The 144,179-nt window shown below is 48.0% G+C and overlaps 1 protein-coding gene and 1 non-coding gene across 2 annotated transcripts; both read left to right on the plus strand.

Annotated features, from left to right (window-relative positions):
* Positions 1 to 21,143: 21,143 nt before the first annotated feature.
* Positions 21,144 to 88,398, plus strand: ST8SIA2 (ST8 alpha-N-acetyl-neuraminide alpha-2,8-sialyltransferase 2). Its single transcript, XM_014842519.3, has 6 exons — positions 21,144 to 21,450; positions 52,874 to 52,936; positions 56,739 to 56,867; positions 60,995 to 61,252; positions 67,465 to 67,758; positions 83,795 to 88,398. Exons 1-6 carry the CDS (start codon positions 21,353 to 21,355, stop codon positions 84,078 to 84,080), a joined length of 1,128 nt encoding a protein of 375 aa, XP_014698005.2. The 5' UTR covers positions 21,144 to 21,352; the 3' UTR covers positions 84,081 to 88,398.
* On the plus strand, positions 41,534 to 41,663 carry LOC123283661 (small nucleolar RNA U109). The gene has a single exon (XR_006524337.1). It is a non-coding gene; the product is annotated as a small nucleolar RNA U109 (small nucleolar RNA).
* Positions 88,399 to 144,179: the final 55,781 nt, after the last annotated feature.

Genomic DNA, 144,179 nt, shown 5'->3' on the forward strand with positions numbered 1-144,179 from the left:
GTGGGTTCTACAAAGCTGTTAAAGTTATTTACTGATCAACTGGTTTGATTGATTTTACCCCTTTCTAACCAGATGTTTAGAATCTTGATCATACATGCCACTTTACACCCTAGAAATTATAACCTATTAGCTGAAACAAATAATCAAACTAATGAAACATAATCAAATAATCATGAAACAAATTAGGAAAAGGTGACCTGATTTGAATTTCACCCTGAAACAAAAAATAAATGTTGTCTTATTTTCTTTGTTAATTGTTAGAAAAATAATACATGAACATTGCAAGAAAAAATGAGGGATTACACTTCAGCAGTGTGGTGGACATGAAGATGCCCCACCCTGACTCCCATTAAAGGAAAGACTTGTTACTCCAGCTGCTGGGGTTGCAGTCAGTAGACGGCTCCAGATGTCAGATGCTTCAGCATTTGCCTCGGCCTTTAAGAGCTGCCTTTCCTAGGAACACTCCTTTCCCAGGGGAGTCCACGTCTAGTGACTCACCACTGATGCCAGGCCACTTTGGCCCAGTAGGGGACAACTCTGATGGGCCATACATGTTTCAGAGCTCTCCAGGCCTTTGGCCAGGCCTTCATCAACCCTGCATCTTAGTTTTACTCCTCCCTTTGCCCAGTCATGCAGCCTCTTACAGGTATTGGACCCCATAAAAACTTCCATCTCAACATCTGCTTTCAGAAAGCCCAACCTGGGATTCTTGGTACTGGGAGTGCTCCAAGAAAGCAGGCAATAAGATGGAGTTTTGGAGGAGGACCACTGGGGGCCTGGTTCACAATGAGGACCCCATCACTGGCGGTAGGTAGAGTGTAGGCAGTTCAGTTGTCAAAATTCTCTTCTGTGATGAAGTGGGATGAGGAACCAGCTGAAGGGAATGCATTAGCTGGTACAATTTATCAGAAGTGTGTACTGGCATGGAAGTGGGGGGATAGTAACTATAAAGACAGTGTATTGGATGGCTGTTATTAAGCACCACTGATACCTTAGAAAAAGTTCATGAAAAGTTGACAATTAGAAGTCAAGTGTGAAAGCCAGTGGTCTTTCCTGGTAGTTAACAAAGAGGTTTCATCTCCTGCAGCACCAGGACAAAGAAAACTGTGGCCCAGACTTGGGACTTCATATAAGAGCTCCATAGAAGGGAAACCCCAACCGAGGCAGCTCTGTTATGTCAAGGTTAGGGTCCTGGAGGGGAAACATGAGACCTTGGTTTTGGGGAAGAGGAATCAGGCAGATGCCTCTGGAATTTTGAATTCCCAGATTCTCCTGAACCCTCTGAGCCTGCAGGAGAGTCCTAACTCTCCCTATTAAGATCTAGTGCTCCCCAACCCAGAAATCACTTGCCCACAAGACAACACATACCCCCTTCAGGATCTGTCCCCCTCTTTTTTTCTGTCTTATAGGCCCATAAGCAGGATTAAGTTACAACATAACCCAGCTGTGGACCTGCTAGGCCTGATGAAAGAGGAAAAGAACTATACCCCAAAGGAGCTGTAAGCCCTAACGAGCATGTACCAGCAGGAGCTGGGCAAGTATTCATAGGTGCTTGAACAAGGGGAAAGAACATAAGATTGGATGGAACAAATGATGGCTCATGCTAAGCGAAGTTGAAAAGCCAGAGCTGCCATGGCAGATGCTCAGAGAAGTGGGCATACTGAGGTGGATATACCATCTAAAGCCAGAAGATTCAACTGTTATTATAAGGAAGTCTCGAAGAAGATACCATTGTGTAAAGCCAATGGTTAGGGGATGTCAGCATCACTAAAAAGTCCGGTAGTGGCTCTCCTCCATAAGCCAGGCTGATGGTAGGAGACACTGTCACAGAGCCTGGCACACTGAGGGCAATGGAGGTGATAGGACACTGGAACAATAAAGACCAGGCGGACACATTATCATGATGAGTACTGGGGTAGGAGTGGCATCCAAGGAGACTTGACCCACAGAAAATTCAGGAAGTTATGGAGACAATGTCGCCAGAGGTAAATGCATGGGTATCCAACAAGGGCTCTACTAAGCATGTACAACCGGAAAAAATCCAGGATGGATGAGCAGAAGGCTGAGGAGAATCACCCCAACAAAAAATGCTACTTCCTTACCCATATTCTTGGTTTGAGCCAGTTTTCAGACTCAGACATTTTGACTGAAGAGTTGGCTGAGTCCCAGGAGGCAGGACCTACAACAGCATGGCAAGTACACACAGTAATGACTCCCAAGGGCCTTTCTCAAAATGACCTACAGCCATTTACTTGGGTAGCTGTACACTGGGGAAAAAAGAGTCCTCAGACGTTTGGAGGACTATTGGACACAGGTCTGAGTTAACACTCATACTCATAAACCTAAAGCACCACTGTCTTCCCTCCCTCTCTGTTAGGGTGGGGAGGCACATGGGGGCCAGATAATAAGTGGAGCCCTGGCCAAGTTCTGGCTTACAGTGGATCCGCTAGGTCCATGGACCCACCTAGTGGTCACTTCTGGGGGCCCCAAATTTATGTTTGGCATTAACATACTTGGTAGTTGGTTCAACCCTTATATTGGGTTCTTGATCTGTGGGGCAAGAACTATCAGAGTGGGAAAGAATGAGTGGAAGCCTCTGCGACTGTATCCTTGTTTAGAGGTAATTCTCCATAATTCTAGCATTTCTGCCCCTCTTCTGAGCCAAGGGCCCTGCAAGAATGTTTCTATAACAGACAGCCTCAGAAGCTAGAAATAGCATCTCCCTAAAGATAGATACCCTCAGAGACATTCCAGGATAATAAAATCTCCTTCTTCCCAGGAGCAGAGTCTCTTATCTTCCAGAGTAGTAAGACTAATCTTTCTCTGGAGAGGAGGATGGGCGTGTTTGCCAGCAGCCCCTTATAAGATTTAGCATTTCCTAAGCTCAATGTTTCTTGGCTGTGACCCAGACTTGTGTGTGCAGCATCTACTAGGTCCACTCCACATCACTCCATGGAAACTGGGGGGGGCAATGGGAATCCATGGCCAAAAGACTGTCTAAATTCGTTTTGCCTCATTGTTCTCTTACCAAATTTACAGAAATGTGGAAAGCAAACGTTAGCAACTGCTTGACTGCTTGAACTGACACATCCTCCCCCTCCAAATCAAGATAGTAAATCAAAAACAGTACCACATCCTGGGGAGGATGGCAGGAATTAGTGACACTTTTAAAGACCTAAAGCAGGAAGTGGCAAATTACAGCACACAGGCCAAACCTGGCCCACCACGTGTTTCTCTAAATAAAGTTTTATTAGAACACAGCCATGCTCATTTGTTTATATATTGTTTATGGCTGTTTCTGCACTATACAGTAGAAGCATTAAGCAGTAATAACAGAGACTCTATGGCCACAAAGCCTCAAATATTTATTATCTGGCACTTAAAGTTTTGCTAACCCTGATCTAAAGGTTGCAGGGTATGCAATCTCCATCATATCTCAAATCAATTCATCAGTCCGGTCCCTGGCAGAACCAGATGGACCCTGAAAGATGAAAATAAACTAAGACAAGCTCAACCAAGTGGTCATCCTAACTGCAGCCATCACGCCTGATGTGTTGACTTTGTTAGCTCAAATTAACATGGCCTCAGATACATGGTATATAGCCATTGATTTGGTAAATAAAATTTTTTATAACCATCAGAAAAGAGGATCTGAAACAGTTTGCATTCACATGGAATGGGCAACAATATACATTCATAGTTTTGTCCCGGGGAAATATGAACTCTCCTGATAAAAATGATATGAATGATTTGGACATCCCACAGAACATTACATCCATCATCTACATTGATTATATTATGATCCTTGGGCCAGATAAGAAAAAATTGGCTAATGCACTGGATGCTTTGGTATGACACATATGCTCTTGATGGTGGAAGGTAGGTTCTGCCACATCAATACAATTTTTAGGGGTGCAGTGGTCAGGGGCCTGCCAGGACATCTTCTCCCAGGTAAAAGGTAAAATATCACATCCTATATCTCCCCCCACGAAGAAGGAAGGAAACACAGTGCCTGGTAGGCTTCATCAAGTTCTGAAGATATCATATTCCACACCTTGCAGTACTGTTCCAGCCCACAGATGAGTGAATTGAAACACTACATACTTGAAGTGGAGCCCAGAGCCAGAAAAGACTTTGCAGCTGGTCTAGGCTGTAGTGCAAGCAGCCTTGCTACTTTAATCATATGACCCAGCAGAACCTGTGATATTGAATTATTGGTGGTGGGAAAAGATGCTATGTGAAGCAAATGGTAAGTTCCAATGAAACAACCACAATGCAGGCCCGTAGGGTTCTGGCAAAGCCATAGTATCTGCAGTGGAGAATTATACAACTTTTGAAAATAGCTCATAGTAGAGATGGAGAACCTGAACGTGGAACACCAGGTGATTTTGAGTCCAGAACTTTCCATTATGATCTAAGTCTGTCGGACCCACCATGTCCTAAAGTTGGGTTGGCCCAGCAGCAGTCCATCATAAAATGGAGTGGGATGAGACTGCATGACGATAGGCCCAGAGAACACAAGCAAGCTGCATGAACAGATAGCCCAGATGCCCATGATTTCTCCCTTAGCTCATGCCTACGGCTGTATGACCAGAGGAAGGAGGAAGACACCCAAGCTTGGTTTATAGATGAGTCACTGTTATGGGGTGAATGTTTATGTGCCACCAAAATTCATATGTTGATGTTCTAACCTCTAATGGGATGGTATTAGGAGGTGGGGACTTTGGGAGCTAATTAGGTTTAGAGGAGTTCACGAGGGTGGGATCCTCATGATGGGTTTAGCGTCCTTATAAGAAGAGGAAGAAACACAAAAGCTTCCTCTCTCTGTCATGTGAGGATACAAAGAGAAGGCAGCCATCTGCAAGCTAGAAAGAGAGTCTTCACAAAGAACTGAATGTGCCAGCACCTTCATCTTAGACTTCCCTGCCTCCAGAACTGTGAGAAATAAACGTCTGTCCTTTAAGCCACACAGTCTCTGGCACTTTGTTACCGTAGCCTGAGCTGACTAAGATAATCAGCTTGGTATGTGAGTGTGAGCCAAAAATGGATGATGGTTGCACTAAAGTCTCACTCGGGGGTCGCCTTGAAAGACAGTGGTGAGGAAAATCTCTCCAATGTGCAGTTTTTCAGGCAGTGCACCTCGTCATTCACTTTATATGGAAAAAGAAGTGGCCAGAAGTAAGAATACATATGGCTCATGGGTAATGTGAATAGTCTGGCTGGGTGGTCAGGAGCCTGAGCAGAGAAAGATTTGGAGATTGAGAACAAAGAGATCTTGGGTGGTTGCATGTGGATGGACATATGGCAGTGCACACAGATGTGAAGACCTTTATATCACATGTTAACTTCTACCAGAGAGCATCCACCATGGAAGACACTAAACAACCAACAGGACAAGATGACTCAGCCAGTTAAATCAGCCACCCTAGGTCACTGGCCACCCCAGTGCTAACACAATGGGTACGTGAATGAATTGGCCACAGAGGGAGGGGTAGAGGCTATGCATGGTCGCAACAGCATGGGATCCCACTTAACAAAGCCAGTTTAGCTACTGCTGCTACTGAATGTCCATCTGCCAGCCACAGAGGTAAACCTGAGTGCCCCATATGGCAACATACCTCAAGGACAACAACTGGCCACTTCAATCCTTCCATTACAGAAATAGACAATTATTCCAAGTATGGATTTTCCCACATGGCCTTGGCCAGCACCATTATCCAAGGGCTTAAAATATTTTATCCACCAACATGGGGTCTTACATAACATTGTATCATAGAGGACACACCATGCAACAAAGGAGATGTGGAAGTTGGCCCACATAGAATCCACCGGTCATAGCAAATAATGTACCACCCAGAAGCTGCCAGGCTCATAGACCAATAGAATGGCTTGCTGAAGGCTCAGGATGAGGATGGGGTGCCATCCTCCAGTGTGCAGAATACACATTGAATTAAAGATCTTTATATGGTACTGTGTGCCCAATAGGAGGAATGCATGGGTCTGGGAACCAACAGATGGAAGCAGAAATGGCCTTAACATACCTACCAGTGACCCACTGGAGAACTTTGTGCTTCCCATCCCTATAACTCTGGGTTCTTTGGAGTTAGATGTCCTGTTTCCCAATGGAGGCACCCCTTTTCCAAGGGCAGAGCAACAGTCCCATTGAATTACAAGCTATGGCTGCCACTTGGGCACTTCCAACTCCTTAGGTCCAGGGACAAACAGGTGAAGCAAGGAATCATCCACTTGTCTCCTCCTGAATGTGAAGAGAAGCCGGAGCTCCAGGTGATCAACTGGGTCACTCTGGGTCCTCCCTGCCAATTGCGAAGATAAATAGACAAGTGCAGCAATTCTGGCTTGAGAAAGACGTGGTGACCAGGGACTCAGATCTCTGGGTCATTTTAGCAGGTAAGCCACCAATACCAGCAGAGGTGCTGGCTGAAGGTGAGGGGAATCCAGACTGGGTGGTGGAGGAGAGAACAAGTTCCAGGTAGGGTCCCAAAACCAGCTGCTGTAGCTCCTTCTACTGGTCTTCTAAGATTCCCACAGGAAGGGAGGAGCTCACTAGGATCTTGGAGAAGCTGTTCAAGAACGTATATGAAGAAGTGGGTCTAAACGGTGCAAATAGTGGATTGTGGACACAGAGATGTCCACTGAGATTTCTATGGAAGAAAGGACTTGTTGCCACAGCTGCCGGGCATGCTGAGTAGACAACCTCCAGCTGTCAGCTCTTTCAGGGTTTGCCTCAGTTGCAGAGAATGATCTCCCTCAGGTCACGCCTTTCCAAGGGTAACACATCCATAACCTATTGTTGGAGGAGGGTAGAAAAATCTGGCCTTTTCCACACAGTGGGGGAAGAATCCGGTGGGCCAAATATGGTCAAGACTTCCCTGTGCGATTGAGCAAAACTTGTTAGGTCTGCATAGCAGTTCAACTCCTCGCTCAGTCCTGGCTTACTTCCTTTCCCTCTTTCCACTGTGGTCAATGCAGAAATGAGCTGCCCAGAGCCCCATTCAAGGAAAGACATGCTGTCCAGTGCAGGAGATGCAGGCAACAGACAGCCTTTAGCTGTCAACTCTTTCTGAGTCTGTCTCAGGGGTAGACAGCTGCCTAGTCAGGAGTCTCTCTTCCTGGGGGCAGCCTGTATCCAGTAGCTAAGCAAGTAGGGCTATAGAGGCCCAGCCATTTCAGCCCCATGCAAGAACCTCTGATGGATAACATTTGCCACAGTTCCCCTGTGGGTTGAATGAGGCTCTCCATTGGGCCTGCACTGCAGTTCAACTTCTCCTTCTCCCAATCCTCTCCCTCCTCCTGCTTTCACAGGTGTTGATCCCTAGTATCTTGTAACCTAAACTCTGTTTCAGTGCCTGCTTGCAGAGAACCCAAACTGAAACCAAGAGAAGGGGAAAAAATGTGAGTTAAAGTCACCCCAAATCACAACCACCACCATAAATATAAAGCTTGTCTCAGAGACGTGAGAACTCTGTCATAAGTATATGAAATCAGTCAAATAAATTGTAAACTGTTAAGTCACCTGCTGTTTATTCGGTGTTTATTCAGCATGTCAAAATCTCAATTTTTTCATCAGAATAAAATGTAGAAGTTTGCGAGTACCGTATCTAAGTGATCTGTAGCCCCGAAACTTTTTAAGAATGCTACATTTGTGCCATTCAGACATACCAATGTCCAATATTTTCCACTGTCTACCTCCAGACCTCTTACCTTGGGTATTAGTTATCTATTACTGAATAACAAATTACCACAAACTTAGCAGCTTAAAACAACACACATTTATCATTTCACAGCTTTGGTGGGTCAGGAATCTGGGCACAGGTTAGCGGGCTCCTCTTTTTTAGTCTCCTACAGGCTGCAATCAAGATGTTGACCAGGGCTGGCGTCTCATCTGAAGGCTCAACTGGGGAGCTCACTCAATAGTTGTTGGCAAGATTCAGTTCCCTCTGGGATATTGGACTGAGGGCCTCAGTTCCCCAATGGCTGTTGGCTGCCCTCAGTTCCTTCCCACCTGGGGCTTTCCAACTTGGTGGTTGGCTGCATCAAAATGAGCAAGGCAAGAAGGCAACAGAGTCTGATAGCAAGACAGAAGTCACAATCTTTTGTAACCTAATCACAGAATTGACATGCCCTCAACATTGCTGTATTCTATTGGTTAGAAAAAAGTTACTCACAGGAAGAGGATTATACAAGCCCATGAATACCAGAAGGTAGACATCACTGGGCGCCATCTTGGAGGATGCCCACCACACCATGGAAATATGTACATGTTTGCAAAAGTGAGATTGTTTTGTTGTATAACCTTCAACTTACTAAAATCCAAACCAACTTCTATATACATAAATGTCACCTATTTATGGTTGTTAATGACTGTATAGTATTCCACTGAATAGTTGTCACCTGATTTATTCATGAAGCCCTAATGCCAGACATTAGGTTGTTTTTGATTTTTCATTGCTATAAATGACATTGTTATGAACATCCTTGTATTTAAACATTTCCGCTCACTTATACATTTCCTTAGCAAAAAATTTCTAGAGATGGGTGGAACTGTTAGGTTGAAGGCATGCTCTTTTTGAAGACTTTTGTTATGTCATGAGACGTTTTTAACTGATCTCTATTTAATGGACTAGTTAGGTTAACGAGAGGCCTCCACTCTTCTCTGTAAATTATACTGCTCCTCCCAGGGGACGCTGGCTGTGCAGGAGGAACAGGCTTCCTTCTGGTGGGTCTGCACACTTCTGTTCTCACTGACCATCAACTCCCCCTATAGAACAGGTGCCCCAGGTGCCAGGGCGTCCATTATATCGCTAAATTGCCTTCCAGAGAAGTTGTTCCAATTTACCCTCCTGTGAACAGTATACGGGATTTATCTCCATTTATTTAAAATCTGTTACATGTGAAGGTGCTGATCCATCTTCAATGAAGTACACACATTCTGAGTTCTTTTTCTTAATAACAATGTGGGTTTCATGTCGATCCATTTCTTAGGTGCCCCCGGAGCCAGGCGGAGATCAAAAGTGTGCGAATCAGACTGGATGTGAAATAATAGGGAGTAGTGGACCCTGTTGAGAGCTGGAAAGTCTGTGGCCGACTAGAGGCCTTCAGACTCAAAAACATTTTTAAACACTTTGCTGGCCTGAGAAAATATTTTGGGGGCTTGGATTAAACTTGGGCTATGAGTGTAAGATCCATGATCTATACTTGAGAGACAGTTGGTGAAAAATTGCTTCTGAACATGGGAGAAAAGCATTCCCTAAGCAAAGCCAGCTGCCTCACACAGTGACCTGAAAACAGTAAGTCTTTGCCTCAAAAGAAGTCGTGTGAAATGGGCCAGCAGGAACTCCAAGATGGACAAAGTACACAAAAATAATAAGCTTTCTCTTCCTGGGAAGCAAAACGAGGTGTCATAAAAAGCATAAATGAATGAACAAATGATGCCAGCTTCTGTGTGCTGTGTTCTCTTCTCCTCACCTGCTGCAGGAGCAGAGCATTCTTGCTTTCGGAACCTGGGCGTAACGGCGGATGCATTTATAAATACACCCGCACTTGCCATGAATCTCAGTAGCTTCAACTCCACATCCCTGGAGGACTACAGGAATCCGGCTAGTTAATGAGGGGTTGGGTGCAGCTATATCTGTGCAACATGTGACAAGCATCACCCGGTAAGTGAATCACGGATCTTTTGCAAAGACTCTTGGGGAAAAGCTCTGGCTTCTATTTCTTAACTATCAGAGTGCTGGACACATAAGGGGAAGGTATTTAATAAGGACCTCATGCCTGGTGTGTGAGCCGTGAGGACGCCAATGCTGGACAATCCCCTCTTCCTCCTTCCCCAAGGAAGCAGATTTGCTGTTTTATATACTTTCCCTGGAGGAGGAGAGGGGCGTCAAGAGTAAGACCCTGATTCTTGGTCTAATTATATGTCAGGATAACTGAGGAAAGGGGGGCATTGCATATTTTTTAACTTTTCAATTGCAACAGCTAGAGATGCACATCTACTCTGGTTGCACCCAAATCAGGGAGAGAGCAAGGTGTGGATCTACCATTGATTTTCATTGATAGTGCAAGGTGTCAATCTACTATTGATTTCCATTATTGATTATTTGAAGAACTGCTCAAATTTAATTTCTTCACAAGGCTAGAAGAGGCATTAAGAAAAAGACCCTTCTGCAGAGATGAGCTGGATTTTCCAACCGGGTTTTGAGGATCCATGTCCATCTCCCCTCGATTTGTTGGCCTTGAATACTGATTTTCAGAGATATTGTCTACTTTCGATCTCAATTCCAGTTATGTGGTGATTGAAACTGACTTCTCTGAGTTACACACAGGTCAGTAAGCAAAATGCAAGATTCTTGCCCTTCCAGCATTGTGTCCTCCCTCTAGCCTCATTGTCTGGATTTCTCTTTTGAACCTCCCTGCCCGGGACTCTCCAGGCCCTCCCTGGCCCTCCCAGCAATTCCACTTCATTTCCGGGCCCCTCGTCTCACACAGTGCCACCTGGTGGCTCCATTCGACTATTACAGCAGGATAACAAAAGCAGCAGGAAAAAGCTTATCAAATGAGTGGAAACGAAAACATCCCGATTGAGCGCAAAAAAGAAATCAAAAGACTGATAGAGAAAAACTTCCTCCTTTTGTGGAATGGCCCATCAATTCACAAGTTCTATAAGAACAGAGTAAGGATTGATTCAGCCAAGCCTATTTTACAAACATCAAAACTATATTCCTAACCACATCTCCTCTGAAAATATCTTTTATATTGTATTTTGTCAGTGGTTGAGGGTGACTTTTGAGCAGTTAACCACTCCCTACAGAGACCCTGTCTTTACCGGCTTCTGAAAGCAAAACTGTAAAATGGTTTTCTATTATCTAGCAAATTATGATGAATCATCAATATTATTGATACCTAAGAGTTTATCCTTTCAAACGGCAGCAGCAACCCTGGGACCATCATTCCTGCCTCATACAAAGCGTCTCGCTCTCGCTGCAGTAGCTGCCGACTGTACCCCCCGGTCCTGGCTGGTATTTTGCCATGAGGAAATAAAAAAAAAAGAACAAAGTGGCAGTTGTCTTTTTTAGCAGTTATCTTTTTTTAACTGTACTTTAGAGACAGCAAAAATGTTTGCTGGACGTGATTTTTAAATTTCTCTATTTTTTTCAAGTGGGTGCTGCTTAGTGATTTCCGCCCCATCATTATTTGTGGTCAATTCCATCCTAGAAATGGAGAAAAAGAAGTTATTTTCCTGCCAGCTTCATCTTTCCCATTGGTTCCTCGCACCACGCGTGCCCCTAATGGAGCCTGAAATGCATGCAGCCTGGCGCCTGTTTCTTCCCTTGTGGGCACACCTCTACCAGGGGCCAGCTGTGGTCCAGGCCACGGGGCACTGTCTTGCAGGAAGGCGCCTGCCCTCCCAGCAGCTGGCGAGCAGAAGGAAGGCTGGCAGACAGGAACACGCGTTCCCCTTTGCTAGGCCTGGAACCAGAGAGAAACTATCCTTTGAAATGAGCTGCACTGCAGAAAATTAAAACTTTAGGAAATACATGAGAGCCAGAAGTCAGCAATCCAGGTGGAAAGGTAGAATGCCAATGCTAGAAATGTGGGAGGCCCTTATAAAAGGCACAACGAAGTCACTTAGACCTTATGAACTACAAAATACATGGTACAAGGCATATCCCAAATGGTCCCAATGGGGATTACTCCCACAGAGGAAGAGCTACAAAGAAGGACGTGGTAAAGAAAGTCTTCCAGCTTGGCTGTCACCGGTTCTTCTGCCTTTCAGACCTTCCCTGTGACTCGAGAACCACAATCCACACAAACAGCTGAATCAGTGGACGTGAGCCCATGGGTCCCTCTGGCAAGATTGAGAGAGTCTGGCCAAGGATCTTAGGGGCTCTTTGAGACGTATAATAGCCCACGATGGGGCCTTTCTGGATCTGAGACCCCAGCTTTTCCCTTTGGAAGAAAACTGAAAGAACAAGCCGGCCTTCCTGATCTTTCTGGGACCCAGGTGCTGCCATACTGGGAAAATCACCGGCCTTTCTCTGACTCAGTATGTGAGTAACTCACATGCTCCGGGAGTTGCTGCAATGTGCCCACTCTACCTTGCAGTGACGTCAGATGGCTGGAGGCCACGGCTGCTCCCAGGGCCACTCAGGAAAATTTACTAAACTGCTTTCAGACCAAAAGAGTGACTCAGCACTCATTTGTCATCTCAATGAATTTCCAGAAACCTGCAAAATGGACTGTATTTTCTCCTTTGGATCAAGGCTATAATTAGGGTTCTGTTACTGACCAAAGACTTCGAAAGAAATAAATCATAGCTATTACCAATAATATGTTGACATAAAGGCAGGTACACAGCTACAGATCTCTATAATCATTTAAAATGGTCAAAATTATCTCCCTGTGGGTAAACATTTACTCTAAGCTTCAGTTATACTTGGGATTCCACTGTACTATAAAGAATATTTGTAACACAAAACTAGGTCATAAAGATAGTCTTTCAAAAAAATGTTAACTATAATAAATGGTTGCAACACTACTAGGTCATAAAGATAGTCTTTCCAGAAAATGTTAACTATAATACATGTTAAGTAGTGGTAATACCCTCAGAATTTGGAAGAGTTTGAGACAGTTTGCGTTTTACAGATGTCTAAAAAAACCAAAAGCTGTCCAGGGAAACTTAAATTACTACCTTTTTTTAATCTCAATAAATTTCCTTATAGCAAAATGAAGAGGATATTCCAAAATACGTAGTGATTGCACAGCTGCATTCAAGGTGGGGATTATCGTTCTCAATGAGGGCTGCGCACAGTGGGATGACTTGAACCCCTGGCCAAGGACCTTATTTGTGAAGATTTGAAAGGGAAGGATGTCTTGATTATGATCCTCATGTGTATCTTTCCCCCTCTGCCCCTCACGTTAACATATCCTTGGACTGTTGCCTGCACAAAACCATTGGCAGCAGGATCTGAGCCATGGTAAGGCAGCGAGGGGAAGCAGGCGCCCAGCCCCTGGGAGATGGCGGCATTTGGGGCACTATGTGGGCATGAAGTCACTGCCTCCTCTCCCTGCACGCAGCTCTCTGAATCACCCTGTTGCTCCAGAAGCCAGGACTTAGCTGTGTCGCAGAGCCATCAACAAAGAAGTCCAGGTTAGGTGACAATCCAGCAGCATCAGGTGAGAAGGAAGTGAAACGGAAGGATCTCCAGTGCCAGCGGGGCAAAGTTTTGTAGACTGTATTTTCCTTTATCAGAAATTGCAATGTGAGTATTAGGTAGATGCTTGCAAAACATCAAAGAAAGGCTGGAAATTGTTTGCAAAACCAATTTTCTTTACTAAATATGTGTGTTTACATTGGTTTGAGAAAGAATATTAAACTCTGGCAGAAAAAAAATTCAGTGCAGAGAAAATAAGCACAACAAATTTTAATGACTTTTTCCTGATTACAGAGTAATTTATGATCATTGTAGAAAATTTACAAAGTGGAGAAAAGCACGGAGAAAAATAAAGAGCAACCCAAATTTCACCATCCAGAGATAACCATTGTTTGTGTTTTATATAGATCCTTTCTATTTTTGCAGTAACCTAAATAATAAATACGGTTAAAGGTCCATATGTAATGAACACTTACTTTATGCTAGCATTCTACTAAGTACTTGAGATACATTATCTTAGTTCATTTTTACTGAAACTTGCGAATTAAGAATTATTATCTTCTCTATTTAATATCAAGGAAACGGATACTTAGATCAAGATCACACAGAAAGCTAAGTTCTGAACAGTGCTGTGTGGTCTCAAAATCAACTCCAAGCCAGAACTACTCAAAGTGTGCTCCATGGACAAGGGTGGTATGTGAACTGTATGTTACTGGTCCACGCTGAGATAAGCAGTCACGTGCCGCATAACAGTATTTTGGTCAATGATGGATTGCATGTACCACGGTCATCCCATAAGATTAGCACCACACAGCCTAGGTGTGTGGTAGGCTATACCATCTATGTGTGTGTAAGTGCACTCTATGATGTTCACACAATGATGAAATCGCCTAACAACACATTTCTCAGAACATATCCCCGTCATTAAGCAACACATGACTGTACGGAAGCTGAAGACGGGCATTTAGAAACTTTCATAGAAATTCACATTTTTCGACATCTATGTTTGCGATCAGTGGCCCCCCTTGATGGAGTTTGGGAGTGCCTGACACACGCAGTGAGTAACGCATGGTGTGAACTGCATACTAGTCATTGCAGTAAGTAGGACATGTATTGGTCTGCAATTGATGCAAAATTTAAAAACAAATAGTAACCTCGGTCCTGCACCACAAATAGTTTGAGAAGCACTGCTCCAAACCAAGTTTTTAAATATAAGTATTATTCTTATTCAGCTATGGTGAGGCCAATGGATCAGGAGCCGACTGCCATTGAAAAGACAGTCTCTTACAGTTCCCAAGAGGAGGGGCACACCGTGCCATGCAGGGCCACATGGAGAAGTCCCAGGGTCACTCAGGAGGCAGAGGGAGTGGGAAGAAGTGTGGGCAAGAGCCTTTATTGTGGCTTCCATGAGAAGAAACAGGCAAGGCAGAGTGAGCAGGCTTAGAATTGGCTGGTTTGCATGATGTCAGCAGGCTCTGGGGTGTATGGTTTGTCCCTACTTGTCTGCTACCTGGCCTTAGGGTGGTTAAGGCATAGGGATAGTGGTCCAGAGTGTGAGACCCCATAAAGGAGGTGGGGGGGCTGTGGGCTCTGGATTGGTTGGCTTGCACAGGAAAGGCACACTCCCAGGCAAGTCCTTTCCCATCCCTGGGAATTGGCTATTCCTCCCAGGGTCAGCAAAGGCAGCAGATGTCAAAGCGTTAGAATAAAGATACAAACCACTACACTGCCTCCCTAGGGCAGTAACGATGAAAGAAATGCAGCAAAGTAGGCTGCTAAGAAACAGAAAGATGCGATAATCTGAAACTCAGCTCTGTTGCCCACAGACTCAGTCATTTCTGGTCAGTGACTTTTGGCAACTCCTTGCTTTCATGCAGGGCTAATGAAGACACATGTGCAGAGCTGGAGATGAGAGAGAAAAACCTGAGATGGTCTTTTCCACTCCCATTGTGGCAAAGCCTGGCAGTTCACTCTACATCTGCCCTTCCCTTCTACCGTAAGACTTCTTAGCTGAGCACACAGAAGGCCACAATAAAAATTTGGTTCATGCTTCCCTTGCAGCTAGGTGTGGTCACGTGACAGTGTTCTGGACAAAGGGGTGTAAGGAGAACCATTCTGTGACAGGTTTCAGGAACTCTCCTTTCTTCTTTATCTTTCTCCATCCTATTGCTTGGAACCTGGATGTGATGGGCCATGAGGAAAGGGCCTCACCAAAGGGCTGGTGGAGAGGTAAGCTGGAAGGACTTGAATCCCTAAGGACGTTAGGGAGCACCACGGCCAAACCAGCCCTGGCTGCCTGCTTGGGGACTTGCACATGATAGAGAAATAAGCTTCTGTTTTAAATAAGCCTTTGGCGTTTGGGGGTCACTGTTGCTTGTAGCTAAACCAAATCCAAATGATACACTCATGCAGCCAAAACCACTGTCTCTTGATTCTCCCACAGTTTTCCCAGTCTGCTTTGTCAAGTTGGACTGGAGGAACTGGGAAGAGAGGATGCACAACCACAAAGACTCCACTGAGCCAGGGGACCTCGAGGTAGAAGAGGATTCCCCAAGGGACATTTTACAGGAAACCACTTGGGGCCCAGGGTCACTCTCCTTTAACCAGTACTTTGTGTTAAGATCCCAGCAGCTCAAGATTCTAGTAAATTCTGCCGTGCCTTTGGGGACCACCCCATTGGGAGTTTACTCTAGAGATGGTGTTTCACTAAGTATGTTCACCAAGTTGATTCTGACTGTGGCAACTTCCCGTTGCCACTGATCACTGATGTTGTGCTAGAAATGGCTCATGCTGATCATTAAATAGGGCCATTATTAAAAATTAAAGTATAAAAAACTTACAATTAAGTAAATTATATTTAAAACAAAGGCAATACATACTAAGAATTCATCACTTCCTAATTTTATTTTCTGCCTTTTACTATGATCTATGATCTTGAGATAATTTCATTTATTGTATATACATGGTTAGAAATACTATATCATGGCATGCCAGTGCAACCTCTTCCCAATGTTGCATTCGGCGACATGATGGTAGTGGCCTGAAATTGGCCATGGTGAGGACAGATTTTCATTGGGTTTCCACCATGCTAGATAATGTGGGACCAGAAGGGAATAAAGGTCCTTACCCCTTGGGAGTTACCCTGAACTCAACTAGGAGACGGGCGAGCTAGAATCTGTTCTCAGCCCTGAAACTAGCCGTGGACCTATGGGAGGTCTCTTGGTCTCTGGGTCCCCGGGTTTCCCATCTGTAAAATCCACTGGACTCCAAGCTCCACAAGGACTCCTCCAGTTCACTACATCCCAGCCCTGTGGCATCGTTCCAGACACGATAGGTGAGGAAGCAACCCTGGTTAAGTGAATGAATGGACAGGAGCATACTATCTCTACCCATCCTTCCAGCTCTCAGAATGTGGAGGTCTGTGGTCCAAGAGAGGCTAACGGAAGTGACACAAGACTGAGAGTCAGGGACAGTTGACACAGGCCAGCTTCCTAAGATGCTTTATAGGGAGGTGGGTCGTGCTGGACTCTGGGCAAAGTTGGGAGAGCTGATTCAGAAAAATCTGAATCAGAGATCACAGTGATAATTTCACTGAAGCACTGTGACAATCATGAGAGGACACTCCGTTTCATTTATCTCTGTCATCTGGTACCTGACTTCATGCTTTGGTTCAAAACCACCTTTAATCCCAACTGAAAAGACTGGAAAAATCCCAGCAAAATATCAAACCATCTCCCCAGTCCTCTGCTATCACTTCCAACTCACTGGGGAGCTCATGCCCACGTCCCTCCCAGGATCTTTTGCTGATAATCCCAGAAACATTTACAGCAATTGCCTGGGTGTATTTCTTTTCTTTCGTTGGCTAATATACAATTTTGCCATTTGCAAAAGCTACAAATGGAATGCAAATGTGCTCGTACACTTTTCCATATTGTCACCGCTTGGATTCTGATTTTGAAGGAGGAAATGCCACATTTGTGAGAACATTCAAATTTAGTGTCAATTTCAAAAGCGAAGGCAGGTTCTCTCAGTTATTGGAGGTGCAAAAACACAATAGCCTATTAGTCTATTCCAATTGTGATATCTTACCTCTTTACTTTCCCTGCAGATAGCCGTTCACAGCTCCTCCTTCAGAGATGATGAAAAAGCAAGTACCACTTTGTAGTTTTATAACGTCCTAAACTGCTTTCTGAGCAAGTTCAAGAGTGTTTGGTACTAGGTCAGAATTTCGGATAGGAAAATTGTTACTTATTATTGAGTTAAAAAAAAAAAGTTTGGATTGATTGAAAGGACTAATCTCTTCCACGTGGAAAGATGAAAATTGAGATTTATGATTACAGTCTTAGCAGTGATGAAGGGTGTGCAATGAGCAAAGATCAATTTGTTCCCTGAATCCTGACATACCAGAACTAAGGGGATACAGTAAGACTCAAAGGCAGTGCCAGCTCACAAATCCATTTAGAACTGCCCGAAGCGCTGGTGGGGGCCTTGGCAATCCCACGATCCCAGACATCCCTGAGGCCCAGGGAAGACAACTGAATTAAAATTCCCTCTCTGCGACCTAAGCCATCACGGGCAATATAGTCTCTTTTGAACCTCAGTTTCCTCAGATGTAAAATGGAGGTGATGGTACCTATATGAAAGGATTGCCAAGACGATTCTTTATGACTCCCAAGAAGTGGTTCAGGTGAAAACTCTACACATCGGGGAGCGAGAAGTGGGGGGGAGTTTAGTTAGATGTGCAAATAGTAGATAGTCTTGGGGTTTCCGTGAATCTCTGCTCTGGGTGGGAGCTGGCATCTGGAAGGAGATGCATGCTCTTAGCCAGTGTCAGAGACAGGACTGCTGGCTGTGACTCCATCGGGCCCCTTCAGGGTTCTCCAGAGCTTCCTGCTCCTGTATCCCTCATGAATATGCACTTCTCAGGGCCTTATTTGGTGCCAGAATAGCTAATACATTCTATTAGTTTGAGTTAAAATGTTAATAAGTGGTAATGACATTTAATTTGCTGCCACTCCCATATAACTCCTGTATCTTAACCCAAACAGTCAATGACTTAGCCTAAACCAAGGCAAGGAAAGGGACTTGCTTAAACAGAGGGATCGCAGGGAGGGAGGGGTCAGGGTGGCCAAGCCAAGCATGTGCCATGTGGCAGTTTACCCAGCATCAGCAGGCATGACACTTGCTGCCAATCGGATCATTCTTCCTCTTTCCAGATCCGCAGGACAAACTCAGTTTTCAGAGACAGCTGCAAGTGGCCATGAATGTGCACAGATCATGGTAAAAGAAGCTGGTCCACACAGATTCAAACTGAAATGCATACAGACAGCATTTCATGGTCAACTGTCATGAGGGTTCCCCAGCACTCTCCGAGTAAAATCCCGTCTCAATGACTCTCAGTGCAAAGACATCCTCTACATTACAAAGCTCGCTCTATTTCCCAGCAGATGTACTTGAGGGATGTTGCTCTGTGGGTCTGGTGACAAGTATTCCTCTGTAAGGGATGGAACTGTTCAACAAGTTTCCACTTTTCCTGGCCACTCATAATGACTCTTCTCAAGTGGATCCAAAGAAGGAAGACTCTGAGCCTGGAATGATAGCTTAGGTCACCTAATAGAAAACGGAAATAGACTCTGTTGTAACAGTGCTTGTAGCAATGAGGTTTACCTGTCCTGGGATGGATTGAGGATCACACAGTCTCTCCATGATGATCTGCACAGTAACAGTATAGTTGGCAGAGAAGCAGAGAGCAGAGAGGCCGGCCAGTTTCTTCCTGCTCTCTTGAGTGATTGTTAATCAGTTATAAGCTACACAGGAGACCATAGCTGTATTGTAGCTCACATCCCATACCATAATTATGCAGTTGTATGTCTGTCTTCCTCCTGAACCCTGAGCCACTAGAGGGCAGGAAACGTGTGTCGCCCTCTCTTGGTTTCTTTAGCCCCCAGACAGAGTCGGGCCCAGGTTAGGTGCTCAGTAAATATCACTGAGTCACGGAGCGAATGAATGAGTAATTGAAACATTGAGCAGCCTAACAGGCGCACCCTGCTCTTACCTCTCCCTATTCAGATGTCCCAACCACTCATCTCAGAAAAAAAAGACAAAACATAACAAACATGGCTCCACAACTCCCAAACCACCCATCGAGCAAGACCTAGGGAAAGATCTGGGAGCTTGGAAAAGTTGGAGACAGGACAGTTAGAGCACGAGGCCAGCTGAGCTGAAGGGAAACACTCTTTTGATGTCTATTACCACCAGTAAGGGACAGGGAGAGTGACACCCAACATGGTACTCAACATCAGAAAGTCTCGCCCCCCCAAAATGTGTTATTCTGGAGGAAGATACTGGCAAAGGAGTGGAGGCGCACAAATCTTGCAAGAGTTGGTAAGTAACCGAAGCTCTGTCATGGGAATCAGGACATTCCTCCTCTGGGGGAAAGATATCTGCTCCCCACACGCAGAGCTTTCCCCACTTCTCTGTGCCGCTTCTCTTTCCTGCTCTCCAGGCAGGGTGACAGGAACTCCTCCCGCAGGGGAGAGCTTGTCCTGGCTCCCAGGGTCAACAACAGGGGTCCAGCAGCCCCCTGGTTGGAAGCCCCGCCTCTGCCCCTCTTTCTGACACACAAAGAGGCAGGAGAACTCTGCACAGGCAGTGCTTTGGTGGGGAAATCCCAAAAGGCTTCTTACCTCTCCAGGGTCCCCCTGAAAGGATTTAGCCACTGCCAGCCCCTACCAGAGCTCCTCTGAGGCCTGGCTCTGGTAAGGGTAGCCCTGGGGGCATAGTCAATCTGCCCCTCCCATTCATTTCCTCTCCAGGAAGTTAGGACATTCCATGTAGCTTCTAGAACAAGACTCTTCCCCAAACTCAACCCCCAAGGACCCTTTCATCAACTACATGATCATTTCTAGGAATTTACAATTCTTGATTTCAAGATTGTTCCAATTAGTGCAAGAACAAGAAATTTAGGTAATTATCTAATTCCAGTAAAACTTAATGGAGCCCTTCCCACCCCAGGCTGATGGTTGGTGCAAAATGTAATTTGAGTTAAACTGTCTAATGCTGGGGAGGCGTAAAATATTCGGCATGGGGGGCATTGCCCCTTGTGGGAGCCACATTTTCTAGCAGGCCTTTGGATCAAAACAGGACTCCCGGGGCTACTAATTCTGCGAGGAAAGGGCAAGAGCTGGGGAGGTGATGCCCAGCCTGTAGTGAGCACCGAAAGGGCCAAGGCAGGGCGGGCGCTGAGTCTGCCATTGTGGGAAGAGCAGCCACTTCAGCAGAAGCCGAGGGTTCCAGCCAGGACTGCCTGACCTCAGGCGACTCAGGAAGCCTCTCGGGACCCAGTCTCGGGTCTATCAATGGAGAGCTAGGTGACCTTCGGGAGCGGGTAGTTTCTCGCGGGCCGAGCACCTCGCCCACAAATTGCAATCAGCATCTCCGCCGAAGTTGGCCTGTCGTGGATATTTCTTCCCCCCTCCCCTTCTCCCCACATCCTCTCCTAATTCGTCAACTGCTGAAACATCTGCCTGGCTGAAACCGCCTCCTCGCCGCGCGCTGGGGGCTGTCCCCAGGTGTTGGTCTTTGTGTCGGGAAAACTTTGCGAGAAAGCGAGGGCGCTGGACAAAGAGCGAGCGAGGGAGGGCGTTTACCAGCCGGCGGGGTAGCCGGGCAGTGCGCTCTCTTCCCCGGGCTCAGCTCGGCATCCGGACGCACGCGGTGCCCGGAGCCCAGCCTCCCTAGGAGGGCAGTGGCAGGCTCCGGCCACATCCCAGAGCCCACGGGAGCTAAAAGAAGCCCGGCGGGAGAAGCAAAGGCGGGCGGCTGGACAGTGGAGTTGACTAGGGCGGGAGGAGGCGAGCTGAGGCGCGGAGCAAAGCTGTCAAACTGCGCGCGGAGCCCCGCGCCCGGCGGGGGAAGAGAGGGGAGGAAAGGGGAGGGGAGAGGCGGGGTGGGGAGAGGAGGGGCGGGCAGGAGCCGAGAGGGAGCGAGCGGGCTCGCCGCGCCTGAGCAACCCCTGCCTGCCGCTGTCGCCGCCGCCGCCGCTGGCCCGGACTCCTCCGGAGCGCAGGGTGTCTGCCCCGCAGCGCGCAGCGCGCGGAGGCTCCGGCGCCTGGCGCTGCGCCCTCCAGCCCCCGCTCCTCGCGCCGGCCCGCGCGGGTCCCGGCGGGCGCGAACCCACCATGCAGCTGCAGTTCCGGAGCTGGATGCTGGCTGCGCTCACGCTGCTCGTGGTCTTCCTCATCTTCGCAGACATCTCGGAGATCGAAGAAGAAATCGGGTAAATAGCTGCGCCCGGGCCCGTGGCGAGCCCTGGCGGGATCTCTCCCACCCCAGGACTCTCCCACCTCACCCCACAGTCGCTTTGTGTGCGCCGCGCCCCCCTATCGCTCTACTGGAGGGGGGGGGGACGGTTTTGGCCTCGGGTGGCGGTGCCGGGGGCACGGGACGGTTTGGGAAGCGGAGGGTGGGGACGCGGCTGTCGTAGGGTGTCCCCGGGCGGGGAGCATGGGCACCCTCCAGCTGACCGGCGTCAGTGATCAGTCTCGCCCACCCTGCCCCCCCTTCCCCGGCTTGTCCACGCGCGATGTCGCCGGGGTCGAGGGAGGGCGCCGGGGAGTGTCTGGGGCGGGTGGAGGGGCAGAGAGTGGAGGAGGCAGGAGTTTCTTTGTCTCCGGCTCGGCCGTTTTCTCGCCTTGGCAAAGTGGGCAGGGGGCGCGCGGGGATCTCTGAGCTGGGGGAGGGGATCCCCGGGCCTGAGCTGAGGGTAGGGGCTCTGCACGAGCTCCCAGGAAGGGGAGTGTCCCCAGTACGTACAGACACACACACGCGCCTACCGCCGGCCCGGGAGCCCGGCGTTGGGTCGCGGGCTGGTACCGCTAGAGGCAGAGCGCGCGGGGCTGGGCTGAGACCCCCGCCCTCGCCGGGCTTTGGAAGCTCAGCTAACGGCGCGGCGCCCCCTGCGCCCCCCAGGTTCCCGTGCGCTCTCAACGCGGAGACGGAGCCCTTTCAGGAAAGTCTGTACCGCCGCCCGGTGGTCTTTGGGCCCCCAAGAGCACGGGCTCGCCCTCTCTTTTCTCTGATCTCTTGAGGTGGGGCGGGACCGCGAGTCCTTGCCCTGGCGCGGGACTTTAGGAGCGCGCACTTGCGGCGCAGGACGCCTCCGCCGTGGGTCCCGGAGGCTGAGACTCGCGCCCCGCCGGGCAGTCTCCCGCAAGCCGGCCCGGCCCCTTTCCGCTTCGGCCCCACACAGAGCCTCCAACAGCGGTGGGCAGGTGGGGAGGCAGCCAGGGTTCTGAGGGGCCCCGGGAGAGCTTCCAGGCCCCGGGCAGGGAGAAGGTGAGGTCGCAGAGTGGGCAGTAGGTCCTTTCCTCCGTGAGGCTAGTGCCAAGCCAGCTGGGCGCCCTACGCGAGTCCGCGCCGCGTGCGCCCCTCCTTTGTCCCATTTGTTATTTCATTCATTGTCAGCGCGAGTTGAGGGCCCGCTACGCTGACAGATCCCTCCAAAGGAAAATGCCAGTCCAGGGTCCAGGATGCCAGGGCCCTATGGACCCAAACCTGAGGCAGGCTTCACTTCATGCTCTCTCCTTTTCTCCCTGCCCCTTCCCATCTCCGCCACCCCAGAATTCTTTCTGTGAACTCCACTGCACTTCAAGAACCCCTCTCTCTGCCTCTTCCTCCTCCTCCTCCTCCTCGGTTTCCCTAAGAGCTCCGAAAACTTTCACAAATCCATGTCGGTTACGACGAGACATGCCACCAGCTCCCATGGGGAGATAGAGAAACGCGCTACTTTCCGTAGCTGTTCCCCTCAAAAACATGGATCGGAAAGGAAATGGGGCAAGCCAAGTCTTGGGGTGATGGACGACACAGTGGGAAGAGCCTTCCTCTTGGCTCCCCCCTCTCCTCCTAAAGGTGGGTTCTGCTTGGCATAGACCACTTGCTGACCTTGACATGTGAGAGGAAAGAACCAGCGGCTGCCCATTGTTCTGCTTTAAAAACGTAAGGTGAGCTGCGGTCATTCAGGCATCCTTCACTTCTCCATGCACCGAACTTTTACCGAATACCTTCTACAGACCAGGGACGTTTGATCTTTAAAATGTAATCAGGAAATCACTTTGCACATAATGCTGCGCTTTCCTGCCAAATGCATTGTAAAGCCTCCACTCCCCACATCTGGTTGTTCCAACAGGGTGTCCGGGCATAAGCTCCAAGGCCTGAGCTGAGAAGGGCATGTACATATATATTTAAAACCCAGGGCTCTTCTGCTATGGATGTGCCCCCTGGGACATGTTTCTCTGGGGTGGGGGGGGGGGGGGGTCTCTACCTGGGCTGACCCTGGGAAAAATTGTCAAACAGGCGAAATGGTTTATCTTTCATGGCATTGTCCTTCACTCTGGCTGTCCTCTGGCTGCCCTGTGGCTTGACCAGTCCTGATGTGAGACACCTGTCTCCCCCAGTACCCATGTTTGACTCAGAGGAGTGGAGGCAGATCTGGGATTTGCTGTGGTTGGGGGAGGAAGGAGATGCGGCAGAGGATGGGAACCCCAGCAGCCCCTGTATCTGCTTACAAGCAGGGTTTCGCGATCAGTTATTTAATCCTTGGAACCCCCCAACTTTGAGCGGCCAGCAGGGGCGCAGTGTGGTAAGTGCCCTGGCACAGTGACTAGGGAGGAGCTCCAGGTGTGGGGATCTGTCTTCCTCACCATAGATTCTTCCAGGAGAACTGGAATCAGACTCAAGACCATGGTGCTCTTGTACCAACCCTGCTCACACTTCCCAAACTTGGTCTCCACCTGTGCGAGGGAAGATTGCAAATTACCTCCCAGTGTCAGTCCCTGGGAGAAAACAATGGTTGTGGAGAAGGATGGCTGTTTCTGGAAGGCAGTGAACAATGGGACCCTGTGATCTGTTAGGAGAGAAGGAAGAAACCTTTCTGGAGTAAATTTTCCAAGGATTAAGGAATGAGAAGTGAAAGAGGAAAGAGAATTACACCTGTATTGTCTGGAGGAACAAAACTGAAATAACTTTTCTTAAGCTCTTAATTCCCTTTCTTATAAAACGAGGCTTTTTTATGTGGCGGTCTCAGAGGTCCCGTCCTGCCCGAGGAATCTCATTAACGGGTGGTGAGGGGCAGGGCTTTCTTCCAGGATCTTTTTCTAGAGACGTCTCTTTTCCTAAGTGATGATTTTCAAAGTTCCATTTCTAACTCGCTCACTTGTGGAAATACCTCCCTGGGGCTGAATGAGAAAAAGAAATGTAGAAAGATGAGTTCTCTGCTAAGCACCCAAACAAGGAGTAAGTTGAAATTCTAAATCAGAGGTTGCATGGGGCTTTGGTAACATAGCTCCTGGTCAACTCATGCAACATCCCAAGTTTTAGGGTCAATTGGACCAAGTTATAAGCTAACATGTTTTTCTGACTGTCCCCTAGGGTTTAGTTTTGAGTGTAACCCCCATGAGGGGGATATGGGGCATGGCTGTCTTGCCCACCTTGGTGTCTGCACAACCTGGCGTTCGGAAGACATTCAATAAACATCTGTTGGTTCTGGTCCAGTGATGGGCACACACAACATCCTTAAGCAGGGCTGATAATCACAGAGCCTTAGGAGGGGAAGGAAGTGCAGAGCTCCCCCTAAGACTCCTCCTCTCTTTTTACCATCAGGATAAATTTGATTCTGAGAAGCAACATCACTTATCCAAGATCACACCCTGGCTGCTTAAGGAAGGGCGGGCCTGCACAGGTCACCTCGTCTGTAACCCAATGGCCTAATCCCCAGATGAGCTCCTCTAATCATGACAGAGCTACAGAACTCTGGTTAGAGAGGAGGTAACTAGTCATAATAATAGTAATCAAGACAGCGGTGGAGATGAAGAGGATGAAGCTCGTTAGCATTTATTGAGCACTTGCTGTGAGCCAAGAGCTTTATAGACATAACACATGTCATCTTCATGACATCTCAGTTGTCACCTACCCGTGGCACCAAGAGCTACTGTTTGTTGAGCTCTGTGTGCCAGACACTGTGCCTACTGCTTTAGAGCACTAGTCCACTCAATCCTCGAACCTCTCTCAGTTAGGTACTGTGGCACTCTCCAGTTTATCAGTGAGGAAACTGAGGCTCAGAGAGTTTGTGTAACCTGCTCGAGATGAAGCAAGTGAACCTCGTTCTACGAGAAGCTGAAGCTTGTGCTCTTGGCCACCCTGCTAGACTGCCCTGTCTCTGAATTCTTTTCCCCCCTGCAGTAATGTTACAGAATAGGTCTCAGAACTAGCCTTCCTAACTCATTCTCCAGGGTTCTTTCAAAGGCCCAGCATTTTCCTAAGAACCTGGTCTGGCCTCAGTAGTTTTTCCCTCAGTAGTTTAGAAAGAAGGAAGGTGAATGATGAGGACTGGAGAAGGACTCAGAGATCGTCTCCCTGAAATGCTCCTCTGGTCCGGTCAAGTTCAGGGTGACACTAGAGGACAGAACAGCACTGTCCCCTGGCTAGCCAGACAAGCTCACCTGCCCTGGGCATGGGCATCCCAGACTCACAGGTGGGGGCTCGGGCTAAAGCTTCTTGAGGAAGGAAGACTCCCATTCTATTGTAAACCTGGTTCTGCTCTCAGCTGAATGGGCCTTCCTCACTTCTACGTGCCACGTGGTTGGGCATCAGGGCATCTGGACCAGAGGTGATCATCAAGATATTTAACAACTGGTCCCTCTAGGCACTGACTTGTTAGAATGGATATCCAACTGGTCAGAACCGACACTGTCCATTACACCATAGCCAGGGGTCCTGGTTCATCCCAGCCGAACATCGGGCCCTGGTTCTGATCATCAGCAGTGACTAGATCTCTGAGCAGGCAGCACTACTGCCATCAGGCGAGAGTCGGGTGAGGTGCACCTTTTAGAGGAGGAGTCCAGGTGGATGTGAAAGAAAATGACCTTGAGCAGTTGCAGTCCAGCCACTCTCTAAGGAGCACACGTTTGCTCAAGATGATGCAACGTTTTTGTTGGAAAAGCCCATTCTTCTCCCCAGTCCTGGTGTACCTCACTCAAGTATAAACATAATTGAGGATAAAATAGGACAGAAAGAGGGTCTGGTTTTTAACTCACTCGCTCCAAGTCCTTGTTGCCAACTGTTCCTAGCATCAAATTTGAATTGTAAATAGATATCCATCTTAGAAACCAATTCACCACCCAAGGCCTCTTCCCCCTTGTTGAGCAGGGTTGCTAGGTTTTAAAATTGTTTAGGTTTTTAAAATTGGAGATGTTGTAAATTGCAAATTATAAATACTTCTCAGAGAGAGTTGAATTCCGTGAAGGCTCCCATTGCTTTTAGCACAGCATCCAAGGTAATACATGATCTGGCCCCTGCATCCCACATCAGCCTTCCTGGGCTCCAGCCATTCCGTATTGCTCACAGTTCCCTGGAAGGTACTATGACTTCATGCCTCCGTGCCTTTGCACGTGTTCCTCCTCCTTTCTAGAACAACCTCCTTGCACACACTTATCCTTCCTGACTCCTACCCCACACCATTCTTCCTTCCCCGATTCCTCCTTCAATGCTAACGGCTGGTATCCTTTGCAAAGCATTCCCGGACCCCAGACCCTTTTCAGACAGTCTGGAGTGGCTGCCCCTCCTGTGTGTACTGTTAGCATCCCATCATGCCAGTAGCCTATGGAGATGGGCTCGACAATTATATTTTATTTTTGCCCTTATCCCCAGCCCCAGTGGTAAGTATGTGGTTTAGTACATGGAGCATACAAAATATTTTTCAAGTGAACAAACTCAGGTCTAGGATATGGCAAAAATAAGCATTCAGCTTTTCTGCCCCCAAAGGTCTATATTATTCTAATATCAATTAACACCCTGCACTTATTCAGAAAGCCCACTGCTTTTCCCAACGTGTGTATCCAACATGGCGGACACAGTCCACTTAAGGGCGTTGCTCATCATCTTAGAATGTTGGGGTGGGGGGCTAGTGAAAGGGAATGAAAGGCCCTTTCTAGTTTGTAAAAGAGGAGGATCCAGTGGTGTGTTTCCCACTGCCAGCTCAGATAGAAGGCGAGGATGTAGAACCCCCCTTCCAAGCCTCTGTCCAGACTTTTATTCCCCAGAGAGCCCCTTCTAGACCTGCCACTGCCAATAGTGCCACTGCCTGGAGAGGAGGTGCCAGCTCTGCCTGTCTTTATCACCTGAACAGCTTCCATTCGGGCATTAAGAGCAGGCTTAACTTGGGGCCAACTGTTTCCTTCCAAGGTCTGGTCCCCAAAAAGGGTACTGGAAGTTGTGTGTTTAGAATATTGAGGGAGTAAGAAGTGTGAGTTCAGATCAGTTGTGTGTCAACTCCAAGATTTTCTTTATTAAGCTCTTTTAAGTGGTGGTCTGATTTTCAAACATTGGTCAAACCAGGGAATCGTGATGGATTGGTCAAGACCTGTGGCAGCTGCGTGGCCCCTAGATAAAGCTCCGGAGACTCATATCTCTCGGCTGTCTCCAGCAAGAGCGAGTTAGAGAGACAGATGGACAGATACAGTGAAAATGACTGAGGGAGGGGCAGGAACATGAACGCCACCAGCCGGGTGCATCAGGTGGGTGTCTCCTGCCAGGGGATGGAGAAAGGCTCATCTCCCCGAGGCTGAGAGCTTAGGTGCCATCGGGCCCAGGGAGCCGTCCCCTGTGTCTGAATGACTGCCTGTCTGGGGCTTGTCCTTAAGTGTTAAGATTAGTCACTCTCCTGGGTGGCAGCTGGGCTGGTTTTAAATTCTCCCCAGTCGCCTGCAATTCGTCACTCGGCTAGGAAGCCGCCCGGTGTCCTGACAGGACCTGTTTGTCCCAGCGTTTTCTCAGCTTCAGCTGTCACAGACTTCATGATGTCGAAGGGAACTGCTTCAACTGGGGAGAAAGCAAGCATCCTGTAGATGAGGATCCGTATTCCACGTCGGCCCGCAGCGGCGCCTCCGGCGCTTCCAGAACTTGGATTCCCGATCCACCACTCTTGGAAATGCAGCGGCCGCCTTGCTTGCTGTGTGGGTGTGTGTTTGAGTTCTGAGCTCGCTCTTCCAGAATGTGGCTCTCAGTTCTGTCAGAGAGTTCCCCAAGCACTTCCTGGTTCTTATTAGGGACACAGAGGGCCTCAGTTCTGCTCCCTGGGCCCTTTTGAAGGCTCAGGGCCACCATCTCTCCTCCTCCTATAGACTCTCAGTTGACGACTGGAGGTCGAAAGGACCCTTTGGTCGGGGGTTCCCAAATGCCCATCCTAGTGATCCAGGAGGAAAAAGGAAAGGAAAAGCACAATGTAGCCATCACTGTTTTGGTCGTTTCAAGTTGCCATCTGTCATTTCTTGAGAACAACTCTTCTGTATTGTGAGGTGATGTTCTTTTTTTCCTGGGGGCCCTTTCTTTCCTGAAAGAGAGTGATGGTGGATAGAATTGTGATGGTCTTCCGCATCTGAAGAGGTTGGTAACCCTATGACTCCCCAACCCCAATTTTCTGGAAAAGTTACAGATCGCTGAAATGTAATAGTCTGTGGTCTGAATTTACCCTGAAGAGTAGACAGAGGGGATCGCTTCTGGAAACATAACCCCACTCCTCACACATCTCTCCCGCACGGAGGCTGACGCCAGCAGAGGATAACAACAGTCATTTTGGCGTGTCTGCTGTGTGCCATGTGCTATCCTAAGCACTTTAGTTATATTCACACCTGTAACCCTCCCAACAGTCCTATGAGGTCTATGTTATGGTCATGTCCATTTTGCAGATGAGGAAACTGAGGCACAGAGCAGTTAAATAACTCGGCCAAAGTCACACAGCTAGTAAGTTGCAGAGCTAGGATTTGAACCCAGGTTCCAGGGAATGAGGAGAACTATTCAAAAATGATGTACTAAATGGCATCCGGTGGGGAAAATATGCATGCTCATATTCCCGAAGGATGAAGTTGGAAACACAAAGGTCTGTGGGAGAGAGAAAGCTGGGAAGCAGAGATGCTGAAAGAGTCCTCAGGGCCAGCATGCTAGAGCAGAGGCCGCAGTGGACTATGGCAGCCCGAAAGAGCCATACGACTTAGGGTTGCCAGCTTGGAGTCCCCTTGTTGTGGATGGCGCCCCCTACTCTGTCCTCTTTCCCTCTCCTCCAGCCGCCTCCTTGTCCCACCGAGACTCATCGGAATGGTTCTGGAGCGGGGCATTTGTTTGACCATCTCATTACCAGTGAGAGAGAGGTACACACTGAAGGAAGAGAAAAACAGCACAAATGATTAAGGCCAGGAGAATTCTTATTTGGGGAAAAAGAGAGAGCTAGCTTGGGCAGCTTCCTCAGGCCGGGTGGAAAGGAAGCAAGTGGGGGGCATGGGCTTCTTCAGGGAGATCGTACTGCCCAGGGAGCCCCGTTTCCCAGGGGCTGACGCTGTGCCCACCGTTCTGCTGAGAGCCCCATGGGTCACTCACTTAACCCTCACAACCACCCTGTTTGCCCATTTGCAGATGAGGAAACAGAGGCTCAGAGAGGTTCCACAACTTGCTAAGGTCACACAGCTAGTAACAAGGAGCTGGGATTGCAACCAGGTTTGCCTGGCTCCGCGGCCCACACTGCTCTTGCTTCTTCTGTGTGCTAGAATGACCGGGCTACCTGTTCCTATGCCTCCTGCCTCCTGCCTCCTGCCCTGGGCCTCCTAAGCTCTCAGTGCCATTTTCTGTACCACACAGATAGTTTGTGCAGGGAAGCTGCAAACACTTGAGACATTAGCAAAGACTCAATGGCAGGTCGGATGAGCCCCCCAAACACAGTGGCAGCCATCACCCTCAGACACAACATTTTGGGGGATGTCAGGGAGGCACAGCCATGGTTGGCCTCTGCCCAGGGTTGGTTGGGAGCTTGTTGTTAGGTTTCCCATCTCCAGTTTCAAGAACAAGAATATTGGCTGCACTCGGAGGAGCGATACCAGGACTAATTCTCACCTTCTTTCTCGGTGAATGCCAGCGTAGCTTAAATAATGCAGGGGGAGGAGGATAAGATGTCCTGAGAGAATGAGCTGGTAAGTTGATAGGGCCGGTGACTTGCACTTGCTGTTCTCCTGGAAGCGGCAAAGCCACGCCCACTGCACCTCTGAGGTTCTCGAACTTGAGAATTGACTTTAAGTGGACTCGGCGTGATGTCTGAACTGTACCCTAATCAATACGCTTGGTTCCCAGGAGAAGCAATGAGAAGGGCAAGGGAGAGCCCCCAATGGTTGCGTCCATCCTGGCCTGGGCGGGGAGCCTCGTAGGCCTCTGTCAGGGTGCTGACAAGTGGGACAGTACAGCCTGGGGGGTGGAGCCAGCCAGGGCTCCACAGCCCCTTCCCCAGCCTGCCCGGTGCTGCCCCCCAGAGCTCTAAGCCCCAGCGGAGGCTGACTCACTTAGGTCTTCAATGTACAGCCCTCATCCTGGGGCTGCCTTTTCCCCTATCTATAGAGACTGACACATCCTCCCTCAGGACCAGACTCACTGCTCATGCCTCCAGACTCCGGGCCACACCTTTCTGAGGCTTAAATAAAATGCAAATGATGGGAATGTACAGTGGTGTAGCCCCTGAGGAAAACGGTCTGGTTGTTCCTCAAAAAATTAAAAATGGAATTACCATCTGATCCAGCACTTCCACTTCTGGGTATGTACCCCAAAGAACTGAAAGCAGGACTCGAACAGATATTTGTGCGCCCATGTTGATAGCAGGATTATCTGCAATAGCCAAAAGATGTCTAGCAATGGATGAGTGGATAAGCAACTTGTGGCGTATCCATACAGTGGAACGTTACTCTGCCTTAAAAAGGAAGGCGATTCTGACACAGGCCACAACATGGATGAACCTTGAGGACATGATGCTGAGTGAAATAAGCCAGTCACCAGAGGACAAATCCTGTATGATTCCACTTATATGAAGTCCCTAGAGTGTCAAATTTGTAGAGACAGAAAGTAGAAGGGTGGTTGCCAGGAGTTGGGGGAACAGGGAATTTGTGTTTAATGGGTATGGAGTTTCAGTTTTACAAGATGAGAAGGATTCTGGAGATTGGTTGCATGACCTTGTGAATGTGCGTAACACTGCTGAACTGCGGGGTTAAAAATGATGACTGATGACGATGGTAAATTTTATATTATGTATGTTTTACCACAATTAAACACACACACAAACACACACAGATGAAAACAGCCAGAAGAGTGCCTGGCAGGTGCTCAAGCCACGTTGATTTATTTCAAGAGCGTAGTTGTGGTCTTAACAAAGCAACATCAATGTGAGTATTATTCAATTCAAAAAATAATATAGTGCCAAAAAGCATGGTGAGGAGGGAGCAGAGGGAGAAAAAGAGGAAAGGACATAGAGCTGGAATTAGAGAAATACAAACCATGTCCTTGTTATGACTGTATTTGGACACTGCTGGAGGTGGCCCCCATACCAACGCCTGGGAGTTAGGATGGTGAGAAGTGCAAACACATACTTTGCTTGTGGGCACTCTGTAAATAATTGTTGGCCTGCCTGCCTGTCTAAATTCGGTGGAGGAGCCCATCAACTCTCATTAAAGCCTAAACCACAGGGAAGGGACGGAGCAGTCCGGGAGGAGGCACGAGAAGGAGGTGGGAGGCCAAGCACGCAGACAACCCAGACCGCCCCCAACACAGACCCAGGTTCCCAGCTGCCCTTTCCTTACCACCTGTATCACGGTAGCCTCGTTTGGTGTTTTTGGCTCAAGGGTGAATCTGAAAAGAGAAGAGACTCCCAAAATGCTGATCCCCAGAGGTCCAGCTCCTGCCGGGCTGAGGACTGCTGAGAGAGCACACATGTATTATAAAACCCCTGGACAACCCATTTTATGGACAAGTCAACTGAGACTTGGGTAAAGGCACTGCTGAATAAACAGAGGAAACAGAACTGACTTTTATCAAAGTCCAGCTGGCTGTTCCCTGGGTGCTGGGGGAATAGCCCTGTGGATTAGCTGCTTCCCTCCCTTGGTCCCTTTCCCAATTGAGGCCCAAAGCATGAGGCAAAGCAAGGGGAAATCTTAACCAAGGGTTGAATTGATTCTTTAAATGAGTCTATGGAGGCTGCAGTATGTCTCTACCAGAAAGACCTTGACCCAGGGCTGGAACACATAATAGAAATTTCCAGAGAAGCTGGCCAGCAAAGTACTGCTTGGCTGTGTCATTAAGCTCTCTCATGAACTTGGCTAGGATGCGACCATTCATACAGTCAATGGCCCCACTTCACGGTTGGCACGTGCAGTAATGGTTCCCCAGAGTTCTGGGGGTTCCTGAGTGGTTTTGGTGGCTTGCCCAGCCTGCATTCCAATACCAGTCTCCACTCTCAGTTGTCAGAAGTGGAGGAATTGAGGAGGGGTGCCTGTAGCGGCGATCGAAGGCAAGGATAGGGGAAGCTTTGAGAACTAGTCTACTCCTCAGATAAAGACAGCCTCCGGGCAAGCTGGAAGCCAAGAACTGAATTGTGTTTATTTTTGCCATTACTTTCTTTTTAGGGCAAGGGATGTTGGTATTCCATTTATGGTAGTGATATAAAGATTCCTTTTATGATAAATTCACTGAAGTTTTTAAGTGAATTGATTTAAAGGAAAGTGTTGTCCATAACATGGAGTTAGCGTAATACACAAAGGTAGACCCAGAAATCCCCCTGACGTCTGTGCAGTGACGGCGTGCTGGCCTTGCTCCCTCCCCATGGCCGCGGTCTGCCCCCATGGCAGCAAGGCTGTTGCAACTCCTTGCAAAACTTCTGTAGAGAGTGAGGTAATCTTCCCAAAAAGTACCTGGTAACAGATATTATTTCTCCCTGAACCTGGGAAATTGCCCAGTACCCAAAAAAAGACTCCTCCAATGAAACAAGCTTGTGGGTGACTCATAAGACAAGGATGATTTAGGCCCATGCCACCCTTCACCCCCAGCAACACACTAGGTTGGACCCCATCTTATAGTCTGCTGGCGCTCTCTGCTTCTCTTTTGCACCCACCACTCCTCACGCTCCGTGTGTTTCTTGCGTGGTGCCTTTCCTGCCTGCTGGATTGTAGCCCTAGGAGGGCCAGGACCATTTCAGATCTGGGCTGCATTATGCTTCTAGCTCCTTGCACAGTCCCTGGCAGAGAGTAAGTGCCGTTTTGGAGAATGAAGGAAGGAAAGCTGGGAGGGCAGGAGGGGGGAAGTTGGTTCCTTGAGGAGGCTCAGAAAGGCCTCTGCTACCTACATTCTGCAATCATTTATGTATTTCTCTCCATGGCCAAAGGAGAGAAAATGTGGTGGGTTCTGTGAGCCCCCTGCATAATTGTCTGATTTGGAATACACTGAGTTCCATCATATTTATAGATGAAGCCCACTTTCCTTTTTCCTGATTCCATGGAGAAAGACCAGAGCACTGTTAAAGTAATTTTTCCCAGCCAGGTAATTCATGGTTCTCTACAGGCTCCATGGCCTGGTACACAGAAGCCAGAGCACTGGAGAGATGTGGCCAGAATCGGGAATCAGGCCAGCTGGCTCCTGGCAGGCTGAGATCAACCTGATAAAGAGATTAATAAGAGTCTGCAACCTCCTCTATGGTGAAGCATCGAGAAGGGTTTTTAACATCACTGCCGGTCTGGCTGGCTTAATGGTACCTAATCTTACCTTTTGAAGCTGGAACGTTTGGGAGTTGAGATCAAGTGAGATAAAATAAAGTAAAGTGTGTTGACTTCTGGATTTTCAGCCTTCATCAGAGTCCCATTGTGTAGTGTTGTTTTTATTTTCTGTCTTGGAAATAGGCTGAGATTAGCCACTGGAGAGGGTTGTTGGGCCTGGAGAAGGTTGTAGTATATTTACTTTTGGTCTTATTTTTTCATCTTCATGAGGTGAGGACCCATTTCCGTTCTGTTCGTCTCTGCACACCCAGTGCGTGGTACCTGCTAAATGCTCGATAACTATTTCTCAAATGCATAACCAGCACACACTGTCTGCCATGGGCCCGTCTGCTGGAAGAGTCAGGCTGTTGCCGATTAGAAACAGCAGCCTTATGAGGCACTCAGAATGCCCCCGGAGAAAAGCCTCAGGATGCCTCCCTGGGCCCTGGGTTCTGTGACGGTCACCGTGATCTTTGTGCAGACATCACAAAGCTGTGTGAGCAAAATGCATCTGATTCACTAGACACAGGTGCTTACAAGTGGAAAGGAAGAGAGAGTTAGAGTCGTGGTTACAGAGAAGAAAAGACAGCACACCAGGGACTGTCACTCTGGGAACTGCTAGACGCTGGTGACTTGCAAAGATGAACCCAGCACAGAAAAAGTGCTGGAGGAGCTTGTGGTCCGATCGGGGGGAGAGTTCTCGTGTGATCATGAGAAACGTGTCTGGAGAGAGTGAGAGTTCGGAGATCTGGGCTTTGGTTGTAGATCAGACCCCAGCAAGCCATCCCTAAGCTCTCTGGGCCTCAGTTTCCCCATCTGTGAAATGAGGGTTGGACGAACCCAAAGGTCTTCTCTGGTTCTAAAGTGTCACAACTGGGTGCCTCCCTCAATGAGTTCCCCTGTTGAATGGAGTCCAGACTCACTGGAAATAGCTAATGCTTTTGCTATGCCTCTAAATTCCTTGCCCTGAAATTTTAGAGCAGGGTAGTAAATAGGTGCTGATCTATTTTCACCTACCACCTGCTCTACTTTCTAAAGAAAAAAGAGAAGAGGAAGGCAACTAACATGCTGAGCATCTGCTCTGTGCCAGGCATCGCAGGAGACACTTTCACGTCTCTGTGAAACCTCTTGATAAACTTGCACGATAGGTTCAATAGCATCGTTCTCCCCCCACCTCTCAGCACCACTTGTAAAACCATCATATTACAGCAGGATTGGTGTTGCAGATAAATTATGCTCAATATATCATGTTGTAGAAAAGCACGTGAGTGTGTGTAATAAAACATAGAAAAGCTATTATCAGACGCAGCTAAATTGGGGGATTTGGGGAGCCTTCTTCCATCAGTTATTGGAAGGATTTATTATCACCAACAAACGTCTTGTGTGTGCAGTGTATCAGCATACTGGCAGTCCTTGTCCTCAGTGGTGAGCCCTGCCATGTAATAAAAACAAAAATGACAATATCGTGTTAATGGTACTGATGGTTCATACTGTAGGAGGTCCAAAGAGGGAGTCCCCACAAAGGGCTGGGGACAAGGAAGACTTTTTCTGGAGGAGGGAAGATCAGGGTGGGACTTGAAGGAAGGGTGCGAGGACTTAGCTGGACAAAGAATGAAGTTGGTGATCCAGATGGGGAGAATGGCTGGAGCCAAAGAAGGTCCGAGTGCTCAACAAGCAGCTCTTCCTGCCATCATGGCTCAGCTGGAGTGGAGGCTCCAGGAGCACCTGGAGGTGGAGGAAAATGAGGCAGGACAAAGGGGTCAGAGTCAGCCTGCCAGTCACCGAGGAACTCACACTTGATTTGGAGGTGGATTGCTTTGGTTTAACCTGGGGTCCAATGACCTCTAAAGAGTCTGTGATGAGTTTCAGGAGATCCATGAACCTATTGAAATGTTAAGCATTTTTCTGGGCAAAGGATCCATACATTTTTAAAGATTCTCAAAGGGATCCACAAAGCTGAAGAGGAGCTGAGATGGATAGTTGGGACCTTCGAAGTGTTTTGAACAGGAATGTGCAGACAATTTGTAAGTTGCTCAGAGCGGGGCAGGAGCTGGGGAGACCGCTCAGGTCATCTCCAGGAGCAGCACTGAGGGTCTGGGCTGGGGTGGCATCAGTGGAAAGGAGGAGAGAGTTAAGAGTCTTGGTTACAGAGAAGAAAAGATGGCACTCTGGGGACTGTCAGTGATGCCAGGGACAACGGCTGAACCCACTGTGGGTGTAGGAATCCTTAGGAGAAACTGTGTCTTATGGTCTGATGGTGAGTATGGTTTTAAGCGTGATGATTTTGAGAGGATGGAGTTCAACTATGTGGGAATGAAGACATTTGAATATCACTGAATGACTGATTATTGGAGGGTAGGGAAATAGGAGGCCAGCCTGCCTATTCCCCTTTATTTTCCAGGTACAGCAGAGAGGGCCCTGAAATGGGAAGGGACTTACCCATGGTCACCTAGATGGTGGACAACCATGGACCAATTCATACGAGAATGATATTTAGGAGGGAGGTCGGGGCTGGAGACGGAGATAGGAAGCCATTTGTGGGGAGAGGGTAGTTGAAGCCATGAGTGTAGATGAAACCCCTAAAGTAGCAGAGACCCCAGGAGCAAGCCTTGGTCTTTCCCCTTATTTAGAGAGTTGGAAGGAGAAACCAAGGTAGCAAAGGCCACAGAGAAGGACGGTCAAGGAGGCGAGAGGAGAACCGAGGGACCAAAGCCGTGAGCAAGAGAGGCAAGTGCTCCTGGCAGAAGGACCATAGGGATGAGGATGCTCAAGCCTACTGGGCTGGGGCATCAGCGGGTTCCTGGTGACCTGTGAGAGACCTCTTCCCTTAGAGCCAGGAGGTGATGCGAGATTTCAGAGAGATCACTGATGAAAGGGGGCCACAGTTACAACTTGGTCTTGCTAGAGGTTTGAGAAGGAAAGAGAAGCAGCTTAGGGATGGAGAGCAGGCAAGAGGAGAACGTTTTTACCAATAAAAGAGTGTATTTATCAAAATAAGATAAAGAAACAATGAGGGGAGGGAGGAAAGGGGAGGCGGTTATGTGAGAAAGCCACAATCTTGAGGTGGAAATGGGACCAATAAACAGAGGTGGGGAGGGGAAGAGGAGGGATGAAGACTCAGAGACCATCTTCTGGGGTGAGGAGGGCCGAGAAACATCAATTTTAAAGGAGGAAAGACAGGCATCCCTTCGCCCATCTTCCTTCCTTCAGGGCCTGGCCTGAGCCGACTTCTCTTCCTGACACTCTTCCCACAGCCCTTTGCGAGGCTGGCCCTCCCTCGTATTTTAGGTTAAACAGCTCCCCCCTGTCCACCCTCGAGGGTCCCCTCCGTCTGTAATCCTCTATCACCGCTTCTTCTCTGTTTTCTTCTTGGCGCCTCCCGATGCATGGATAGGTGTTTATGACTCTGTTCCTTTGCTGGGGTATCATCTTTCTTGTTTGCGTATGTGTGTGAGTGTTTCCTGTCTCCAAGTTTAGATTCTAAGCACCTTCAGACTGGGGACCATCTGTCTCCATCCCCACTGTCACCCCAGAGCCCAGCTCAGGTACTGTCATGCCATAGGTGCTCAATAAATGCATGTTAATTGGAAGAAAATGACGGGAAGGCAGAGGAATGCATCTGTGACCTACTCCGTCTTCTCAGAAGAGTTTTAATAAGAACAATAATGAAAATAAAATAAGAATAGCGTCTGCCGGGCTGTTGAGATGTGTTCACGATCTCTATTACTCTCGACAGTTCACTCATTCTATGGAGTGAGGAAGCTCGGTTATAAATACTCCACTAGCGAAGGTGGAACTAGGGATCACACCAAAGCCTGTGTTCTTTTTCGCTATCTCATTTTTTGACAGTATTAGATCAAAGAGGCATTTCTGGCAAGAAAACAGAGAGGCTAGATCCGTTTCTCCCACCCCCTCTGCCAAGTGGTGGGTAGGTTCTGCGCATCCTCTCCCCACTCCTGCCCGAATTTCCCCATTCTGGACGTGCCTGTGCGGAGCCCTGCATATGCCAGGGTATTTTACAAGAGGAGATGTCTAGGGAAATGACTAAATTTCCCATTCACTTGTCAGTCCACTCTGGTCATGTGGAGAAGACGGCAGGTAAAGAATTCTCTTTGCCTCTGGATTATTCGAAACCCCAAGGAGAGGCAGGCTCTCCCCACTTACCCCTAGCTTCTTTCCTGGCATTTTCTGCAGGAACTCAATGGCGGGAGAAGTGGGGAGAAGGTGAGGCTCTGAGGCTGCCCCGATACAAAGCCCACAGTGACACCTTGAGCCATTGTCCCCAGAGCCACCAGCCAAGACCCTGGAGGCAGACAGGCCTGTGAGTATGGTGCCCCCTCAGGCCCCAGCCCACCCTGGGGCCCTGGACTGAGGCTCAGAGCAGGAGGGAAAGCGAAGGAGAGGCTGTCTGTTAAGTCCATCTTCGCACCTCTCACTTGTGCGTGTTTCCAGCAGAAACCAGGCTCCCAGCCTTCTGCACAACCTGAACTTCCTGAAAAGCTTCTGGAAACATTCAAAGCATTAGGGCCAAACCCTCCTAGAATGAGAGGGTAAGAATCAAGTCAGATGGGACAACCCCAGGCCCCTGTGCACATTCCCTTTGTCCTGACTTGGCTTCGTACCTCCTCCTCTTAGCTCTGCCGGGTGACGTTTCGGGTGTTTGTCTGGAGTCAGGTGTAGTGTCCCAGGTACGATGACCATCTGGCCCTGCTCTTGGCTTCTCTTCTGGGTTGGCTCCTGTTACACTAAGCTCCAGTTTTGGCTCAGCTCAGGCTCTGACCCCTACCCCACCCCTTGCCCCAAGTTCCCAATTTGGTGACAATCTGTCAGATAGAGCCTGGCTCAAACCCAGCCTCCAGCCCCCTCCTCGCTGTACATTCTTGGATAGGATGCTTTACTCTCTAAGCAAGATGGGAATAATAAAAAACGCCAACCTCGTAGGGTTGTGATGGAGGTGAAAGGAGAAAATCCGCAGCAAGGGCTTGCCCCGTGATTGCCGTGTGCTGAGTACCCAGGCAGTGTTAACTGTGGTGATGAGCACTCCTCTTGGCTCTGTCCATCCCAGCAGTCCCTCCCAAGTCCCCTTTCAGGCACTCGATTCTAGCATCCACCTGCACACAGCATTGGGAGCCGCCATCCTCCCTATGCCCATCCCCACTCTACCCTCCACCTACTACAAGCTACAGTGACATTTGTTGAGTGAAGTCATTTTCCATGCCCTAAATCAACAGGGCTGGGGTTCATTTTCTTCCACCCTGAGCACCATCTCTGGGATTTTCTCCGAGGCAATCAGGAGTTGGCTCACGGGAGGACCCAGCCTCCATCCCCGATTTCTCCCCAGAACCTTGAACTCCTACAGAACACGGAGTGGGGCTTGGGGATAGAGGCCACCACTGACACCCGAAGACACTGGGGCTGAGTATCCTTCCAGAGGCAGGGCTGGCTTCATCCTATCAATCTATTCTATCAGTTGGTGATTCAATCAGCAAGCCCTAGACAGCAGCCTCACATCGTGTCATAGGTGTCACCTCTCAAATTTCCTTTGCCAGCACTTTCATCTTCTCAGCATTGCCGGGGGAAAGAACTGTGCTCCTGTATGTTCCTCTTCTGCTTGTGGTTGACTTTATCCATAAGCATCTTGTCAGTTGTCACTGAGAAGGAGCAAGAAGCTAGTGCCCCCACCACTCCTTGCATACCCTCAGGTCCTGCTGGCTTGCTGTACCTGGCATAAGAGGGGCTTCTGAGTCAGGGAAGTTCATGGAGAAGGTGACGTGAGCTGAGTTTTGCTGCCTGAGTAGGAGTGAGTCTAGTGATCTCAAACTCAAATGCCTTCAGGGTCGGAGCAGGTCACAAAATAAATGAAACAGCCCAGTGTAAGACAATAGGGAGCGGTGTGGACTGTGGGAAAATGTAGTGTATATCCCCCAAAATATGAGGCACGGCCACTTAGCAACTCCACCAGTTACAATGATTCAGTGTTGCCAGATCTTCCAACTATTCAAAAGAAGCCAGAAATTCGAATATTTTATCATTTTTAAATATTGGCCTCTGATTCTAAAAAAGTTGAGCATATGCAAGCCCACCAAATACATATTCGGGCCAGATTTGACCTGGGGCTGGCAGTTCATAAACTCTGAATTAAGGAAATGAAAAATAGAATCAGGGATTCCTGAGAGAGAGCATCATGTTCAAAGACAGTCTTGTTGTGATCTGACTCACATTCCAGAAACCACCCTTTGCTTGGTGAGTTAGCTGGTGTATGTGTAGGAAGGTGGAAGAGGACAGAGAGGGCCAGCTCAGAAAGGGTCCTTTGTGCTGTGTTGAGGTGTCCGCACTTATTTTGAAAGCTATGGGGACCTGTGTGGGAACCCCGGAGAGTCTCAAGGAGGCCATGCCCCATTGCACTTGGCATTTCAGAAAGCTGGGTCCCACGTGGGAGGGGTTGGCAGACGGGAGATAAGGCAGAGGTCCCAGCAGTGCTCCTGAGTGAAGGCTCCTGCTCTCCTCAGGTGGTAAAATCTGAGGGCTGGGTGGTCTTGGAAGGGAGACCCTGGTGAGAGGGAGTGGGGAGTGTTGACACCACCCTGATTCTGAATAGCTTGGTGGGGTGCCATTCCCAGAGAGAACACTGGGAACGAGCGGGGCAGAGAGTGAGTTCTGGTCAGGTTTGAGGTCTGTGTGGAGGAATCCAGGATGTTCTATGGTTCTGGAGCCAGAAGTGAGGTGTGTCTGCAGGTACATCAGGGCGTCATCAGCATAGAGATGAACAATAGAAGTTGAAGTTTCACGAGGGCTCAGGGTGGGCTCTGAGCAGCCCCAGCATCAATGGGGAGGACAATTGAGGAAGGGCTGGGAGGAGGTAGGGGAAAGGTTCAAAGAAAACCTGGAGAAGTGTTGCCACTGATGGAGGAGGAGGGAGTCCACGGTCTAAGGGCTATTTTGAGGTCTTACTCAGTTCATCGGCAGAGCAGAGAGAACCGACCTGCTCAAGGACCAGGCCATACTGCAAGGGTCCAGCGTCCACACGAGAGTCCCATCTCTCCTGGGCCTCTGCTCCGGACGGCCCCTGGCACACCATCAGTGAGAGCAGCAGCAGCGAGGATCATGCTTCTGCCAGGATTAACACAATCCGTTTTCTTCCATCCACTGCTCCTGACCTCTCCCTAATGGACTGTGCTGTTGAAAGGGAACTTCCCCAGGACAGCTGTTCCAAGGGGCTCAGCAGAGTCCACACCCAGCAGTGGTTTGTTCTGATCCGGAGGGCAGTAGCCATCACCGTAACTAACAATGCCGCAGCTGACATCACGTCTGTCTGTGCTTCTCACTGTAGTCCCACAGCAGCACCCGCTTTGCAGAGAAGGACATCAAGACCAGGAGAGGCCTTGGGCTGCAAAGCTAGAACCCATCAGGAGCCAGAACTCCGGTCCTCTAACTGATGGTCCAGCCATCCTTCCAGATGACACGGACGCTCCACGACCAGTGACCGCTGGGCGGAGGGAGCGGGTGTTCATCCAGGACTGGGCAGGGTGGGGAAGGGACACATCAAACACCCGGAAGAAAGACGACTTCAAAGTCCTCCCCCACCAGGGTGCCCTCCAGGAGTTTTCTTGGGAAAAGGCTGCAGCTGACGTTAATGGGACGCTGTGTCTGAACGTGGGTCTATCAAGAAGTGAATGAAAGAAAGGGAAGAAAGGCTGGCTTAAGCCAGAGAGGCCTTTCAAGTCCCGGCGAGGTGAGCCAAGAGCAGAGCGCGGTCCGTTGGATGGGCGGTGCTCCTTCTCTTTAAAGAACACGGATTTATCCAGACCATGCGGCATGAATGAAATGAGTTTTCAGGGCTGACAACCTCTCAGTTAAGGTTTTGCGGCAGTATATTTCTAATACAATAAAAAAGGGAAAAACGACAGCCAAGGTTAACACTGTGTCTGCAGCAGGAGGCCCAGTGACTGTCAAAAGTGGACACTAAGTAACTGGCCCATGGAGGCACTATGGTTTGAATGCTTGTGTCCCTCCAGATTCACATGTTGGAGCCCTACTGCCCAATGAGATGGTAATTGGTGGTGGGGCCTTTAGGAAGTGATCAGGTCATGAGGGTGGAGCCCTCATGAATGGGATTAGCGCCCTCATAAAAGAGGCCCCACAGAAATCCCTGGCCCTTTCCACCAGGTGAGGACACAGTGAAAAGTCTGCAGCTCCCAAGAGGGCCGTCGCCCAACCATGTGGGCATCCTGATCTCGGACTTGCAGCCTCCAGAACGGTGAGCAATAAATTTCTGTTGATTATAAGCCACCCAGGCTGTGGTATTGTGTTCCAACAGCCCGAACAGACTAAGACAGGAGGATTGAGTGAATTTTCATATAAAACTGCTCCTAAGCATAGCTTTTAATGGCAGGATCACATTTATCCTTATCGATGTGGTGCAAGTGCAGGATCTAACTAGAATATTTTCCCCATTAGCTCACCAACTATCTCACAACTGCGTGTCGAGTAGCCTTTGCTTTCTCTTAATTCTCTGGCGCCACCTTGACTGTATGTTAAATCCTTACATGCAGCGGGCGAAGGGCGGGGTGCCAGGGGTCAGCTGTCTGCAGACGCACGAGGTTTGGCTACACACAGACCACCCTCTGCCAGTTTGTTCACTGGGTGCCCTGGGGCAAATCACTTAACCATTTTGGGCCTGAGGGCCCTATTTCTAAAACTGAGTAAGAAATACGAAAATTAAAATGCATCCGGTACAGTGCCTGGCACAAGATGGGCCTCAAACAAATGAAGTTGTTAATATTTTTCACTGGTCTTCGAATCTGCATCCCCTTCCTCGGGATGCGTTCTGTCAACACATGCGTCAGGGACAAGCATTGTCACCTGGGATGAAGGTATCATTCTTAAGGAGTAATTTTTATGGGAGGGAGGGAGGATGTTTCATTTGGGGGAAAAGTATATTCAGCAATATTTTGTATTTGGAAATTTTATAAAACTAGTATTTTGTAAGAGAAACTAAAAAGTATTGTCGGGTGTGAATACAGAGGAAAATTGAGATTTCTAATTGGGGGTACCGTCTGCCAGAAGAACAACAAGGATCAAGGAGGGAATTGATGCCGTTGCAAATGGGACCTTAGAGTGTTGAGAGAAGATGATTTAAAATAATGGATTTTCTGAGCCGGAAGGAATCTTAAAGATGCCTTGAGGACGCTAACCCATCTCTTCATTTGGGATCGTTCATCATGTCACTTCCCAGTAGCATAGTTCCTCCAGAGGGAGAAGGTCTGTCCAGGGCCACCCTGGGCCAGAACCAGGAAGCCCCTGCTGTACCTATCCAGGAAGGAGTAGGTGATGCCAGCGTCAGATGTTGATGGGGCTGGAATAAGATGAGGACTGAGAAATGTCCACTGCACGGTGTTCACACGAGAGCTCTTTTGATGGAGTGATGGGGACAGAAAGCAGACTGGAGTGGTACCAGGAGAGGATGAGGAATGAGGAAACAGAGACCGTTAGTGTAGACGAGACTTCAAAAATGTTTGCAAAGTGCTGGGGAGAGAGGGAAGTAGCTGAGGGGAATATGGAATTAAGGTTGGGTTGTTTAAATAAGATGAGAAAAGCAAATATATATATAAATGCTGGTGAGTGTGAGCCAGCAACGTGGCAGAGTAATTAGGAGCTGGGCTCCCAAGCCAGTCTGCTGAGTTAAAATCCCGGTGTCCCTACTTAGTAGCTATGTGTCCCTGGGCAAGTTTTTCACCTTCCCTGTGCCTCAGTTTCTTATGTAGAAATAGATAATCATTTCTGCCTCAGAGGGCTATTGCAAGGCTTAAATGAAGTGATATCAAATTTGTAGAAGAGAGCCTGGCATATACTAGGTCCAAAGTGAGTATGAGAATTATTACACAGGTGAAAGGAAGCTGCTGAGTATCTGGAAAAGAGAAGAAATAGTTAATGGAAGAAGGGTCTCGAAAGGCAGGAAGGGGTGCAATTCAGAGCACAGCTGGAGGTACTGGGTTTGGATCAGAGGATGCTGACTCCTCTGTTGTGACAAAGGACAGGAAAAGGCAGATTCCTTCCATTACAGGTATTCATTGACCCCTTCTGATGTCCAGGCACGGTCCTGGCACTGGGCACAGGAGTCAGCAAGGCCCACAGCTGCTCCATCAGGGAGCTCACATTCCAGGGCAGAGTCAGGCCAGGCATTTAATGCTTGAAGATGGTAATAGGAAGATGAAAGGAGATGGGGGTCCCAGAGGGTGGGGAGTAGGGAGGGCCACAGTGCGGGGAATAGCGAGCAGATGCTGTTTCAAATGGAATCATTAGGGGATGCCACTCTGAGAGGGTGACATTGGAGCCAAGATTTGAAGGAGAGGGGAGTGAACCATGGGAATATCCGTAGGAAAAACATTCCAGGGAGAGGGAACAGCCAGTGCAAAGGCCCTGGGCCTGGAGTTCGCCTGGAGGGTACTGGTAGGAGTGGTGGGGATGAGGCTGGGGTTTCTCTCTTTCCTCCCCAAGCCATGCTTCCAGGAGGCGGGCTCCTCTTCTCTACAGCAGAGGGACGCCTTCAGCTTTTTTGACTCGTCTATTCATTCAGCAATCTTCTCTAGAGCACATTTGATGAGCAGATGATACGCCCCCTCCCCCCCAGGGCAATACAGAGATGAGCATGACCCCAATCCTATGCTAGTTCCCCATCTGGGGGGCTGGTGGGGAAGCTGCAATGGCAGCTGAGTGAGGGAGCATCTTGCTGCAAGTGTGACAAGGACACTGAGGCAGGACAGCGGGCACTGGCTCACTGTAAAGGAGGACCTTCAGAATGGGGTGAGGGGACTCAGAAAAGGCTCTATTGCCATGAACACCTTACAGAAGACATCTTCTGTACTGACAGCTTTCACCACGTCCAGCTCAGCCAACAGCACGAATATCTATCGCCTCTGAGTTTTAAGTCCTTTGGTTTCTGGGTTTTTGAGTGGTTGGGATTTTGGAATGCAGCACTCTCTTAGAAGTCTCTGTATTATAAAGTCTGTCTCCTTTATAAGAAGGGTGTGGATTGGAGGCGTCCCACATGAATTCATAACCGCAGTTCATGGGTCTTCTCTGGTCGGTGCCTCCGTTTACTCAGAGAGTGTGTGGTTTGGACGATAAATTGCGTGGTCCCCCCTGCTTATGGGTGACAGTTTCATGATGAGAAAGGATCAGGAATGAGCATGATGGGAAATGCTTGGCATCCCAGTGACTCGATTACTTGCGTCGTGATGTGCAGGTGCCTCTAAGTCCTTGTCTATGAAGACTGGGGAAATTGGCTGGAACATAATCAAAGCCCTAAGTTCTCACGGATGTTTTCTGAAGTTGAGCAAACGGAAGAGCCAAGAGTGAGCTGGTTCCTTTTCATCTACCGATGGAAGCTGACTAACAAGCAAACGTTTGCTGAAATCAAAGCAAAAGGTAAACCAAATCAAGCTAATATTTAATGTGAAGGAAGAGAGGATGGCAGAGAAAGGAGCTGAGCAGTCGATGAGGAGAGCTGGGGGCCCGAAGAAAAGAGATGCTCATGAGCTTGCTGACTTAACCCTCCCCGTTGGCACCTACAGCACCCGCGGAAGCCCAAGAGTGGAGATTGCAATTGTCGTGGAAACACCATGGTCAAGGCTGAAACCCACACTGGTCTCTTCAGAGCTCTGTGCCCAGCAGTGCTTCAGAATCTGTGGGTTTCAAGAGCTTCGGTACAACAATAAGACTTGCCATATAGCAAAAGGTGTCTCAGAGACTGAGCACATCGGTAAAGCTATTAGGCCTGAGCTGATGAGCAAGAAGTTGAGTGGGTGGAATGGGAGGAGAGTAACAAACTGGTGACTGGCCTGGGTGGCACTAGGGATAAATCTAAACTTGGTGCAAACAGTGTACTAGAAGTTCCGCTTGCTGCCTGTAAAGCTGAAGGTGCTGAAAGGGGGCCCTCTGCACGGTCACACTGACTCCTGACTGCAATCCAGAGGTGACTGGCCAGCTCCAGCTTTCACTGTGATCCACGGAAGTTCTCACGCTCATAGTGAGCTGGCAGCACAGGAGTTCACGGTCCTGGCCGTTGGATCTCTGGCTTCAGGAAAGCTATGCTCATGGGAGCAGAAGCCTGCCTCAGCCAGAAGGATGCCATCAAGGAGAAATATGGCAAAGATGCCTCCCATGTGGAGGATGATGGGTGCTTTGCTCCTAACATCCTAGAGCAGGGGTCATTGAAGTATGGCTCACGGGTTCAATCTGGCCAGCTACCTGTGCTCGTGTGGCCCTCAAACCAAGATGATTTTGCATTTTTAAACGGTTGGGGAAAAAAATCGAAAGAAGTATACATTAAGTGCTTTACGATATGTTATGCACTGTTCTCAATCTTTGCTTTCCTTAACTCATGGAATCTTTACAACAACTCCATGAAGTAGGTGCTATTACTCATTTCATAGATGAGGAAACAAAAGGAAGCTTCTAGATAGGTTAAGTAGTAGTCAAAGATCACACAACTAATGATTAGTTCAGCTAGAATTCAGACCCAGGGACTCTAATCTCGGAGATTGTGCTGTTAACTTGCTTCCCCATATGAAAGTTCTCACACGCTGTAAGGGTAGATAGAGCATGAGTCCAAAAGAGAGATTCAGGGAACACGTCCCAGTGAGTCCATCAGAGGGAAGATAGTGTTTCAGAGAAGGAAGGGAAGGCTTTGTAGAAGAATGAGGCCACCTTTCTATCATGATGACAGGAACACTAACTTTGAACCTCACTTAAGTAAAATCTTATGCCCCGAAAGGAATTACATTCTTCTCATTAGTAGACCTAGTACCAAAAAATTGTACTTGATCATTATTATTATATTTTTAATTTCGCCAATAAGAAATTTGTGGAAATTTCTTTTCTCTCTTGTGGCTTAAGTAGCTTCATCTGCATAAGGCCTTTAATTTCTCCTCTTGGCCCGCAAAGCCTAAAATATTTGCTGTCTGGCCCTTTAAAAGAAAAGTTTGCCAACTCATAAGGATACAGAACCTTGGAGTTGCTGTGGAAGGTGATTGGGAAGGCTGGCTACACTTATAAGGTGGTGAGTGGCACAGATGCAGTAGCCTCTAGTTCTTAGAGCTTGGAAAGGATGACCTTGACCTTTGGGTCTCCTGATGACCCCAGCCGTTACATCACTCCTAACCATCTGGTGAATGGGTACAAATCATTCATCAGGGACTATCCAGTGGCATCTGCTGAAGACACCTTAGACCAGGATGACTGGACTCTTGGAAGAAGTTCTCCACTAGTTTCCAGGTGGTAGGGCATGGTCTCACAGTGACCAACCTGAAACGAATTACCAGGCCTATGGACAATGACTCCTGCAACTGCCTTCTGCTCAGAGTGAATCAGAGAGACCCTGTGATGGAGTCTCTTGAGGAGTTGAAACTGGCCCAGTCCAAAGGATGGAGTCCATATTTCCCACGGTGCTAGAGCGACTGAAGCTACTTTCAATGCCAGCCTCGTGGGGAGGATCTATCTGCACTGGATCAGTCTGGGCCGGGGCCCCCTTGCCCGTCTGAGCACTTGGCCAAGTGCAACTAGCTCCTCAGATGGAGGAGGAGATGGGCAGCAAATCTCAATTGCCAGCAACAAATGTGAGAAGTTCCTAATCGAGTAAGCTCTGGGCAGGAGAGCCCCTGAGCTGTTCAGACAGAGGAGCTGGTGAGACCTCTGCTCCTGTTCTGATCACAGGTGCTCAGGGCTCCACACAAACACGTGGGCGGGGCCCGTCCTTCCCCCATCTCTGTGGTGTTCCACCTCCTTAGAGCTGCCACATCCAAAACCAGGCTTCTTCTAGGTACATGGATTAACCTCCAAAACATTATACTAAATGAAAGAAGCCAGACACAAAAGGACAAATATTGTATGATTCCACTTACATAAAATACCTAGAATAGGCAAATTCATAGACATAGAAAGTAGAATAGAGGGTATCAGGGGCTGGAGGGAGGAGGGATTGGGGAGTTGTTGGTTAATGAGAATAGAGTTGCTGTTGGGGTGATGAAAAGTCCTGGACATAAATAGTGGTAATGGCTACACAACCTTGTGAATATACTTGATGCTGCTGAATTGTATACTTAAAAGGGGATAAAATGGAAATGTTATGTATATTTTATCACAAAACATAAAACAAAACAAAAATACCCTTGAACCCTGTTGGAAGCCCTAGCTGTGTTCATGTGACTGACCCCAAATCATCCTTCTCCTTGCTTTTTTCCCCACCGTGTGTCTGTCGGGCCATATATTTACGGTGTGTCCCTGGGGTGTCAGCAGGCAGCAGCTTTTATGCACAAATTAAAAACAAGCATTCAGCATCCTCCCAAAACTGTGAAGGAAGAGCCATCTGCAAATTCATGAATTGTCCTTTAGTTTAATCTTCTATTCTCGGGACTAATCAACTGTTTCAGTTGGATCCAGACTCTTAATTCAAGCTGTCAGCTCCTGAAAGTTCGCTTACTGAGCCTGACTCTCTAGTGAAAAACGGAGGACATGGGAGGTTGTAACATAACTCTTGAGATCCCAGTATGTGAACATTACCTTACCTATGAACAGCTGGGCTTGGGTGAAGGGGCCAAACAGAAATGCAGTTTTCAGGCTCGCTAATTGCTTTTCACTAAAGACGAACCCAACAGTGCATGGTGTTATTATTTTTAACATAGCATTTTTCTTTATTGTTTTAGTTTACTGTGCACACTCGATTTGGAGAGAATATCATGTCAGTGGTGGAAAGGAGATTGACATCCTCAAATGCAGAGCTTTAAAGTTGTCAACCTCTGTCGTCACTGTGGCTGAGAATACTTAGGGTCAAATGGACGGTGGTTATTACTAATATTATATCTTGTTCTATAGAGTTCTTTATAGTGTGCAAACTGCTTTCCCATATCTTTTCTCACTTGGATGACCTAAGCATCTATGTTTCTATGATTTCAGCATGTTGTGAATTATCTCTAGCAAATATTTTTCACCTGGTCGTCCTCTTCTGTCACTCAACCTAGCAGGTGTCCCCATCCACCATCACAAGGAGTATAAGCTTATTTTAACAACACTGGAGGTAAAACCTAAACAGAAAAAAAAAATCCCTTGTCAATTCACATGATTCATTTTGAGCCAGACGTCTGCCATCTGAATTTCTTTGAATGACCGTCTGCCCCATTCTATGGATGTCTGAGGGGTGAAACTGTCTTGTACTGGGGTAAATAATATGTACAAACACAGCGTGCAAACGGCAGGGAAGACTTTAAATAAGTCCCACGTAACATTGAAGTTGGCTTTGATTCACTGAGCCCCAGTTGGGCAAGGCACTGTGCAAGGCTAAGAAGGTGAACAGACAGGATCCCCACCCCGTTTTAATATATATTTTATTATTATTTAGGTATAATCAGGCCAGCAGATCAGGAGACGGCTGCCACTGTAAAGATTGTTATACTCCTTGCCACCGCACGCAGGGCCACATGGAGAAGCACCAGGTCGTTCAGGAGGCAGCAGGGGAGGGGGAATTGTGGGCAAGTGCCTTTATTGTGGTTTGTATGGGAAGGAAGGGTGAGGCAAGGCAGGCAGCCTTAGGGTTCCCTAGTTTGAATAATTTCAGCAGGTTCTGGGGCATAGGAGCTGTCCCTGGTTGTCCGGTCCTTGGCCCCAGGTGATAGTGGCCCAGAGTGTGAGACCCCAATAAAAGAGGTGGCAGGCACATAGGCTCTGGATTGGTTGGTTTGCATTCGAAAGGCAGACTCCCAGGCCAGTTGTTTACTGTCTCTAGGAGTTGGCTGACTCTGGAAGGGGCAGTCCCTCCAGGGTCAGCAAGGCCCCAGATGTCAAAGCATCAGCATACAGAGATAAAAGACATGGGTCATACACAGTCTCCAGGGGCTTCCATTCTAGGGTGGCGAGCAGCCAAGGAAACTGAAACCAGGACCAAATAAATCCCTAAGCCTTAGTTTCTTCAACTACAAGAGGAGGAGTTTAGACTATGTAAATGACAAGGTTTCCTTGGAGACTCCCGTCTGTGATCCCACGAAATAATTCAATATGAAAAGGAGGTGACAAATGCTATAACAGAACTGAGTGCTGTCAAGGAAAGGAGAAGGAAAAGGTGGTGAGACTTGAAAATCCGGATGGTTTTGAAGGGAGGCACAGGTGTTGGAGTTCGGGTTTGGCATGGAAAGGTGATGCAGGTGGGCTGGTTGGTGGATGATTCAGCTCCCCAGAGGCACCAGGCAGAAAACAAGAGAGAGAGCAGAGGTCTGAAATGGAGACACTTGCACTCCTCTGCCCCAGGGGACATTTGGCAATGTCTCAAGACATTTTTGACTGTCACACCCTGGGGGCTGGGGGCGGGCTGCTGCTAGCACAAAGTGGGTAGAGACCAGGGATGCTGCTAAAGATCCTACAGTGCCCAGACAACCTTCCCTGGACAGGAAAGGAATATCCTGCCCAAAATGTCAATAGGGCTGAGGCCTGGAAACCCTGAGTTAGAGGAAGGATTGGTAGGAAAAAGTACATGGATTTGTGGTGCCCAAGTTGGCAGGACGTCATGCTCCCCAAGACCTGGCCAGGAGGCAGGAGAAGAAACAGACAGTGGGAGACAGTTTGTTGCCAGGATTTGGTCTTCTCCAAGCCCCAGGTTACATTAAACCAGATAGATGCACAGATGTAGCACTCTTCTTACCCGGAGCCCTCTTGGATTTCACAAATGACACTGAGCAGAGTTTGTTGAGGTTTGCTTTTTGTATAAGCAGAGTTTTAAATTTTTATGCAGTCAAATCTGTCTACATTTTCTCTTATGATTACCTCTTACACCTCTGAATTTAAAAAGTTCTTCACATACATTCCTCATACCCCATCAAAGATTTGATAAATATTCTCTTCCATTTTCTTATCAATTTCTCATGGGTTGCCTTCTTTAAATATTTAACTGTTTAATTCAGTCTTTCCCAGAGGGTGGTGGAAGTATTCTTGGTGATAATATGATTTTAGAAATTCCATTGATAAAGATTTTGGTGTTAATGGCTTCGTGTTCTTTTCAAATGAGTATATAATCATGATATCAAACCTGTATTTTCACCGATGGCATTGCTTAGGATAAGAAGTTTTTAAAGATGAGGCAATTTTAAAACTTATATAGATAACAGAATGGGTGGTAAACAAAATACGGCCAGCTGGTGATAGCAATATGAGAATTACTGAAGTTTGGGAAACATTAAATCCGCTTGAAATTCACTTTGCTGTCTAGAGTAGGGTCACGCTCAACTGATTTCTCTCCGACTCACCTCCAAATGTTAACCAACTACTCCGGACTGTTTATTGAATTTCTCATTGATAATGATTTTTAAAAATCAATTCTTCTATGCAGCATTGCTAGACGATCTTTTTTGTGCCATTAACCTTTCATTAGTCTTGAGCTATTACCACACATTTAATTACTGTACTTGACTTACTATCCAGCCCCACAGGTCTTCCTTCTCCCCCAGGAGTGCTGATTTTGAGGACTGGGGTCAGGCTGGGGGGTTGTAAGAGGTCAGTGACATGTGGACAGCAGCACGCCCAGGAAAGCCCTTGGGGGTCTGACTGGAGTGGATTATGGTTCCAGGGCCAGAGCTGGCCAGATATTCCCAGACTCCTGAGTTCAAAGTGCCAGAGCTCCGCCATCCCAAGGGGAGACGAGGAGGGACGAAAAGGAAATGTTAGGCATTGGTTTCAACTGGGAAGAACCAATGATACTCTGCGTTATTAAGAACTAGACTGGGAGTGATAAAACCTGAGACCCGAAGGGGGACCTGGGACTGGGCCCTGGGGAGGCGGAGCGCGCTTCCTGTTGTCTGGTCGTCCGGCTGCGAGGTGGGAGAATACCGCCTATTGTCAAATAATGTTGAAAAGACATTTCAATCGATCAGAAAAAAGAATGTATATATGTTTACACACACACAATTTTATATCCAAATCATACTAATGTTAAAGAAAGCAGATAGAAAAATCCAGACTTAAAACCAGTGTGGAGATAGGCATTGATTTCCCCCAGAGAGTTCTCATTATATCCCAGGATTCCCTTACATACACAGCTTTCTCAGTGATTGTCATTGTTTCTCTGGAGTGCACCCACACCTGCACTGAAAGGCTAGATGGAACTTAAAAAAGTGAGAAAAATACGAAGAAATATCTCCTCAAACCACACATCCTATAAATCAGTGGAAAAAGATTATTTAATAAAAATAATTAGAGCCTCACACATACAACTTTTTAAAAACACACAGGGCACAAAGTGAGCTGGGTATCAGGGGCAGATCGATTCAACTGTCCCCTGTCCCCGTGTGATAGCAAAGCAGGCTGAAACTTCATGGCCTGACAGCCCAATCCGGAATGGAATTTGACAGAACTGAATGGGGGGTGGGGAGGGGGGTGTGGAAAGGGCCTTAGGATCCTTTTACTCCAAAAACTTGTCCTCCAGAGGAAGAAGCAAAGGACCCTATTACCCATCTCCTGCTCCCCCTCAAAGTGACACCACTTTATGTTATTTTTCCTGCCACCAAAAAGCAAATTCTTGTCACATTTGGCTGGAGGCAGTGTTGAGTCAATCTTGCTGCCTCTGTTGAACTTCTGGTGTCTCAAGTTTGGAGAAAGTGTGATGGACAACATCTTACCACAAGGGAGTGAAAGCAAGAGAAGACCAGGGGCAGATGCTGAGTCATGAGTCATGCTAGAGTAAATGCTGAGTCATGGCAGAGCAGATGCTGAGTCATGCTGAGGCAAGCTATCCTGTGGGATTAACCAGGGGAGATTAATCCCAAAGGGATTTGTCTCAAGACTCAAATGAGAGTCTCAAGTGGAAACCTTGGTGCGAATTGAAACAATGTTCATGTGGGAGGCAGAGGAGGATCTGGGAGGATCAAAGAGGATCTGCCTCCCTGTAAAATGCTTGGATTTGTGGCTGGGCTGGGATGTTGTCCATTCTGGAGAGGCCAGAATGAGATCTCATCCTCCCTCTGTAGTTCTCCAGGCGGGCTTCAGGATCTCCTGGTGATTGAAAAGGGCTTTTCGAAGAAGAGCTGGGTTTATAAATAATGCATTTCCTTTGTCTTGCAGGAATTCTGGAGGCAGAGGTACAATCAGATCGGCTGTGAACAGCTTACATAGCAAATCTAATAGGTTTGTAAATTAGATTTTGTGTTCATTTGTTTTTGCTGTAAGGCAGCTATTAATCTGCTTCTCCCCTTTCCTGGATGGTGCCCTTCTTACTTAGCAAATAGATCTGTTTCGTTTCACTTTGGCTTTGCATTTCCCTAATCACTTTTGGGGAGGAGCTGTCCATATGAGAGTCCATGAGATGGCCCGAGGTCTGGAGCCTGCAGAGACGGAAAACTCAGACGGGTGGCAGCGCTTTTCAGAAAACAGCCCACCCACTTTGAAGTGCTTGGGCCACCAATGAATTTATTCACAACTTGTATTTTTGCTGAGCAATGGAGACTCTGAAGGGAATCAGGACATGCACCCAATTTTGTTGTGGTAGATCTAAGCTTGTCCAGGTTAAGATGGAAAATAACTCAGGAACTTCACTGATACCTCATAAAAATATTTAGGGAGTCAACTCAGCAATGTTAAACTTGACTATTGAATGCACACTCTAAATTCTGAAAGAATGCTTCCTCCATGACAGTCCTTGGCCAGGGACAGCTCAATGCTGGAGAGGGAACAAATGCTTTGCAAGTCGACAGATCCAGGCTGACCACTGGCTGTGGTTGGACCATGTCTCTGAGTCCACCAGTGACAACCGCCCCATATCTCTGACCTAGTCTTATAGGCCGGAGTTTAAGGAGCAATGGAAGGGAGAAGAGAATGCCAAGTTGTTTGACATAAACAAAGGCTACTACTCAAAATGAAGGTCTTGTTTCACTTTCTTAATATCCTATTTTGGTCAGTCTGGGAAGGAGAGGTCCAAATTATTGAGAGTAGAGTCTGTTATTTGCCCTTCTATTTTTTTTTTTTTTAGGTCTCTTGACCATATGAGACCTGTCATGTATGTCCATTCCTGACCCTACATGACTGACTCAGTCATCACTGGCTGCCTCCTCTGTTTTTGACATCATGAGAGGGCATGATCTCCAATGACCTCTTAACCACCTTGGAACTACAAATGAAGCTTGCAGTGTGCCTGGTGAAATGCAGATAGATATGGCAGAAGTAAGAGAGGAAGCCATGTGGCCCCAAGCTCCTCTCTCTTCTAGTGGAAAGGTGCCCCCTTTTGGAGAAAGAAGATCCTGCCCCTTGAGCAGGATCCTGGTGCCCTGTGGTAACTTGGGGGCGGGAGGGCACTGTCTTGTTGGGATAGAGTATGAGAAGTGGGAAGAACAGTCTTGGGAGCCAGGCAGACCTGGATTCAGACCCTGTGCTTGTCAGCTGGAGCCTTGGGCAAGTGATTTCACCCCTCTCAGCCTCAGTTGCGTCATTCAATTAGAACAACAATGCAACGCCTTTTTCGAGAGGTGTTTCAAAGGTTAGAACTACTGAATATCAGTGCCTAGTGCCTGATCGGTTAAAGGCACTGAACTGATGCTCATTATCATCACTGTGGATGTGTCCATGGCATCAGGAGATGGCCACTGCGGCAGGCAAAGAAACAAGCCTGAAATGAGACTCTGGTGTCATTGGAGTGGAGGAGGTGCTGGAGACAGGAGGACACATTCACCGAAGAGGAATATTTCAACTCACCAATCCAGCCATGTTGGTGCAACACAGAGCATGTAAATCCAGTGCTCTCAGGTGGTCCCTGGGTTTATCTAATTGATTCCTTTGGTTTTATTGATAAGAAAGGAGAGGCCAGAGACCCAAAGTGACCTTCCCAAGTCCCCTGGCTAGATAGTACAGAGCCAGGTTAAAGTCCAGTAGGACCATGGCTGGCCGTGCAGGATCCCGTCCCGGGTTTCACTAGGAAGTGGAGACAGAAATGGAATTTCATCACTATCCATGCCAGTGTTCATCTCCTTCCCTTTCCTACCTCCACCACCGTGTGTCCCAGAGAAGCCCAGAAACCCCTTCTGGAGGTTTCCCACTAAGCCTCTGCAGGCATCCAGGATAGAATACCTCTCAGACCCTTCTTTCCTGAGAGAGCCTGGGGTCGCCCAGTGTGCCCCAGGTTCTGAGGAGGATCACCCTAGACTGAGTCCACCTTAAGCCATAAGATGCCAGGCCCCAGTCACTGCTTACTGATGAGAACGTCAGCTGGCCTCTCAGGAAGACAGCTCCTCATCACAAATGTTACAGCGTTTCTATGGCAGACACCTACTGATGTGAGCTTCAGGGAAGCTTGGGGTCTTGGGGTGTGGCAGCTAAATCTGTGGTCCTGAGGACCATTGCTCCTGCCTGTGACCTACACAGAAGTAGGGGGTACCAAAGAGTTGCGGCCACAACCAGCTCCTCCAGGAGCCTCATGAGGTAGCAGCCAGTGGTAGGAGCAGGAGACAGTGGTGGTCCTTATGGAATTCTAGAACCTTAGAGCTGGATATCTTCCTCTTCTATACCTTTTTGTTATAAGTGGGGAAACTGAGGCTCAAAGAGGCCAAGTGACTTACCCAGAGTCACACAGCTTGTGAAATCTTTCTACTATACCCTCTGCTTCTTTTCATGAAAACGGCAAAAATTACAAAGGCTCGGGTCTTCTGTTTCCTCTCAAAGGCTCCCTTAAGCCTGCATCTTGAGTCCATCTGCCTTACTGAAAACCCTTTCGTTTCCTATCCTCTGCAAAAGTTACACAGATTTCAATCCAAGACAAGTGATATCAGCCAGAGGAGTCAGGAATATCGAGGAACGGAGGCATGTGGAGAGAATGTGAGGAGACAATGTGTACCCCCAAATGGAGTTCTTCTGTACCTACAAAAAGCAAGAGAGGGCATTAGGTTTAGACCTCGTTAAAAGGATTTCATCTTTTTTAACTGGGCTGTTCCGAGATAAATGCGGAGGACATGGATGTTTGATTTGAATTTTTGAAAGCTCAGAATTTGGCATCACTTATCATCCCAACGGGGAGAATCTGCTGCCACACAGACAAAAGGGACTTCTGATATGACCCACATACATCTGTGTGCAGCCAGCAGAGGCGGGCTGCCTCCTGCACCGCCTTAAGAGATGGAATTGTAACCTAGTTTCTTAGAAACCTACTGGCATAGATTTCAAGGCTTGGAATTTTAAGTGGGTCCTGTAATGTCTGATGTCCCTGAGTAGGGCAGAAAGATGGTATGCACCAGAATTGTGATTTGCCCCCGGCACACAGAGGCAGCCAGCTCCTTCATCCACTCCAGCCTCCCCCGGGGCAAAATCAAATTCAAATGCAATAAACATTTATTGAGCACCTGCTACTTTAGACCGTTGAGGAATATAGAAATGAGTGAGGGAGCTCCCTGCTTACGATCTAGTGAGAGAGAGAGAGACACGGCCCCGATAACTCTGGCAGCAGGCAGATGTTTGAGGTGGCATCTCAGAGTCACCAACAAGAGAGTGACAGGATATGGGGGAGGAGGGAGAAGCCACAGGCTACATCACTTGCTCCAGTATGAGTTTTTGTTTTCTCTTTATTAAGTTTCTAAACTGTCTTATGATAATTGGCTGCTAATGCAACTGCTATTTGGGGTTTTGCAAAGGGAGCTTAAAGAAGTCTTACTCTTCTGACAGTGACTGCTAGGTCCCACTGGGAGGAAACATCGGGGGTGGGGGTGGGGAGAAGAGGAGTTTATCACCCCCTTCCTGTCTCCGAGAATGTATGTAGGTTATCCCTGAGGGAGAGAGTTTGTGCATTCTAGAAGATAAATAGACTTCCTTCCTTTCTCAGGTAATAACAGCAATTTTGCTCTTCTCAAGTTTACATTCAAGCCCGAGCAAAAACAAAACTATTAGACTTGTCGTTGGCATGCTAACAGATCATGTCTACCCTCTTCCTCTTTTTTTTTTCTCCTTCCAGAGCTGAAGTTGTAATAAATGGCTCCTCATCGCCAGCTGTTGTTGACAGAAGTAATGAAAGCATTAAGCACAACATCCAGCCAGCCTCGGCCAAATGGAGGCACAACCAGACGCTCTCGCTGAGGATCAGGTAGTGGTAATTACCTATAGGGCAAGAGACAGACCCGGCCTTCTGCCGCACGAGCCGGCAAATTGCCGCTCTCCATCATCTAAAGAAGTCAGGATAGAAATAAAATGTTTACTTCCCGCCGAGGCCGGTTTCGTCTGTAAGCGATCAATTGGAAATGAAAACTCAGGCCCAGCACGTGTGGGTGGCGACTCAGGCTGGGCTGGTGGCAGGAGCACCTGGCTGAGGTCCCGGGTTCGGAAGGAGTAAGGCTCTTGGATCAGCAGCAACGAGAGCCTGGTCCTCTCTCAGCATCCGTCTCTGGCCTAAGGTGACATCTCCTGGTTGGGCCTGCCTGGCGTCCATGCCCCTTTTCTATGGTGACAGTCATCCCATTTGTCTTTGGAAAGCGGCCCCCTCCCACAGTCCCTGTGGCTGCAGTAGGCTGCCCCTCCCTGACAACGTGAAAATGAAAAACCAGTGCTGGGCATCCGGTGACCCAGGAGCCGATGTGACGCCTGGCTGCCGAGAGAGAGGTCTTGTCCTGCTCTCTGCAGGGTGATGTTGCAGAGCTCCGCGGTCGTTGTTGCGTGGTGGGAATGGGGAAGGCATTACCACATCAGCACTTTGGCCGCTTGACTTCGCTATAACAGTGATTGACCCAGCAAAGGCTGGGCAGTATAATCTAACGATTTGTTTCCAGGCGTTGTGCTGGGGGCCAGGGCTGCTGACATGAATCAGACACACTAGCAGGAAGACACGAATATAGGCAGAGATAGGACGGCGCAGTGCGAGATTGCATCTTATAAATAAGTGCAAATAGAGAGGTCCTACTGAGGAGCCAGTACTTTGTTTTTTAAGGTGACTAAGATGGCTGACCAGGAAAAGCTTGCCAGGAGCAATGGGTTTTGGAGAATAAGTAGGAGTTTGCCAGACGTGCGAAGCTGCGTCCCACATGTGCAGAGTCAGAAGTCTGGTGTTTATGCTCAGGGCTGCTGGGACATGAAGACACGGGTAGGGAATGAAAGGATGTGGTTGGCACGGTAGCCAGGATCAGATGGAGAAAACCTTGACTATCACAGCCAACCTTCCCAGGCCATCACCATGGGGAGGGGTGCGGAGAACAGGGGCCTGGGGCACGAAGGACAACCTTGCCCACAGCTACTAAATGTGTCACCATACAGAGCAGGGAGCTGCCCCCTCCAGGCAGGCTCACTGTCAAAATGGAAATGCCCCCAGCCCCTGGGTCTCAAGGCCTAGTGTTGGAACATGGGGTGTGGGGAATAGAGGGGCATGAGATCTGGGACCTGGCAGCTGAGAAACCAGCTGGAAAACCTCACTCGTCCTGCCGGCCCTCACTCGGCGCCTCTTCTGCAGCCCCTGGGCGCACCCTCCCCCTCCTGCTGCTCCAACAGCTGCAGGCCTGCGGTGCTCACCCTGGGGTCACAGCCCCGTGGCATCAGTGAGAACACTGCATTCGTTTCCTGGGGCTGCCAGAACAAATTCCACCAATGTGGCAGCTTAAAACGGCGGAAATGTGTTCTCCCACAGTTCCAGGGGCCGGAGTTCCGAGCGCTTGCTCTGAAGGCTCCAGGGGAAATCCTTCCTTGCCTCTTCCAGCCTCTGGTGGCTCCAGGCTTTCCTTGTCTTGTGGCCGCATGGCTCCCATCTCTGCCTCCATCTTCACATGGCTTCTCTTCTGTGTGTGTGTCTTCTGCTCTTCTGTCTCCTATAAGAACCCTTCACATGGGATGTAGGGCCCACCGGGGTATTCCAGGATGATCTCATCTCAAGATCCTTAATTTTTTTTTCTTTTTTTTTTTGAGGAAGATTAGCCCTGAGCTAACATCCACCGCCAATCCTCCTCTTTTTGCTGAGGAAGATTGGCCTTGAGCTAACATCTGTGCCTGTCCTCCTCTATTTTATATGTGGGATGCCTGCCACAGCATGGCTTGATGAGCGGTGCTAGGTCTGCATGGGGGTCCGAACCGGCGAACCCCGGGCTGCCAAAGCTGAGCACACAAACTTAACTGCTATACTGCCGGGCCCGCCCCTCAAGATGCTTAATTTAATTACATCTGCAAAGATCCAAATAAAGTCACATAACAGACTCCAAGGGTTAGGAGGTAGACATTTTGGGGGGCCACTATTCTCCCCAGCACACGTCCACCCACAGCTCCCACTGGGCCTTTCTCCTGCCCTTGGGTGGAGAAATGAACACACACACCCCTTTCAGAGAAGACCGGACTGTGACCTTCATGGGGAGCCTATAGACACACAGCCACCTCGGCAGGAACAGCGTGCCTGCACCCAGGGGGACAAAGAATTTCCTTCAACTCTCTTCGATGAATCACCAAAATGATTCATAATAAAAGATTCTGTGAGTGATTTGGAATGATGTTTAATAATTGATAGTAATTTCTCATAATGAGTTAGAAATTCATCCCCTCACAGAGGTGTTATTGATGGGGGCTCTCGTTGCTTGTACGTACTTTGGGGTAAGTAAATGCAAAGATTTTAACCATTTCCAAACTATATTAGTTTGTCAAGTTGTATAATCTCTGGTGAAACGCAGTGGGTAAAAACAATGTGTATGGTTTCCATCAAGAGATACAAATCACTCAGCATGGGGGACTTCCCGGGCGTGCTAAAAGAGATCCAGATCAGGAGTAAGGAAAGGCGAGTGGAAGAAGCGCGTGGAGCCCTGCCAAACGGTCCAGCTGCCTGTGGCTACGCTCTGGGCTCCCAAACCTGGTCACGCGTCAGGCACCTGCAGAGCTTTTGAAAGCATGCGGAGACTGGGCCATTCTCAGAATCAGCATTTCTCAGGGGTCAGCCCGGAGCTTCGGAATTCTTTATAGTTCCCCCAAGTGATCGAATGTGTATCCTACTGGGATATGCCACAGGCTGTGAGCATCTCGGATCCCGCAGGCTCTCAGGCATCAGTGTTACTACCTGTGCAATGGGCAACCATTTTGCGAATTCTCACGTTTGTAAAGTGTGTGAAGATTGTGTCCCTCCAGGGCTCTGAGGAGAAGCAGACTGGCATCGTTGTATCTGTTCTAGATAGGAGCTTGTTGCAGGAAATGAAGTCCATTTCAGCTGATCTGCGTACCAGATTTATTTTTCTCTGTATGACCTGAATCATTTCTAAAGATCTTTTGGGCAATTTAGACAGTTCTTTAAGTAAAACCTCCAGCCAGGATCCTCAGATTCCTGGGGGCAGGCTCTCATGGTTTGAGTAAAACTTCCCTGGTGATTCCCAGGACATCCATCCTTTTGCTGACCACCCTCCATCCCATCTGTATACTTTGCTAGATGATTCTAGAATGTTCCCCCAAGTCAAAGTAACCCTAGAGCCCAGAGAGCTGTCCTTTGCTCACCTTTGTTCTGAAACGCAAAGGAACTCTGCTCTGTGGGACCAGAGAGGTATCAATATTTACAAAGCTGGACGGCAGTGAGGAGGATGGGGGAGCACGTTCCCCCAAAACAGACCAGCTCACGGATGGGAGGCGTGTTCTCAGCCTCTCGAAAGTAGGGTGGTTGACGCGCCTCACAGTGTCCACACTCCCATCCACCCCCTAGAGGCCCTTTTGGCCAGAGAAGCCTTCCATGGAAGAAAATAGGCCACTGAGGAATGAGGGGCACGTGTCCTCTTGGTTTCCTGTCCCTAGTTCAGAACTGCCTGCCAGATGATGGCCCTGAATCCCGCTAATAGAGGGGAGTGTGATGTAGGGTGACCCCTGTCTGGGTTTGCCCAAGACTGAGCAGTTCCCTGGAACACAGAGCTTTCTGTGTGAAAACCAGACTGTCCTGGACAAGCCAGGACGGTGGGTCACCCTTCCTTCTAGGACCTTCTGTGATGAGCTCACGTTGTGTCCTAATGGAGTCATTTCCCAGGGCAGTTGTCACATCTCAGAGGAAGAGGGCGTAACCACAGCAACCAGATTGGCCCCCACCATCGTCATCTCTGGGCCGTTCCTGACAATCCGCATCTGAAACCCGTTCTCGGAGGGCATTTGAACTCTTAGCCCCACCTGTGCGCTGGCTGCAGCCGCCCTGCAGGGTGACAGAGGACGGGAAGGGCTGGGTTGGCAAACAGCAGCTGGCAGCAGGAAGACTTTTTCCTCATGTGTGTTTGGTTTTTGTAGGAAGCAAATCTTAAAGTTCTTGGATGCTGAAAAGGACATTTCTGTCCTCAAGGGGACCCTGAAGCCTGGAGACATTATTCATTACATCTTCGACCGAGACAGCACGATGAACGTGTCCCAGAACCTCTACGAGCTCCTCCCCAGAACCTCTCCACTGAAGAACAAGCACTTCCGGACTTGTGCCATCGTGGGCAACTCTGGGGTCTTGCTGAACAGCGGCTGCGGGCAGGAGATTGACACTCACAGCTTTGTCATAAGGTAACCACAACAGGGCCTCTGGGCCCAGAGCGACAGGCAATTTAAGTTAAGCATTGCCAGTTGTCCCAAGAGGTTGAAATAAGATACACTGGTTGGGTTGTTCCCTGCTCTAAATTTTTTTTTTTTTTTTTGGTGAGGAAGATTGGCCCTGAGCCAACATCTGTTGCCAATCTTCCTCTTTTTTTTTTTTTCCTCCCCAAAGCCCCAGTACATAGTCGTATATCTTAGCTGTAGGTCATTCTAGTTCTTCTATGTGGGATGCTGCCACAACATGGCTTGATGAGCAGTGCATAGGTCCGTGCCCAGGATCCGATCCAGTGAACCCTGAGCTACCGAAGTGGAGCGTGCAAACTTAATTACTTGGCCACAGGGCAGACACCACCACCCCCCACTCTCCCCCACAGCCCCGCCACCTCTAAATCTTGACTACATGTTACAATCGCTTGGGGAGCCTTTAAAGGTCCCAATGTCCAGACTGCACCCCAGATCAATTAAATCAATCTGAAGGCTTGGGGGCAAGTGGCCCAGGGAACCCAGGTGTTTCTGACGTACAACCAAGGGTGAGAACCACTGGTCTAGCACAGAGGTGGGCAGACTGTGGCCCACGGCCTGCTTTTATCAATAAAGCTTTATTGGAACAGAGCCACGCCCATTCGTTTTGATACCCTCAGGGGCTGCTTTCTCACCAGGGTAGAGTTGAATTGGGCAGAGGGAATGGTTGCAACAGAGAGAGCATATAGTCCACAAGCTGAAAATATTTATTGTCTGGCCGTTTACACACATTTGCCAACTCCTGCCTAGAGCCTGGTATAAAATGTTGGTAAAAAATCTCCTGGGCTGGCCAGTTGTTGGTCCAAGTTTGCAAAACTCTTTTAAGTGTTCTGGAAGGTGGTATTTTACTAGTCACTTTAGTATCCTGTAGTCAAAATCGGGGAAGTTGGGGGCCACAGAGCAACTTGAATTTTGTGCTTGACCATCGTTTTTGCTGAAATATCAGCTCTCATTTTTCAGTCGGCTGGTACACAATTACCCCTGGCCCTGACACTTGACCCCCAACCCAGACAGACTCGGAAACAAGGCCTTGCTGTCTCCTGGTCAAAAGTAGGGCACATGGAGCCTTGGGTTTCATCCCAAGCAGCGCCCCAGCCATGGCAGAATGCATGCCGCGTCTCACGCTTCTGTCAGGACTGTCCCGATGCAGAGAGCCTTGTCCCGGGGCCTTGGGGCGCAGCCTTCTCCTAGAGCCCCCGGAACCTCCAGACGTGGGGGTGGATGGTGTGTTTACTCCCACCTCCACGTAATGAAACTGCTGCTGCAGCCAAGCAGCCAAAGTCATTTTAGTTCTGACATGCTTTGCCAGCTTCTGTCTGTGCCTAGTGTAGCCAATGGCTCAGCCCCTATTTCTCAAAGGCCACCGGTCTGAAGTGTGGCGGGCTTGTCCGACTGGAAGCCAGAGAAGGGTGAGTGGGGGTGGAGTCCTCCTCTGGGTGGGGTTGGATCGCCTCCCGGATGCTGGGCAGCATGGAGGGCAGCCTTTCTGATCTGGTGTCGCACGTGGAAGCCATGTTCCTGCCTTTTTCACGAGTTCCCACCGTGAGCTTTCCAGGCTCCACCCGGCCCTGCGTCAGGAAGATCCAGAGGCAGCTGCAGATTCTGGCCACAGGTCCCTTTGTCGACACGTACACAGCAAGGCAGGCACTGCAGTGTCTGGAGTCCGGTCTTGGCTCTGCTGCCCCCATTTGTCATGTGACTTGATGTGTGTCATTCCTTTTTCTGGGCCTCGGTGTCGTCATCTGTAAAATGGGCTGGTTGGACTGTGTCTTCGAGGTCTGTCCATTGTGAATACCACCTATTCTTTAGTCCAGTGCCTGTCGATCTCTAACGAGCGTTCAAAGCACCTGAGCTTATTAAAATGCAGAGTTCTCAGCTCTGGGATGGGGCCCGAGACTCTGCATTTCTTTCTTTTTTTTTTTTGTGAGGAAGACTAGCCCTGAGCTAACATCCATGCCAATCTTCCTCCACTTTGTATGTGAGATGCCTCCACAGCATGGCTGATAAGTGGAGCAGGTCCACACCTGGGATCCGAACCCGTGAACCTCAGGCTGCCAAAGTGGAGCACACAGAACTTTAACCACTCAGCCATGGGGCCAGCCCCTCGAGACCCTGCATTTCTAACACCCTGGCTGCAGGTGTGGGGACAGCACTTTGTGAGGCACGACCACAGCATGCTTTGCCTTTCCCCTGGGAGTCCAGTCTGCATCTACTTAGAAAAGAGAGACCTAAAACGCCAAGGAGAGAGCTACTCGAAACAATGCGCAATTGCCCTCTGACCTTTAGGCCTGTGCACGTGGCTCTCACAGATCTGTGTGTCTGTGGGGTAGACAGAGTGGTGTTTTAGGACAATACTACATGACCCCAGTATGTACAGACCCCAGGTTTGATGCCAAGTGGCAGCACTGGCTCCCCTGGCCCACCGGGACCGATGCTCTGGGTCCTTCCCACGTAGGTGATTGCTGTGCCGTCCACCTGGAGAGCTCCCGAGCAGAGAGCAGACGGAGTGTGGCGCTGGCAGCACTGCAGGAGACGGCGCCCAGGGCTCGCCCACAACAGGGCACATTAAGTGTTCATTCCCCTGCCTTTCTTTGGGGTCCGTGGAGGTCACCCCACGATTCCACACCACCTCTCCTGTAGCCTTTGCCTCTCTGAACAGTCACTCTCCGTGAGCCCTGTGTCCCCACCCCAGCGCCTCACGCCAACTGTGGGCTCCTCCAAAGCAGAGTGGTTGTGTCCATCTCCGGACTCCAGTCCAAGCCTGTGCCTGGCACAGAGGTGGTGCTCTGTGGCATCGCTGAGATAACGGACATGGAGGAGGTCCTGATGGTGTGTTCTCAGCCTCTGTCAACCTGAGACCTTAATCAGGTCCGCCAGCTCCGTGCTTATGGGGCCCCTCCGCCGTGGGGGAGGCACTAAGACCTCATCCCGTCTCAGAAGACTCAGCACATGAATCGTGGGAGGACACACTGCATGCAAAATGCATGAGCTTGCAAAACGTGCAGCCTCCTGGGGGAGCGCAGGGCAGGCTTCAAGAAGCCACACTCTGAGTTGGCTGACTTTGTGTCCCAGGAGGAGGACACACCCGAGGAAAGGCGCGGAAGCCAGAGGGTAGGTTCACAGACCAGGGAGGCCAGTGCTTGACCGAGCAGAGGTTGCATAGGTGCTGCTGGGAATTGAGGCCAGACGGGAGGGCTGGTCCCCACGAGCCTGCGATGCCGGGGCGAGTGGACTGCCTAACTCAGGGTCACGTGTGTGCAGAGTAAATTCCCAGATGTTTGGGGCTCAAAACTTCATTGTACACACACACACACTCATGCACACGCACGCATATACACACACTCTTTTCTTAGGGAGCATCCTATGAACAAATGCCCCTTCACAGATAAGTCATCATCATTATCATCATCGCTTCACATGCATTCGCGATTAGCATGCACCAGGTGGGATTCTGCGCGCTGCATGTTTATTCACTTATTTAATTCTCACAACAGCCCTGTCAGGAATTTTCTCTTTTGTCCTGGCTTTTGCAATGCGACAGCCAAAGGTCGAGCAGCTGGTTCGAGCCAGAACCACAGCCTGTCAGGCAGTCTGGCTCAGAGTCCACGCAAGCTGCCTCTCTCACCTGCGGGCTTGCTTCTCCCCGTGTCCCTGTGGACGTGCCTGTTTCTAGAAAGGACTGACTCTTTTCCAGCCCAGAGCCAAGCCCATCCAAGCAACGCAGCCCACCCATAGCCCACCCAGAATTTGCTTTGGGAGGCCGGACCTACTGTTGGAAAAGAGGGAGCTTAGATCAGGCTTGCCCCATCCTGAATCCCCCCACCGCCCCCAAAATGAAGAAATTCACACACGGGGAGGGAGGGTCATGTCTAGAGCATCCACTCAGGGCGGAGCTGCCCTCCAACATCCTCCCTCAAAAAGTGGCCCGAGACGTGGCATGGGAAAAGCCTGGCCCTCACAGCCCGTCCCTGCCTGGAACACCCCTGTGGACGACGCCCCAACTGGCCAGTATTGTAGTGGGGCATGGACTCCCCGGCTTCCGCTACCTGGACCCCCCTGGAAGCCCCTGGGAGTGTCTCCACCTCTTTCTCTCCCGCAGCCCCTCCTGGCCCCTGATAGACTCAGTATATCTGAACCGCACTGACTCCACCTCCCTCTGTGCTCAGGACCTGGAGGCTGGCCAAGGAGGGGCCCCAGGTCCTCAGGAAAGTCTGGGAAGCCTGGCTTAGCCAGGCTTCAGGGCAACACGGGTAACTGAGACCTGGGTGGTCCCAAACTGGCCGACATGATGACAAGGACACTGTGTTCCTCGGAGGTCTGTGATGGGCTCCCGAGGGTGTCCCAGGGCAATTCCACCCCTTTGCATGTTTAGCCACAATCAGATAGAAAGGCCGGGGTGGGAATGGCAAGAGAGGATGTTTTAGGGGGTCCAGGCTGACTGAGTAGATAGGCTTTCGAGGCAGACACGCCTGAGATTGCATCCTGGTGGGTCTCTGACTAGCTCTGGGACTTGGGCCTTGGTTTCCTCATCTGTAAAATGAGAGTGATTAAAATGGGATCAGAATAAGAGGCACTGACCTCTGTAAAGGACCAGCCATGGCTGCCACACACCATGGGCTCAATGATTAGTTTTCTTTCTCATTATCTTACTTTTTCTCCCCAGTTGTTGAAGGAAGAAAGTCCTTCCTTAAAAGGAGGAGTAAGCAGAGTCTTTGTGGATGTCATCATGTGACGATGACCTGTGGCCCTGGTCCTCATGTCTCCAGCTCTGTTCTACAGACGCTTATTCTAATTTCTCAGGCTTCATTCCATTGGGCAAAGAGCTTTTCTGCCATCCAGTCCTCCAAGCCAAGCAACAGCCAGGTCTCCCCAGAGTGTCCCTGTTGCCATCTCAGTCCCGTCAGCTTTCAGCATGGGCAGGAAGCCAAAGTGTGCACACCCAGGCTGGACCCATGAAGGTCCCGCACAAAGCAGACCTCTGGTGACATAACAGAGGCTGTCCACCCAGGGCCCCTTGCTGGTTCAGCAAGAGATTGCCATGGCCTTTTAATTTGCTCTCCCAAACCCAGTTCTCTCCACTCCAGTACCTACTACAACTTCATCTTATTGTTGCCTAAAATGCAAATCTGTCTATGTTACTCTCCTGCTCAAGAACCTTCAATGACTCCCTATTGCCCTGGGAACCAAGTCCTCAACATACAGACCCTTTGATAGCTCACCCTGCTTGCCTCTCCAGCCCATCTCCTCCACAGAATGTGCCCCAGTCAGCCCAATTCACTTGTGTTCCTCTAAATACCCACACTGTTTCACAGCGGTATGCCCTTGGATACCTTTCTTGTGCCAAAAATGCCTTAGCATGATGTTTCCTAAACTGCCTGGTTATAAAACTTACCTGAAGAGTTTGGAAAAATAAATATCAATTCCTAGGCTACTGCCTCAGGCAATTCTTCTGCTCTGGCAAGCTGGAGAAACATTCTCCTAATGTGCCTTATCCATGGATGCACTTCTGCTTATCCATCCTTCTAGACGTCCCTCAATGGTCACCACCTCCAGGAAGACCACCTGAAGCTCTTCCTTCCCATATCAGCGATGACAATAGTTAACATTTATCGAACACTTATGTGATCCAGCAGTGTGCTAAGTACGGGTGTGTGGTGACCCCTTTAGGCCCTGGGAGGAGGTGCTGTTCCATCTTGGCTAAAGAAACTGTTGTGGATATTCCTTAGCCAGAAGTAAGCTCTCAGAAAGCATAGAGAGGTTGAGCGGATTGTCCAGAATCACACAGATAGGAAATAGTCGAGCTGAATTCTGAACCCAGGAGAGTGCCTGATGTGGCCAGGTCACACCTGCCTACACGACGGTCAAGGGCTGGCCTACTTGCTCCCTTCCTCCTCTACTAGATCCTGAACTCCAGAAGACAGGCATTTTACACCCCAGGGCCAAGCTAAGTTCTACATATGTACTAAGAGCCTGGTAAATATGTGCAGCAGGACGAAAAGGCACAAGGATGACAGGAGGGACTTGGGAGTGTGGGAAGATGTCCTGGGACCTCATTTTGTGATGAGGAGGAAGCGAGGAGAGGCAAAGGATGGGTAAAGTTGAATACAAGCAGCAGTGTCTCAGCTTTCCCAAAAGGACCATGTTGCCTTTTTCTCCGGCAGGTGCAACTTGGCCCCGGTGCAGGAGTACGCCCGGGATGTGGGGCTCAAGACAGACCTGGTGACCATGAACCCCTCCGTCATCCAGCGGGCCTTCGAGGACCTGGTCAACGCCACATGGCGGGAGAAGCTACTGCAGCGGCTGCACAGCCTCAATGGCAGCATCCTGTGGATCCCCGCTTTCATGGCCAGGGGTGGCAAGGAGCGCGTTGAGTGGGTCAACGAGCTCATCCTGAAACACCGCGTCAACGTGCGTACCGCATACCCCTCTCTGCGCCTGCTGCACGCCGTCCGCGGGTGAGCGGCCCCTCCACGGGGAAGGGGGGCCATCACTGAGTGTGGGAGGTGCTTGGTAGGCAATGCCTTGCCCAGATGCGTTTGCATCCCAGCTCTGCCACTCACTAGTTGTGTGACCTCAGCAAGTCACCTGACCTCTCTGAGCCTCCCTTTCTGGAGAAACGAGGGTGTTGGCAAGTGGGCTTCGTCTGAGGATTGGTAGTACCTGCCTGGGGAGCTCTGTGGAGAATGTTCCTCCAAATGCTGCTGTGTGGAGAATAAGCCATAAGGCGACAAGGATGGGAGCAGGAGCATTTGTTGAGAAGCTGTTGGAATAGGAGGTCGGGAATAATTGTGGCTTAGACTAGGACAGTGGTCGTGGAAAGGCCACAGTTCGGTCAGATTTGCTATAAAATTTGGAGTAGGGGCAGCAGGATTTGCTGATAGATTCTATTTAAGGACCTCAAGGGGTGAGAGAAAGAAAAATCCAGGGTGACTGTCAGGATTACAGCCTGGACAAATGAGCGGACAGTGTGCCAGTTTCTGTGATAGCAGAGCCTGGCGGTAGCCCACGCACGTCGGGAATTGTTGAGGAAGAGAGGTCTCTCCTAGGCAGATTGACTTTAAGATGCCTCTTACAAATATAGTCCACTCACTCCTGACCTCTCAGCTTGGGGTCGGGCCCTGCATCCAGCTGCCCATCCAACCACATGGCCGTTCACAGTCCTGTTCTACTGACGCAGGAGAGCTCTCTGTCCAGATCCTCAGTGACTGGGGGAATTTGGAATGCTCTCCACTGATGCCTTAGCATAACTCCGTGTGACCCTGGGAAGCCCTCTGAGTCACCCACAAAGGACTCTTGCTGTCCTCATAAAGGTGACCCCCGAGGAACCCAAGCCTGTGACCGGCACTGGTCTCATTAGGGTGAGTGTCAACACAGAAACCCACAGGCCCCAAAAAAGACCCAGAAAGACGTTCAATAAGAGGCAGCCACATTAGTGGCTGATGGAGCAGATCGATGCCTGTATGGGCACAGGGCTCAGTGGGCCACATCCCTTATCCTGGAGGTTGACTGTCTTCAGCATCTATTTCACCCCGTCACAGAGTGGGTCTGCCTCAGCAACTTCCATCTCATAGATTTAGGCCCCATGCCTCCAATGTTGTTTCTTCCTGGAAGGAGGAAAGTGGCTTAGGGGTCAGAGGGCATAAGAGAAGGAGAAGCACTGCCCTTTGGTAAAGAGAAAAAGTCCCTTTGATGGGGAATGGGCAACCACCTGGAAAAAACGTATGCAGCCAGAGCTATTTCCAGCTATAATTGACTCACTTTCATCTGTCAAAATAGCATTAAGCGCCAGTAATAAGCCCTTTAAACAAACAGGCTGTTAATCCTGAGATCGCATCATCCTCCTTCACAGGAACTCCCGGGAGGAAATACTGCAGGAGAGACGGACGGGCGGGCCTCTGATTTTAGCAAGCGGGGAGGGTGGCTTCAGGGGCCTTGGAATGGATTTCTGCCAACGGCCCTCTCCCTCTGTGGAGCCAATGGGCCTTAGAGGGTGTGAGGTCCAGTAGGGCATTGCTGAAAAGGTGGGCAGCATTTGTAGTGAGAGGAAGGGCTTGTCTCTGTCTTGGTGGGAACTTAGCTGGTGTTTACTGCAAGAGGAGGAATGGGCTGGTGAGGGATGCAGAGCAAAGCCACATGAGAAAAGACCAAGGGCTCATGGAGAGGAAGGCTGAGGAGGGACCTGGCCAAGAGGCAGTCTAGCCTAGCGTCAAAAACATGGGCTTTGGGGGTAGATACCTGGGTTCAAAGCCCAGCTCTGTTACTTGGTTGTGTGACAACCTTGAACAGGTCACTTGACTCCCTGAGCCCTGCTTTCTCTGTCTCTACTCTGGGGAACACTACCTACATCCTGTGCTGACACAGGAGAGACTTCCGATCAGTCAGCTATGGCTACTGGAGTCATGGCGGCTGCCTCCAACTGCCAACCAAGGGAGTAGACTTGTCCTAAGACTCAAGATTTAGAAGTAAAGCCAGAGGGTGGAACCATAGGAGGAAAGTACATTTAGGCTCAATTTGATAAAGGATTCTGTAGAAGTCAGAGCCGTGGACTAAGTCCAATTCACCTGTCGGGAGTTCTTCACCTCAAAGTTCCAATGCGGACTGTAGTTTGCAGAATCACCTTGTTTCCTTATTTAAAAATCTATTGTCCAGTAAACCCCCTGTTTGTAGGGTGGGAGGGGATGAACCTTTTTTATTGTAGTAAAATATACACAACATAAAATTTACCGTGTTGATGCTTTCTATATAGGTCAGTAGTGTTAAGTATATTCACATCGCTGTGAAACAGATCTCCGGAATTTTGTCATCTTGCCAATCTGAAACTCTATACCCATGAAACAACAAATCCCCTTTTCCCCATGCCTCTAGCTCCTGGTGACCGCCATTCTACTTCTGTTTCCATGAATTTGGCTACTTTAGATACCAAATATAAGTAGAGTCATATAGTATTTGCCTTTTTTTGCTACGGGCTTATTTCACTTAACATAACGTCCTCACAGTTCATCCGTGTTGTAGCGTGTTTCAGACTTTCCTTCCTTTTGAAGGCTGAATAATATGAATAGTATGGCTATGCCACATTTCGTTTGTCTATTCATCCATCTACACACGTTTGGGCTGCTTTGACCTCTTGACTATTGTGAATAGCGCTGTTATGAACATTGGTGTGCGAATATCTCTCTGAGACCTGCTTTCAATTCTTTTGGGTATATACTCAAGTGGAATTGCTGGATCATATGGTAGTTCTATTTTTAATTTTTTAAGGACACTCCATACTGTTTTCCATAACGGCTGCACCATTTTACAACCCACCAACAGTGCACAAGGGTTCCAATTTCTCCACATCCTCACCGACACTTGTTATTCAATTTCTTCACATCCCTGACAACACTTATTTTCGTTTTTTTCTATAGTAGCCCACTTTAACCCCCTTTTTTTTTTAAAGATTGGCACCTGAGCTAACAACTGTTGCCAATCTTCTTTTTCTTCTGCTTCTTTTGCTCCCCAAAGCGCCCCAGTACGAAGTTGTATATGCTAGTTGTGAGTGCCTCTGGTTGTGCTATGTGGGACACCACATCAGCATGGCCTGACAAATGGTGTCATGTCCGCGTCCAGGATCCGACCCAGCGAAACCCCAGGCCGCTGAAGCAGAGCGCATGAACTTAACCACTGGGCCATGGGGCCAGCCCCCCGACTTTAACCATTTTTAAGTGTAAAATTCACTTAGAAGAAATTCACTCTTAGAGGAAAATCTTTATGACCTGGGTTTGGCAATGATTTCTTAAGTATGACACCAAAAGCACAGGCAACAAAAGAAAAAATAGGTAAAATGGACTTCATCGAAATTAAAACTTTTTACGCACCAAAAAGACAATATATCAAGACAGTGAAAAAAAACCATGCATAGAATGGAAGAAAATATTTGCAAATCATATGTCTGATAAGGGATGAATATCCAGAATATATAAAGCACTCCAGCTCAACAACAAAAAAATCACACAACCCAAATCAAACAACCCAATTCAAAGGACTTGAATAGACATTTCTCCAAAAGAGGCACACAAATGGCCAATAAGCACATGAAAAGATGCTCAGCATCACTAATCATTAGGGAAATGCTAATCAAAACCACAATGAGATACAACTGCATACCCACTAGGATGGCTATTATCAATTTAAAAAAAAGGAAAATAAGTGTTGGTGAGGATGTGGAGAAACTGGAATCATTGTGCTTGCTGGTGGGAATGTCAAGTGGGAATCAATTTTGAGACACCCTAGTGTCTTCATTTTGCAAATAAGGAATTTGATGCCCAGACATGATGGGTGGTACGCATGAGTCACCCAGCCGGTAAGTGGCGCAACCAGGAGCTGAACCACATTATCTAAGTCTAAGGCAATGCACCAGATGCAGCAGAAATTCGCACCCATCCGGTACTGGATTTGGGGGCCCAATGAGCTCAGTGGGCTGGGAGATGCCACAGTGGAGAAGTGGCATCAGGAGACCACAGTGCTACAGTGTTAGCAGCACACCAGGACTCCATTTGCGCACACAGTCACTCTGAGCACAGGGCAGCTGTCCCACCAGGCAGAACAAGCTGAAAGGTCAGAACACCTCAGGGGCCCCCTAGACGCCTGCTGGCACCTAGGGCTTGTTTCAACAGTCCCGTTGAAATCCCAGTTGAGGTTCTCAATGTCATTTGCCCCTTGACCTCGCCTTTGCCCTCCCTGATTTTCCTGACTGTGCCTTCACATCCAAGCCATCTTTCAGAAGAAAAGCAGCCGCCCTCAGACAGCACCCGTGCTGAGTGCTACCTGTCCTGAATGCTGCTGTGGTGGCTGGAAACGCCCTAGACATGTCCATATACAAGTCAGTGTGCCCCTAGGGCTGGTTTAGTGTCCCAAAGCCATCCATTCATGGGGAGGACACTGAGATATTCTATTAACGGCAAATAGGCTGGTTGTGAAGATGAAAAGAAATTGATTGTATCAATCACCTCTCCTGGACCCCAGTGCTGGTCATATTGAGTCCACCTAGCATATGGCAGAGCCAAGCTTCATGTCACGAGACCTAGGTGACGATGGTGTCAGTGCGCCTGAATGAACCATCTCCCAGCACACAGCTGTGATTGTTAACCTACTCCTTATTACTAACTGTTGTAATCCTAAGTGCCATGTGGCAGGGACGATGCCACTTCAGGCTGCATCCTGTCCCTTGCATAGTGCCTGAGACATGATCTGATGACTGGCCGGGGGCTCCCCAGTGAACTCAGATTTAAAAGGACATGTAGGAAAATAGACAAGGGGCACAAATAACGTAGCTAACACTTCTGTGCCAGACACCATGCTAAGCATTATCTCATGTAATGAGAGATCTACTACCATTATGCCACTTGAACGATAAGAGAATTGAGCCTCAGGGAATAAGTAACTTGTACACAGTCAGTGGCCGGTCAGGGACACATCCAGGATTCCTCCCTTGCTCCTGATCACCACCCATTTGCCTCTATTACACAGCATCAGGAAATAGAGAGCTCCTAGAAGAATAATGTCAGGAAGGCCAAACCAGCATGAGTTTGAGCTTATGAAAATATTAAGAAAAACAAAAAGGGCTTTTTGTGATTCAAGTAAGAAGAGCCAAAACGATAAGGGCAGGTGGTGTAGAGGCTGCAAAAAGACAGATGGCAAACGGAGTCCTTGCTCCTGTCCTACACCTCTCCTCTCAGCAAAGATCAGTCTTTTACCTGGTTAGGGTAACGAGGACTGTGATATCTTAAGTCCTACTTCACTGCTCTAAACTAGCGGTTCTCAGCATGGTCCCCGGACCAGCAACATTAACATCACCTGGTACTTGTTAGAAATTCAGAGTCTAAGGTCCAACCCAGACGTGCTGAATCAGAAAGCCTCGGGGTGGGGCCCAGCACCCTGTTTTAAGAAGCCTTCCAGGTGATTCAGATGCACAGTGTAAGTTTGAGAACCTCTGCTCTCAACAAAATCAAGACCAATTAACATCCCCAGAGAAAATGTGCAGAAAGATCACCAAGCAGCTGGTCATGATCTTCTCCAAATCATGCAAAATTGGAGAAGGGCAATCTGGAACAGGCCATCTTTGCCCTGATTTTCTAAATATGGGGAGACGATGGATACCAGTGAGCTTGATGGCAACCCTAAGCCAGAGCTTAAAAAAGGTTTTCATTCCCGTGGCTCATGAACACCTAAAGATGGAGAAGCGAACATCAGGGATTAGCTCAGTGGAAAATCCCAGGGCACATTGTCCTGGTTTGCTTCTCCGAGGGAGGTTGTAGACAGGTAGCCCAGGGATGCCCATGGTCATTTTCTACCTTGATTTAAGTCAGCTACTTTGACAAGGTATTTCTTGAACAACATGGAGAACTGTGGGATCTGATTGACAATTCAGGGAATGAAAGTTAGCAAACGTTAACTTTCTTTTCAGAACCTTATAAGACAGATGCTATTTTACTCATAAGGAAACTGAGGCTCAGAAATGTTAAGTAAATTGCTCAAGATCACTCAGATGAGGAGAAGGGGGATTGGAATCCACATGAACAGGTTTCAAAAGTCTCTACTCTTCCCACCGCCACCCCTCTTCCCATATCCTTGACAGACAGACTGACCACAGATAGACTGACCACTGTCTTTTGATCACTGACACCCAAAGGATGCTAATTAATTCCATTAATGTTGACTTGATGGAGATCTCTAGGAACCTGCCACCCACCTCCTATCCTGCCAACTGTCCCTATTTTTACCAATGCCTTAAATGAGGGCATCAATTGTCTGCTTAGCAAATTCACAGCTGACATAACTTTTGGGGGATTCCCAGTATTAGGGGCTTCAGAGTTGAATCCACATTTCTTTTGACAGGCTGACACAATGAGCCAATCTAAGAGGAAGAAATTTAATATGGGCAAATGCAAGATTCTGTCCTTAGGTTCTAAACAATTGCACAGGTACAGAGGGATGAACAGTACTGACCGTCAGCCTGTGTGTGGTTCCTCAAAGGGGTAATATGACCTTAGGTTGCAGCAATGGACATATATCATGCTGGAGAGTCAAGGAGGTCAGCAATGACCTTGGTCAAGTACCTCTTAGAGACTCACATTCAGTTTGGGGTACCAGGCTGGAAAGGGGCCACAGTGACAGAGAAATTTGAAAGTTGAAAGGTTTGGGCAAAGAAGCCTCCAAGAAGTATGAGAGGAATCTTTCTTCATTCAGCAAATACATGTAGGCACCTAGAGGGCTCCAGGCCGGTGCTGGGGGAATCCAAAAACCAATAAAACAAGGCTCCTGCCCTTGAGGGGCTCACGGATTTGGCCTGCGAGCTTCCAGGTGTAGACGTAGGGTTGGGAGAGGATCTACATGGAGTCAGGTTTCATCCGGACACTGGGAAGAACATTCCAACGAATAGAGATCATCTGAAATTTGTCTCTCAGTTCTGGAGGCTGGAAGTTCAAGATCAAAGTGTTGGCGGGGCTGGTTCCTTCTGAGGGCTCTGAGGGGAGAATCTGTCCCAGGCCTCTCTCTCTGGCTTGTAGACAGCCGTCTTCATGTTCACATGGCATTCTTCCTGTATGCTTGTTCCGTCACCAAATTTCCCCGGTTTTTAAGGACATCAGTCATACTAGATTAGGGGCCCCCCTAGTGACCTAATTTTAACTTGATTACCTCTGTAAAGATCCTGATCTCCAAATAAGGTCACATTCTGAGGTACTGGAGGTTATGACTTCAAAATATGAATTTGTGGGAGAAGATATTTGCAAACCATTTATCAGATAAGGGGTTAATATCCAAAATATACAAAGAACTCATATAGCTCAACAACAAAAGAACAACCCAATTAAAAAATGGGCAAAAGATCTGAACATATATTTCTCCAAAGAGATATACAGATGGCCAACAGGCACATGAAAGGATGTTCAACATCATTAACTATCAGGGAAATGCAAATCAAAACTGCAATGAGATATCACGTCGCTCCCATCAGAATGGCTATAATTAACAAGACACGAAACAATAAGTGTTGGAGAGGATGTAGAAAGGAGGGAACCCTCGTACACTGCTGGTGGGAGTGCAAACTGGTGCAGCCACTATGGAAAACAGTATGGAGTATCCTCAGAAAATTAAGAATAGATCTACCATATGATCCAGCTATCCCACTGCTGGGTATTTATCCAAAGAACATGAAAACACAAATGCATAAAGATAGATGCATCCCGATGTTCATTGCAGCATTATTCACAATAGCCAAGACTTGGAAGCAGCCTAGGTGCCCATCAAGGGACAAATGGATAAAGATGTGGTATATATACACAATGGAATACTACTCAGCCATAAGAAATGATGAAATCTGGTCATTTGTGACAACATGGATGGACCTTGAGGGTATTATGCTAAGCGAAATAAATCAGAAGGAGAATGTCAAATACCGTATGAACTCACTCATAAATAGAAGATAAAAACAATGACAAACAAACACATAGAAACAGAAATTGGATTGGTGGGTACCAGAGGGGAAGGGGGAAGGGAGGAGGATGAAAGAGGTGATTAGACATGTGTGTGGTGATGGATTGTAATTCTTTGGGTGAACATGATGTAATGTACACAGAAATCAAAATATATAACAATGTACACCTGAAATTTATATAATGTTATAAACCAATGTTACAGTAATAAAATATATACATATATATATATATATATATATATATGAATTTGAGGGGACACAATTCAACCCATAACATTTGGGCTAGATAGCCGTCTTTCCCACTCAGAGATTCTTTGATTCAGCACACCTGTGCTAGGAGCATCTCTAACCACTGCGCACTCTCGAGATCCTTGCCCACCTGAGACTGTTATGGGGCTGGGCATTGCAGGGAGGGGGCAGCGTGGTGCAGAGACCCTGAATAGAAGGCCTGCCCTTCAACTCTCCCTGCCCCCTGTCCCCTGTCCCCTGTCCCAGCCTGAACAGCTCTTCCAGGGAGCTTCTGGCACTGCCTGCCTGTAGAGTGGCACAGTGCCCGGGCTGGCTGTTGGCAAGGGAGGTGAGCAACCGAGAGGAAGGAAACCCAGGCAATTGAATATGGCCACGGGAAGTGGGAAACTGGTCAGCAGCTGGTAGTAAATGGTTCTAATTCAATTACAAGGGGAAGGCTGTGACCCACAGAAAAGCAGACTGGCCCATTCAGCCTCCCAGCCCACGGGCCTGGTGCAGAGGCGGCCAGTGAATTGGTGCTTAATTAGGCACCAGGAGCGCTGAGCCTCAGCCCTAGGACGGCACTCATCCAGCAGGTGTCCCTGCCAGGGCTGGAGCAGCAGATCAGCAAAGCACACCCTACTGCACGTCAGTGGGGATCAGAAAGCTGAGGGCCGGAGGGCAGGCCGGGGGATGAGTGAAGAAGCATGGTACAGAGAATAAGGCCAGAGGCCAGCGCAGGCTGGAGCTCCCCCTCCCAGACATGCCCATCACGATCCAAAGAGCATGTCCCTAGGGCCAGTCGAAGGAGCTGTGGGCCAATCTCCTCCAGTGGACATGGCATGTGGAAGTGTGTTCCGTGGTAGTGTTACATGGAAAAGAAGAGGGAGTGTTGCGACACTGAGGCACAAATGGCATTGGGTGATTTTTAATGGATTGTCTATTTTTTTAATAACAATGCACATAGTAAAAAGAGGCTCCAAATTGTATAAAAGGGTTTAAAGTGACAAGCGAGCCCTCCTTCACAGAGGCAGCGTGTTAAACTGGTTTTCTGTGTGTATCCTTCCAGAAATATTTCCTTTTACACATAAGGGAACGTGTTTTAAACACTGCACCTTGCTAACTTCTGGAAATTATTCCATATCGACACACACCACCTCACTCTCCTTCACAGCTGCCTGGCGTTCCACTGTGTCTGGACCATAATTAGTGTAAGCAGAAGCCATTGGTGGGCATGTGGGTGTTCCCAATCTTTCGCTGGTGTAATCAGTGCTACAGTACCCATCTTGTACTCATAGCTGCACACGTATGTGCATCTATATCGTTGCTTTTTACAAGCATCATTGCTAAAAAGAGATGGATATATGCATTGTTAATTTTTATGTATATTGTCAAGTTGCCCTCCTTCGAGGTAGGTACCAATCTACACTCCCACGCTGATTATTGAAAACACCTGTTTCCCCATAACCTCACCAACGTGATGTATTATCAACATTCGTTGTCTTTGCCAATCCAGTGAAAAACGGCATCTGATTGTTGTTTGAAATTGGATTTCTTTAATTTGGATGAGGTTGAATATAATTTTTTTTCCTGTGTGGAGTAGCATCAGTTTAATTTCCAGAATCCAGCCAGAAGGTTTAAGTCTCAATGAAATGGTCTTACTAGGTCCATGCTGGACGGAGGTGATACCTGTGCGCGAGCAGGGGTCTCTGGAGCCCCTCAAGTAACCAGCATCGTGTTTTTTCCGCCTTTGTCTGGCAACATGCTATCTAGGATGCTGTTAGCCTGCCTCTCACATGCGCAGACCTGGTGGCTGCCTAGGAGGGTTTAGAGTGAGGCCAGCCTCCTTCCCATCTCCTGCCAGTGCCCACAAATGGAGCCACTAGCCTCTGCTTGCTCGTTTTTATTCATTGCTTCATTAAATAAAGATTTGTGAAGCACCCACTTCGTGCATGCACTATGCTAGAATCTGGAGCTATCTAGAAGCAAGTCAATCCATTTGCTCACAGAATTTAAAATTGTTGGGGAGGTGAGAGACAAGTAAACCAGTAATTATAATGTAGCACGATAAACGCTATGATAGGAAAAGGACAACATATGGGACACTAAACCATCCAGGGAGGTCCAGGAAGACTTCCTGCAGGAAGTAACACTGAAACTAAAACTATAAGAAGGGGTTGTCAGCCAGGAGACATGGGAGGCAGTGGTGTCCTGGGAGAAACCAAAAAGTTCTTCATGGCAGTGTGGCTGTGCACACCAGGTGGTAGGAGCAATTTTAGTCCAGATCTCAAGGGCTCTACAAGCCTGGCTGAGGCCCCTGGATGTTATCCTGTGGACTCCGGGAGTCACGGGGGAGGTTTTTGGTGGCACGGTCATACTTGAGGTTAGCTGGCTCACTTGAGTGAGAGCACTGGCTTGGGTAAGCATGGAGGCCTAGGTACCAGCAATCAGCCAGGAGTATCACCAGGGCTTGACCAGCTCTGCTCTCCAGCCCCAAAGTCTGAGACAAAACCCCCAGTGCTCCATGACCACAAAGCTGGGCAGCCTTGTCCTGAGGTGTCCCCCAGGATGCCAGAGCCCTGAACGGTGCTCCCAAGGAAAGGACAGCACTGGGCTATGGAGCCCCCAGATCACCCAAGCCACTGATGTGGATGATGAGACCAGGAGTCAGAGAGTCCTGCTCCCGGCTTTGCTGCTGAGCTTGCACAAAGTGTCACCAAGTGTCCCCTGACAACCACCTGTGAGGCATTCCTGCTCCTAAGGACATATGAGCTCTGTCCCACAAAGAGCTTTTACTGGAGAAAGCCTTTTGGTCCCTTGTTCCAGAAGTGGCTGCCACCGTTCTTGCCACATACCGAGCCCAGGAATCCAGGAAGAAGGACAAATGTGCTTTTTGAGATGATTTTGGCAATCCTCATTTATTGCTGTCCATGCTCATAAAATACAGCGCCTAATCATCTCGGCAATGGGGGTAACCAATTTGAAAAATAATTACTGCCTTCTTTGAGATTACTTTGCCTCCTAATTAAAATCTCAAGACTGGGATATTAAAGGTTCATTGTCAATACAACGTCCCGGATGCACCCAGCTAACCTCATTTGGGAAGGCAAAATTAATTAGTTTGTGTTTTAACACCCAGCTGTTATCCTAAGGAAAGAAATAGTCTACAAGTCAGCCACGCACACAGTCTGTAAATTGGCCAGAGCAACGGAGGAGATACAAAAGAAATCCAGAGTGATTTGTTCCTGCATAACTCAGTCAGCTTCTATCACAAGCTGCTCATTAAACAGTGCCCCCGTGTTGCTGTCAGACATCGCTCAGGAGTTCTTGTTTACCCGTGGAGACAGAAGAGGAAATAAGTGGGTCCCTCCATGCCACCAAGCTCTCAATTCATTCTGGAGCCTCGTTGGCTGTTTACACCTTTCCCAGGTGGCGATTCTGGGTGAAAAGCCTGGCGCCAGATCTGAGAGGTTGGGTGTGTCTGTTCCTGGTCCAGCTGCCACAGTGACAAAGCTGTGCATGCTGCTAGCTTCCTCCTTTCCTCTCTACTTCTTGCCATTTTTCAATCCAATTTGAGTCAAACGTTTGCTGAGCGCAACAGAAGCCAGGATAATCAATTCTAGACCATGCTACACTAACAAAGCCCAACCCCTCATGGTTTAGCACCACAGAAGTGTATTTCCGGTTCTTGCAAAGCGTGATGGAGGTTGGCAGGGGCTCTCTTCCAACCAGTGATTCAGGGATCGAGGATTCTTCTGTCTCAGGCTGATGCCATCTTACAGGAGGCTTTGAAGTTCTCCGAGGCAGGGGAAGAGGAAGCCAGAGGGCCTGTTCTTAAGGAATGTTGGCCCAGAAGAGATACATCTCCTGTTGCAACCTATTGGCCAGAACTGGTCACATGACCCCAGTGCAATAACAAAGGATGCTGGGAGATGTAGGAGAACACATGGAGTATTTGTTGAGTGCTGCTATCTCTGCCACAGGGCCTTGGCTGCACCACACACCGGAACCAGGTGCCTTTGAACCCTCTACAAAGGAGTGCAAGGCAGGCCCCCTGCCACGTGGGAGACCAACCGCTACCCTACTGAGTTATCAGCCCCAGTTGATAAGCACAATAGGAGAAGTAGAAACAAAGCTCATGACAGTAGGTGGAAGGGATGAACTCAGTCTGAGCTGGGAAGAGGGTGGAACAAAGGGAATATTTCCAGGAAGATGTGATTCATGTGCTTAGTTTGAGGGGAGAAAAAAGAGTTCACCAAGAGGACATGTTGGGGAAAGACACGTCTCCGGGGAGGGCACAGCACGTGTCTGTAACCTCAGACCCACCCATGAGCTATTTCTACCACTGATGAAGCTCTTCCCTCCCTGTCTCTGGGCCTAGCATTGCAGGCCTGAAGAGAGAGTCATTTCTGAAACGCTGCTAAAGTCTTACTCTCAGAAAAGAAACAAACCACAAATCCGTTATATGGCATGTGGCCGGCGTTAGGGCTTGAATTTGCTCAGGGAATGAACTGAGATGCTCTCGTGTGGGGTCACTGCCAGTGTCTCATGTGTCCCTGGATAGTGTCAACAGCAGCTGTAGCCAGTTCACTCCTAGCCCTGACCCTCCCAGAACCACCGAGGAGTGAAAAAGGCCCCAGATCCAGAAGCAGGAGGCGCATGTTCCCCGAGCTCTATCTAACCAGCTGCACGAGAAGTTTCCCTCTTCTTAGGCAAGTCACCACGGACTCCCATGTTTTCCTCTATAAACTGAAAAAGGACCAGTTGAATCCAGGAGCCTTATGGGTTACCCACAGACATGGTCTGTTTGACTCACTCAATAGGACCTCACATGGTGTTTTAAAAAAAAAATTTAATTAGTTGCCAACATTTAAAAATTTGGCGCATTTGCATAAAAATCCAGATTTCTGATACCCTTGAAAAAATCAGATAATTTGGCATCATCATAACGGACAACAATAAAACTGGCTGCTCCTTTAGATGCCACAGTCCCCCCCACTCCTTATTGCCTTGGCAACAGTGAGGCCAGGTGTCGGTTCTCCTTACACACGTCCCAACTCCTAGCTCGCTCTGTCATAAGCCCCTGCCAGGCCTCTGGGCTAAATGAGTTCTCCACGCCCAATCGTCTTTAAAACTCCACGGCTATTGCTTACGCTTACTCTTTTTCCTTCTTTTTCTCTAAATATGTCTCATTCTTGGGTTCTTTTGGCAGAACCAGCTACCAGTGAGAGCAGAAGTTCATAGCCTTGGCTGCATTTGAATCGCTGAGTGAGGTCTTAAAAATCCCAGTGTCAGGCTGCCCCTGGAGGTGGGACCCAGGATCTCTTAAAGCTCCAGACGATTCCGTTGTGCAGCCAAGGTTGAGAACCACTGAGCTAGAGCTGAAAATGCAAGGGAGTAGCTCAGGAGGGGGTGAGCTCCCCGTTATTGGAGGTGGTTAAGCCAAGGTAGATGAGCACTTTGCCAGGATGCCTCCTACATATTAGCTGTGATTAGGCTCCTCAGCAATGCGGGGAAGAAATGACAAAGGTCTGCAATGTGTCCACAGATGCTTTTTCCTTTTATTTTTCTATTGTGTTTGCCATCACTGGAACCATTGTTCTATATTCTCTGCCTTTGGCCCCTCCATCTGATTCTGAGTTGGAAAATTCAGCTGGAGGGAAGTTTTCTGGCCCAGAGAGGATGAAATAGGAGGAGGTGCAAGGAAAGGGGTTTTCAGCTAACAGACTTGTGAAACAGCGGTTGTCCCGGGGGCCACCCGGAGGGAGTTCACGTTCACTCCGGGAGCCTGGTGTCCATCAGCAATGTCACAGGGAGATTCAGATCACCCCAGCCCGAAAGACGGGTAGGGATGGGAGGGAACTGTGAAATAAGTTTCATTATATCAAATATCACATGGTTTACTGAAATTATATGGGTTATTAGGAATCTATGACCTTGTCTGATGCCAAGGATAATGCCTCCTCCAAAAAGTAAAGGATTTAAGGTTGTCTCTCTGAAATGTTTTGGGACTCCCATTTGGAGCTGCAGAAGGACCCTCTTGCAAAAAGAAGGACTTACTTGAGCTTCTAGAAAAGCTGCCCGCCCCCCAAACTTTGAATAATGTGAAACAGATTCTCTGCTTTCAGTAATATGTACGTGTTCTGCCTGGCATGCTTTTACTTCTGGCATGAATTTAATTGGTATGTTTGACTATGAAGTCACACACATCACCATGCTGAGGGGTCCTCAGGAACTGTGCTGGCCTGCGCCTCTGGTGGGGAGTGGATGTTTTTCACAGTGGCAAATGGCAGCACATGGGGTGGAAGCCCATAGGGTTTGAGGACAGAAGAGCATGGACAGTGTGTGGTGTAGACACATAGTAGTAAGGAGTTTGTGATAAGGAATTACATCTTTCCACCAAGGCGTATGCATTGCATATAAAGGGGTTCAGCATAGGATAAGTAGAACAAAGAGGTTGGACCACACATCCCAGTGAGTTCTGAATCGAAGCAGGAGAAGAAGCACAATTGAAAGCAGGAATGATGGCAAATAGAATGGATGTCCCACTCCTGGAGAAACTTCTAGATTGTGTTGCAATTTGGAGGATCTCTTGGTGGTCCTCTTGTCTGTGGCACGTCATTGCCTAACTGTGAAGAACTAGGTCCAGCTGGGAGAAGTGACTTGCTCAAAGTCCCACTGATAGTTGGTGACAGAATGTCACTGAAACCCAAGTCTGATAAGATGCTTAGTTCCCCGGGGCCTCTGTTTCTAGCCTGGGAAATGGAGATGGTTCCCTCCTCACTGCGTTCTTGATTCGGGTAAACCAAGACCCCCTATGTACAGAGGTAGCTCAGCGCCTCTCTCAGCACAGGGACCCTTCAGCCTAATGCCATGCTCTTCCCACTTCTCTGCATCTCCTCTCATTACCCCTGACAGATTCCTTGCGGCAGGAAGTGGGGACTCTCATTTCAGAGGTGGCTACGCCAAACACAGTGACATGCATTGAGAAGACAGAATGTGGCAGAACTCAGCCTCGCAGGGCAGACAACTGTCTGGTGCCCTCTCAGCTCTTCAGGGAAGCCACTCATGGTCAGAGATGAGCAACCTGCATCAGAGGGTGGGGGTCCTGCAGACAGGGAGGGGAAGGCAATTCAATGATGCCCAAGAGGCAAGAAAGTCGGTCCCTGCCAGAGTCAGGAATAGCGATACAGATGCAAAGGGAAGCACAGTGGGACCCCTGCAAAGGCGAGGCAGTGGGCACCATGCGAGAGTCAGACCTTTATTGGGGGTCAGCACACTGTAGCCAGAGCACCAAGCCTGGCCACACCCATGGGTGTTGTCTGTGGCTCTTTTGTGGTAAAACAACAGAGACCAAGAGTTGCAATAGAAACCGTTTGGCTAAAAAGCCAACAATATTTACCATCTGGCCATTTACAGAAAATGTGTGCCAGCCCCAGCCTTAGATTTCAGCAGGCCTGAGCTCCAGTCAAGGTCCTACCCTTTCTACCTAGGTGACCTTGCACAAGCCACATTCGTCTCTGAGCCTCATTTCTGCATCCGTACCTATTTTGTTTCCATCAAATCATGTATGTGAAAGCACACAGCATAAGGAGCTGTGGTCGTCAGTCCTCCGTGAAGGGAACCAGGAATCAGTCGCTTGATTGGTCTCCACGGTTCCTGGAGTGGCAGGAGGTGGGCTGTGGGGCGGGCAGGCAGGATAAAATTTTCCTCTTCCTGGAAAAGGATATTTCACAAACCCATGTTTCTTTCTTGTTTCTTTCTTCACTCTTTTTTTTTTTTTTCAGATATTGGCTGACCAACAAAGTCCACATCAAAAGACCCACCACCGGCCTCTTGATGTACACTCTGGCCACTCGTTTCTGCAATCAGATCTACCTCTATGGCTTCTGGCCCTTTCCGCTGGATCAGAACCAGAACCCCGTCAAGTACCACTATTACGACAGCCTCAAGTACGGCTACACCTCCCAGGCCAGCCCCCACACCATGCCCTTGGAGTTCAAGGCCCTCAAGAGCCTGCACGAGCAGGGGGCTTTGAAACTGACTGTCGGCCAGTGCGATGGGGCCACGTAAGGTGGGCGTCCCGTGAGACTCAGTGGCTCACATTTCCTGCCAGCTACACCACAGGCAGATGGGAGTCGGGGTGGCACAAACTATAGAACAAGCAGGCTAGTGGTTTTCTTTGTTCAAGTGTAAAACAGTGACCAGAATATATATATCTATACCTGCATATATATATTGACCTGAGTATTTATAACTGTGTGGTGTTTATCTAGCATTAGGCAGATAAGCCACAGGAAGAAGGTGTGGAGAACCCACTCGAACTGGATTGAAACTCAGTCCATCTTTGGGGGCAGAAGGACTTGACATGAAAAGAAGTCAGTCCCATGACTTTGAATGACTAACTGCCTCCTGGCTTGGAGGGATCTTTGGGCTCATGGTTGAATGGAGAGCCACCTGTTGGGAGCTGCCCCGAGCCTCTGGGAAATGTGGATTCTGGGTGAGCCGAGACCCAGAGGGGACAACTTAACCCAAGTCTAAAATGGTGCTGTTCATGGAGGAGAGGGAGGTTGGAGCATTCAGCTCAGCAAAGGAGCACAGGGACACCAAGAAGCAGAGGGCACGTCACAGCTGAGGACCTTGTCCCACGAACTCAACTGCCCACGGGATGGATCACAGTTGACTCACCTGTCCCCGATGGGCCTCCACAGCTATGGAGAGAAGGCTAGAGAAGACACGATGGATAGTTCATCTTCTGCCTTAGCAAGAACCACCAGGAACCTGGGATGAAGCGGGCAGATGCCACTGACAAGCTGGGGTGTTCCAAACCGTGTTTTTGAAAAATCGTGACCTCCTGCTAAGGGTTGGCCCTCCACCCCAGAATAAGGCAGAAGGGTGTCCAAAATGTGGTGGTTGTGGTGGGTGTCCTTTAAAGCAACTTGAGTCTGCTAAGGAAAAAGGGCCACTGAGATTTCATCTTCAGAGTTAGCCTCCTTCCTGCCCTGTTAGAATGTCACATGGGGGACTGTACCGTCTCCTTCTGCCACCAGGGAAGCCACAGCAAAAGCTTGAAAGGGCACTGCAAAGATAAATGTCATCCTTTTAAAAATATATATGATTGCCTTTCTGGGTGCCAAAACCCCAGAGTATGAGACTTGAAAGAATGTTCAGCATCTCACTCCATTTCTCTGCAACCACGCTCTCTGTTTCCTTTCTGCATTGCGCACTCCACGGGGCCTTGCAGCCAGACTGCTGTGGCAATGTCACTTTCTTGTCACTTTTCTATCCTGATGGTCACACTAGCTGGCACTGAGCTCCAACACTGAGATTTTCAATTCTGCAGGGAGAGGCTCCCGTGTCCACCCCCACCCCCCTCTCCCCACAGAGGCAATGATTTTAGAATTTTGCAAAGTCTTTTTTTTCCCCTATGAAGATTAATAGTTAAGACTTTTTTTTTTAACCCAAAGCCAAATGCAGTATCCAAATACTGGACATAATCTCCCTGGGGAAATCTGGGCTCAGTGCCAATAACTTAGGGGCTGAAATCACAGGTCACATATAGACAAGCATGAGCCAGCTTGATTTGTTAGATGTGTTCCCTCGCCTGATAAATAACAGTGTTTTAGAACATATTTGAAAGTTAAGTAAAAAACCATTATCTTGAAGGTGAAGGGAGTTAAGAAAAGTAATCAAGATCTGCTCCCAAGCATATGAGACTGGACATAATTAATCAACGGCAATTCAGAATGGGACGTTTGGTCTAAACTAATGGCTGATGGGAAGCGAGTAGAGGCGGCGGAAAGATATTCAGACCCGTTAACCCCACATGCGGAAGCTCCGGCTCCAGACCAGTTACACATCTCTGTGTTTCCTTCCTTGTTCTGGATGCTGGAAGTTTGAGATTTGGGGTTTGCATTATAAAATGAATATTTAAAAAAGCAACAGCTCTAACCGCCTCTGTGGGAACTAAGTGGTTTGGACTCCTCACAAGAAGCGGAAATAATTAGTATCGTATTTTACACTTCTCCAGAGCCTTTCATGTTGAGGATCTCAGAGGCCTTGGAAGACGTTTAATTTCTGAAGCTTGCGGTGCCCTGGGTAGCACGCAGAATTGTCAACAGGGCGTCAGTGGATTAGCCAAGGTCTTGGGTTCCAGGACGTTCCAGTGGTGAGTTCTGAGGGGAGCCCTGAGGTCAGGTCCGTCCACCTGCCCGCACCCTCCCTGAGGAGTTTAAGGGCCAGAGCTCTTTGGAAAACATGGTTTGCTTTCTCTCCCATCTTGGTTCCTTCAACGGAAACGCATGGCAGTTGAAGTGGAAGGAGCCCTTACAACCTGCCTTCCATTTCTCTCCGGAGAAAGGCTGGAGACCCAGGTCAATCCACCCGTCACCATCCCCCACCTCGTGGGTCCTGAGCTGCCACAATGCCTTGGCCATGTGATGGCAGGAGCTCCAGGGCCCTTGGCTTCCCTCCCTCCTCGTCCTTCTCCATCTCGGCACGCACAGTGAGGAAGCGGCCTGGCCTTCCCTGGAGTTAGAGCTGTTTGAGTGAGGGTCCACTGCAGCCTCTGGCATAGGCCGGCCAGCCTCAGGTTGCCCTGAGGAGTCCCAGCCAGCACCCGGTACCCCGATCTGCTGCCTTGTAATTACAGTTGTCACAGGCATCCCAGGAGCAGGCCATAGCCAGGTGACCCTTTCAGTCACCTCCTGTTGACCTTCAGCCAATCCTCAGGCACCCCACCATCACCCACCCGGAAGTCCCTCAGGCGTTCTCCATTCGCCTCAAGCCCCCATACGACGCCCACCATCAGCTTCCTCCTTCGCGGAAAAGGTGGAGCTTCTGAAATGAGGCCTCTCCTCAGAATCTCTTGATCTCTTCCCTCTTCTTTCACCTTTTTCCTCCCATTTCGAAGGAAGCAACGTCTGTCCTCTTGCCAGAGACATTTTCTCCTACCCCTCAGCCACTCCTCTGCCCTCTCTCCTATCTGTCCATCAACGCACACTCGTTCCACCCACCCTGGCTCCTGTGGACTCTTCCCTCACCTTCCCTTCACCACAGACCTGGGAAGGGGTCTCCGGGCTTGCTCTGCCTTTCTTCCTGACCGCCTCTCAGCCTCCATGCCCCCAGGACCAGCAACTTGGGACTCTCTGTGTGCCCATGTCCAAAGGCCCCTTCTCATCACCAGCTCTCTGCATCACCTGGCTCTACAGTGACCCCTCCTGGACACTACCTGTCCCCTTGGTGGACAAGACGCCATGTTCTCATGGTCTTTCTCCTCCCTTCCCAAGGACTATTTGTCATTTATTTATATATTTATTTATTTATGTATTTATGATTTATTTATTGACACTCTCACCTTGATCCAAAAACGAGCCGAGGTAGACCTGACATTTCCCTCTCTCCTCCTTGCCCCACAGCATAGCCGTTGCCCACATTGGCGTCCTCTCCTCTGCCTGTTTCATTACATCCCTATCCTCTCCATTAGCAACCTCACGGCCTTCCTTGGGATCCACCCTCCGTTCTTCCAGCAGCCCAGCCCCTCTCCCCAGTTCCCGGCTCAGTCTGCACGCTGCTCACTGGACATTCACCCCTCCTGCTCCTGCAGCGCCACAAACTCAACACATCTGAAGCCGAATTTATCGCCTCTGCCTCCCCTTCCTCCTCCTTGTTCTGTTAGAAGACCCATGACCCTCTCAACCGTCCAATTCAGAGACCCTAAAGTCATCTTCCAACTCTCCTCCACGTACTCCCATGAGCACCACCCTTGCCTTCTTGTGGTGCAGCCAATTTCAGCAGCTGTCTCCTCCCCCCGCTCCCCCAAGCTTTCCTCAGGAGTGCTTGCACATTCTCCAGTCCATCCTGAACATGCATAAGCATTTCCATCTCCAGCCATTCACAAACTTTTCAAAGTTCCCCTGGCCCACATTAATGTACAAGTCTTCATCCTGACATTATAGACCACCCAATAAGGCCCCATTCTTCCTTTATCTCCTGCACCAGTCCATCTAGAATAGTGTCATTCCTGGAAGGAAGGGGTGCCCAGTTTTCCTGTCTCTGTGCCTTTGCTCTTGCCCTTCTCATCTCCCGGAACACTCTCTTCTATTTCCTTCAAGGCCCCGCAGAAACCACATCTTTCATGACGCCCTTTCTGATCTACCAACCACTGGGATCTCTCCCTCCGCTGAACCACCGTAGCACTTTATTTGTCCCTTTCTCATGGCACTTACCATATTCTGCCTTGTATTATAGTTATTGTGCACTTGTCCTATGACCGTTTTTAGATTGTAAGCTCGCCAAGGGCAGGGACTGTGTTTTCTTCATCCGTGTCCATCACAGCACCGGGGGTGGTGCATAGCACACAGCAGTTGCTCAATAAATGTATGTTGGATTAAATCCTTAATACCTGTCATGGGCCATATAATTAATGAAGTCATTTTGCATCTATAATATCACGGGAACCTCCCAAAAAATCATGTGAGTCGGACAGACACAGAAATCATTATCCCCATTGTGTAGGTCATAAAACTGGGGCAAAAAAACCACGTGAAGCCACATAGCTCACGGGCAGAATTTGCACCCACATCTTCTCATCCCCGCTCCAGGGCTTTTTCTGTTAATCCTTGTGGTTGGGTCACTGTAAACTGAAAACAGACCCTAAGCATCATCCTGGCTGCCATGGCCTGGGCATCACTTTCACAGAGTCAGGCAAAGCTCAGCTCATGTGCCCATCAACACAGGCAAAATCTCACTCCTTTGTGGGAAGGACAAAAGCCACTCAGGTTTTGCCAGGCCCAAGGGGTGGAGCTGTGAGACCTCATAAATCATTCCCGCCGCTGTTGTCACAGGATAGGAAACCATCCGTCCAGATGGCAAAGAGACCAACAGCTCCAAGGGGCTGCTGTTTGATAAATCTCTTCATGCCTAATTAAGGTTCCCCTTCAAGAATGTATGGAACAGGGACGTTTTTTGATGCCAGTCAGATGGGATTCCAGACGTGCATGCTGCCTCATGAATGCCCTTAATAGCATCCCCAATGACACCAGCAGCCTGCCCCAGCTCCTGTCTCTCACTGGAGCTGCTGGATGTCATCATCTCTGCCTGTCTTCACCCCCATCCTTTTGCTTCCCCTCTCCAGGGCTCTTCCCCTTGGCATCCACCAAGAGCAGGGTGAGCCCCGAGAGTTGACTACCGGTAGCTCTTGGGTGTGGGAACCCTGACCTGGCAGGGCAGGGGCAATGCAATGAGGTGGCAGGAAGGGAGGAGGATGGGGAGCACTCTCTGCCATCCCTCAGGGAAGCACAAACCAAGGGGGTCTGTTCTGGTGGTGGGCTGTCCACAGTAATGGGAAGTTTCCATGGTTACTGCCTAGAAGCAATGTTTTTGTTGCCTTTGAGCTTCGTGATGAGGATAGGAGATTCATTTTCATCGTAGAAGTCCACGTGGTGGGGCCAGTTTCCACACACAATGCATTGAGCCATCCAGCTCCAGATCACCAGTTCGTCTAGAATTACCCCAGTTGTCTGTAGCAAAAGCCCAATAGAACCACCCAAGGAGGACACCCAAGGTCCCTTGTGGCCTTTCTCAGTCTTCCTCACCACTTCCTCAGCCACCTCACCTCCCCCTAGAACCTGAGGTGGAAATGGGGCTCCCAAGGGGTTCCAAGAACTGTGTCAAGAAAGACAAATGCACCAGCCATGATGACATGTTCAAGTATTAAAGAGGCTTCTCCAGAACTGACCCAGTGCCAGCTGTGAGCAGCCAGCCCTTGGGGAGTTAACAGAAAATGAGGAACCGATAGCCAAGCAGTGGGGACACTGCCCTGGGGGCCCACGGACCCTAGCAGGGCAGGCCCAGCGGATGAGGAGGGGACTCCAGCGCCAAACGCTGAGGTGAGTCAAGTCGGGGTTGGCTCTGCAAAACCCCTTCAGTTTGGTTCAAAGCATCTTCATTTTCTAAAATGAGGTTGTCACGGTGGAGCTGCTGGACAGAGTCTGTGAAGGGATGACTGGCTCACCAGAAAAATTACTGCTTAATGGAAGCTGAATGTCGCCAAGAACACCACTCCAGGGCGGGCTGTTTTGCTCAAGGAAAGGCAAGATGGTGCCTTCCCATTCCAGAGGCCAAGCTTGGCGAGAGTGTAACCCACTGAAATAACAGCCATGGCTGCTTCCTGTGCTGGCAAGCATCTCTGGGCAAGAGCTCTGGGACAGGTAACAGAAGACCCAGAAGCCTGCCACTCAAGAGCCCGGGAGACATGGATAAGCCCCTCTACTCTGGTGCTTTCTCATCTGTAAAATGGAGAAGACACTGAAGAAGGCCACCTCTTTCAGAGTTATTGTGAAAATGCAAAGAAAGGGTGGGGGAGAGAGAGAGAAGCTGGATCAGGGGAAGGCGAGAGGTTCAGGGCTATAGAGCAAATTAAACACATGCAGCTGTGTTTTCCAGATTCTGCTGCAGTAATTGCCCTGCTTAAACCCATCAGTGGCTTTCCTTCACCCTTAGAAGAAAATTCCAAGCATCTTTCCGTGGCTTAGAAGGTCTTGAAAACTCCTCCTCTCTGGTTCACTAGATTCCAGCCACACAGGCCTTTTTGCCTCTCCTGGAACTTTCCGGACTCATTCAGTCTCAGGGCCTTTGCATTTGCTGTCCCCTCTGCCTGGAAAGTTCTTCCCCAGCTCCTTGAAAGCTGCCTCCTCCTCATCTTTCAAGTCTGAAGTTGGATGTCACCCCCTGGGGAGTCTGTCCCCGGTCTCCCTCAGCTGATTACCCTCTAGTATGTATCACATCATCCTGCTAGGTGGTCTCTGAATCACCTCATTAATTTTGTAGTTCTCATCCCTGAGAAACTTCGTAAAAGATCCCAATGCCCAGACCACACTCTGTGTGAGTTTAATCAATAGTTCTGGAAACTGTTAAAAGCTCCTTCTAGAGCGCAGCCAGGATTGAGAAAACTGACGTATTTTCTCTCTTGTTTGTTGTCTGCCTCCCCTTCTAGAATGTTCAGTGGGGACGTGTTTCCACAGTGGTGTCCTGTGCCCTGGGCTGTGGAAGCAGCCACCCTCCAGCATTATTGTCAGCGTCTCTGCTCTGGGCACTGACAAGAGGCTGGCCATGTGACCGCTGTCCTGGCACTCTCAGGGGGCACAGACCAGCCTCGGCTTCTCACAGGTGACACTTTGTCCACTGCAGCCCCAGGTAGATGGCCAGTGTTTTACCCCTTTAGCCCAGCTGGCGGGTCAAGTTTTTCTGGTTTCCCTTCACCCACTCAGAGAACTTCATGACTCCAGGCTTGCATGGGGGCCTCATCCCCGGCCCAAGCAGCCATTAGAACCCCAGCCCCACCCCACAGACCTTGGCCAGCTCAGCTGCACACTGGAGTCACTCCAGGAGCTTGACAACCCCCTGGTACCTGGGCACGGCCCCCAGGGACTCTGATGCCCTTGGTCTGAGATGTGGCCTGCGCATCTCTAGAAGCCCCCCAGGTGGCGCTGAGGTGCAGCCCCAGCTGGGAAGCGCTGACCCACGCCCAGTTTGTGAACACCTGCCCCTCTGCCCTGGTATTTTGTCTGGTGCGTTTTGTTGTTGCTGCTGTTGCATCTGTCACCTCTAGGACAAAGACTGCTGTGTGCTTGCAGGCAGAGGAAAGGCCTGACCGCCATAATGCTGCCTCCCCTTCCAAAACACAAGCACCAGGACGGGGCCTCTCCGGAGTGTTCACTGGGGCATCCCCAGCTGCTGGGACCGTGCCAGGCACAGAGTGGGCATTTCATAAACTACTGTTGCACAAATGAAAGAACGAGCATGGGCTGTGTGGATGAGCAAGTGCTTCAAAGGAAGACGTGCACCCCATTACCCCCAGAGTGGGAGGGAGTCGCATCTAATGGAAAGAACACCAGGGTGGCCTCAAGAGAAGCAGGGGTTGTTCCCACTTTCTCAGCCAGTCCCTGCGTTCTCAGCCCTGTGCAAGGTGCTTCCTATAACTCTTACCCTTTCAACAGCCCAGTGTGTTTTATTACCCCCATTTCACAGGTTGGATAACCAAGGTTCTCAGAGGTTAAAAACTCGTTCAAGATGCCAAAGCTCAGGAGTGGATGGTTGGATGCAAAGCAGACACGGTTAGCACCAGCCCACACTTCTAGCCCCTCAAGGCCACTTAATTCTCTCAACGCTCTGTCATGTGGCCATGGAGAGAGGAAAACAGGACTGGCTTCCTTCCACACACACTCCTCACAGGCCCTGCACCAGTTCCTCCCATCGGCAGAGCTGCTATAGACCCAGAACACATCTGTACAGCAATGTCAGTTGTTCAAATACTTCCTTGCCAGTTGGTCAAGAGCTCCCCAAGTGCCCCGCGCTCCAGCACTGTGGCGAGGGTCCATTCTGATTGGTTAGGTCCCCTCTGAGTTGTTAAGTATTTCACCCTCCAGGCAAGAAATCCAGGCATGGGAGGGCCATTTGGGCATTTGGTCCGTGGGCAGGACACCGGAGCCTCATCTCATTGGTGTTTTTGTGGTAGCGAAGCCTAGAGCAGTGGCTGGCTCTCCTCTTTCTTATTTTCCATCCTTAACCCAGGGCGGATGTTGTGTGTAGCTCATGTGAGTACAGATTGCAAACTCAGTTGTGGAAGCATCGAAAGGCACAAGAAAGAGAGGCATCTCAGGACGGTCAGCTTGGGCTGGTAACGGGAAACGATTGCCTTAAATAGCAGCTGTGAGGCACAAGTGAAGGGCAGGTGGGTGGTTGGGAACGGAGGCAGTGGCAGAGGACCAGAAAAGAGCAGATAACGTTTACGGAGTACTAACTAAATGCTTTACAAGGACTAGTTCATTTAATCCTCACAGCCACCCCCTTGAGGTGGAGGCAATTATTTTCCTCACTTCACAGATGAGGAAGCTGGGTCAAAGAGGTTGATTAACTTGCCCAAGGTCAAAAAGCTAGGAAGTGGTGGAGCTGAGATTCGAACCGAGTCCTCGGGTTCCAAAGTGGTGCAGGAAGCCCCCAAGCTTCACCTTGATCAGCACACCTCCGTGCCCTGGGGGCCACGTTAGCCTTGGCTGTGAGTGATCCAGCTGGTACCCGGGATGCTGTTCCCACATCAGTCTCAGCTGCCAGCCCCTCCCCACCCCCACTGTCACCCCCAGGCCCACAAAGTAGAAATGCTCATTAGTGCCATGACAGTGACAGGCTCTGGCTGCACAGCCTCAGGCCCCGTGGATGCAGCTGCTGCCTTTTGAACTTGGCGGGGAAGCTGGGACTAGACATTCTCCTGCACACGTTGGGCCTCTTGGCCCAGTGTCTGGGGCTGAGATGGGGGCGGCGGCCAAACCACAGGCTGCTAGAAAAATGTGGAATCGCCCTCTGGCAGAGGCCAGCCTGGAAGGGAGAAGTAAAATCAAGGAAGCAGAGGAAAGAAGCAAATGAAGAAAGAGCGAGGGCATGACAGATCCAGGGTAGGAAGGGTCACCGTGCTTTCCTGCGAACTCTGCAAGGTGGCACCAGCTGTCCTAGTCAGGACCCTTGTTCCCACACGCCAGGCTGGGTTATAGCTGGGAAGTGGCCTCCAGCCCTCCTGTGCAGCCTTAGGGAAACCGAGGATCCCAGATGACCCAGGCCCTAACCTTTCCCCCACTGAGTCCTGCCTGAGCAGTGGAGGTCCAGCCACTTCACCTCCCATCTCTGTTTCCTCATCAGCAAACGGAGAAAAGGAAGCCTGCCTGGCTCAGAGGCTCTTGTGACTCAACCTGATCGGGTGACTTGAGTCCTTCACCCACAGAAGGCATTCGATGCAAGGCATCTCACTGCCTTCTCCTCCCGGCCACACTCTCAGGCCAAGGGGGCGAAGACCAGCTTGTGGGGAGTTCTGCTCAGTTCCCACCTGGCTCAGCCAGACTCCTTGGCTGTTGTAGAAGCGAGTGGGCAGGGCCTGGCATGCAGTCGGTGCCCAATGATGAATGAATGCTAGTTGAATGAATGAGGGAATGCTTCCCAGTTTCCTGAAGCCATTTCTCTCTGGTTCACTCAACAGACAGGCTCCCCAGGCCTCAGTTTCCATAGCTGAACAAAATAGGTACATTTCTCTGCCTCCCCCTAAGAGCTGCAGTTATGATCATAGTAATGTAGCAGATAGCTATGGGTTTTGAATGCCAGTCGGCACCCCTAATTTACTGTTGGCACCCCTAAGGTCCCCCCTCCCCCCGCCATTGCATACCATCAGAGGCACGTTTTTCCAAATGGTTTGGTGTCCTGCAACACCCTGAGTCAGGCAGCCCCAGCACCTTCCCTCTGTTGAGTGTCTATCAAGTGGCAGCCACTGCATCGGGCACTTTGCCTAGCCTGCCCCTCTTCTCCACCGGGCCCCTAACATCAGTCTTATTTATCCCCATCTTATGGATGAGGGAGCCAGGGCCCATGGCTTGTCAGATGGCTGGTAAGTGGCAGAGCTGGAATCGAACCCAGGTCAAGAATTCCTTCTATGAGTCTCTGCCTCCCTAATCTTCACAGCAATTGAAGCCCATTCATTCATTCATTTATTGACTCATTCTTTCATCTCTTCACCCACTTAAGAAATATCAGGGAGTTTGCACCGAGTGTCATGACACATGAGCACGCTGTCCTTGCTCCTGAGGGGCTCACAGCACAGTTATGGGAGTGGGGGACGGAGGGGGAACACGTGGTACAGCGCTATTAGGGCTGAGGTAGGAGAAATGAGCAGATGACGCAGGGAGAGAGAGAGAAAGCGACAGAAAGGAACAAGGAACTCTGCTTGCAGGAGGATACACCACGGAGAAGGACACTGGGCGGGGGGTGCTTCACAGAGGAGGGGCATTCGAATTCCTACAGTGAGTGAGTGTTCTCCTTGCTGCTAGTTCTCCAGCTCACCCATGCCAGCTCCTTCCTCGTGAGTGTGCCCACTCTCTCTCCGACTACCTTTACTATTGAGGTGAAGAAGAACCTTGAAACAAGTCCTAGGGACTGAGTCCCTGTGCCTGTGAAGACAGCTCTCCTTTCCTCTACAGACACATGGATCACAAGGACAAGTGAGGCTGGGACACTTCGGCCCCTACCTCCCATAGCCCCAAAACTTGGTGACCCTCCAGCTCTGGGCTCTGAGGTGTGGTCTACATGCATGGTACACAACCCACACCAATGAGCCATCCCACAAATCTCACCAACAAGGACGGGGCAAGGAGAGGGCTCCACGTGTGCCTAAGCATGTCTGCTTCCAGCCATTCATTCAGCTTCACAGACTGGGCACTGTGGGAGACCTAGTCCCTGCCCCTGGGAGCTCAGGTCTGATGGGAGGAACAATTACACACAACCAATGGCAGAATGAAATGAAAGAGAAACACCAATCCAAGTAACTGGGAGGATTCAGAGCAGGCTTCACAGAGGAGATGAGAGATGACCCAGGCCTTGAAGGATGACTGGGATTTTGATGGTTGGATATTGACCCTCTTGACTGCCCTGTCTAGGAATGTCCAACCCGCCTCAGTGGCAGCAAGGGACAAGGGATGGCTCAAGCAGCTGACTGCCACACTGCTGCTGGTTTACAAAAGCCACCAAGGGAATAAACCCCACCGCCACCTGTCCAGCCTCCCTCCTAGGTCGCGATGCTGCCCGGTGAGACCCTTGATTTGTGGGTAGTGGTCTATGCCATGCCAGGAAAGGCAGGACAGGCAGGTGCCCACTCTGTATGCACCAAAGCCTGCTATGTCAGCTTATTTCCTTCTGATCCAAGTCCATTCCTCATGTCTTCATCTTCTTTCCACTGCAATTTCCCAAGGTGGGGCTAGCAAGACCTCAGTGCTCCACTTCTAATCAGTTTCCTTACTTTGCTTACAGCTCTTCTCCTTGCAATACCATCACCAGTCCAGTCCTTGAGGAAGTGCCACAGAGTTTCCCAGGACTGCTGTTAAATACATAGGTCATTGAGGCACAAATGTGCTTTCTCTTAATCTTTCCTGGGGAGGATAGAGGTCTCTTGCTGCTCAGCAATGGGAGTCAAGTGGGATGGAAAGGAAGACCTAAGGAGGAAAGAAGTGGCAGCTCCATAGAGCACTGAGCTGGGTGAGTAGGACTTTGCACTTTTTCCTACAGGAGACCCTCTAACCAACTGGGGTGGGTTGGGGGCTGCTGAGTGGGTTCTTGGTAGCACCCTCTGCTCCACTTGGTCCACAGCCGGCTGTGCTCTTGGACCTCCTCCCTGTGGCCATGCTCTGGGGCTCCCTCCTGCTAATCTCGTCTCTTTCTCCCAGTCCTTACTGTATGAGACCTGCTCTCTTGATTTACTCAACACTTTTAATTCTACCAACATAACAGAGAGAATATGTCCCCACATATATAAGGACACCAATATGCCTCCATAAACCCCCAAACAGTTTCTAAACAAATATATTATCAATATGTTCTTTCCTTATCATAATATATGTACTTCCTCCAAAACAATCCATTGTCTGATCAAATCTGCCCAACAGTAGAAAAAGTTGGAGTTAGAGGGAGCCAGACATCCTAATTCATCACCCATGGCCTGACATGAGAGTTCAAGTTTACTCATGAAAGATGCCCAGCCTAGCAACCACAAACTCCTCTGACTACGTCCAAAGCGAAATGGCTCTGAGACTACTCCCTCTCAAGTCCGGAGCCACAGGTGTCACCATCCCCAGTCTTTGGATGTAGCATGTCCGTTTGCCTGCTCCTCTTGGGCTTAACCTGCCATGTCCTCCCCTAGCTCATGGCCACTCATTACTGCTCTCTTCCATCTGACCCAGCACACTGATTGGATCCCAGAGTGACCAACTCCTGGCTCATCTCGAGATCTCTCCAAAGAAATCTCTCTTGGGCAGCCCAGGTGGGCAAAGAAAGGAATTTCCTGGACCCCAACCCCTAGGCACTCTACCCCAAGCCCATCAGGTATTAGGCGCAGGAGGGAACTACACTCAAGCCTGAGGGGAAAACAGAAGCTCAGATAGGAGAAACCATCTGGACAGCAGATAACACTGACATTGCTTGTCTCAGCCCCAATCTGGTGTGGGTAGCCATGAACCGCTCAATGGAAGAGACACACCCCTGTTACTTGTCTCTCTTTATGTTTGCTCACTTACCTGGATTGATTTTGTTCTGGTTAATAAGATAACAGACTCCGAGTTTAAAACAAGGCTTTATCTTTTGCTGGAAACCTGCATGGATGAGGGGTGAAGGGAACACTCAAGAGGAGAAGCAGATTGACAACCACACCTCCGTGGCTGAATGCATCAAAATTACAGGCTTCCTGTTAGACCAAGATACAACCTGAAACCTGCTCTGAGAAGTGCCTCTGGGCTGCAGGGGAGGGGGGCTTCATGCTTCTCCTCAGATAAAAGGAAGACAAATCTTATCATGTAGCCAACTCCGAAAGGGCTATTGAACAGGGTGCAGATGATATTCATTTAAAAGAGGTCAGGAGATTTGCCCAATAAAACATTAAGGAGATATCATTTCACTGCAATTGTGGGTTTCTTCCGCTCACCACAGGTTATGTGGGTGCACCTCTGTCTGTCATGGAGTAAATCTCTTTATTTCAGTCATCTCTTCTCCACCTAGAGTCTCATGTGCATTAATATTAGGAAGATGATTTTCCATTTGGGTTACATTTTTCTTTGTTCAATTTATTCTGCTCGAGATCATTCTGCTGTCAAGAATTCCTTGTCCAGTGGCAGGGAAAGATAAATAATTTTGAAATCTCACTTCCTACCCAGATGCTCTGACTTTCTATTCTTTCTTCTTCAAGCTCTCATGGATAAACCTGAGCCAAGTTTTCCCAATTCAAATCGACCCCAGTTGTTACAACTGAAGCCCCCGAAGTCTGTCTTTCAGATTTGCAAGTGTTCCTCTTTCTTAGTAAGAAAACATAAGACCATCCATTCTCACCAATTTTTCTGTATTTTTAAAGCTCAGATATGTTAGTAAGATTCAGCCAAGAAAACAGAAACCTCTTTAAGTATTTCAAACAGGAAGGGATTTAATTCAGGAAATTAGGGGTTTACAACACTATTGGATGACCTGAGAGGATAAAGTCAGGAAAAGAAACAACTGACTTTCAGGAAACGAAGAGGTACAAGGACCCCAGAAACTGACACTGGTGATCTGTGCCACCCATTGCCCCAAAGTGGGTAAATTTTAGGAGGAGCCTCTGAAAGCCATTGGCAAAACCTCATGTCTACTGTCTCCTGAAGCTCCTATGATTGTCCACCAAGTTTCAGGAGCAATAGTGACTTCTGTTTTTCTTCTACTCCCAAATCATACCTGAGCACCTCCCATTGGTGGAATCTAAGTCAGAATCCTGCTGGCAAAGGATGCTGGGAAATGTAGTTCCAAGAATTCCAATCCCACAAACACAGCACAGAGTTTAGAAAGGAGTAGGGATGAATGTTAGTTTCCCAAATCCAACACATCGAGTGTCCACAGTTCTCTAAGTGCTATGTTAGTGGCTCTATATATAGATATTATCCACAATTTCCACATGAGGAAATGGTGTTCAGACTTAGGTAACTGGTCCAAGGACATTCAACCAACGAGTGATATTTGATCTCGTTTCTGAGCCCATGCTGTTTCCACAACACTCTCCTTCTTCATACAATGTTTAGGACATAAACCTTTATAACCTATATTGTCCTTCCCGCAGTGCGTTTCCAGAAACTTGCCAGGAACAAATTTCTTCCAGTCCAGGGCCAACCAGTTTGGGTGTCCTTGTTTCATAGCATTGCCCTGCAGCTTTGTTTCCCTCTCTCCAGTGGTATTCCGCCCCAGATGGTCCTGTTGTTGGCTGTCCATGTCTCTTTTACCAGCCTCAACTGATCCCTAGTTGTCTGCAGATCGTCCACTTTCAACTTGACGGTATTGACTTCCAAGCTGGTACATGGTGGAGGAGTCCCGGCTAGCCTCCACTCCAGCTTCCTAGATGCCCCTTCAGAAGGTCTGTGATGGCCTCTGAATGTCTGCTAGTCTCCAGTCCAATCTTTTGGGAAATACTACAGAGTTTCGCAGGATTAGTCAACTGCACAGGCCATTCAGGAGCAGCTCAGCTTCTCCTGGTCTTTCGTAGGGACAATGGAAGTCTCTTGCCACTTTCTAACGGGAGTCAAACTGGACAGAGAAGAGGAGTTGAGGAGGAAGGCAGTGGCAGCACCATAGATCACACAGCTGGGATAGCAGGACCCTACACTTTTCCTTCCACTCTGGAGAGAAGAGGACCTTTCTTGGATAGAAGGCGTAGAATCTCATCACCTAATGAAGTCATCAGTCAGGATCCCACTAAAGGCACCATAATCTCCAGAAGACTCAGTGTCTTATGCTGAACAAGGGCATCATTCTTACCCTGTCCATGGGCGTAAAGGATGTGTCATAAGGTCCTAAATCAGAGCCTCCCCCAACTTACAAGAGGAATAGATGAATGGCAGGAATGAATGCAGCCTGTGAAAGCCTGTTCCAGGCTGTAGCTTCAACATACTGTCCCCATGTCCCACATACACCCTCCCCTCCATCACAGCCTCCCTTCATTCTGCCTTATTCTCCAAGGAAAAAAAAAAGATCAATTACAATGTGTTTCTGGAAATCAGGTCTTTTACGACTCCCTGTAAAGAGAAGAAAGTGGTCTCTCATCAAGCTTTAAAGAAACCATTAAATAAACTCTTAAAACACTAAGAGACACTACGCCTCTTCTAAGTTGAAAAAATCCACGATAAAACCACAATATGCTACTCTTTCACACTCTGAAGGTTTATGGTCCCAGAGTCACAGCACAACAGTTTTAGGTCTTGGGGGCAAATTTGGGAGATGAATTTGTGTTCTGGCTGATGAGAAATAAAACTCCCCTTCCACATTCAACGGTCTTCCTCTACCAAGCTTCCTTGAATTAACAATGGTCTGTCACCAAAAAAATGCTCCAAAGTTAAGAAATCTACTTATCACCCTTGCTAAAGAGGAGGAAAACAGAGTGAGTAAAAACGCCCTTTTTTGCCTCTTGAATGACAGTGGGACAGAGCTCTCCCAAGTTCCAATGAAAACAACTTGAAATGATAAGATGTATGCGAGATTCTAGGCACAGTCATCCAAGAAAGGGAGTTTTCTAAAATTTGTGAGAACAGGTCTTCTGCGTAAAGATGGGGAGTGAAAGCACCCATTTACCTCTGCGTCCTTCAGAAACCCTATTAAAATGAGGCAGAGGGACACAAGTCCTCCGGCATGTAAAGAATGGGAAGAAAATGAGAAATTTGGAGGATGAAAAGCAGATGGATGAATGAGAACTGACTTGGCTATGTTGTAAGCTGGCAGCAGGAAAGGTGGCACCAGGTGCCTGTGAATGTGGGAATGAAGATGAGGCAAAAAGCAGGAAAATTGGTTAGAGGACTTTAAAGAAGTGATTAGACCTTCTGATTTCCTCTCCCCTCTGGAAACTGGGTGATGGGTCCTCACACACCCAACACTGGAGAGGACAAAACCAAGGAACTGTGGACAGCAGGCACAGGGACAAGACAGAGGGACTGAGTGACTTCAAGTGTACTGAATGGTGAGACACCCGCCCGCCCCCCCGCCCCAGTCCAGCCTTCTTCCTTCCAGAGCATTGGTTACTAGGACTCATTCTCTATGTAAGAGATTAGGAGAGACTTCCTTTAGAATCTGACAACCTCAAGACAAAAAGCATAAAGATAGTGACACCAGGGGCCAGCCAGATCACTGTACTCTGAAGCCCATGGTCAAAAGGCCTGTGGCAAAGGCAGCAATGGTCAACAAGCATTCCATCTGCTCTTCCACACTTCCCAACCCACTTTCAGTTAGGCAGGGCCTAACTGCAACTAGATCTGGCCAATTGGCCATATGCAGAAGGGGCACAGTACTTCTGGAATAAAACGCATAAGAACCAGCACACAACTATCTGGCTGTCTATTCCCCTACTGAGGTGCCCAAAGAGACTACACGATCCAGATGAAACAACTACAGAATGATGGGACCCCCACCAGCCTGGCTCTCTGAGTGTGGAGCGGAGTCCTCTAGGAACCTTCACTGAAAATGTTGTGTGAGAAATTAACCTTTACCATGTTAAGCCACTGAGAACTGGAGATTATTCATTTCAAAACATGTCTTGTCTCTCCCAACTAACACAAAGCCATACACACACACACACACTTTTCAAACACCATTTTGGTGCACAGTGCTAAAATCTGAGCTCTCAAGGATCACCAGACATTGTTCCATCACCCTTCAAATTGCACCTCTTGGGCGAAGTCTCTTTCAAGAAATCTCCAGGTACAACCTCCTCCTCACGTCCATTTGACTCATGGGAAATTCACTACGTTGCCTCCCAGCAGCCTGGTCTTCCCAGCTCTGGTGCCTTAATCTCTAACCGAGTTATGTAAGTGATGTGTGTCAGGCCACAGTCCCCTGTGCCCCCCAGTTCCTGGGAAGAATAGCTTTCCGGGTGATCCTCCAGATGGCTTCCCTCACTTCTTCTGCCTCCTCTCCCCTACGGTGTGTGGACTGGGGTACAGAGTGGGTCACATCACATACTAACAACTCTCCCCTAAAATGTCCTCTCTTTCTGATTGCCAGTTTCAATGGTCTTATCCCCTTGAGACAGGTGATGGGCTAAGGGTCAGGAGACTGGTTTCAGGTCACCCTCTTTGCAAGTCCTACATACATGTCTGGCTCCTGGCTTTGGAATGTGAGGGTGCTTGGCTGCTTCTGTTTTGTTCTTGGCCTTTGGCGTCACAGCTAAAAGAGAGACTGGAAGTCCCATTTTAATATGCTGTTATGGGTAACAGTTCAGGCAGCTTGTTTGAAAGCTCATCCTACAGGGTGCGGCAATCTCAGAGGCCTGGGTTTCTAAAGGCTCCATTTCTAAGGACCCAGAAAATAGACATTTGGTAACTCAAGGGCCGTGATTATGGTCGACTGAAACTTAAAGAACTGCAAGAAGATGTGGGGCACAACTTGGCAATCTGAAACAAGATGAAATTCTGTCATCTTCCCCTTCCTTCTGGTTTACAATCTCATTAAAATCAGAATTCCAGATTAGCTGCATCTGCGTTTCCATGACATCAAATGGTCTGTGGCTAGAACTGTTCCCTAGCCAGGAAGTAAAACCTCACAGCAAAGGGCAGCTGGACATGGGAGTGTGTACAGTGGCTCTCCTGGAGCTAGAGAATGATTTGGAAGCTAAAGTGTCCTTCTTTAATCACTAAATGGTTTCCAAATGGTGTCCAGGCTTCTTAAGGTCAGTTGCTAAAGCAAAATTGCAAAACATTATTTCTGGAAGGGACCTTGGAGACCTTCGAGTCCGAATCAAATAAGTGGTAAGCTTGCTCACGCTCAGATTGTGGGCTCACGGCAAACATCTAATTCATCTCACTGCCCTGCCCGCTAAGCCCAGCCGCAGCCAGTGCCCATGAATGCCAGCTGGCATGAGAGATGAACTCTATTGGCTATTGCCAGTTCTGCCTACATCCCTTATTTTATAAGTGAGGAACATTGTCCTAGCACTTGTTCAAGGTCACAAAGCTAGTCAACAGCAGAGAAAAGACCAGACTCCCAGTTCAGTGTTCTTTCAACCACCCCACCCTGGATAAATGGGAAAATGAGTTCTTCTCACTTACTTACCTTTGGTCCCTCCATCCCATCACGTCTCCCCAAACACTCCAGGCTCATTCTAGTTGTAGATCTGATCCAGATGCCCTATTTACCAGTCTGACCTGAGCCACAGTACTGCTGCTCTTCCATCCTGACATCCCCCCAAGAAGCATCAAATTAAATTCAAGTGCTTTTCACTTAACTCATTCTTTCTAGAGACTCCTGACCTTAACGAAAAGTCAAATGTTATGCTTTCAAGTTAAAAGGCCTAACATATTCCTGGAAAAGTGAAAATGGAATACTTCCAAGTGCCATATTATGGTTGCACTAAACTCTTGGAGCTGATTGCATGTGAGGTCTTGAGTCTGGAAGGGGCCAGAGGAAACAAAACCATCCCTCCAGACTCTCAGCATCTTTCTGAATCTTTTCCAGATGAACTTACCTAACTCTGTCCAGAATGACAAGTGCTTGTGGGTTTGAGGTGACCGGAAACGCAGACATAGAGGAACAGTGCATTCTATTCTTGGATTGCATATTACTATTCCATGTGGGGGGGCAAGCCAAAACATATGGTGTTCCATCTGCAAGATGGGGCTGGCTGGGTCCCATGAATGGCTTTTAATGCAAGTAGATTCAGCCTGATTTGGTCTGCCTCCAAAGGAGAAGAAAAGCCAGTGATTCAAATATTGTGTAAAACCATTGAAATTAATGGCACAAAACAAGACTCATTTGTATTCCGCCTAATTTAAAATATGTCTGCTTGGTGTAAAGTAATGAATTAGTTACGGGGGTGTTTGGACTGAGTATTCAACATTCTCCTTGAAGGAACAAAGTGCCTTTTCTCCTTCTCTCAAGCCACTCTCTGTTAAGTTATTTTGTGCCATTTCCCCCCAGGAAATCCATGAAGCACATTGGCTTCCATTATAGGCCAGATTTCATAAAGTTCACAACACTGGGCACAGCCGATCCTACTTCAGCTCCCCAAGACCAGGTTGGGAGGGAGAGTTCATGAAGATGCTCTTTTAAAAACTACCTAACAGAGTCCTCTTGTTCATGCCCCTCCAGTAAATCTCCAAGGACAACACGTCATCAGCAGACCCAGTGAGCGGCAGACCTTGCCCTACCTGAATGCAGAGGGAGAGAACTTGGAGTTTATCCCTGAGTGATTGCAGTGTGCCTCCATGTCACACTTGTCACTGGAATGTCCCAAAGGGCTCAAATGCAAACCAAGCACTGCTCAGTCACTGAATTACAAGTCAGTCGACTCCCAAGATGATGATGATCATGATCATGATGATGGGAATAATGCCTGCTCTGTGCCAGGCATCATGACACACATGACATGTGAATAATCTGATTCCGTTCTTGCAATAACTTCATGACATAGGCTCTGTCCTCCCCACTTTTCAGATGAAGAGGCTGATGTTCAAAGAGTAAGTTGCCAAGGTTACAGACCTTGCGAATGGCCGACCAAGAACACTGGTGGTCCTGCCCTAAAGCCAAAGCTGAGGTTAAACAGGATGAGGTGGCACTGCTGACCCTATGAACACCCACTTGAGCTGCTGCATCTCTCAGTGGGACAGCCCAGTCCCACTTAGTCAAGGCAGGACAGGGCAGAAGGCTGCACGCAACCTTGAGGGCATCATTCCCACCTGGACAGGACTGGCTTCCTCAATGCTGTTATATGACTCAGGTCAAGACACTCTTGATCAAGGCCAAAGTTCACCAGAAGCCCCACACAGCCCATCTCTCCCTAGAGAGTGAAGGCTTTGTGCTTTATGGTCCAATCTCAGCTGTCTTAGTCACATGGTTTTCAAACCTATTTCAGCAACATAGACCTTTTTTCCGCCAAATGAAAGTGACAAACAGAACCCCTCCATCTGAAGAGAGAGTAGGAGGCTCATGCCTTCCTTCTGCTCCTGAAGAGTCTACGGAATTTAAAGGTTCCAAGCATCACCATTGAAAATCCACGGTTTTAGACCCATTTTTCACCTTCTACCTTAAGGGTCCTGGCAGACTCGGAGTCATGGATACATCCCTCACCTTCTTGCTAGGAAGCAGAGTTGTTGTGGAAGGCAACCTGGCTTGTTGTTAACAGGGGCCATTTTCATAATTGCACACACCAAATGAATTATGCCATCCTAGATGATCACAGAAGGTGGAGTTCAAGGGAGCCCCCGCCTGAGTCATTTCCAAGAGAGTGTTATTGGAGTCCTTTGGCCAAGAGCGGTCTTGTTTTTGCAGCAGGCCGCGCAGTGCGTGCAAGGCGGCCGTGCCTTGTTTATGGCTTGATTTGCGGGGGTCATGGAAGCCGCTGCATCTGTTTGTTATGTTCCTTCTAGTCCTTTCAAGATGGGGGTGAAAGGTACAAGGAAATTAAAAGAAGATGGTTTTAGTTCTCCAGGGTCCATCCTAAAAGAATTTATTCTAAAAATAATGTGGGTTTCTTAAAAAGGTGGATCAGGGACTTTCTTTGCTGTAAAATCATGGAAGCTGTTTTTTTTTCCTTCTCTTTCTTTATTTTGACACCCACCATGAGGTTTAGCACAATTTATTGCAGGTTTCCCTATCACAGAGCACGCCCACCAGAGTTCTTCACCGAGAATGATTTGTCAGCGGCTGACCCAGCGAGTGCCCACGTAGGCGAGTTTCCTGGGCATGGTTGTAAAAGTAAAGAAGCGATATGAAGGAGGAGATGCTGAGCTGAGCTGAGCTCAGGCTGGGGAAGTGGGCCTGGCTGCTCAGTCTCAGAGCCATCTCTTGCTTCTAAAAGCAAATTCGTCATGGAGCCCATGTCCTGGATAATTTCCATTAAGCCAAGACATCAGCCCCTTCCTCCTTACCTGCTTCTCTGGAACAAAGAAGTCAAATAACATCCCCCCACCACATGCCCCCTCCCGGCCCCCACTCTGTGCCTGTCCCTACAAGCGTGTGTTCCCCTGCTCCCTAATTCAGGACCGTCCCACCCTCCTTCTCCAACATCCAATCTGTAAACAAGCCCAGAGATCTGCCACCTGAAGAAAAGGCCTTTAAATCTTGCAACATGTGTTGCAGACATGAATTGTAGTCCCCAGTTAGTGTGCAAGTAATAAAACTCACCTCATTTTTCCATAACTCAAGTTTATTTCTATTTTGAGCCATCACTCCATAGGCCTGGGGCAAACTCTAACTCAGGCAATTCAGAATTTTCTCATCACCTGGGAGTGCACCTAAATCCTGGGGACTCAGGTAGTGCCACGGCATGGGGGGAGGGGTACCATCTGGTCCTATAGCAACTGTCAACTCAGGCAGCTACCAGCACCCCCTTCATGCCTCTTTCCTGAATGCCCTTGGGGCCAGTTGTCCACTGCCTCTATGCTTGTTGGAAGGTCCAGGAATGATTCTGCTCTTTTGGGCCTCGGGGTGGGGCTGGTGGGGCTGGGGGTGGTCACCCAGCTTCCAGATTCTACCCTTGGTGTCTCCCTAAACACAGTCACTGCCTGGACTTCTCACCTTTGCTGAAGCCCAGTTGCCTGTGGGACCCCACAGGCAGTGGGCCCAGGCAGGCTTCGCTGCTCATTGGTTTTGTTGAGTTTGACAAGACTTGTTGCTGTGGGATGTAGGATAATTGCAGTGGAATAGGGGAGGCAAAGATTGGAATTATGGAGGGACAAAAACAGTTAACATCTTTTAAAAATATGACACAACCCCCCAGGTGACCACCGAGCAGCAGCCTGGGGTATGCGTTGTCTTCCACCCTCTTTAGAAGGAGATCCAGGCTTGAGAGGGTTGGAGATAAGGCAGCCTGTGGTCACAGAGGGGATGACCCGGGACCCGCTCCCTGGAAAGCAGGATATGAGCCAGAATGGCAGTGGGGTATTTTTGGAAAGAATGTCCCCCATTCAGAGGAGACTGGCCTTCCCCAGAGCTCCTGGCCATTTGTGCAGCGAGCTCCTAAGGAACTTGGAATCCTTGCAGCTGGCACCTTCCTTCACCTCATGCCACAAACACCATGTGCTCAGGATGGGAGCCCGGAGACCCCTGGGGCCTTCCAGCAACTCAGGGAGTTGAGGTTATGGCTGCTATTGCAAGGAAGCCTTTTTATTTTTCAATTTTCATGTCTCAGGTGTGAGCTTTTCAAAATGGCACAGGAGAGCTCTCTCCCTTCCCACTAGAGAAGGGTGTGGTGAGTGAACCCATGGGCCAGGGTCCTTGACAGGACAAGTTTTGAAGTTAGGCAGTCTCGGTTCATATTCTTGCCATGACTCAAACTAGCAGTGTGATCTGGGCCTCCTGGAAGCTCCCATTTATCTGTTTGTAAACCCACAGGTGCCTATAAGAGTTAGACGAGAACATTTGGGTACAATCCTTAGCACAGTGTTGGCCACACAGGGAGAGCCAAGAATGCAGAGAATTCAGCTAATTCCATCATCACAACCCCCAGCCCACTTCCTCACCCTTCTTCCTGGGCAGGCAGACCTAGAGGAGGGGTTCTCCAAGGCTCCCTCCCCTCCTCCAAGGAGGGCAGAGGCCTCGACTGCCCCTGTCCCCACGGAGGCCCTGTCTTTATGACCTGACCCAGTGGGCCCTGATTTTGTCCCATATTTGTGGAGTGAAGAGAGGAGGTGGGAGGAGTAACAACCAACTGGGGCCGGCTCTGGGACCCTCTCTTCCCACTCCACTTCACCTAACAGGCTTCACTCTGCACAGGGAACATGTTCTGAGTCACCCATGTAAGCATCAGGGGACTAAGTCTGTGCCAGCCGCTCTTCAGTGGGCAACCTTGCTGCCTTTTGCTATAAGCTGAGCCTTTCCAGGCCAACCCACTGTCCCTTAGTGTCTTAGAGTGTCACCTTGTTCCTAGTTTATGTGTAAAGGGATCTGCAATACAAGGGTCTCTGACACTGACCCCAATATTTCTGATGCTCAGATAGCTAGAAGCCAAAGCCTGGAGCATTCATTTCTAGTGGCTTTGGGGCCAAAGCTTCAGGTTTTCTTTGGGGCAGGGAAAGACCACTCTGGCGGTGCTTTTACAGGTGCAGACGCAAGTCCCCGTTCAAGCGTCCTGAAAAGGGGTGTCCTGAGCCTGATGAACAAGCCAGAGGCAGATGTGACGGTTGGGAGGTGGATCTCCAGGTTTGATAACGTAAGAGGAGATCTTGCAGGAGCTGGTGGATATCTCTCCAAAGAGGATTCTGACACTAGCTAATTTTCACTAGCTCTGACCTGGCCAGACGTGGGAGGCCAGGGCCTCTAGAACTGAGGTGGGAGTAGGGTGAGGCGATGAGAACACCAGACAGACTCAGCTGGAAGGAGAGGCCTCAGAAGAGCCAAAAGCTTGCTGTGGGGAGGGGAGAGGGGGCAGAGGCCAGAGCCATGCCAGACCTCAGGGGGGATGCGCTGGGAAGGAAGTGGAACCCCAGGGCAGGTCTGAAGGTTTTATTTTCTTTAATGTAATTACTTCCAGCCTTGGCAAAGTTTTTTAAACAGATTGATGTTTGTGTTCGTCTCTTAGAAAATAAAGGGAAGAACCCGTGTTTAAAGCTGGGTCCATGGCAGACAGCTGGAGGAGAGGTACCCTCGCTAGCGGAGGGCCCCCCTTCAGCACTTGTGGGTGGATTTTCCAGATGTGTATGGGAGCTGGACACTGCCTTGCCAGAAAAGCATCTGATACAGCCGTCATTGATTTTCTAATAGAGGGAGAAATGAGAATGCGTATAAATTCATTTACTCGCTGTTTATTTTTAAGCACACACCACGTCCTAGGCCCTGTGCAAGGTGAAAAATACAGTGGTGGCTCTTGCTCAGATGGAGCCTCCATTACCAGTAATGAATAAATAATAAATTAATAATTCTACAAGCAATATATTAATTAGGGCTCCGCAGAGTACAGCAAAAGAGAAGAAGGAGAGGTGTGAGGGACTCTAAGGAGCGACCTAACCTGCAACTTTAATTATTTCATTGGAACATTATATTTCATTATGTTTTAACCACAAATTATTGTATTATTTAAACATCAGATTTTATTGGCATTCCATCATAACCACAACTGACGTCTAGTAAAAATCAAGTTCCAGAGACTTCTGGTGGGCCTGCTTCTGAGACATGCTTCTAGAGCAGAATGCTGGCTATTCTCCCCCAAACACAGCGTGGGAGCAAGAGTGGCCCAGAAGAGAGGGCTGGTCAGGAGGAGATGGCTATTACGGGCTGGATTGGGTCCCAGCAAAATTCCTATGTTGAAGTTGCAAGCCCCGGGACCTCAGAATGTGACTGTATTTGGAGGCAGGGCCTTTAAAGAAGTGGTCAAGCTAAAATGGGTGATTCGGTTGGGCCTTAGTCCATTATGACTAGTATCTTTATAAGAAGAGGAGATTAGAACATAGAGACTCACAGAGGGGCGACTGTGAGGACACAGGAGGAAGCCAGCCATCTGCAAGCCAAGGAGAGGGGCCTCAGAAGAAATCAACTCTGCCCACATCTTGATCCCAAACCTCCAGACTCCGGATCTGAGAGGAAATAAACACCTGTTGTTTCAGCTGCCCAGTCGGTGATACGTTGTTATGGCAGCCTGAGCAGACTAAAGCAGCGGGAAAGACCTTCAGAAGGAGGCGAGGACCCCAGTCCCACCCAGCAGAGCCCTCTCTTCTGCCTGCCCAGCATCCCCACCCCTCTTCTCTGTGTGCTGGCCAGAGGGTCAGGCCTCCCCTCCTCTTGGAGCGGACATGGGGCCTCTGCTTCTAAAGGAAGAGGGACTCAGAGACTGAAGGTGGCACATGCCCTTTCTAAGAGCGGCCTTTATCTTCCTTGATGCCCAGTCATCCCTTTTGCCAGACTGACTCTTAGCAGAGGATTGAGAGCCTGATCCATCCTCCCGCGGACCTGTGTGTGTCACATATTTCTTGCCTTCTCCCCGCTTCTTTTAACCTTGGGATGAATACAAAACAACCTCTTGAAAGTCCCCAGCAGCAATTGTGCATTCCAGCTCCTCTCCCAGAACAAGGAGCATGGAGTTGGTCGTTTAAAGGGGATTATCTCTTCAGATTTAATGAGAGTCACTGCGAAAACAGAGTCCCCAGGAAAACAGGGTCCCCAAGATAAAAAAAAAAAAAAGAAAAGCAAAAAAGAAAAGAATATCCGTCCAATTAGTGTCTCTAACACGAACTCATTATAGCTCCACTTCTGACATTTGCCAGTAGTGTTAGATTTGAGCTGTAAAAATGTCTTTTGAAAGGCAAATTGACATTTGCCATAACCATCCCCCACCCTTTCGCCCCCTAAAATGTAAGCACTTACCATGACATCTGGGATTAGGAAAAGGAGAAGAGGGGCAATGACTGAACTCATGGCGGGGGTGGAGGGGCTGGTAAACGGGGAGCAGAGGGGGCGAGAGAACATTCTAGCTCCATGTGAATGACCCTCATCTTCCGTGTCTCTGTGTGATTTCCTTTTTAGGGAACATTTAATAAGATACAGAAGCCAGATTTGGTTGAGCTGAATGCAGGATCGCCATGGCAACCTTCCTGCGGAGGTTATCCAAGTCAGGTAGTGACAGCAAAGCTGAGTTAAAGGTCACCCCTGCCGAGAAGGATGGGCATTGATAAAGTATTTTAACAAGACCCAGAGGAGCTGGTATTTGAAAGCTACCTACAGAGGACGGACTAGGTGCTAGGAACAGGAGGCAAACAACAGCAGGGAGAGAGGGGGCATCCTGCGGGGGTTCCCCGGAGCGCTACAGCCTGGAGCTGCAAACACCTCATCCTACAGACAGAGAGCTCAGGTCTCCACCGGGAGCTCTGACTTGCCGCGATTCCTAATTGTTCAATGGAAGGGTAACAACCGTCGCAACCAGGCATCAGGATGGTAAAGGAACACACCTGAGCCACTCTGTGCCCAAGACGTGCATCCCTGGAAAGTTCTGAACAAGGCAAATTTTTGCAAATGGAACAGCACTGACCTTCTTTATCACTCCAGAGACATTTTATTTAATGCCTTTTCTATTAGAACGTTACTTTAAAATCTTGGCATTGAGAAAGCCTTTCTTGGTGTGACGCTGAAGCCAGAAACCTTTGAGGAAACTCCATAAATATGAATGTCTGTGTGGCTGGCCCTTTGAAAAAGAGATAGAAATGAATTTTAAATGTAAGAAAAAGTGAAAAAGTAACCCAATCTTTCTCATAAATCAGTAAATGCCAATTTAAATGATAAATAACAAGACATACATTCAAGTAATAATATTTTTGCTTATCAGATAAGCAAAAATCTAGAAGTGTGGTAACACGCAGAGTTGACAAGGTATGGGTCTCCTACATTGTTGGTAGGAGCTTAAATTGGTGCCACTCCAGTGAGGGACAATTTGCAAACACCCATCAAAATTTAAAATGGACCTCCCTTTGAGCTGGAAATTCCACTTGTTCATATCTGCTCTCATGCAAAGATATGTGAACAAAAATGTTCATGTACCATTGTTTATATTAGCAAAAGATTAGCAGCAACTTAAAGGTCCATCAGTAGGAGACCGAGGGAATAAATTATGGACCATTCATGAAATGATTTGCTATACGGCTTTTCGAAAGAATGAAGGAGATTTATGGGTGCAGACATAAAACCATCTCCCTGATACACGGGATGAGAAAAGCAAGTACAGAAGCATGAGCATCTTGTGCTCACCTATAACTATCCACAATTAGAAAATTTTACTATGTGCATATATTAATTTTCTAATTTAAAAAATTAGATTTAAAAGGTCACCTGGGCTTTGAATTATGGACCATTTGTCCCGTGTAGTGGACACTGTTGGTACCTTCCCAGCATCCATTTCTCCCTTCCTCCCTCACAGAACCTCAGCTTTGCTCAGGAGTCCATCCTCCCTTAACTACCTCGTGCGATCAAGGGGCATAAACCAACTCGGCTCCAGCGGTGGGCTCTGAGCCAGTGGGTCTCCAACTTGAGCAGCATCATGAAGCAGCTGGAGGGTTTATTAAATCAGAGTTTCTGACTCATTACATCTAGAGTGGGGCCCTGAGAATTTTCATTTCAAAGAAGGGCTGATAGTGGTTATTTGGAAACCACACTTTGAGAACCTCTGATTTAAGCCAAGTGCATATCACCCCTCCTTTTTGCCAGTGATGGCTTCAGAGATAGGGCGCCTACACTTTCTGAGCTATGGTGAGATGTTTGATGGGGATTTTTTGGAAGAAAATGTCCTCCTCTTAAGAGAAAGCCCCTTCAGAGCAAGCCAGACTTTCTCTCCTCTTTCCCCCTAAACATGAGCAAGGGGAGGATGAAGCCTTGACTGTTTCCGGCAGGTATCCTATAACAAGAGAAATCAGCCTTATAATTGACAGCACAAGAAATAACAAATGTCGGAGAGGATGTGGAGAAAAGGGAACCCTCATACGATGCTGGTGGGAATGCAAACTGGCGCAGTCACTATGGAAAACAGTATGGAGGCTTCTCAAAAAATTAAAAACTAGAAATCCACTATTTCTAGTATAGGATCCAGCTATCCCACTACTGGATATTTATCCAAGGAACGTGAAATCAACAATGCAAAGAGATTTCTACATCCGTATATTCATCACAGCATTATTCACAATAACCAAGACCTGGAAGCAACCCAAATACCCGTCAACGAATGAATGGATAAAGAAGATTTGGTGTATATATATATACAACGGAATACTACTCAGCCATAAAAAAGACAAAATCATGCCATTTGCAACAACATGGTTGGACGTTGAGGGTATTAGGCTAGGTTAAATAAGCCAGACAGAGAAAGACAAACACCGTATGATTTCACTCATATGTGGAAGATAAACAAACACAAGGATAGGAGAACAGATTAGTGGTTACCAGAAGGGAAGGGGGTGAAGGAGGCAGAAAGGGATAAAGGGCACATATGGTACATATGTATGGTGACAGAGAAAAACTAGACAATTGGCGGTGAATACGATGCAGTCTGTACAGAAACTGATATGTAATAATGTACACCAGAAATTTACACAATGTTATAAGCCAATACGACCTCAATAAAATAATTTTTTTTAAAAAAAAAGAGAAGGCAGCCTTAAAATTCACTGATACTCTGAAAGGTGGAGCAGAAAGATGGAAAAGTCTGAGTGCTTGATCCGAGGCCCCCCCGCTGCTAGGCTTCCTTTTACAGGAGCCAATACATTTCATATCAGTTTCATCTGCTCTCTGTTATCTACAGACAAATACATCACCACTGACACAAGCCTAGGGTATATTACTTTAAGATATTTAAAATTAAAACAATCTTTTCCTTTATGGCAAAATGTCCTAAACTTAGTACAAAGACTCATAATAGATTAGGGAAAATATTTGCAAAATGTACCTCACATGCCCCATCCCAGTTAATACCCTGGTCAAGTGAGCCTTCTCGCTCTTTCTAAATCCAATGTCACACAGAGATAAGTACTAAAGAAATACAGTTCTGAATCAAAGCTCAGAAAAGGAATTTTATTTAATAAATAGCTCGGAGGGAGGGGATCAGAGGCTACAAAGGAAAGGTTACAACACTCAGAAAAACGTCCTTTAAAAAAAATGTTTGGCCCATCCATCTTCCCCACATCCCACAGACTGCAACAGCTGCCCTCAATCATCTCTGTCTACATTCGTCCTCCAAAATGTCTCCTGGTTCTTCTCTTTATGATGCCTGCCTTCTCTGGATACGTCACCATTATGTAAAGACATCCAATCCTGCCTCTCCCCGCATCCCTGGCAGGGTGTGGTTGAGGTGGGTGGTGTGAGAGGAAAAGAGTGATATTTCACACCTGTGAGATATGAACTAATCTAGAGAGGAAGAAGTGACAACAGAGTCTAAGTAGCTTAGCCCAAAGTCATATCTGGAAAACCCAAGCTCTCAACCACTACTTTAATCTGCCATCAACAAAGGATTAAGATCCCTAACACAAGAATAACTTACAAATCAAAGAAGAGGAAGAAAACAAAAAACCACCCTAATGGAAAAATTTGCAAAGAACATGCACCAGCAAATTAAAGAAGAAAAACAAATTGAAAAAGATGTTTGAGCTCGCTAGTAATAAAACGAACGGAAATTAAAACAATATTTCAGCTAGCAGATGAGCAAATTTTTTTAAAAAATTAATTATAGCCAGGGTTGGCCAGAGGGTATGTAGGGAAAGGAACTCCCACATTCTGCTGATAAAAGAGGAACTGAGGAAAAATTCGATAATACCTCTCCAAATTTAAAATCAGCATCCATTTGACCCTGCGATTCTGCTTCTAGAAATAGATCATAATGAGTTCATCAGACAAGCAGGGAAGAAATATGTACAAGAATGTTTACAAAGCCTATGTTTTAATGGGAAAACATGGGAACAACTTAATGCCCATCCACAGAGGATTAAACAATATATGAGAGAGAGGGAGAAAGAGAGAAAGAAAGAGAAATGCTCACTATGGGCTTCCCACTACAGAATCCCACAACTTGCCTACTTGATCACAGGTAACACTGGGCAAAACAGGCCCCCTCAACAGGACCAGATCTGTCCCTGTAAAACACAGCAGGGAGCCCCAAGGTAGAGTGGGGGCTCTCTGTACATCTCGGGGAGGTAGAGATGCTGAGCTTCTCAGGTCCAGCCTCTTCTCCAAGCCCCTCCTCTTCAGAGGATTGAGTGAGGCGTTAGAGAAAGGCTAGAGTGATGCTCTGACGGAGGTCCTACCACTTGGAAACATGAAGACAGGAGAAAGGAGGATCCCCCTGCCCCAGCCCTGACACATATGGATATTCACAGAAGAAAGTCTGGAGGTGGATATCTATCACAATGAGAGGAGTGGTCATCTCTGAGCAGTGGAACTATTTCCTTTTCTTCTTTAATCCACTATTCTAGCATGTTGGGTTAGTGAGAGGATCAGAGCCACACATGTGGTTGCCTACTGCAGAAAGAGAAGGGAAGGAAAGCAGAGGTCTTTTGTACACCTACCGTGTGCTGAGCTGGGCAGTTTATCTGCCTTGCCTCGGCATATGTAAGTTGGGACGCTTTGAGGATGTTTCCATAGTGAGAGAGCAGTCGGAATCCTCACCCTGGCTCACCGCTGGGAATGCAGGAAGTAGTGGAATGCTGCGACTCAGCAGGCCTGCGGTGACACTACCGTGGTGAGGGGCAAGGGAGCCCACGGAAGGCAGAGGTTGCAGAAGGGACGGCCCGAGCCAGTGGCCAGATGGAAAATATGGCGGGACTCAAGATCTGCAAGGCCAACAAGAGCCTAGGTGGGGCCGGGCCAATGGGGGTAGGGGTAGCACTGGGCCCCACCTTCAACAGAGGAAAGGAGCAGATGCCAGTCAGATACCTACTAAGCAGGCAGGACAAAGATCCTCTGCAGGGGAGCTGTCAAGAATCCAGAGGAGGGCAGGACCAGCCACCCTCCCCACTGCATGAAATGGCATACGCCTACACCTGCATGCAAATGCCATCTTGAAAAGATGGAGACAATAGAGAAAGCATTCGAAAGAAGAAAAGCTGGCCCAGTACAAGTTTGAACATTAAATTTTATTGGATATTTGTAGATGAAAGTTAGAACTTATGAGAGGGGCCAGCCCAGTGGCATAGTGGTTAAGTTCACATGCTCCACTTGGGTAGCCGGGGGTTCACAGGTTCAGATCCTGGGCACGAACCTATACACTGCTCATCACACCACTTTGGCAGCATCCCATGTACAAAGTAGAGGAAGACTGGCATGGAAGTTAGCTCAGGGACCATCTTCCTCAAGCAAAAACAGGAAGACTGGCAACAGGTGTTAGCTCAGGGCCAATCTTCCTCACCCTAAAAAAAAAAAAACTAACTTATGAGAACTGTTATAAGACTACAAAAGACTGCATAAATTTTTTTTTTTTTTAATTATACCCAGTGTTGGGGCTGGCCCCGTGGCCGAGTGGTTAAGTTCACGCTCTCCGCTGCAGGCAGCCCAGTGTTTTGTTGGTTCGAATCCTGGGCACGGACATGGCACTGCTCATCAAACCACGCTGAGACAGCGTCCCACATGCCACAACTAGAAGGACCCACAACGAAGAATATATACAACTATCTACTGGGGGGCTTTGGGGAAAAAAAGAAAAAACTTAAAAAAAAATTATACCCAGTGTTGACTAGAATATGGAGGAAAAAGAACTCTCACAGTCTGCTGATAAGAGAGTAAAGAGGGGCTGGCCCGGTGGCATAGTGGTAAAACGCACATGTTCGGCTTTGGTAGCCCGGGGTTTGCCGGTTCTGATCCCGGGTGCAGACGTGGCACCACTTGGCACACCATGCTGTGGTATGCGTTCCACATATAAAGTAGAGGAAGACGGGCATGGATATTAGCTCAGGGCCAGTCTTCCTCAGCGAAAAAAGGAGGATTGGCAGCAGTAAGCTCAGGGCTAATCTTCCTCAAAAAAAAAGAAAAAGGAGAGTAATTGAAGAATAATTAGGTAATACTTCTCCAAATTTAAAATCAGTATGTGTTTGACCCTGCAATTCTGCTTCTAGTAATTTATCCTAACAAGTTCATCAGACAAAAAGAAAGAAAAAAAATACAAGAATGCTTATGGAGCATTGCTATAGTGAAAGAGTCCTCGATCACTGCCAGTATTGGCAATAACTGACACTCCCAGATGCTTTTTCACATCTGAGTTGGAGTGTGTTAATTTCCACCATATTATTTCTATCATACACTAGTGATATTAAAAAAAAAAAAAAAAAAGGAAAAAAATTAAATGCTTTGCCAGTTGACCTCTACCAGCACACTGCAAAGAACTCAAGGAACATTTCTAGAATGAGAAAATGATGTGTGAATCTTAATGCAGGAAGAAATGTGTAAGGCCTTAGAGACAATTCACTCCATGTCTTCAGGCAAACCTACAGGGGTTTTGTTTCTACTCCTTTGCCGTCACTTTTCCTCACTTTGAGGTGTGTTTACATTCATTACTTTAATGTGATTTTCATTTAAGATAGTGCTCATGGTGGAGAGGGTTGGTTGCCTGCCCACTTCCATTTCCTTCCTGGCTTTTCTGCTGGCAAAGCAAAGCCCAGAGCCCCCTCCAAGGAAAGCATGTAACGGTAGACCCCAATAAAAAGCTGAGACCCTAAATGCTATCCCTCAGTGTAAGAGTGATCTAGAAATAAACCCAGCCCTTCAAGGACTGCAAGGAAAATGACCTGTCTCAAACCTTTGTGGTGAGCAGAGGAGAAAAAAAAAATTCCCCTGAGAGTTTTAATCTCAAGTCAGACTCATGCAAGTTCACACGCTGAATTCAAACTACTTGGTTGATTTGAAAAAGCTCAAGGTGAGAATTTAGTTCAAATAGTCCTGAGCAGGTAATTCCCCAGACATCTGACAGTGAGCAACACCTTCCCCTCTGAAGGAGTCATCTTCAACCCAGCCCTCGAAGTACTGCCTCAGAGAAAGCTCCAGGTAATATAAACTCCCGGTCAACAACAAGAAATCATAAACCAGGGCCAGCTGAAAAAACCGTAGAAGGAGACCTGAAAACATGGTAGATACTGGGATTATCAGACACAGAATATAAAGTAAGTTTACTGTGCTTTTTAAAAGCAAAGGAGAGTTGAGTAAGGAGCAAGTGTATCTAAAAATTACTAAGTAGATTTGCAAAAAGTAGGAAGACGGCTAATGCCAAGGGTTGGAGGAGATGTAGAGACACAGAAACACCAGGTACTGTTGGCAAGAGCTGTTCTGAAGTGCCATGGGGACCATTTCATCAAATTAAGAATATGCTTCCCTATGACCCACAATTCCACTCCCAACGATAGATTCCAACGACACTCTTAGGCAGGTCTATAAGGGGATCTAAAAGGAGATGTTTGTTGTAGCTCCGTTTGTGTGGCAAAGAGATTTTCTGGGTCATTACTGAGAGAATGAAGAGGTAAAATACAATAGATTTACTATGAAGTCGTTAAAAACCATGGATTAAGTATTCATATATTGTTGAATATAAGAAGAAAGAAGCAGAATGATCTATATAACACAACACATTTGTGTAAATTAAAAATCTATTCCTACAAAACAATAATATCTATCTTCCAAGAACGCATACAAAGGAAAATGCATACATTAAACACGTTGGAGTGGTTGACTGTGGAGTATGGGGAGGGTGGTGGGAGGGGAGAGTGTTAGAAAGGGGGAATAAATAAATGATGCAAGAGAGGTGCCTTGCATGAATCAATTATGATAATACACTATGAACTGAAAAGCATAATTAACTTGACCCTCTGCTCTTGAGGCCTAAAGAAAAAAACAGAGTAATAAAAAGAACAAAATTTTCCATCAAGAAAGAAAATAAATAAAGATTGCAAAGGAAGAAACAAAGCTATCATTGTTTGCAGATTATCCTATTAAGTACACAGAAAGCGCAAAAGCATCTACCGATAATTAGAACTAATAAGAGAGTTTAAGAAGGTTGCCAGATTTGAAATCAAAATATAAAAATACTTTTCGTTTCCATTTTCTAGCAAAAAACTGTTCAAAATGTAATTTTAAAAGATGCAATTTAGAACAGTACACAATTTATAACTGCACATATCACCATATAGCCAGTATCTAAGAATAAATTTAATTAAAATTGTGCAAGACCTATATCAAAATTTATTAAAGAATACCTACGTAGATGGATCAAGAGACTTAATGTCATATAATGGTCAATTATCTCCAAATTAAACTTTGGATTTAATAAAATTATAATCAAAATTCTGAGAGTTTTTATTTTAATAGAACTTGCTAGGCTGACTCCGATACATACATATATGGAAGAACAAAAGGCCAAGAATATTCAAGACATTAGAATGAGTTGGAGTCATTTGTCTCAGCAGATACCAGAAAGAGCAACGAAGGCAGCATAGCATTGGCACAAAATGAACAAACAGACCAGAAAAATGTTATAGAGGGCCAGAAATCAATCTTATTATATACGGAAAACTGGTTTATAACAGAGCTGGCATCTCAGAAGCAAAAGAAGACTAGCCAATAACTGGTGCTGCGATAATTGGTTATTTATGTAGAAACAAATAAAATTGGGCCCTTACCTCACATTACATACAAAAATAAATTCCAAGTACATCAAACACTTCAATGTGAAAATCAAAATTTTGAGCTAAGAACACAATACAAAATAAGACTTTGAGAGTCAAGATTTACTTCTTTTACCAGACCTAGAAAACACAAACTACAAAGAAAAAGGTTAACAAACACTACTATATCAAAATTCTTCAAAAGATATCAAAATGCAAGTGGAAAGTCAAGGCAGAAATTAATATCATACATACATAATCAAAAAAAGATAATAGATTTGATCCTATTGATTTCAACAGGAAAAAAATGAGCAAAACTGATAAACAGGAACTTTATAAAAGAGGGAAACTGAATGGCCAATAACTACACGAAAAGATGTTTTATCTCTTTGGGAAAAAGGGAAATGCAAATTAAAATCCCAATAAGAAAGCATTGACTCCCACCACATTGGCATAACTCAGAAAGTCCAGCATTTGTGTAGAGTGAGGAGTCACTGTGTCTTGTGTAACTAGAACACTCATGCTGCACTGAGGGTGGTGTGAGCTGCTCAAACACTTTGGAAAACGACTTGGCAGCAGTTCCACTCCTAGGTGTATACTCTTGTGCTGTTTCACCCCCAAATTGGGTGTGCTGCAATACACTTCTGATGCTAACCACCCAGAGTTAGTGTGGACCCCACAGGCTAACAGCAAGGTCTGGGAGGGCCCCAGACTCAGAGCTTCTATACCACTCCACATAGAGTCGAGGCACAGCACACTCCCTGCACATCAACGTGCTCCACAACCAGGAAGCTCCACTGAGCTTTGGTGTCCAGAGTTTTTATTGGAGTCTCAGTACATAGGCATGACTGATTACATCATGGCCATGTGACTGAATTCAATCTCCAGAGGTCAGGGGGCTGAAAGTCCCAACTCTCTAATGCTTGCTTCTTCTGTTTCAAGTTTGCAGGTTTTCTCAGCCCCCATCTTGAAGCTATCTGGGGACCCACCATGAGTCACCTTATTAGCACAACAAAGACACTCCTATCACTCAAGAATTTCTAAGCATTTTTGAAGCTGTGTGCCAGGAACTAGGGACAAAGATCAAATTCTTTATTATACAGCAACCCTAGAGAAACTCTTGCATCTGTGCTCCAAGACACATGTACAAGAATGTTCAAGAAGCAGTGTTTGTATTAGGGAAAAAAAGAAACAACCTACGTGTCCTTGAATGTATTGTGATAAAGTCATACAGTGCAATACAGTATATACAGTGATGATGGAGGAGGGTGGGGGAACACGGAGTCGTCAATTGCAAAAAGAAAGGTACAAGCCATGTGCCCCTCCCCCTGCTGGAGTGATGACTCAGAAGACCCTCTCTTGAGATTAGGGGTGACTGAATATAGAGGGTTGTGTCTTCCCCTTGATTTCATATTTCTGAAGGCAAAGCACTGAACTGCAGGGTCCCATGACCAGTAAGAATGAGAGGGTAGATTACTTACTCCATCTCTATCATCATCAATAACCATCTATCATCTGAGGGGCAATGGCCATGGAAAGGGATCCAGCATCTCTTGGTCATCCCCAGTGGGTCAATGGTTAGCTGGGAGATGGGAGCCAGCTACTAGTGCCACATACAGCACAGTGATAGGCCAAATGGAGCCGAGGCTGCAGGTCTGAGAGGCACCTGCAACAGGAAACCAGCGTGAAGCCAATGCAGCCCAAGGGAACCTATGTGCTCTGCCTAGAGAGACCAGCACACAGAGACAGGCACCATCGCCAGGCCCATTTGGACCAAGAGGGTGGGCGCCTCCCCTCCCAGCCCAGCAGCAGGAGGCCCAGGACAGAGCTAGCAGAGAAACTCCTTGACCAGACATGCAGCCCACCCCTGCCACCAGGATGTCCACAGGCCACCTCATGGAGAGTGAAGGTGACAACCTTCAATTAACTGACATTTCCCCCGAAAGATCAAAGTTCAGGCCAGAAATGAATAAGTGTTCCGCGGTGGCGAGTTTACAGGTTTTCTACCCTCATAGAAGTGGGGACTCCTCCTAAGCTGAGTTTGGAGGTAGAGATGAAAGAAAATTCATTTTTGTAAACTGAAAAACTGAGTTTTACAAACTGCCCTACCACTGAAACATTATATCCAACACATTTACATCTGTATGAACACACATGCGTGCATATGTATATATCTTTGTTAACATTTTCAACAAAATATGAGCATACACTAACCACACTGTTCATCCATGAGCTTCTTTCAATTCACAGTGCATCGTGGGCTCCTTCTCCAGTTATTGACATAGTTTTTAACCGTATGAATTATATATAACATTGATTTGAAGACAATTACCTTGGCCCCCTGAGCCTTCTCCTCAGAGCAAACACCTCCAGCTCCTTCTACGGCGCACGCCCAGAGCCCTGTTGGCCTTACTCCTGAAATCTCCAGCTTGTCACTGTCTCTTGAAGAGTATTGACTAGGGATCTACCCGTCAGGCCTGGGAGGTGAGAAAGGCAGCTAAGGAGGTGATTTTCCTGGCCTAGTGCTCAGCAACAGGGCCCCAGCAAGGATCTGGCCCTCATCACGACCCTTTCTGAACCCCGACTTACCAGTCTCTTTTCAAGGTGCTGACAATTCAAAGGCACTGTCTTTCGACCTTGCGTTCTGACCAACCCCACTCATCCACCTGCCCAGAACTGGCCTCCCAGCCAACACTTAACTCTTTCTCAATCAAAGCCAAACAACTTGGCCTTTGCTGCTCAGGTCTGGTCTCAAGGATTCCTCCAGTGCAGCTTGCATTAAAGAACTCCACCTCGAGTGTTAGCATCCCTTTCTTACTAAAAAAAAAAAGAAAGAGTTAAGAAGGTAAATTTATGGTGTGTATTTTTCACCACAATGAAAAAAAAAGAAAGAATAAGAAAAGGGATCACAGTGGCAGGTGCGGGCCATGAGCAGTGTTTGCAGCGCCCAGGAGAGGGGGGCTCCCAGCCCCAGCTTACACTTTTTCTCTTCCCATCCTGGCTTCATGGGACACACAAAGGCCTCCCATGCACATTCATGTCCGACCCAGTTCGTAAGTGGAAGTTCTCATGACACTCCTCTCCCTAAAGGTGGACTCCCCTTGGCGGTCCCTCTGACCCCTGGGAGCAAGCTGGGGCCCTCTGGGCAGAATATTCTGGGTCCTGAGACCCAGGGTGTGGTCTGGATGAGGGGCACAGGTGCTAGGTGGGCAGGGCCCGGCTGGAGGAGGAGCGCTGAACCCGGGGCAGGGGCCCGGCTGTCCTGCTGTAAGGGGTCCTGAACAGAATGGGCCAGGGCAGCTGGCTTCCGGGAGGAGTGACTCCTCAGCTGAATCTCCAAGGATGGGCAGAAACTGCCTCATTTTAGGTGGAAGAGAAGATCACGGGCAGAGGAATGATGGCAAAAGCGAGTCTGGGGAGTTCTAGGTGCTGCCGACAATTCCGTGCGGAGCACAGGGGTGAGCGTGATTGGTGGGTGGGAGAGGAGCAGAGAACGCAGTGGCAGGAGAGTGAGGCCAGATGAGGCTGGGAGGCCATACGTGGACTCTGTCCAGAGAGCAACGGGGAAGCAGGAGTAATTTCATGCCAAGGGGGAATGTGATGGGATTTGTATTTTAAACAGGCAGTATTCTGCCATCGAGGAAGATAATGGGATAGAAAATGAGTGGGAACAAAAGATAATGGCTAGGAAAACAGAGGCTGCTGGCAGCAGATGCTGTAGGGGCAGGAGGAGAAAGCAGGGGTCGGGGCGGGGTGGGAGGCAGCCCGTGACAGGACACTCCCCAGATCGGGCTTCAGACCAGAGCTGAAACCACGTCCTCATCATGGAGGAAACTGGTGATGTTACTTGACCTCCCTGAGCCTCAGTTTCCTCTTCTTCAAAACAGCATAGCGATCTACTGAGATAATTCAACTAAGTGTTAACAGAATATGCGTCGCCCGGCAGGCCTCACTCATGGGAGGCGCTCGGAAATGGGAACCTTCTCCCGGAAGACGTCTACAGAGTTTGCACAGAGAGTAATGGGACACAGCAAGAAAGGCTGCAAAGAAAGGCATCTGTGAGTTCACAATTTTGCCAAGATCCTTGAGCAGAAAGGGAGCCGAAGAAGGACATAGACAGGGTGGAGCTTTATAAAAATGTAGAGGCCCGGCCAAGCCTTGGGGACGTGCTGTGTGCTTCTTTGACAAGTAGGCTGGAACCTGCTGGTAACAAAAGGGGGGCAGCTTTAAGTCATTAGGAGTCTAATTTTGTGAAGCTTGGGAGAACCACCAACCTCAGGGTTGTGGCCCCCGACAGCGACCCCAGCCCACCACCCCATCACAAAACACACTTCCGGGGCACTGAACAGGGCCACATGCTTGGAGTTTCCCCAAACTAGCTTCTCAAGGAGCTATTCCTCCAGCGACAACCAGAGCCAGAGGCTCAGTTTCCTGGGGAACAAAGGAGCCGATAACCCAATGACCGGGACTCGTAAAACAGGACAGTATCAAGGAAGGTGCTGGTAGGAACCAGGAGCAGTAAGACAGGCAGGAGAGGAGAGGAAATAGAAATGCGACAGCTGGGCTGAGCTATTTATCAGTTTTTCTTTTAAACCTCTGCATACAGAATGACTTCATCAAGAGATAACATTTATAGAGATAGATAGTAGATAATAAAATCCCATTAAATCAAAATCATCATCAGTCTGTAGCCCTTTGATTTGGGCCAAGTTATAAAGCTGATGCTCAGCCTATAGCTGCCCTGCCCCACTGCCCTGCCCCACCATCTCAGGATGGTGAGAGACACAGAAAAGCATCTCACACAGGCGCTCCCTCCTTGCCATTTATATCATACCTACAAAACACACATTCTCTTTTTCACCCCACAGGGTGAGATCCAAGGCAAAATTAACTTAAAAGTAGCACCCTCCACCACCACCCAATCTAGCAATAAAGTCCTTTTCTCTGCTGGGCTTAATGTCCTGTTATTCACCACGGCACGAATGACAAACACATAGCACACACAATACCTCTCATCCTGCCCAAGCCCTCTGCAGACATGACTAGCCAATCAGAGCTTAAGGATCCTTCTCAACCCAGTGCTCCAAAAGAAGCAAGGCATTCTGAATGTTCCTCTTTCCAGGGAGGAAATATCTGTTCTGTGCCCAAGGTCCTAAAAGCTAAGGGTCCCTACCCAGTGGAATTACCCTTTCCGTTGCGGGAAGAATTGGCAGAGTAGGTGGTAGAATAGGGTTTTCTAAGGAGAGAAAGAGGAAAGATTCTTAGATGCCCACTCAGCCAAGAGTCAGCCTAGCATGTGGGTTAAGCACATGGCTCTGAGTTCAAATCCTGCCTCTGTTATATTTATTGTGTGCCCTTGGGTATGTTACTTAACCTCTCTGTACTTTGGTTTCCCCATCCATAAAATGGAAATAATAACAATACCTGTCTCATAGCGTTGCTGTTGAGATTTAAATGAGATAATCTATGAAAAGCTCCCAGCACATACGACTAGGTACAACAAATGTTGCTTAATTGTCGTGTGAATTCTTACTATCAGGCAGTGTGCTATTGGTGCAGGTAGCACGAGATTCAGATAAAGGTGCTGATGGCCTTGCAGGGAGTCCAGAGGTAGGGCGTTCTAGGCACAGCTGGTGACATCACAGCTGCTTTCCATCGTTCTGTTCTGAATCTCAGGGGTCAACAGTGGTTTCCCCACTGTTAGAAGGCAACCCTGTATTTCCAGATGTCACGTGGCCTCTAGCCAAAAAAGGGAGGAGGCATTTTTTGGGACCCAGATTGATCTGATCTCTACACGAGGCTGCTTGGTTTGCCTCAGCAGGGAAGGGAGGCCTGACTATCAGCATTTAGACGCTTCTGCCCGTCAAGTTACTTCTGCTCCATTACAACGACTCGAAGCCCTGACACGGGAAACGGCAATGGTCAGTGAACCAGAATTAGGGGGCAAGTACGTATTGGGGAATATGAGAAATATCTATATATCTACCGCAGATATGAATTCAGTGAACTTTGTCTCCGCATTTTAATAATCACAGAGACCCCAGTATGAATTGACGATGGAGAGAACCACCGCAGGCCTGGGTGTTTTCCGTCTATTTACTACCATCCGAATGTCAGCCCTGACCCTCCAGACTCCACAGTGAGGCAGCTACAGATAATAAGCAGTGTATAGGGCTGTCATTTTATTTTTCTTCATCTGGACAACCATTCACCCCCACCACCAAGACTCATAGGAACTCAGGCCCGAAGAACCTATTAACCTTAGACGCTCCACAGGGTCCTTGGTAAAGAGCCCGGATCAATGAGATCAAGCAAACATTTTCTCAGAAGTCTATAACAAAAGGCAGACGGCTGGCGGCCAAGATGAGACACCAAGACTCGTGTTTGTGGGCGTCTGGCAGGCGCCCGGGGAAGCTGTCATTTTTCTAACAGGCCTCAGAGTGGAAATGGATGTTTTACCTGCCGAAGGAGCCACCAGTTAGCAAACATTGCCCTCCCAGGAAAACAAACACACAGCTGGCATGCTCATTTTTCTTCCGTTATTAAATATTGTTAGCTCAGTTAAAAAACATTTCAAATACGGAAGCTCTTTAAAATTCCCTCCCTCCCTTTCTTCCTCCCCTCCTTCTCCCCGCCCTCCGACGGAGTTGCAGCACCCCCATGCATCAGTGACAATATTTCAGCTTCAATTTCTATAGCAAGAAATGTAGGTCACTGCTCTTAGAGGTGGCCTAGTTTCCCAGCTCTAAATAGAAAATCTTTCCCCAGGTTGAGCGTTTTATCTGGGTTTGTGTCTAATAAAGTGTAACCTCTTTGCCGGGCCAAAGAGATGGAGCTCCAGCATCCTTCTCTCCAGCCAGTTGCCGACCTGGGAGGTTGGAAGGATAGCCCCGCCCACAGGGCTTCCAGCCCTAGGAAAGTCCAAGGCCACAGCTTTCCCTGCAAGTAACATGAGGGCCAGAAGGTGCCTCTGTGGGCACAGACGACAGGGCCTAACAAGGAGATCATGTCACCTCTACTCCACCAGGGAAAGAAAGCAAGGATAGAACAACTAAGATTGGGCTGGACACCCCCTGTGCTGGATACCTCCACTCATCATACTTCCCTGTCCAGTGAGCTCAGGGTTCTTCTCTTGCTTGCTTTCTGGTTCTTCATCCCTCCCTCCCTCCCCCTCCCCCACCTCTCTCTCTCTCTCTCTCTGTCTTCCTTCCTTCCTATCTTTCTTCTTTAATTTTTTTATTTATTTTTTTGAGGAAGATTAGCCCTGAGCTAACATCTGCCGGCAATCCTCCTCTTTTTGCTGAGGAAGACTGGCCCTGAGCTAACATCCGTGCCCATCTTCCTCTACTTTATACGTAGGACGCCTACCACAGCATGGCTTGACAAGCAGCGCATAGGTCCGCACCCAGGATCCGAACTGGCGAACCCCGGGCTGCCCAGCAGAATGTGCAAACTTAACTGCTATGCCACCGGGCAGCCCCTGTTTTTTTATTTTTAATTCAAGTTCATTGTGCAAAATTGAAAAACATAGATGAGCTAAAAGAAAAACAAAAATCATCCATAACAGCACTAGAGAAAAACCATGCTATCATTTCTTTGGTTATCTTTCCAGTTATTTTTCTATGCATATATACTGATAAAGACTTATTTTTAACAAAATTGGGATCACAATGTTCTGTGGCCTGGTTTTCTCCCTTAACCTATGTTGTAAATGTAAATGCTTTTTCTGGTCAATTCACATATGTATATATGTGTATGTTTACATACATGACGTTAGGTTTTTATTTTTTCTAAAATTACTCAGAATTTTACAGAAATAAATTCTAACCTGAAAGAGATAGCTTGTTATGTTTTATTTAGAGTGTAAAAAAAAAAGTACAAATCATCCCTAATTCCATCATTTAAGTCTGCCTCCCCTCCCAACAACTATATACTGCCTCTTCAATCCTTATGGACCCGTGGACCTCAGTCTGGGAGGGCGGCCAGGTGCCCCAGCTCCGTTATGGTAAATGTGATATGAATTCTCTCAGCAGGGGGCGCTGGAGAGTCATTGCAGGAGGGGATGCCCTGCGGTTTCTGGCGGCACTCGGAGGCGGTGTGAGGGCATCCAAGAACCTGCCCCTCCCCCAGAACTACTCACCCACCATAGCTCACAACACAGTCCGTCTGGGCCCTTGCAACCTTGGCCCAGCAATAACCCTTCTGCAGCTCTCTCGACATGGAACCCAGGGCCCATGCATGGGCGGGTCACGTGCTCTAAAGGTGCCTGGTCTCCCCCTGCACACCTGGCTGTTGGTTGGTGACAGCTGCATGCCTAAGAATGGCCTGTGGCTTGTCCAGCTGCTGCAGACCCACACCAGCCAGGCTGAACCAGTAGACCTCTCTGCTACCCAGTGGCCAAACCCCCCTCCACCAAGATCAGAACCCTTTCCCGCTTCATCCTTCCTTGGGTAGACTTCCTCAGCCCTAAGGATCCACGTAGTTTCCTGACACCTTACAGCTCTTCTTTCGTACGTTATCGTAGTTAATCATCCTCTGTATTCACCTTCCCTGTTTAACCTGCTGTGTGCTGCTCTCCTCGCCGGACCCAGACTGCTAGCATCAGGTTCCTGGCCTCCCCCGACAATGCTGCAGTCACCTATGACATGTCACCCGGCACAAATAGGGCCCCTTTATACTAATGTCCACGTAGCAGTGGCCTCCAGACTTCCTCTGCCCCAGCAGAAACTTACCTCCTGCTCACGGTGCCCTGAAGAATGCCTGGCAGTTGTCACATAGGTCACTCTAGGTCACCCCACTCCCCGGTCTCTCCTCCTGCTCTTTCTCCCCAGCTCCAGTCTCACAGTCTGCCATCAAAACAGATTCCGTGGCTCCTGACCTTCACCCCTGGCTCACAAAGGATGGCAGCTCCGTGAACTTGAGCAGCTCGGCCATGGTTCACGGCCCAAAGCAGGCTCGTGGATGTCTCTGCATTTAAGCCAAACTGTAGCAGCGCAAGGAAGAGAGGAGCCCCATCTCCATTTCACAGACAAGGAGACTGAGGTTCCAAGGCTGAATGCTCGCCTCTAGCCACCCTGAGAATAAACGGCACTTCCAGGGCTGAATCTTCTGGTTTCCAGTCCAGGGGATTGCCCAACACCACTGACTCCCTCATCCCTTATGTAGGGGGTGAGACATGCTCGTTTCTACATAGTGGTGATCAAAGTCACCCAGGGGAGGTCGGAAGCTCCACCACACTGGGCCTGCACACTCGGTCGCACAGGTTAAGCACTGCACAGCTGCAGGCTTCAGTGGGGTGGAAATCAGCCTGCGCCCCACGAGCTACACCATGCACCCTGGTGTAGGGCTGAGTCAGGCTGGGGAAGTGCCATTTTGACATTTGACCTCCTAGAAGAGGCATGTTTATGTAGTTCACACAACCACACAGACTGTGCCAGCAGCTGAGAAGCACAAATGTAACGTGATCTGAGGGCATCCCCAGCCTGGGCCAGAGCAGAGTCAACACTGTGGGGCTCCTGTGCAAGGCACCTGGTAGGTGGGTGATGAGACAGGGAGACAGGGATAAAAGTCCCCTCTATGGACCCAAGTCATTTGTCCCTGCAGACATCCACTGATCTGTACCTCCTTTTGTCTATCTCCCAGGCAACTGTCCATGCATGTCCTCAAGGAGACACTCTCTTGCTGGTGCCCTGCAACTTACTCTGCCCCTTCTGTGCCGTGTTTGGGTACCCTGGAACCACTCTGCTCCTCCCTGTCCCCGTGGAGCATGGCAATCCCCATAGAGCTCCCCATCTGCGTGGATTGCATGCAGCCATGCCCCCTCTGGGTCTTGCTGCCTCCCAAGGGGAGTGAGGGCAGGGGGTAGGGCCCTCCACGCAGTCTATATTCCCTTCATCTCGCCTCTTCCTGCCAGACCAAACACATGTGCTCTGGATGAAGCAGAAGCCCTGCTCTCTTTCCCATGCTCCCCCCCAAACATTCTGTCCCCCATTCCCCTTGGGGCATAACCCTTTGGAGACTAAAGTCCAGGAAACTCCCCTCTGTTTGGCTTTAAACCCTGTCTTTGCCTTCCCCGAAAGGCCTGGTCACCCCAACGCCGGAGAGAGTAAAGAGGACATATATGGAGGGAAAAGAATCCCAGATTGAGAGTTCTGAAATATTCACGCACCGCACAGTTTTCCTAAACCAACCACACAGCAGGGAGGAAAGCCTGCAACTCCCCATGTGGCGGCAGAGCAGCACTAAGGCTCTTGTCTCCAGTGCCAACAGTGAAACTCAAGCATTGGCCATCCCAACTTCATGACCCACTGCCGGACCTCACGGTCAGTCCAAAACCTCATTCAGGGTGATGGGAGCGCCGTGGTCAGTCTGGATGAACTCAGCAGACAGAGCAGCCCCTGACCTCTGAAGTCGGAAGAACCCTTCACATAGGCAATGATTTTTCTCCTGAGCCTCAGACCTGAGCGTGACTCCGTGCTCAAGACGGACTAGGAAGGGTTTGAGGATCCAAGCAAAAACACCAGGGGAATGTATCGGGAACTCAGACGTGGAGCCAAAGAAGAGACTGAAAAACTTGCTGCTTGAATGTCCCATCAACTTTGCTCAAGTCATGTCCCCTGGCTGTCCCCACCTCCACCAGAAAGAAAGAAGAAAACCAGCTTTAGCCGATACTGCACTCAGTGGATGCAGGGCGCAGGCTGCCCTGTGAAGAATGAAAGTCAGATGTTGGGGGTGATGGTGATTTCGGAGACAGCTCCAAATGCAAAACTGCCCAGTGTAGCTGCTTTGGCAAATCAAGGCATAAATGCTACCCTAAAGCCCAGGAGACCCCAGGTCCCCAAGATGAAGACTAAAGGTTAAACGGAGCGGGTGTCTCCTGAAGACCCTGCCTGGAAGGCCTGCTACCCCCCAAGGAATTGCCAGACCCCCTCCTCCTGCCCTGCCAGACTTTGGTCTGCTCCAGAGAAAACCCACAGCAACCCAGACCAGGAAAGAGAGGGACACACTTGGGCCTACTATTCAGAGAGGACCCAAGTTAAAGCCAAATGGCCCCCCACAAGCTACCGCGGACAGATGACAAAAATGGCAACTCTGCGGTGGTCCAGCCTGGGCAGTGTGAAGCAGTGAATTCTAATCCACTTCCTCTCCTCCCGCTAGCAGACAAGCCTCAGGGGACCAGAGGGAGCGGAGAAGGCACGCTCCAGACCCCCTGCCCCACGCTGACCTCTGGAGACAGGACTCTGGCTGATCAAGTCTCCTATTTCAAGATCAGTCTGCAGAAACCCAAAGGACTCTATTCCAAATCTTCAGGGGAGTTCAGAAATCTATCCCATCAAAATCCAGCAGAGGGAAGAAGCTTCAAAATCCTAAACCCACATGCCTTCCCTAGCCTTGCCCTGAGCCTAGGGGCTTTCACAGGAATTACAGGCCCCATTGCCTCTCTTGCAGGGAGGGAGTCATTTCAACAGGACTTTCCTTTTAGGAAATTCAGATCAGACATTCCTATCAATAGATTTAAATTCTAACTATTGCCCCTTTTAAATGAGGCATTTTTTTTTTCTTTTTTTGGTGAGGAAGACTGGCCCTGATCTAACATCTGTGCCAATCTTCCTCTATTTTACATGTGGGACACCCGTCACAGCGTGGCTTGATAAGCGGTGTGTAGGTATGTGCCTGGGATCCAAACCCTCAAACCCCGGGCCACTGGAACAGAGAGCACCAACTTTAACCACTACGCTACCAGGCCGGCCCAACAGGCAATTTCTTAATCTATTAAAGTTCTAAGCAATTGACTTTTTCCCCCTAAAGAGAGCATGATGACACAATGGCAGCGACCCCTCTTCTTCCTGCTTTGGCCCCAGTTGTGCCCACATCACAGAGCCCTGCCTGTCCACGCTCTGGGCTCAGTGCACCCACAGCTTTTCGGAAGATCCTCACTTCCCCAAGCATGCGTCTGCTCCTTCTCCTGGCTCCAAAGCAGGGGTGAGTCGCGGAGCTGCAGAAGCCTCACACGCTCTCAGCTAGGCCTCGGGAGGCTTCCGTGCCCCCGCACGCTCGATACTTCCTGTGGTGCTTGCGTTCATCTTCAGTGGGGAAACGGAGGGGGTAGGGCTGTGGGGGAGTGGCTAGTGTTTCTCAAATTTGAATAATGTGTGTACCTTCATTGACACAATTTTTTCTTTTGGACTCCCAGTGTTGTCTTAAATTATTGTTATTATTGTGTTAGTTGCAACAGAAAAGCCAATTAAAACTGGCTTGAACAAGAAAGGGGACTAATCTGGATCAAACAAAAGGGAAGAACCCTGGGGTGTAATGACTACCAGGATTGAGCAGTCAGTCTCTGGCTGGGCTTTTGTGTGTGTGTGTGTGTGTGAGTGTGTGCGTGCGTGTGACTCAGCACTGTGCCTCTCCCTCCAGGATTGTCCTGACCCTGCCACAGCCGGCCGCTAGGAACACTTGGGGGTTAGGAGCTTCCTTTGTTCCTACGCAGGAGACAGAGCCTGTTGACTAGCCCTGAACCAGCCCCCGAGGCCCGAGGAACGTCTGGAGCTGGTCATCTGAGGCCATCCCTTGTGTGATCACTCGTTACAGCAAGGGCAGTCGGGTTACCCTGCTTGGTTGAGACATGAAAGCAATCAGGGCCCACCCCTGGAGCCGGAGGTGCACGGAGCCCCTCCAGCCAACCTAGCTGCCACTTCAGGTGGAAAGGAAGAATGTGGATGGAGGGGAACCAACGCACGTCTGTCTCGTTACAAGGTGTTGGTCTTTGGTGAGTTTGCCCTCGGAGGATTGCTTCCCGCTTGGCCTGCTCTGCTCTGTATTGTCGGCGGGTGCGTGTGCGCATGCGCGCGCATGCCCGCAGTGGAGAGGGGCTGGTCCCCGGAGGATGTGTTTCCCCGTCTCCCAGGGCCGCTGACTTCTCCTGGCCTCAGCCAATGGGAAGCGTTATTGAAGAAGCGGAGAGAAGAGGGCAGGGAGAAGCCAGAGTATTTCTCCCCATCTCTGTCGGCCTTGGGCAGCTTCTCTGGAAACAGCCGCCTCGCCTGCCAGGCTCCAGCTCCCCCAGACGGGCCCTTCGTCATCTCAGCTTCCACCTGGTGGCCCCATCCCTGGGCCCCGAAACCACCACCTTGTGTCCCTCCAGCCTACGGGTGGGGGCTTCCTGCCGTTCCCAGGTTCCAGGGCGCACGCGTCACCACCCTGTTGGGTCTCAGCAGCTCCACCCCTGTGTAAACCACTTACCTCTGGTAAGTTGAATTTGTTTCAAATATGTAGAGTGGTTTCTATTTTCCTGGTGGAACTCTGCTACGCTCCTAAATATGTGCAAACATAAAACCAAGTATAAACTGTGTAAGCACAGGGCTCTTACATAACTATAAAAACAAAGTTCAAAATAACATTAACTCACAGTGATAAACCATATAGACTATATTATTTTGCTGAACTAAATTCCCTTTTGGAATGTGAATCTAAGTTTATCCACTACAGTGCGGCTTCTTTCTGAGTTCAGCAGTCTCTGCCACCCCATGTTATACGACATGACTTGATTCTCCCCCTGCTTTTCTCTGTTTGAATTTCTGTGGAACTGCCGCTCATGAATATCAGCATCGATTGCTGGTTTGCACATCTCAAAACCATCGTAAGATGAGCTCTGAGATCTCACAGCCAAACTCAGTTATAAGACCACCATCCAGATTTTCCAAAAATTATGTATATTGTTTCTATTATTAAAATAAAAGCACAACATTTAAAAATGTAGAGTGAAAGAAAGATTATCATGGTTTTCATGTAGATACTGGTGAATAAGAAAGAGCCCTGGGCCGAATTTCACAGCCCCTGGAATAACATCATTGTGCTCAGACTCTGTGCTGGGAACGTCCTGGTTAAACCTAAGGCCAATCCTTGCTGGCAGGAATTAGAATTTTTGTTTTACAGATAAGGAAACACACTTAAAGAAAGTCAGTCACTTGCCTAAAATCTCACGTCTAGAGTGAGACAGAGTCTGGCTCATTCTAAAACCCATGCTTCTCCATTTCCCTCATTCATCCAGTGGGCTCTTGAATTGGAAAGAGCATTCACTGATTCCACAAGTATTTGTTGAACCCCTACTGTCTGCCAGGCCCTGTTCCAAGCACTGGGTGCAGTAGTGAAGAAAACAGACCAAAACCTGCCCAATGAGCTTAGCTTCTAGTGGAGGAATTCGAAAATAAACAGCACTAATAAGTAAGTGGGTACATGGGTAGTGACAAGTGTCAGGAAAGCATGGAGGGGAATATGAAATGTTGGAGATCGTGGTAAGGACACCGGCTTTTACTCTGAGGGAGACACAAAGCCACTGGAAGGTTCTGAGCAGGATCACTCCAGCTGTTATGTGGGAAAGAGATCGTGGGAACCCAGGAGGGATGCTGGGAGAGGAGTTAGAAGGCCGTTGCAGTAAATCCAAATGAGAGCTGACAGTAACGAGACCAGGTTGCAGGTGGTAAGAGTAATTGAATTCTGGATATATTCAGGATTTGAGATATGATTAGGCATGCCTTAACCTCTCAGCCTTGCTGGCCCATCAGTTCATAAGACCCAAATTCAATCGATGCAGGGAGCCACTAAAGGAGTCCCCAGCACCAACACAGTCTGGAGCAGTGCTGTCCAGTAGAATTTCCTGCCGTGATGGAAATGTTCTGCACTCTCCAATGTGGCGGCCACTGGACACATGTGGCTCCCAAGAACTGGAGATGTGGCTGGTGCGATTGAGGAACTGGCTTTTTAATTTTATTTAACTTTAATTAATTTAAATTTTATAAGCCATATTGGACAGCGCAGCTTTAGAGAACCAGTCTGATAAATGGTGTCCCGGCAGCTCACTCCCCCTGTTGGGATTTCCTTGAGAAGACAATCGCCTGTGCTTTCATCTTATTCGCTCCCATCTCAGCTCCTCAGACATGAGTCAGAGTGTCTTTGAGAAATGGCTGTGATGTGAATAAAGTGCTAATTTTATCTCTGAAATGGTCCATTAATAAATAACAAAGTGTTTATAAATATGCAAAACACGCAATTAGTCAATTCCACCAAGTCTCTGTGACGGGAGCCTTACAGCATGTCCTGGAGTGAAGGGTGGGGGAATCAAAATAAATTTAGTTTCTCTTTAAACCCTACAAGCAGTGAAGACTGAATAATTCACTTCTGAGAGTTGTAACACAAAAGCAAGTCGTTTATTGGTTCCTCTGAGCACGAGCAGCACATTCTAACTTAATTCATATATGTGAAAACCCATTATAAGAAGTAAATGAGTTGCCAATGAGAGCAATGGCAGATGGCAGCTGTTTTCGCGCTACTTCATGGACCCTGAATTACTCTAATCGTCACTTTAGTTAAGCCCAGAAGGCCATAAGAAATAAGTTACTGACTCCACTGAAATATGTCTCCTTGAACACATAAACTAGAACCTGAAATAGGTACATTGTTCAAACAATTTCTGGCAGCGACAGGCACTAGCCCGCAGGCCAACGGCAGCCAAGATATCCTGCAGTATTTCCTGGGATATGGTGAGGCCCTCTTTTGAAGAGAATTTAGAAGGAGCCCTCTTAAGCAAGTAAGATGCTCTCCAGCCCAGCAGAGTGACTGCTATTCTAGAATCCTTTTGGCATATCTGCCCCATTCCCTCTGCCAGGAAAATGACACTGTGTTGGCACCTGTTGCCCAAACCACAAATCTGGGCATTATCTTTTGCGGTTTTTTTCCAGCTTTGTTGAGGTGTGATTGCCATATTACATTGTGTAAGTTTAAGGTGTACAATGTGTTGATTTGATACATTTGTATGTTGCAACATGATGACCACCATAGCATTAGGTACCGCCTCCATCTGGTCACTTAGTTACCGTTTCCTTTTTGTGGTGAGAACATTTAAGACCTACTCTCATAGCAACTTTCAAGTAAAAAATGCAGTGTTATCAACTATAATCAGCATGCTGCATGTTAGATTCCCAGAACTTGTTAATCCTATAAGTGGAATTTTGTACCCGTTGACTAACATCTCCCCATTTCCCCCACCCCTTCAGCCCCGCATAACCACCACGCTACTCTCTGTTTCTCAGGGTTGAGCTGTTTTAGATTCCGTATATAAGTGAGATCGTATAGTATTTCTCTTTCTCAGTCTGACTGAGCTCATTCAGCATAATGCTGGGCATTGCATTTTACCCTTCTCCCTCTCCAATTCCACTCCACCGTCTCGCTGGACTAAACAAGCCTTGTAAGCTGTCTCCCTACCCCCTGCCCTGGCCTCTTGCTCCAATCCATTCTTCACACAGCAGTGTGAAATGTTCCTGTGCCAAGAAAGTGCCTGGCTCACTGCAGATCCTTGACGCTGCTGGGGGGGTGAATAAGTGAGGTCTGAGAGGTGGGCAGCGTCAAGGGATGAAGACGTTGGGTAAGGGTTTGATTTTGACTTTGAGAGTCATAGGAGGTGAGTAAGAAAGTATCTTAACCTGATTTGGGTACTGTCAGTGTCCTCCAGCCCAAGACCACTGGGAATACACCTGTGGTTGAACAAGAGGGCTTGACTGCCTCCTTGCAGTGAGGGAGAAGACATCATGGGGAACTGTGGGAGCATCTCAGCTAAAGGGTCTTAGAAGTGCCAGCATTGGGGCTTATGTTAGGGGATTCTGGACAAGATGCAAGGAGTAGGGTTTGCTCTGAATTCAATGTATTCAGGAAGCAGGGGGAATACTGTGACTGAATTTCTTAATAAATCTCATCTTGAAGGTGGGAGAAAGAGGAAGGCTAAAACTGTGATTGGTAAAGAAGCAGGAGTAACATTTTTCAGCCAGGATGGAAGGCGCGTTGGTCATTTTTGTGGTTTGGACATTGTTTATGTTGTTGTCTCTGTTCAGACATGATCACAGAGTGGTCTTCTTTTTGTCGTCATCTATCAGGGTCACAGAGTGGCCTTGGCTGATGTTGGAGTTCGAGGCTGTGTTTATGTTGAACAGAAGAGCACCAAGGCCCAGCTGGGAGTGCCAAGCCAGCTCTCACCTGCCAGGAGCTGCTTTTCCTTGGTGTTAATAAGACACAGAGTAGAAGCGTGAGTCCAGGCAGAGGGGCAGTGGTCCACGTGAGAGGTGAAGGAGTCTTGTACTAGGTGAGCGTGGAGCTGAGGGGAAATAACTGGATTGAGGATACATGTGAGGCCACGGCCCACGCTCAAACCACATGGAGCTTTCCAGCTCCTGGGAAGAATGCCGACCACTTGCTCCTCCAGGCCCTTCCTGGATGGCTCTTTCTCACCCCTCTTCTCCAGCTCCACCGCCACCCAAGCCCTGTTCCCTGATGCAGTCCTATTTATCTCACTCAAATGCTACACTCACCAGGAAGTCTTCCCAAAACCTCCCCCCCCGAATCTGGGGTAGCAGTCCCTCCTTTGTGCTTCCGTAAGACCTCGTTGCATTATGATTGTTTACGTATCTGTACCCCTCCTAGACTGTAAGCTGCATCCGGGAAGGAGTGATGTCTTGTTCACTGTGTGTACCCAGGTCTCATCCCTAATGGATGCTTAACGAATACATGTGAAATAAATCAATGCTTTACTGATATTTACGTTCTTTCTGCACTGGTTTCCAGCAAGTCATTATCCACCCCGACGACCAAGCCATAATGCCATTTCTAAACGAAGCTCCCTTTTCTTTTGAGCATACCCACCAAATGATATGGGATTCCTGGCACTGCTGTGTATATTCGGATTTCCTGAAAATTACATCTGTAAACCACTGAGCAGAAGAGACTAGGGGATGCTGTCATTAAGTGGCAGTAAGTGCCTTGGTTGTGAATAGTTTTGATTTAATTTGTTAGTAGACTTGAGAGAGATTTACAAGCTTTCTACCCATTATGATTTTATAGGTCAAAAATAGAGCTTTTTGGTTGTGTTGTTCATGCATTCAACAACTGGTTTTCGAGAGCCAGTGCCAGGCATTGCTCTAGAAGCTGGAGTTGTAGGAGTGGAAAAATAGAGAAAAATCCCTAACCCAGTGGGGCTGATAGCATAGTGAGTGGGAGAGACCATAAAAAAGTAGAGAAATAAAATATATAGAATGTTAAGTAGCAATGTATGCTAATGAGAAAAAAGAAAGCTGGGAGGGAGACATAAAATGTCACAGGAGTTGGGGATCCTAAGCATTGTCTCCAGGAAAGGCTTCCCTGAGAAGGTAGTTTGGAGGAAAGGCCTGAAGGAGGTGAAGGTGCCCAGCTCAGCAGACGTCTGCGGGGAAGCACTGCAGGCCAAGGGCACAGCCTGTGCTAAGGGCCTGGGGCAGGAGAGTACCTGGGCTTGATGCAGATCAGGGACGCCAGGGGGACTGGAGCAAGGGAGAGAGGAGGGGTGGAGAAGAAGATGTCAGAGGGGCCATGGGAGCGAGATCACGGTGGGCCATCAAGGCTATCTCAAAGATCGTGGCTTTGTCTCTGGGGCAGGGGTAGCTTTTGGAGGGTTTGGGTGACAGGTGAATATTTAAAATAAGTAAGCACTAAAACACTTTCTGTTCTTTTCTAAGATTAAAAATAGATAAAAACTTGCATCTTTTGGTTTTTGACCATTTCCCTACAATATAGTTTTAAAATTCATTGCAGCATTATTGACAATAGTCAAGACTTGGAAACAACCTAAGTGCCCATCAACAGATGAATGGATAAAGAGAATGTGTTGTATATATATATATATATATATACATATACACACACACACACACACACACACACACAATGGAATACTACTCAGCCATAAAAAAGATGAAATTGTGCCATTTGCAACTACATGGATGGACCTTGAGGGTATTGTATTAAGCGAAATAAGCCAGACAGAGAAAGACAAACACTGTATGATTTCACTCATATGTGGAAGATAAAAAACAACAAGAAACAAACAGAGAACAGATTGGTGGTTACCAGAGGGGAAGGGGGTAGGGGGAAGCAAAAGGGGTAAAGGGGCACATTTGTATGGTGATGGATGGCAACTAGACATTTGATGGGGGGACACAATGTAGTCTATACAGAAGAGAAATATAAAGATGTACACCTGAAAAAAAAAGTGATGTACAAAATACAAACATGATAAATAAAATGGAAAACTACTGCCCTCCTACTACACAGTGATAACCATTTTTATTTTTAGTGTATTTCCTATGTTTTCTTTATATGTATTATTTAAAATTTTTACGTAGAATGTATATATATATATACACACACAAGTATATATACACACACATATGTACGTTATTCGAGACTTTTTCCCCCTTTTTAATCATAACCATATTTTCAATGTCATTAAAAATTCTTTCAAACAACATTTTCAATGGCTCGGAAGTATTTCATCACATGAATGAACCACAATTTCCCTATTGTGCATTTCACTCCTTTTCTCTCCCAGGCAGCAGCTCTACTTACAAAACAGATGAGGTTCTAAAAGAATCTTCCCAACTGTCTTTGTTTCCTACTCCGAAACCACACACAAGTGACGGCTCCCGACATCTGAGGGGTCCGGCTGGAACAGCTTGTGGTAGTACGCGGTGATTTCTTCTATGGCAATAGCCTCAGGTTGAACAGTCCTGGGCTGACGATATTCTGTGCTTGGATTTGCTCAGAGGTTATTACTGTTCCTTTGAAAACACAAATCTGGCATCATTTCCATGAAAACAGTGGTCCTGGAGCCCCATGCTGCTTCTCCTCCCCCCTGGTCCCCTCTGCCACGTCACACTGAATCAATCAGGGAGGAAGACAGAAGTGCTGGCCCTCCTGCCTGACTCAGGGGCCCCTGAGCGATGCCACTGGCCTGCCCCAGCCTGTCCCTGAGGCCTGCTGGTGCCCACCCACTGCTCTGACATCCTGACAGACTTCTCACTCCCCGGGACTCAGCCAGCCTCACCTCACCCCTCGCCCTCCCAGCACTGCCAGGCTCTTTCGGAGCCACATGTCACAGAAGTTGGCAGGAAGTCTCAGGGTAGTGACTAAAGATCGATCAGGTTGTTATTTATAGTGTAGTAATTAACACTGAGCTCCCTAAAAAGTCCCCAAATGCCAGCCCTTCCCAATCCAGGTACCCAGTGAGGCTCGTGACTGTCTCCCGGCCCTGAATGGCCAATCAGAGAAATTAGGGTCTCAAGGTCCACGTCTTCTGGTCCATGGGACAGAAATAGACCCCAGCCTCCATCTCACTCTACCCCATAGAGAGATTGGTCCTCACTCTTGCCATTTCAGGGTGAGCTGGGCACAGCTGTGATGGCTTAAGACAGTGGTTCTCAACCCTATCCAGGCAGAGCTTGTTAGAAATGCAGAATCTTGGGCCCCACTAATGAATCAGCTAATAAGTCAGTTAATGAATCAGAACCTGCATTTTAACGAGATCCCCAAGTGATTCCGACGGATGGTAAATTTGAGGAGCATCGCTCTAGGTCAGTGGTTCTCGAACTTGAGCGAGCATCAAAATCACCTAGAGTGCTTGTTAAAACACAGGCTGCTTGTTATTCAGCCACAAAAAGGAATGAACTTCTGATATATGCTACAATACAACACGGATGGACCTTGAGAATATCATGCTTGGGAGTAAGCCAGATGCAGAAAGACAAATATTACATGCTTCTATTTATATGAGGGACCCAGAATAGGCAAATTTGTAGAGACAGGAAGTAGAGCAGAGGCTGCCAGGGGCTGGGGGCAGACAGCAAGAAAGAAGGGGGCGTTATTGTTTAAGGGTACAGAGTTTTTGTTGGGGATGATGAAAGATTTTGGGTATAGATAATGGTGATGGCTGTATGGCATTTTGAATGTATTTAATGCCACTGAACTGTACACTTAGGAATGGTTAAAATGATAAATATTATGTATATTTCACCACAATAAAAATATATTTCACCGCATGTCTCTGGGCCCCACCCCCAGAGTTTCTGATTTGTGATTCAGCAGGTCTAGACTGAAGTCCGAGAATTTGCATTTCTAACAAGTACCCAAGTAAGGCCGATGCTGCTGGTCCGAGGACCATGTTTTGAGTGGCAAGAACCTGAGCACTGTTCCTAACTAAAATTAAAGGAAGACTGATGTCCAGCCCAGCCCAGAGATTCTGATTGGACTGGTCTGGACTGGGGCCTGGGCTTGGGGCTCTTTCAGCCTCTTTGAGGTTGCCCTACTGTGCAGTCAAGGCAGAGAAGCACAGATGGGTGGGGCCCTCTGGGAACCTCTTCCCCTGCTTCTGCTTCCTATCGGTGAGGAGTTCCCGGTGTTTCTCTGCAGAGGCTTTAAAAAGTACTGAGGAAGCCGGCTTCTGGTGGTGGAGGGTTTTCTATGCTGAGAAAAATCACCCCACCCTTTGTTCTCCCAGAAAGTGCTTTTAAACCATGGGACAGACCCTCAAGAGAGAGGGGACATTCACTCAATGACTGAATGACCAGGGTTGATAGACAGATTTCAGCTTTGTTATGTTCCCCATTTTAGTGAGTGTGAAGTTATTAATTCCTTCAACAGAGCTTCTCTGTTTTAACAAAATTTAGGGCGCCCTGACTCGCACTTCATTTCCTAACGGCTGGCAAGTCTGTCACAGGTGAATCCACTAGAAGAAAACAGGCGAGACAGCGTGAAGGCCAAGAGTGCTTTTCAGATCTTTCCTCAACCCAAAGCAATCCCATGAATAGCTAGTTTGGTGATTTTCCACCAATTCTAAAGAGTTCCGTAAGATCATAGAACTAACCATGGATGCCTACACAGATGGTAAGGAGACAATAGAAGTCTTGCACACTTGAGTCTTTGGTTAAAATCTCCTTAGCCTTTTTGCACTTTACTCACTAAGCTAGTTATCTCTCTGCAGCTCCTTACCCACTGGTCTGGCATCTTGGTGGACACCCTGACACTTACCTGCTGCTTCTCTCCCTCCACCCTGCACCCACCTATCCATCTCCCTGCCTGAGAGTCAGCTCACTCCCTTCCACCACCACCCCCCCACCACCCCCGCAGCCCCTGCCACCACCAGAAGGAGCGGATGGGAGGGGCAGCCTCAAGACCACAGGCGCTACCCAACTCAACTATGGGGAACTTATGATACGTTAAAAACAACACATTTAAGAGGAGCTCGAGCAAAGAAGACAGACATTCAATGTCAGCTAAGGCCTCAAAATAAAATATTGACTTCAAGACAGGCTTTTTGAAAGACTCTGGGAGAAGCCAATAAAAAAAATTCATTTTCACTTTAATCTTCTGAAACCCACCCTCCTTGCATCTTTTTCTCCATACTGTAAATTATCTTTACTCACCAACACCCAATTATACCTCTCCTGCTCCTTCTTCTCCTTCCCCAGACCTGCTAGGTCAACTACCTGTTCCCAGCGTTTTTCTCAGGAAAGGGTTACATTTCACAGTATGCCCTCAAAATTGCTCGGCTAAAAGGCTGATCTGGAAGTCAAATTTAAGTTAAGGGCTATAATTAAGGATTCCAAAACCTCAGGAAGACAGACAAAAGAAATCTGCAGAATTATGGATTTTGTTAGTTAGTTACCATCCTGGATGACCAGATCCATACCAATGAGTTCACTCAACTTTAAGCCCCTCACGTGGGGGAATGTTTAAGAGAATGGGAAAAGCCAAGGAAGGATTTAAATAACCCAGCTGCACATGATTCAGATATTGGCCTTGAGAGGACAAGCAAACTAGGAAATGAAATACATATGGCCATTACCGAAGTCTTCCCCTTAAAGGGAGATTGGACAAAAAGTCAAAGTTGCGAATAAAATGAAGATGACTCAGTAGGACACTAGACTTCAGGAAACCTTTAAACAATATTCTAAGATCCATCTAGCAGCTGAAGTGAAAGGAGCCTTGCCCTCTCTTTTTAGAAATAGACTCACATCTCAGATAGAAAACTTAGAAAAATAAATTGGAGTGGGAAATTGCCAATTTAGAAGATCTGCAAAGTGCAGCTTAACATTTTCAAAAAGCCCTAGAAAATAAACAAGCTAGAAATGAAAACAAACTCTTGGCTGTACCAATTAAACAACTGGTCCTGAAATGAAAACAAAAGCAAAAGGTTCTCTATTGTCTGCGAATTGAGAGACTCTGAATAAGGACAGCTGTCGATACTGCAGGCAGAGGGTCTTTGAAAAAACTGTCCCCTATTGGTTGAGAAACGAAAACAGCTGTCCCAAATCTGTCCAATGGTACTGCAGCTGAGAGAAAGATTAGAACCCATCAGTTTCCTGTCCATCTAGACACCCAAGGGGAATGGTTTATAAATATGTATAGACAACAGTTCTGCTTTCTTCTTGACGTGGGTGTCACTCTATCTACCATTAGTCCCACTATGGTAGAACATCAGATCTCTGAGAGTCCCAAAACCACTCAAGTAGTGGGAATTCCTAACGATCATAAGCCCTTTCCCGTGTCCCTACCTATAACTCCTATGTTGGGACCATGAGCAGAAAAACATCCCTTTCTTGTCTGTGCACAGCTCCTGTAGATTTAATAGGTAGGAAACAAGTTCGCAAGTGGAACTGCCAATGAATCCTTCTGCCTACAGAAGGATTATTTTTGGAAGTCCCAGAAATTATAGCTGGTATGCATGTTAAAATACCTACAGTGTGTGCGATTTGAGAAACAACTAAAGAATTAGCCAGGGTCTCAGAATCCCTAAAGGTGAAAGACTCTACAAACACAAGAAAATTCGTTGGAGCAGAGCCATGAGAGTTCAGACTGATGCTTCTAAACCTTTACCGAGACGTCCTCAACACTCTGCTAAAACTAAACGCAAAGAAGCCCTTACACCAATTACAGCCAGCTTAATAGAAAAAGGATTAATTATCCTTTGTGCTAGTCCCTGAAATACCTGTTTCACCTGTTTAAAGCCTAACCATTGGGGATGTAGGTTTGTCTAAGGTCTATGAGCAGTTGACATAGGCTTGCTCCCAACAGTGCTGACCCCAAATACCACACCCTCTATAGTCCCACCTAAAGCCAAATTCTGTATAGTGATAGATTTATACTCAGCTTTCTTTGATATCCCAGTTGGTAAAGATAACCAATATTTATTTGCCTTCACCTCAGAAAATCAACAATTCTCCTGGATAATGTGCCCTAGGGATCTACCAAAGCTCCATCCTTCTTTTCTCAAGTCTTAAAATATCTTAAGGATATACTGTTTCCTTGTGGGTCCATTCAGATTCCATATGTAGATGACCACTTCTTATGTTCCATTAACCTTGAAAATTCTAAAACCAACTCTATGCATCTATTCACAGAGCTAGCTAAAAGAGGACACAAAGCCGCTAGGAAGAAATTCCAATTCTGAAAAACAGTAGTCCATTGTCTAGACTGTGACCTGTTAGCAGCAGGAAAGGCACTAGCTAAAGAGAGATTATAAGTAATCCAGAATTACCCAACACCAACCCCTAAAAGATCAGAAGAGTTATGGTATTGAACTGGGTATTGTAGAGAACATGCACAAAGTTTTTCTGGAATATCAAGGCTCTATATTGTTTGAGAGAGTCAAACATCTCAGAACCCTCAATGGAACAAAAAAAAACTGATATGGCCTTCAGTGATCTCAAATATCCCTTTAACAGCCACCTAAGCTGGATCTCCCAAGTTATTATAAACCTTACTCTTTGTTTGTGTTTGAAAGGTTAGGCTGTGCTCTAGGGGTATTAACTCAAAGACATCCACACATCAAAGACCCATTGCCTATTATAGCCTCTCCCTTGGTCCAGTAGCCAAAGATTATCCTCCTTGCCTCAGAGCAACTACAACCTCCACTAAATTAAACAAAGCATTTCAGATCTTGTGCTTGGATCGCCTTAAACCTGATGGTACCACATGGAGAACAATTCCTATGGCTAGTTGAAAATAGCAATATTTTTCTTCTAGTTGATTAATAATAAAATACTGTTACTTTCTCCCTTCTCATGTTACCATACACCATTCTGACACTTTTGATCTAGCAACTTTATTCCCCTTACCCCATGAAGGAGAATATTATCATTGAGTTTCTGTTGCCCAGAACACATATGGTAGGGATCCCCATTCCAAATTCTTACTTGATACTGTTTGTTGATTGGTCTTATCTTAAAAATGAAAAAGGTGTACACTCATGTTCATAGCAGTATTATTTGCAATAGATAAAAGGTGAAAGGAACCCCAGTGTCCATCAGTAGGTGAATAGAGAAACAAAGATACACACACACACACACACATATATATTCCATTGTGTGTGTGTGTGTGTGTGTGTGTACACATTGGAATGTTATTCAGCTTTAAAAAGGAAGGAAATTTTGACACATGCTACAACATGGATGAACCTTGAAGACATGATGCTAAGTGAAATAAGCCAGTCACAAAAGGACAAATGTTTTATGACTCCACTGATACAACGTTCCTAGAATAGTCAAATTCATAGAGACGGGAAGTAGAATGGTAGTTGCCACCAGCTGAGAGAAGGGGGAAATGGGAGCTGTTGTTTAATGGGTACAGAGGTTCAGTTTTGCAAGATGAAAAGAGTTCTGGAGACGAATGGTGATGATGGTTGCACAATGTGAAT

Source organism: Equus asinus, chromosome 2 (assembly GCF_041296235.1).
Source record: "Equus asinus isolate D_3611 breed Donkey chromosome 2, EquAss-T2T_v2, whole genome shotgun sequence".
NCBI classification, from domain to species: Eukaryota; Metazoa; Chordata; class Mammalia; order Perissodactyla; family Equidae; genus Equus; species Equus asinus.

Coding starts and splice junctions, on each gene's coding strand:
- ST8SIA2 (XM_014842519.3), top strand. CDS start 21,353: ATGCAGCTGCAGTTCCGGAGCTGGATGCTGGCTGCGCTCACGCTGCTC. Junction 61,253..67,464: donor ACTCACAGCTTTGTCATAAG/GTAACCACAACA, acceptor TTTCTCCGGCAG/GTGCAACTTGGCCCCGGTGC. Junction 67,759..83,794: donor CTGCTGCACGCCGTCCGCGG/GTGAGCGGCCCC, acceptor TTTTTTTTTCAG/ATATTGGCTGACCAACAAAG.